This window comes from Bos indicus, chromosome 5 (assembly GCF_029378745.1).
Source record: "Bos indicus isolate NIAB-ARS_2022 breed Sahiwal x Tharparkar chromosome 5, NIAB-ARS_B.indTharparkar_mat_pri_1.0, whole genome shotgun sequence".
Classification (NCBI taxonomy): Eukaryota; Metazoa; Chordata; class Mammalia; order Artiodactyla; family Bovidae; genus Bos; species Bos indicus.
This window is the reverse complement of record NC_091764.1, coordinates 101461797-101578600: the sequence shown is the minus strand read 5'-3', so window position 1 is coordinate 101578600 and position 116804 is coordinate 101461797. Positions and strand designations below refer to the sequence as shown.

Below are 116804 nucleotides of genomic sequence, written 5' to 3'. Positions count from 1 at the left end.
AATTAACAAATTCAAAATCCAAATGATTCTTCTATCCCATTTTCCTGAGCTGTCAAAACTAAAAGTCATTCCTTTAATTGTAATTAAAGGCAGTCAATTCCAGCTGAGCCTTCTCTTCCTTTCCTCTCTTACAAGATCCAGAATTAAAATCGTATTTTTCTCTCCTCTTTGAAACATTGATTCATTCGCCCACACACAGATAATTTGGCATCAGATGTTTCTTACTTTGTGTTACAGGTTTTGTTACATTTCTTTCTTCAATCCTTTTTGACTTTTTTTATGTATATGAAATTTGAGGATCAGGGGTAGAGAGGTCAAAGTACTAAAAGTGAGAAAGTTAGGGAAGGCTTAGAATCTCTTCTTCTAGAAATTGAGAGAAGTAAAAAGGTCAAGAAATTATTTGACCTATACAAGATATTTGCTGCAGCACTATATATAGCTGTAGGGAATTAGCTAAACATCTATAATAAGGCAACTGTTAAATACCTTATGGTACTGCTATATTATAGAATGCTGCTGCTGCTGCTGCTGCTGCTGCTAAGTCGCTTCAGTTGTGTCCGACTCTGTGCGACCCCATAGATGGCAGCCCACCGGGCTCCCCCGTCCCTGGGATTCTCCAGGCAAGAACACTGGAGTGGGTTGCCATTTCCTTCTCCAATGCATGAAAGTGAAAAGTGAAAGGGAAGTAGCTCAGTCATGTCTGACTCTTAGCAACCCCATGAACTGCAGCCTACCAGGCTCCTCTGTCCATGGGATTTTCCAGGCAAGAGTACTGGAGTAGGGTGCCATTGCCTTCTCCGTAATAGAATACTACTTAGCTTTTAAATGAGTAAATATATTTCACTCTGGAATGTAGAATTAGTGAGTAATTGTTTTAATTCTTATGACTTTACCATTTAGCTATTTTGCAATAGTCATGTTATTATTTTAAAGAACTAATTTTTTTCATACATCTAAATATTTTCCAGTGAGAATATCATGTTAAAAAACAGTTTGTATAATATGATTATGTAGGTGATTTTTGTAATATATATGTATTGATATCTGTATGTATATATTTGTGTATGTACACATACACACACACATAGATGGATATACACCAAAAATGTAAGCTTAAAGATTATTATAATTTCTCATTTTCACTATATCTATAATTACTATTTGTATGGTTTTTGCTTATGTGTTTTGTTTTGTTTTGTTTTGTTTGATTAAAAAAGAACCTGAAAAGCTAGTTTTGTTTTGTTTTTCCCCTGAGACAGGAAGAAGCACTTGAATTCATTCTCCATTTACTTTCTATTAAGGAAGGTGATATGGAACAGAATCAAAATGTAAAGGATCCACCCTTCTCAATAATAGAATCTAGTATCTAATTATTCATGTGTGCTATTCTACCTTGAGCAAAATGCTTCTAATATTGGTGACCAATATACCACAATACATATTTTGGAAGCATTTATGAAACACTTGCGTGTTACATGAAACATGGTAAAGTAGATAGAATTCATGTATTCAAATCCCAGCTTTGACACTCAATAACAGAACTTAAGTCATTTAACTGCTCTGGTAGTCAGTTTTCCTCATCAGTAAAATGGGGATAATAATATCACCTACTTCATAGCGCTGGGGAGGGACTGTGGTTCCACGCACAGAATGCACTTAGATACATGCATGGAGGAAGAGGAACCTAGAAGTTGGAAGAGTCTTAAAAGACATAGCAACCAAATGCAATGTATACAGATCAAGAGACACGACACACCTGTCAAATACAATATATGGACATTTCAGGGGATCCTGATTTGAACAGAGGAACTGGGAAAGACACCAATTTCTCAATCAAAATTTCAATCCTGACTTTGATGATATAAAAGAATTATTGCTATATTTTAGATATGTTAAAGAATTATGCTATTATTTTTTAAAGATCTTTATCTTTTTAAGATTCATACTAAAGAATTTAGTCATGGAATGCCTGAAATTTGCTTCAAAATAATCAAGTGATAAAGGAAAGAGGTATAGATAATAAGAAACTAGCCAAATGTTGCTTATGACAACATGGGCTTTTTTTCAAGCCTCTGTTTTTAATACTATTCTACTTCTGCATGTGTTTGAAATTTTACAAGATAGTTTTTTAATACTGTTTAAAAAGCTATCGAACGACTGTCAATATTTGCGTGTACTTAGTATTAGTAGCTCAGTCGTGTCCAACTCTTTGCGACCCCATGGACTGCAGCCCGCCAGGCTCCTCTGTCAATGGGATTCTTCGGGCAAGAACACTAGAGTAGGTTGCCATGACCTCCTCCAGGGGATCTTCCCAACCCAGGCCTCCCGCATTGCAGGGGGATTCTTTTACCGACTGAGCCACTAGGGAAGCCCTTGTAAATATTTACTGTATGCTTTATATTTGTAATGTTATCTGATGTTTGTTTACACCTTTCAGATCACAATGTGTTTTTATTTACACGAAGTATTTTAGTACTCACACTGAACGTATATGGTAGCTATTATTATTCCCATTTTACAAATGATAAAACTGAATTAGAGGCAAGACTGGCAGGAGGCCCAATATACCACCTCCGCTCTTCCAGTTTCCAGAGGACCCTCCGTAAGAGTAGTAGGCGGTAACCCACAGCCACTAAGCAACCGGCTCTTGCTTCCTTTAGGGACTACCGTCAGATCTAGTGGGGAGACAAAAAGCAAACACACAAATGATTCACTTAGAAATATTTATCAGACAAAATTGGAGCCCACATTTGCACATCTACCCGCTACTTTAAAAGGAACTCTCAGGGAGAAAAGAATAGAACACAGAAGATGAGATTACTCGTAAAAGTTCTCTCCATGGTTTGGTTTTCTTTTACGTAACTTTATTGTTGTAAGTTTAATTCGTTTGTATTCTCTACCTAACCTATTTATTCTTTCTGAAAATAAAATCAGGCGTAAGGTGAGGGGACCAGAGATGAGAAACTGCATGGGAAGCGAAGTTGGGAGGCAGGAGAACGTCACATCCCAGTCGCTTGGAGGCCCAGGCACCTCACAGCTCGGCGCCACCTTAAGAAGCGTTAGCATCTCCGCCGGCCCTGCTGGCCTTCGGCTCCTCCCACTCCCGTGTCAGCTCCGACCCGGGAACGTGGGGTTGGGAGGAGAGACGCACTGAATGGAAAGATTGGCGCGGGAGTCTGCGGGGTCTCTCCTTCCCCCTGCTCTGCGGCGCGGGGAGGAGCAAGGACAGCTCGGCCCTTTGGGGTTTGGTCCTTTTCCTGAAGACTCGGGATGGGAACGTGTTCTACTGAGATGGGGGCTGGGGGGAGATATATGGGGTGGGAGGCTCATCTTGGGGTGCGGCTGAGGGGGGACAGAACTGGGGCGTCTGAGACATACAGTAGGCAAAATTGGCCGCAAATTCTAAGTTTAAGAGGTCCGTACGCGTCTCCGTCAAACCATTTCCAAAAGTGGGGGCAAGTTTTCCATTCTCCGCCCAATTCCCCGTCTTCATTTTAATTGATTGGGTTTAAGGTAGGCCGGGCCCAAGGTTGCTTGCTGGTTGGCTGCACAAGTAATCTATCAGGATGACGCAGGCGCGGGGCGGCTGTTTAGGAAGGAAGTGGTTTATTTTGGTACCTCCCATCCCAACTACTGATTGGTTGAGATTCGTAGTGATGTAAAACAAGGCGTAAGAATGTCCACTAAAGGGAAAGGCCAATTGGCCACTCTCTGAGGGACGCTGTCTAGGCTGGGACTGGGAAGAGTTAGACTGAGTCGGCTGTTGTGGTGAAGGACCAAATGGATTGAAACCCGGAAATGAGTTTAGTAGGGAGCTGAAGGGAAAGGGACATCTGCGAAACCTTCCTTGCCCTCAAACAAGGTCATTTCCTGCGTGGGATCGATAGTTTCCTGTTTACTCAGCGAAGTCAGCGGGTACCGTGGTTTTCTGGAATACACGTAATAGTTAAATTCGTATGAGCCTCTGGTCCCAGACTTCCCATTTACTTGTATTACCCAAAAGGATGAATGAGACGGAGGAAAGGAAAAACGTGGAGTTTAACCATGCCTTTAGGGAAGGATGGGGAAACCGAGGTTCTTGTACAGAAAGCTAAGGACTGACTGGATGACAGGATCCAAGCAGGTGGGTTCCTAAAGAAACCATTCACAAAATAATTGGAGAGGCTGGGTGGAGGTGAAGGAAACTATAAAAGTTTGTATGAAGGAAGGACATTGATCAAATTACAGAAACCTACTTGGATCAGTACAGTCGCTCAGTTATGTCCGACTCGTTGCGTCCCCATGGACTACAGCACGCCAGGCTTTCCTGGCTATCACCAACCCCCGGAGCCTGCTCAAACTCCCATCCATCGAGTTGGTGATGCCACCCAACCATCTCATCCTCTGTCCCCTTCTAGGATATGGAATGTATTTTATGCATCGTTGCATATCCGGTGCCTAGCAGTATCTCATACACAGCAGGTTGTGAACCCAAAGAAAATAAGACGTTTAAAAAGTATGTGGCACACATTCTAAATATTGCAGACATTGAAATATGTTTTTAAAGGTATCTATGCCAATCAGTCCAGAATATTCATTGCAAGGACTAATGCTGAAGCTGAAACTCCAATACATTGACCACCTGATGAGAAGAACTGACTCATTGAAAAAGACCCTAATTCTGGGAAAGATTGAAGGCAGGAGGAGAAGGGAATGACAGAGGATGAGATGGTTGGATGGCATCACAGACTCGATGAACATGAGTTTGAGCAAGCTCTGGGAATTGGTGATGGACAGGGAAGCCTAGTGTGGTGCAGTCCATGGGATTGCAAAGAATCAAACACAACTGAGTGACTGAACTGAAGTGACGGCAGTTTTATGATCCTGGAAAAATGTTTCACGTTTACCACCTGGATTGTTCCAGCCATAAATTGAAAGATAAGTCTGCTCCCTGAATCTACCTGGGAGAAGCTACCTACCTGTGAAAAGCTACCAGTGAAAATGCTGCCATTTTCTCCTTAACACCCTGAGGCATTTAAAATTTGGAAGCAGATTTCCCCTTAAGGTAACTTCTTAAAAATATTGAAAAGATAGATGGCATTAGTGAAAAGATATCTCTACATCCAGTGAATGAAAAATAAGGTGTTTAACCTACAATCAGCAATTCCAGGGTAGGAAGAACTATTTGAATTGAGAGATGTCATCTATACTGTAAATTATGCAATTCCTTTGCTTCCCAGCATTAATAGACCTTTTTTATTTTTTTCCCTAGTCCAGACTTTTTCTTAGAGCTAAATTTCAGCAATGCTTTAACATTGTCTAAATATTGTGCTTTGGAAATTGAGGGACCAGTGTGAGGACTTCCATTAGTATTATAACTATCCCCACTGCAGAGCCTGCAAGGGCTCTGGGTCAAGATTCAGTAACAGGTATGTTCTGTTTGTCCAAGGCGATCCCATCTTTTTATGATTGTCCAGGATATCCTAGGCCAGATAGTTTACAAGGGAGTCTATCATATTGGCCTTTCAGTATCACTATGGCCATAGTTTAAAGATAGGAGAAGGAACAAGAGGCAGCTGTATTTGCAATAATAAGAGTACCATGGGAAAACTATAGGCTATTCACAAATCTGGCATAATAAGGTATTGTTATGTGTTGCTTATAGCAAAGTGGCAGTAGGGGTGGGACAAGGGAGGAAGGAGATTTTAAAAATTTTTTGGAGAATTGTTTGTCTAAGCTTTCTGGGCACAGAGATTGCGCACGTGGGAGAACCGTTGGCACAGTGGTTGCAGAGGCAGTCCTGGCTGCATGAGAGGACGATGAGGAGGGGTGAGCATCAGCATGGCAGAAGAGGACACGCTGGTGTCAGTGGATTAGGAAACACTGGGGAAGGCGCAAGGAGTGTTCTTCTGCAAATATACTCAGGCAGAGGGTAAAAAGCTGGGATTGAGAGGCCAGGTCCAGAACACTGACCAAGGCAGAGGGCGAGGGCGATTGAAAGGTCCCATCCCCAAAGTGCGTCGTTTGCAAGAATGGCTTGAGACAAGAGGAAATCCCAAAACAAACGTTCACCAACAGAGCAAACTTCTACAGTGAGAAAGTCATCTCAAAGTTGGATTACTCAGATTCCCAACTTGTAATATAATGGCCAGAATTTAAATTTTCCAAGATAAACTCAGTGGTTTTGTTTTTTATTGTTAACAGAGATGGAAGTACTCTATGTTCAATATTAGAATTTATCAGTAAGTTACTTTAGTATCAGATATTTGATTATGACTGTATATTATAGGTATGATGGAATGATTACACTGTAAACAATTCTAATCAATGAAAACACATTACAACTTTCAAAAAAAAGAATTGTGTTTATGAGAGAAAAGCATTTTTTCCTAAAAATGTTAAAAGAATATGGAAACATATAATATTAGTTTTAGGTTAATAATTCATACATGTAGAGTACTGTCACTTTCCTGACGATGATGATGCCCAATGAGTCAAACTAGAAATTGTGTCTCAGGGGACCTAGAATCCAAGGAATAAACTGCTATTGTTCCTCATCACAGACCCAAACCCTCCAGTGGGTAAAGATAAGCCACTGGCATCTTGATTAGTGAGAACCTGAGACACGGAGTCAGATAGCCTCTCGGGTATCAGGGAAAACCTCAACCTCCAGGAGACTAGCTGCTCCCACCTCCCACCCACCTTGTGAAATATTGTGATAATGAGTTACTTTCTTTTTTTTTAATTAATTAATTTATTTATGTTTGACTGTGCTGGCTCTTCATTTTTACCAGAGCTTTTCTCAAGTTGCAGTGAGCAGGGTCTACTCTCTAATTGTGGTGTGGAGGCTTCTCGTTTTGATGGCTTCTTTTGTTTCCAAGCCTGGGCTCTAGGACACTTGGACTTCAGTAGTTGCAACACGTGGGCTCAGTCGTTGGGGCACACCGGCTTAGTTGCTCCTCCACATGTGAGGTCTTCCTGACTCAGGGACTGAACCCATGTCTCCTGCATTGGCAGGTGATTCTTTACCACAGAGCCACCAGGGAAGCCCATCATGGGTTTCTTTTTATCTGGAGGCTCAAGAAACAGCTCCAGGGCCTCAAAAGACCAAGGATGAAGACACCAGGTTATACTGCATTTGGTATTATAGAAAGAAGAGGGAAAGGGAAGGCAGAGGATGAGGAGCGGCAAGTAGGGGAAGTATAGAAGAAACAGTGGACTTACTGCTCAGTCAGGTATTGTATATGTCAGGGTTATTTGCAGTAAACAGAAACCACTTTTATTTTAAACAGAAAATACCTTAATACAGGGACATGCATGCTTACAAAATCGTTTGAAGAACTGAAGGAGCAGAGTCTCTGCTGTTTCCCAGAAATGGCTCCTAGAATGGGATTAGTAAACACACTCACGGGAGGGGAGCTTCAGAAAGCTGAGCAATCAGGCTTCCTGAGTGGCTCAGTGGTAAAGAATCTGCCTGCCAATGCAGGAGACATGGGTTCAATCCCTGATCCAGGAGGATCCTGCATGCCCCAGCGCAACTAAGCCTGTGGACCACAACTACTGAGGCTGTACTCTAGAACCTGGGAGCTGCAACTACTGAGCCCACCTGCAGCAATTACTGAAGCCCACTCACTCTGGAGCCCGTGCTTGACAACAAGAGAAGCCGCAACTAGGGAGTAGCCCCCGCTCACTGCAACTAGAGAAAAGCCTATGCAGCAGCAAAGACCCAGCACAGCCTTTTTAAAAAAAAAAAATAAGAAAGGTGAGGAATCACAACTTATTGCTGGGACTTTCCTGGTGGTCCGGTGGCTAAGACTCTGCACTCATTTCAGGGGGCCCAGGTCCAACCCCTGGTCAGAAAACTAGATCCCACATGCCACATCAAAGACCTAGCACAGGCAAATAACTAAATGAAAGTGAAAGTGTTAGTCACTCAGTCCTGTCTGACTCTTTGTATAAATAAATATTTTTAAAAAACAAAGCTTTATTGCTGAAACTGTTGAATTCAAGAACACAGTGCTCTGGCTGTGATCCAGAGGGCAATGTTGCTAACACTGCCTCAAAGCCTTCAGTGGCCAAGAGCTAGTGCTTGGATGCGGAACACTGCTGCCAAAAGCCCAGCACCTCACAATCATGCTGGCCAGCAGCAAGCGCCAAAGCAGCCAGGAGGTGGCTCCTACCTCACTTCTACTTTTCAAGTCTCTTGGGTTTGCAGACTACAGATAGATCATAATTTAGAAACAGAATCCTAGTGGCAAAAAAATCTGTGATGTATAGTTGTGGGTTTTCTAGCCTCTGCAGTACAGGAAGGTGTATGAAAAGGAGACAGAATATGGGTCAGTCATATCCATCACAAATGTATATGTATCTACATGTAAAATCTGAGCCAGAAGAAGCATGAGAATGAAGCAGAAGTTTAAGATTTTTTCATTTTACAAACCAATAAGGGGATGCAGAGGACTTTTGTTGCAGAAAGACATTACCAACTGCGATCTACTATGACCATCATTTCATAAGAGAAGTAATACTTTTTTACACCAAAAAAGTGGGAAGGTTACATTCGCAGAATTTAAGAACTGGATAAACTTAACTTCAAGAAAAACAGTAGGTTGTCTTTCTCAGTGAACACCTTGTCCGGGTGTGGCAGTCTATGAAAGCACTGAAGTAGTGTAAGGTTGGGCTTATAAGATGGCTCAGTGGTAAAGAATCTGCCTGCTAATGCAGGTGACACAGACTGCATCTATGAAATGAAAAGACACTTGGTCCTTGGAAGAAAAGCTATGACAGACCTAGATATTGACAGGCAGAGACATCACTTTGCCAACAAGGGTCCATCTAGTCAAAGCTATGGTTTTTTCCAGTAGTCATGTATGGATGTGAGAGATGGACTATAAAGAAGACTGAGCACTGAAGAACTGATGCTTTTGAACTGTGGTGCTGGAGAAGACTAAAGAGTCCCTTGGACAGCAAGGAGATCAAACTAGTCAATCCTAAAAACTCAACCCTGAATATTCACTGGAAGAATTGATACTGAAGCTGAAGCTCCAATACTTGGGCCAGCTGATGGAAAGAGCCGATTCATTGGAAAAGACCCTGATGCTGGGAAAGACTGAAGACAAGCGGAGAAGCGGGCAACAGAGGATGAGACAGTTGGATGGTATCACTGACTCAATGGACATGAGTTTGAGCAAACTCTGGAAGATAGTGAAGGACAGGGAAGACTGCTCTGCTACGGTTCATGGAGTCACAGAGTCAGACACAATTTAGTGACTACACAGCAACAGGTGTAAAATCACTGCCCCTTGCCAGGAAAAAAAAACAAAGCCTCTTCTTACCTAGTCCTGCTTAAGACATGCTGAATGAACCTTACTGCTGGGCCTTCATTTCTTGCTAACTAAAATTAATATTATATATAAATACTAACATTTAAGAAAGGAGGGGAAAGAAAGGTATGGAAGAAACAGTTTCTAAAAAGAACATATACAGTAGCACCTCTTATTGGCAGTTTCACTTGCTGAGATTTCACTTACCCATGGTCAATCACTCCCTGAAAATATATTAAATGGAAAATTCCAGAAGTAATCAGTCCACAAGTTTTAAATTGCACACCATTCTAAGTAACATCATGAAATCTCAAGCCATCCCACCCGGACAGAAAACATCCCATTGTTCAGTGTATATATGAATCCATGCTGAATTCTCTGCCCACCCATTAGTCTCTTAGCAGCTGCTGTTTTTTCAGCTATATTGTCACAGTAGTTGGAGAAGGCCCTGGCACCCCAGTCCAGTACTCTTGCCTGGAAACTCCCATGGACAGAGGAGCCTGGTGGGCTAGAGTCCATGGGGTCGCTAGGAGTCGGACACGACTGAGCGACTTCACTTTCACTTTTCACTTTCATGCTTTGGAGAAGGAAATGGCAACCTACTCCAGTGTTCTTGCCTGGAGAATCCCAGGGACAGCGGAGCCTAGTGGGCTGCCATCTATGGGGTTGAATAGAGTCGGACACGACTGAAGTAACTTAGCAGCAGCAGTAGCAGTCACAGTAGTACATTCACATAACTTTTATTATGGTATATTGTCACAACTGTTCTATTTTATTAATAGTTACTATTGTTAATTTCTTACTGTGTCTAATTTATCATAGGTGTATATGTATCATATGTAATTTATATGTAATTACATATATGTATCATATGTGTAATTTATAAATTAAATTGTATCATAGGTGTATATTTATGTATAGGAAATATAGGGTTCGGTACAATCTGTGGTTTCAGGAATCCACTGAGGGTCTTGGAAAGTATCCCCTATGAATAAGAGGGAACTGCTGTAATAAGAAAATGCCAATTTAAAAATAAGATATATTAGATTCAGTTCAGTTCAGTTCAATCGCTCAGTTGTGTCTGACTCTTTGTGACCCCATTAATCGCAGCACACCAGGCCCCCCTGTCCATCACAAACTCCCAGAGTTCACTGAGACTCACGTCCATCGAGTCAGTGATGCCAGCCAGCCATCTCATCCTCTGTCGTCCCCTTCTCCTCCTGCCCCCAATCCCTCCCAGCATCAGAGTCTTTTCCAATGAGTCAACTCTTCCCATGAGGTGGCCAAAGTACTGGAGTTTCAGCTTTAGCATCATTCCTTCCAAAGAAATCCCAGGGCTGATCTCCTTTAGGATGGACTGGTTGGATCTCCTTGCAGTCCAAGGGACTCTCAAGAGTCTTCTCCAACACCACAGTTCAAAAGCATCAATTCTTCGGCGCTCAGTCTTCTTCACAGTCCAACTCTCACATCCATACATGACCACTGGAAAAACCATAGCCTTGACTAGATGAACCTCTGTTGGCAAAATAATGTCTCTGCTTTTTAATATGCTATCTAGGTTGGTCATAACTTTCCTTCCAAGGAGTAAGCGTCTTTTAATCTCATGGCTGCAGTCACGATCTACAGTGATTTTGGAGCCCAAAAAAATAAAGTCTGACACAGTTTCCACTCTTTCCCCATCTATTTCCCAAGAAGTGATGGGACCAGATGCCATGATCTTCGTTTTCTGAATGTTGAGTTTTAAGCCAACTTTTTCACTCTCTTTCACTTTTATCAAGAGGCTTTTTAGTTCTTCTTTACTTTCTGCCATAAAGGTGATGTCATCTGCATATCTGAAATTATTGATATTTCTCCCGGCAATCTTGATTCCAGCTTGTGCTTCTTCCAGCCCAGCGTTTCTCATGATGTACTCTGCATATAAGTTAGATAAGCAGGGTGACAATATACAGCCTTGACGTACTCCTTTTCCTATTTGGAACCAGTCTGTTGTTCCATGTCCAGTTCTAACTGTTGCTTCCTGACCTGCATACAGATTTCTCAAGAGGCAGGTCAGGTGGTCTGGAATTCCCATCTCTTTCAGAATTTTCCACAGTTTATTGTGATCCACACAGTCAAAGGGTTTGGCATAGTCAGTAAAGCAGAAATAGATGTTTTTCTGGAACTCTCTTGCTTTTTCCACGATCCAGAGGATGTTGGCAATTTCGTCTCAGTGAAGCTCTTAGTTCCCTTAATGGTTCTGAAGGTGTATTATTTCACTTTTTATCTGGACTCCTAATAAACTTCTACCTGAACTTCAACTTGTAGACTCTATAACTGGTCCCATTCAGCAATTCAGATTTAATAAGGAAAAACAGATTTTTTCATGTCACTCTGTTTGAAAACGTTCTGTGGATACCAATTATCAGTAAGCTATAATACATGCTATTCAGCTTGACTTTCAAGATTGTCTTCAACCTGATCCTAACCCATATTGCCCACAATTTCTGCCCCCAAAATGACTAGCATCACCTAAAGTAGGTGCCTTTACTTACGTTACCATTTTCCCTCATTTCAACAGATATCCATTGAGCTTATTAATTATCTCCTATGTGCTAGACTTTGTGTTAGAAACATTGACAAATTCAACAATGAAACAGGCTCAGCCCCTGCTAGAATGACCACCCATCCAGGTTGCCCAAGACAGTCTTGGGTTTAGTGCTAAAAGCCCCCTGTCCTGAAAAACCCCTGAGTCCTAGGAAAGCTGAGACAGTTGATCATGCTGGTCCCTATCTACAGGAAATTATGAGGTCCTTCAGATCCTTTCTGGGGCTTCCTAGATGGCTCAGTGGTAAAGAATCTGCCTGCAGTGCAGGAGGTGCAAGAGACACAAGTTCGATCCCTGCCTGGGTCAGAAATATCCCCTGGAGAAGGAAATGGCAACACATTCCAGTATTCTTGTCTGGTAAATCCCATGGACCGAGGAGCCTGGCCATGGGGTTGCAAAGTGCTGCACAACTGAGCACACACGAAGATCCCTTCTAACTTAGAAACTGAGTAGATGCACATTCCTTTTTTTTCCATTTATTTTTTAAAGTTTATTTTCAATTGGAGGATAACTCCTTTACAATACTGTACTGGTTTCTGCCACACAACAACGTGAATCAGTTGTAAGTATGCATATATCCCCTTCCTCTTGAACCTCACCCCCACACCCCACACCATCCTAACCCTCTAGGATATCACAGAGCACCAGTTGCGCTACCTGTGTTATACTTCCCATTCAGTTCAGTTCAGTCGCTTAGTCGTGTCTGACTCTGCGACACTATGCACTGTAGCACGCCAGGCTTCCCAGCCCATCACAAACTCCTGGAGCTTGCTCAAACTCATGTCCTTCAAGTCAGTGATGCCATCCAACCATCTCATCCTCTGTCATTCCCTTCTCCTCTGGCCTTCAATCTTTCCCAGCATCAGGGTCTTTTCAAATGAGTCAGCTCTTCCCACCAGGTGGCCAAAGTATTGAAGCTTCAGCATTAGTTCTTCCAATGAATATTCAGGACTGATTTCCTTTAAAATTGACTGCTTTGATTTCCTTGCAGTCCAAGGGACTCTCAAAAGTCTTCTCCAACACCACAGTTCAAAAGCATCAATTCTTCGGTGCTCAGCTTTCTTTATGGTCCAACTTTCACATCCATACATGACTACTGGAAAAACCGTAGCTTTCACTAGACGGACCTTTGTTGGCAAAGTAATGTCTCTGCTTTTTAATATGCTGTCTAGGTCGGTCATAGCTTTTCTTCCAAGGAGCAAGCATCTTTTAATTTCATGGCTGCAGTCACCATCTGCAGTGATTTTGGAGCCCAAGAAAATAAAGTCTGTCACTGTTTCCATTGTTTCCCATCTATTTGCCATAAAGTGATGGGACCAGATACCGTGATCTTAGTTTTTTGAATGTTGAGCTTTAAGCCAACTTTTTCACTCTCCTCTTTAACTTTCATCAAGAGGCTCTTTAGTTCCTTTTTGCTTTCTGCCATAAGAGTGGTGTCATCTGCATATCTGAGGTTATTGATATTTCCTCCCAGCAATCTTGATTCCAGCTTGTGCTTCATCCAATCCAGTATTTTGCATGATGTACTCTGTATATAAGTTAAATAAGCAGGGTGACAATATACAACCTTGACATATTCCTTTCCCAGTTTGGAACCAGTCCATTGTCCCATGTCAGGTTCTAACTGTTGCTTCTTGACCTGCACACAGACTTCTCAGAAGACAGGAATGATGCTCCGGTATCCCCATCTCTTTAAGAATTTTCCACACTTTGTTGTGATCCACACAGTCAAAGTCTTTGGCATAGTCAATAAAGCAAAAGTAGATGTATTTCTGGAACTCTCTTGTTTTTTTGATGATCCAACGGATGTTGGCAATTTGATCTCTGGTTCCTCTGCCTTTTCTAAACCCAGCTTGAACATCTGGAAGTTCACGGTGCACATACTGTTGAAGCCTGGCTTGGAGAATTTTGAGCATTACTTTGCTAGCATGTGAGATGACTGCAATTGTGTGGTAGTCTCAACATTCTTTGGCATTGCCTTTCTTTGGGATTGGAATGAAAACTGACCGTTTCCAGTCCTGTGGTCACTGCTGAGTTTTCCAAATTTTCTGGCATATTGAGTGCAGCACTTTCACAGCATCATCTTTCAGGATTTGAAATAGCTCAACTGGAATTCCATCACCTCCACTAGTTTTGTTCATAGTGATGCTTCCTAAGGCCCACTTGACTTCACATTCCAGGATGTCTGGCTCTAGGTGAGTGATCACACCATCGTGGTTATCCGGGTCATTAAGATCTTTTTTGTGTAATTCTTCTGTTATTCTTGCCACCTCTTCTTAACACCTTCTGCTTCTGTTAGGTCCATACCATTTCTGTCCTTTATTGTGTCCATCTTTGCATGAAATAATCCCTTGTTATAATTAATTTTCTTGAAGAGATCTCTAGTCTTTCCCATTCTTTGTTTTCCTCTATTTCTGTGCATTGGTCACTGAGGAAGGCTTTCTTATCTCTCCTTGCTATTCTTTGGAACTCTACATCAGATGGGTGTAGCTTTCCTTTTCTCCTTTGCCTTTAGCTTCTGTCTTTTCTCAGCTATTTGTAAGGCCTCCTCAGACAATCATTTTGCCTTTTTGCATTTCTTTTTCTTAGGAATGGTCTTGATCACTGCCTTCTGTACAATGTCACTAACATTTATCCATGGTTCTTCAGGCACTCCATCTATCACATCTAATCCCTTGAATTTATTTGTCACATCCACTGTATAATCGTAAGGGATTTGATTTAGGTCATACCTGAATGGTCTAGTGGTTTTCCCTACTTTCTTCAATTTAAGTCTGAATTTGGCAATAAGGAGTTCATGATCTGAGCCACAGTCAGCTCCCAGTCTTGTTTTTGCGGACTGTATAGAGCGTCTCCATCTTTGGCTGCAAAGAATATAATCTGATTTCGGTATTGACCATCTGGTGATGTCCATGTGTAGAGTTGTCTCTTGTGTTGTTGGAAGAAAGTGTTTACTATGACCAGTGCGTTCTCTTGGTAAAACTCTGTTAGCCTTTTCCATGCTTCATTTTGTACTCCAAGGCCAAACTTGCCTGTTACTCTAGGTATCACTTGACTTCCTACTTTTGCATTCCAGTCCCCTGTGAATAAGAAGGACTTTTTTTTTTTTTTTATGTTCCAGACGGTCTTGTAGGTCTTCATAGAACCATTCAACTTCTGTTTCTTTGGCATTAGTGGTTGGGGCATAGACTCGGATTACTGTGATATTGAATGGTTTGCCTTGGAAACGAACAGAGATCATTCTGTCATTTTTTATATTGCACCTAAGGACTGCATTTCGGACTCTTATTTTGACTACGAGGGCTACTCCAGTTCTTCTAAGGGATTCTTGCCCACAGTAGTAGATATAATGATGATGTGAATTAAATTCACCCATTCTGGTCCATTTTAATTCACTGATTCCTAAAATGTTGGTGTTCAGTCTTGCCATCTCCTGTTGAGCACTTCCAATTTACGGAGATTCATGGACCTAACATACCAGGTTCCTATGCAATATTGCTCTTTACAGCATTGGACTTACTTCCATCACCAGTCACATCCACAACTGGATGTTGTGCTTTGGCTCCATCTCTTTATTCTTTCTGAAATTATTTCTCCAGTCTTCTCCAGTAGCATATTGGGCACCTACCAACCCAGGGAGTTCATCTTTCGGTGTCATATCTTTTTGCCTTTTCATACTGTTCATGGGGTTCTCAAGGCAAGAATACTGAAGTGGTTTGCCATTCCCTTCTCCAGTGGACCATGTCTGTCATAGCTTTTCTTCCAATACTTCCCATTAGCTATCTCTATTACATATGATAATGTATTTCAATGCTACTCTCTCAATTTGTCCCTCCCTTTCCTTCCCCTACTGTGTCCAAAGTCTGTTCTCTGTCTGCATTTCTATTCCTGCCCTGCAAATAGGTTCTTGGATGCATATTCTCTCCCCAAACTTTCTTCCAAGGTAATTATTTGGGACTTCCCTAACCGTATAATGTCAAAGACTGCTCCCAAGCAATGACGTTTTATTTGTACTACCTCGTAGACTGAACTCCTGGGAGCCAGAGATATCTTTCCAGGACTCGACAGTCCTCCTAGTGCCGTGTGCAATAAGGCAATAGTGACAGTAAAAATAAAATGAAGGTAGGTTGAATTGAGTAGAAGAGAACTTGGACAAATAATAGTTCAGACTTTTTTGTTTCTTAATTGAAAAAAATTTTAAAGTGAGACACATATGGAAAAATGCTCAGTTGGATATTTGTTTCTACAAAGCTAATGGCACCCAGACAAAATCACTGGAGACATCCCAGAAGTCCTGGTGTCCCTTCCTAGTTACAGCCTCTCAAAGTATAACCACATATTTAAGTCTATGACACCATAGATTAGTTTTGCCTGTTTTTGAAGCTTTATATAAATGGAATTATTCAACATGTCCTCTTTTGGACCTGGTTTCTGTGGTGCCCTGTACCAAGGTGACAGGTATAAAGCCTTGTACCAAGGCCACAGATGTGGAGCCCAGTACCAAGGTCTTCTCTGGAACAGAGTGTGTCCCGCAGCAACCGTTGCCATGAGCCCCCCATCTAAACCAGCCTGCTCCCTGACCCCATGTTAGGTAAAAATACTCACCCTATAGCACCCGAACCAGTCACCCAATGCCACTCTTCCAGCAGGAATTTTCTTTTTGAAGCTATAAAAATTGCCTACTAGCCCACAGAAAGCTTCAGCTCTCACTTGAGCTGGCCCACTGTTCTAACAGCATCTCCTGTTCTAATAAACTCTATTCTCCTCTCATACCGCCTCATGGCTGGAAATTGTTTTCAAGCCCACGCATGGAGCATGACAGTTTTCCTTCACTCAACTTTGTGAGGTCCATCCATATACTGTAGTACATTCACTCTCATTTCTGCATAATATTCCATTGTGTTAATATACCACAATGTCATTATCCACTCTCCTGTTACAGGACCCCTGGATTATTTCCAGTCTGGCATTGTCACAAATACTGCTGAGATTAATATTCTAATACCTATTTTTTGATGAATATGTGTATGCATTTCTGTTGAGTATATATCTAGGGATAGAATCATGGGTCATAAGGTAGGCATGTGTTCTTTTTTTCTATGTTTGGCTGTGCTGAGTCTTTGTTGGTACAGCGAGGGCCTTCTCTAGATTTGGCTCACCGGCCGAGATGCTCCGAGGAGTGCAGGATCTTTCCAGACCAGGAATGAAATCTGTGTCTCCTGCATTGCAAGGTGGATTCCCAGGGAAGCCCATGTTTTCTATGTCTGTGAGTCTATTTCTGTTTCATAAATGTTTACTTCTATCATTGTTTTCCCTAGATTCCACATATAAATGATATTGTATCTTTCTGGGTCTGATTTACTTCACTTAATATGATAATCCCCAGGTGTATCCATGTTGCTGCAATGACTTTAATTCATTGTTTTTTTTACAGCTGAGTAATATTCCACTATGGGTTTCCCTGTGGCTCAGTGGTAAAGAACCCCTTTGCCAATGCAGGAGATGCAGGTTCGATCCCTGGGTCAGGAAGATCCCCTGGAAAAGGAGATGGCAACTCACTCCAGTATTCTTGCCTGAGAAATCCCATGGACAGAAGAGCCTGGAGAGCTATAGTCCATGAGGTCAAAGAAGAGTCAGGCACAACTTAGCCCAACCATCATCGCCAACACCAACACCACCTCTCTCTCCTTTTCCTCCTCCTTCATTTAACCATCCTGGTGTGTGTGCAGTGGAATTTCCTGTGGTTTTAATAAATTGAAGGTCCCCGATGACCAATTCACTTGCACACTTTTCACGAGTTTATTGCTCACTGGGAATATTCCCTTTTGAGAAATGTGGTGTAGACCTTTTAAAAAACTTGTGTCACTATTGACTCAACCCTTGCTCAAGGCCATGCTGTTAGGAGTTTCCAAACAATTCCAAATTGGGTAGGCGGGAGAAGGAAAAACAATCTCTCCACTGGGGCAGCATGCACGAGGCAATGGAGGATGACCTTTATTATTCCTAATCCCAAATTTTAAAGAGTCCATTCCGGGAGGCGGAGAGAAAGACAGCTGGGGGCTCTTCATCAGAAAAGAGCTACCGGTCCGAAAGAACTATTAGAAATTGCCCTCGATCTTCCCAGCCCATCTCTGGCCCTTCCCGCAGTTAACTGGGGACACCACCTCCCGGGCGCAGAGGCGTTGTGGGGGAAAACGTATCTCTTAAAACAGAAATGGTAGCATTCTCTTAACGGCGGCGCTGAGGATGGTGGGGCCCAGCGCCGTTTCCCCGTAAAGGCTTCCCTGCGCTCTCGGCGAAGACGCCAGGGGCGCCGGGTGGGAGCCGGGTGGGCGGCGGCGGCCCAGCGAGTCAGTTTGGCTTGAAGGTGAGGTCAGGCTGGTGCCGCGGTTGAGGGAACCCGCGAGCGCTACCCCTGCCCACGCCGCGGGTGGGTGCCTGCGTCTCGCTGACAAACGAGTCCCGTTTTCCTCCCGCATCAACGGATCGTTCAGAACAGAATCCTGGACATCTCGTGGCGGCGCGGGGCTCCTAACGGCTGCGCAGCCAGGCGGACGGAAGCGCGGTGGCGGCATCGCTGTCACCCCCGGGCGCCGCGGCCTGGGACCCGCGGAGCGGTGTGGCTGGGCCCGGAGATGGGCGGTTGAGCGGCGCCTCTGGGCCCAACCGCAGCTGCCCGGTCCGCGCGGTGGCAGCGCTGCGCTGTCCTAGTGGCGGACAGGCGAGAGGACTAGCCTCCGAGCTGGGCTCCGGTGAAGGTGGGTTCAGTTCAGTTCAGTCGCTCAGTCGTGTCCGACTCTTTGCGACCCCATGAATCGCAGCACGCCAGGCCTCCCTGTCCATCACCAACTCCCGGAGTTTACCCAAACTCATGTCCATCGAGTCGGTGATGCCATCCAGCCATCTCATCCTCTGTCGTCCCCTTCTCCTCCTGCCCCCAATCCCTCCCAGCATCAGGGTCTTTTCCAATGAGTCAACTCTTCGCATGAGGTGGCCAAAATATTGGAGTTTCAGCTTCAGCATCAGTCCTTCCAATGAACACCCAGGACTGATCTCCTTTAGGATGGACTAGTTGGATCTCCTTGCAGTCCAAGGGACTCTCAAGAGTCTTCTCCAACACTACAGTTCAAAAGCATCAATTCTTCGGCTCTCAGCTTTCTTCACAGTCCAACTCTCATATCCATATTTGACCACTGGAAAAACCATAGCCTTGACTAGATGGACCTTTGTTGGCAAAGTAACGTCTCTGCTTTTTAATATGCTATCTAGGTTGGTCATAACTTTCCTTCCAAGGAGTAAGTGTCCTTTAATTTCATGGCTGCAATCACCATCTGCGGTTATTTGAGAGCCCAAAACAGGTGGGTGGGGACTCGCAATTGGGCGGTACTAAGCGAGAAGGGGTCCTGGGGCTCTGGAGAACCGAGCAAGTAGCCTGAGCGTACTAGAGAGAATACTGATTCTTTCTTTCCTGAGCGCCTCCCCTAACCCCAATCCTGCTCCAAGTGCTGGAGACCCCGCGTGAACGAGGTGGGCAATGGCCCTGCCCTCCTGGAGCTTATATTCTAGGGAAGGGATAGACAAGAAAATGCGTGGATGTGTAATAAAATACCAGACAGTGATAAATCTCAGGAAGAAAACAGTAAGAAATGAGAAAGGGGACGAAGTGGGTCTGAGGAACTGTCTTTTGACCAGACACCTGAAGAAAGTGATAGAGTCATAGGAAAAAGCCATCCAGGCGAAGGGAACTGTGCTGACCTTGAAAGATAGCTACCAGGAGTTTAAGTGCCTTGCAAATGATAACTTTGTCGGTTTTTGCAAGATGAAAATTGGAAGTTCCTTAGGAAATTATGGTTCACTTATTCAGTGCAAGTACAAAGAAAAAGTATGTTTATTTGAGTTTGAAGTGTTGTAGAGGTTTTGTGTGTGTGTTTTCCCCCAAATGAGGATGATCTGGAAGAGGAGAACTAGCAGAGGAAGAGAGAGATTGGGAGGTGGGGAGGAAGGCAGCAGAGAGAAGGGAAAAGGAAAGTGTAATAAGGAAGCTGTGGCACAGTCAAAGGAATGGCCTGTCCTTTGTCCCCTTCCTCCTAACAAACTCAGGAAACAGTGCTAGTGCTTCACCATACATCCAGCTGAGCCCCAGAACTATGCCCTCAAGTCAGGAGCGCTGGTGGAGGAGGACACAGACTTGATAACTGGTTAAGGCGAATCCTGATTTCTGACTGCACTGAAGCTCACTGAGGCAGTGTAGGCTCAGGTGAGGCTTTGAAGAGGTGGCTTATTCAAAATGTTTTATAATCTTATATGGCAGCATACGCCACATTAAATCACAGAATTTTATAACAGCGAATTCCCTTCATCCCTTCTCTTTTCGCTGATGGCGAGACTGTGCTAGTTGGTGCCAGAGCCATGACTCAAAATACAGAGGTCCCATTTTCACCATCTTCAGCTCTTTCCCCCTTCTCTCCCTTTACTTGATAAAGTTTTTCCCACTGGCTACTAAACAAGTGGAAACAGCTTTGTGGAGGACCCCAGAATTGAGTTAATCTAAGACATTAGAATTATATGAGGTCTTAGCTTCTTCCACAAGTATTTTTTATTGGTGTGCCAGTGGGTTGGGGAGCTAAGTTACAGCCTCACCCTTAAGGAGCTTAAGTAGATAAAGCGAATAAATAACTCACCAATTACAATTTACAGGAAGCAGTACCTTGAAGAAGAATTGGAGGGCGAGTCAGTTCTTAGTATAACAGAGAGATGGAGAGCAGCAAACAGGATGTGAGTATTAAGAATTTATGTCAGATTAGTATCAGCTTGTTTTGTCATGAATATGTTAATAATCTGAGTACCTATCATCTCCTTAAATGTTTGTTGTCTTATTAATGTGGACTCACGTAAGTGGTGATGGGAGAGACTACTGGAGCCAATAGACTTGGTACCTTCCCATATTCTTTTTATTCACAATTAGTATCTGCATGATAAACTATCCATGTTCAGCACTGTAATTGCAAACAGGCCTCAGTAAAATTCTACACAACTGGATGAGAGGGAATTTCATTGAAAATTGCCATGACTTTTGAGGGGTGAAGAATCATATACCATGAGCAGATAGACAGAAGACTTCTTACAGAGCAGACTCTAGAGTGTAACTGAGTCATATTACTTACAAAGCCTTGTGATGAAGATTCACAAAAAGACAGTAAAGAATTTATGACTCTTTGGACTGGGATGGGGGCAGGGTAGGCCTTATCTGGTAGCTAAACTATGACCTATTGCCTAAAGTCAAGGGTTGACCCCTTGTGATTATCTAGAAAGGTTTTAAAAAGCTTTGCTCTCACGGAATTTACTGGGATCTTGAATGGCAGTCTTCTCAGACCAGATTCTTTTCCAGTCTTTTTAATGGCCAGACCAAGGAAAGCAGAGCTGGGGGGAAAGAACAGGAGGAGTAATTGCTCTTCCTTAGCACATTTTCAAAAAAAAAAAAAAGTGCATCTTTTGGAAAATCTAAAAACTCAACACATTTTTAAGGATGGTACGTTTACATGATAGTCATTAAGGCTATTTTGGAAAGACTGGTCGGAAACACTGTGAGAACGAGGTGTGAGACAGAAAGCAAAGAGCCATTCTTTCTTAAAAATGTGTTCATTCCTCTGCCAATGGTGAGCAAAGCCCCTGTGCCTTCTGCCCACCCCAGCTCCCCACTAAGCCCCACTGCTGCATGTGTATTTAATCTAATAATTAGATATGACTATTTAAGATTGGGAGCTACTGTTTTTGCCATTTCAAAACTCAAGAGTAGTTTATCTCTGTTATTTGTGGGCTTCCTAATTATGCCAACCTTACCATTATTAAGATATATCATTGTTGTGGTTATTTTATTTAAAAAGAAGTACATGCTTGTGAAACATCTCAAATAATAGAGAAATTAAAGGACAAAGCCCCCTGTATTTTAGTGGGAATTAATGGTAAAGGCAAAGGTTTAAGATGGTTGTTGCTGTTGTTACTGGCATTAAAAACAGTGATTTGATGTCAGCTCCACCCCAACAGCAACAACAACAACAACAACAACAAAAGTAACTGTAGTTTTGACAAGGCCATTTTGACATAGCCAGATGCAAATAGCTATGAAAGTTGGTCCCATTTCATACTTATTAGCCAGACACTGTAATTTACTCTTTGGATGACATCAATCTTTGCTGACAATTAAATTAATACTATAGTCTAAGCACTTATCAAAGAATCTCGCTGCAAAGGGAAAAGCTCAGTTTTTCCGCATACCAAGCAATGTTCTGTGGCTGCAACTGGATGTCCTACAGTGTAACTCAATTCTGACACTGTCCTCCCTGCTCCCCTGTATGCATACACATACACACACACACATACTTCAGATGCTAGTTGCAAGATTACCTGTGCTTCTGACCAACCAGCTGTAGATTGGGAGGGCTTCCTTGGGTTCAATTAATTTGCTGAAATGGATCACAGAACTCAAAGAAACACTTATGTTTACCAGTTGATTAAATGAGATAAAGGACACGGATGAACAGCCAGAGAAAGAAATATATGGGGCAAGTTCTAGCAGTCGCAAGCGTAGGCACTTTCGTCCCCAGGAAGTTGAGGTGTGTCTCCCTCCCCTTGTATGTGTTTACCAACCTGAAAGCTCTCTAAAGCCCCTACCACTGGGGTTTTATGGAGGCTTCCCCACACAGGCACCGTCAATCAGTAACTCCTGTTTCTAGCCCCTCTCCCCTCTCTGGAGGATGAGGGGTGAACTGATAATCCCAAGCTTCTAATCAGGGTTTGGTCTTGCTGGGGACTGGCCCTATCCAGGGGCCCACCCTGAGCCACTTCACTAGAACAAAAGATGCTCCTAGTGCTCTTGTCACTGAGGAATTTACAAGGCTTTTAGGAGCCTGGGACCTGGTCAAAGACAATGATTAAACAGATGTTCCCAGTGTTCTTATCGCTTAGGAAATTACAAAGATTTTAGAAGTTCTGTGCCAGGAACCAAGGACAGAGACCAATATTCATATTCTGTTATCTCACATTGGCATATAGAAGATGTTAAGTACTTGAGAATTTATTATTATTTACATGCATTGATTTGTGAGGCAGATGTTACTCTGAAAACCAGGTTTAAGATCGTGAGATAAATTTTTCAGGTCACACAACTTAGCTTCACTAAGAGAGTGTCCTGTGACCAATATCTTTACATGAAAACTCTCTTTCTTCTGTTCTACATTATTCCGCTATAGACAGATCTACATTATTCCCCTGTAAACAGGTCTCCATGGGGATTCTCTGGGCAAGAATACTGGAATGAGTTGCCATACCCTCCTCCAGGGGATCTTCCCAACCCAGGGATCGAACCCAGGTCTCCTGCATTGCAGGCAGATTCTTTACCATCTGAGCCACCAGGAAAGCTATAGACAGATCAAGAGATTCAGAATTCAAGAGCCAAAAAGAGAAATCAAGTATAGAGTGAAAAAGGTAACTTTGTGTTAGGAAGATCCCCTGGAGAAAGGATGAGGTACCCACTCCAGTATTCTTGGGCTTCCCTGGTGGCTCCGACTGTAAAGGATCCACCTGCAATGTGGGAAACCTGGGTTTGATCCCTGGGTTGGGAAGATCCCCTGGAGAAGGGAACGGCTACCCACTCCAGTATTCTTGCCTGGAGAACTCCACGGACAGAGGAGCCTGCAGGCTACAGTCCATGAAGTTGCAAAGAGTCGGACACGACTGAGGACTTTCACTTCACTTCGAATTATCATCCACTCGTTGAATTTCAGTTCAGGCTCAAAAGGAGATCAGGAAGGAGTACAGGGTTAAAAAACAAATGTAAAGACTTATGTAGTGCTTCAGTTCCATATTATCAGGGAAAGCTATGGAGGCAGAAGGACACATGGACATGATTATACAGTTCACAAGGGGAATAAGACCTATTGTTCTTTTAAGTATCGTTCCTCTAACAAAATAGTAATAGAGCAAAAAGTAGAATTATTTTTCCTGGAGAGATGTAATTTCCACATTGTTCTCTGTGACTCATTTGTTTATTTAAATCTTTAAGTGATATTATATGACAGGCACTATTGGAGCCTGAGACTGCCCCTCATGGATCTTATTCTTGTGCAGGAAGTGATAAATCCTATGAAGAAAAAGTAAGGGAGTAGATGGTGGAAATCGGTGAAAGACCACTAATGGGTATGGAGTTTCTTTATGGGGGTGATGAAAGTATTCCACAATTAATTGTGGTGGTGGTTGCAAACCCTGTGAATATGCTAGAAACCACTAAATTATATGCTTTAAATAGTGAATTGCATAGTATGTGAGTTATATCTCAATAAAGCTGTTATTTAAAAAAAAAAAAACCCCAACAGTTAAAAAAAAGGTCAAAAGACATGCAGCAGATGTTTCAGTGAAGAAGACATACAAATGATGAGTAAGCACGTGGAAAAGATACTCAGCAGCATTAGCTAGGGCAGTGCAAATTAAAACCACGGTAAGAAATAACCACATGCCTTTCAGGATGACTAAAGTGAAAAATAATAACAGCATTTTCTGGTGCACATGCAGAAAAGCTGGCTCCTTCACACATTACTGGTGAAAGCGTAAAAGGGTGCAATGACTCTGGTATGGAATATGACAGTTTCTTCTGAAACTTAACGTGCTCTTAGCATATCAATTGCTCTCTTGGGCACTTATCCCAAAGAAATAAAAACATAATCATAAAAATCCTGTACTTGAGGGTTTACAGCAGCTTTATCTGTCATAGCCAAAAACTAGAAACAACCTGATTGTCCTTTAACAGATGAATGATTAAGCAATAAGCTATAGTACATTCATATCATGTAATACTACTCAGCAATAAAAAGGAACAAACTAGTGATATATATAGCAACTTGGATGGATCCCAGGGAATTATGCCAAGTGAAAAGAAGCAACCTCAAAATGTTATATGTTATATGATCTTGTTATGATCTTAATGTCTGTGTTCCCTCAAAATTTATATGCTGAGGACTTCCCTGGTATGGTGGATGAGAATCCATCTGCCAGTGCAAGGGGCATGGGTTTGATCCCTGGTCCAAAAAGATGTGTTCCTTCATATGTGGAGGAAGAACTAAAGCCCGTGTGCCACAGCTACTAGAGCCTGCACACCCTCGAGCCTATGCTCTGCAACAAGAGATGCCACCATTTTGAGAAGCCCTCACACCACAAATAGAGAGTAGCCCCCACTAGTGAAACAATGAAGACCCATCACAGCCATCAGTCAGTCAATAAACGGGCTTCCCTGGTGGCTCAGCGGTGCAGATCCACCTGCCAGTGCAGGAGATGCCAGTTCGATCCCTGGATCAGAAAGATCCCCTGAAGAGGAAATGGCAGCCCACTCCAGTATTTCTGCCTGGGAAATCCCATGGACAGAGGAGCCTGGCGGGCTACAGTCCATGGGGTTGAAAAGAGTCGGACGTGACTTTGTGCCTAAACACAGACACACACACAAATAAATCAATAAAAATTATTTTTAAAAAATATCATAGATTAAAAGAAGTCAGAGAACTAGCTCAGTCTCCCTCTGTTTTGAAAGGACATGGTGAGAAGATGCCTGTCTAGAAACTAGGAAAAGGACTGTAACTAGAACCAACGATACTAGTACCCAGAGCCTGGACTTCCAGCCTTTGGAACTGTAGGCAATAAATGATTGTTGTTTAAGTCACACCATCTATACTACTCTGTTATGGCAACCCAAGCTAAAAGAGGTCCCATTTACATTTTTAAATTACAAAATTATAGAGATGGAGGACAGATTAATGTTTGCCACTGATTGGGATTGTAGAAGAGATACTGGCTATAAAAAGAAGCAAAATATCCACTTCCTCCTCGCCTTCTCCTTCTTCAGGGGTATCCTTCTTATAGAACTATTTTGTATCTTGACTGCGATGGTGGTCATAACAATTTACACAAGTGATAAAGTGACATAAAACTAAACACACACACACATACATGAGCGTATGTAAAACTGGTAAAATCTGAATAAAGTGAGTAGATTTATCAGTTCCCTGGCTGTGATATTGTGAGTATGATGCAAGATGTTGCTGTGAAAGGGAAACTGGGTAAGGAGCATATGGGGTTTCCGTGTTATTTCTTATAACTACATGGGGATCTACAATTATCTGAAAAGCTTAAGGAAACGAAACTAACAACAACAAAAATGGGGTAGGCAGCATCTGGCCTGCTGCCTTCAAAGAACAGCGGGCCGGAGGGTGATGTATCAGAGAGAAGAGGGGCAGGAAGTGAGGTTAGGGAGGCAGCTCTCACCTTTTTTTCTAAATCTGATGAAACACCGCTGAAGGGTTTTGACCAGGGAGAAATAAGAGCAGGCTTATGTTAGCCCTCCATGTGGAAACACCCAAGTCTGCAGCCTAAAGACCAGGTCCCAAATTGGAGACTGAGATTTGATGTAAATGCTATTTAAAGCCATGGCCCTGGAGGAGAAAACCCAAGGAGTGAGAGTGTGTAGGAAAGAGTTTTAAGGAGTCAACCTTGGGAACATTCCAGTATTTAGAAATACTGAGAAAAGGCAGTAAGATAAATGAGAAACCAGAACAGATTGGTGTATGAAAAGCCAAGGGAAGAAACTTATTCCAAGAAGAACAGAGTGATAATTTTTTTTTTTTTTTTAAAGGACCTCTGGTGTTCTAGTGGTTAAGACTCCACTTTCCAATGCAAGGCACAAGGGTTCAATCCCTGGTTGGGACACTAAGGTTCCACATGCCTCAGGATGCAGTCAAAATTTTTTTTAAAAGAGAGTGATGAGTGTTGTCATGTTTTTGAGCGGTCAAGTCAGGATAGAGAATTAAGCCTTGGATTTGATAAGACAGAGTTTGCTGATGACCTTGACAGGAGTAGTTCAAACAGCAGGAGGGACAAAAACATGGCGAATGGGCTTCCCTGGTGACTCAGATGGTAAAGAATCTGCCTGCAATGCAGGAAACCTGGGTGGGGAAGATCCCCTGTAGGAGGGCATGGCAATCCTCTCCAGTATTCTTGCCTGGAGAATCCCATGGACAGAGGAATTGGTGGGCTGCAGTCTATGGAGTCGCAAAGAGTTGGACACAGCTAAGCAACTAACACTTTGACTTCACTCACATAATAGTATTTTAAAAGTCATCACTAACATAATATTACATAAAAGTCACTTTTAATAGAAAATGGTTTAAGGAATCGGTGGAATTTACTTTAAAGGGAGCACAGATGCAGGGCGCTTGTCTTGAGAAGGAACTTAAGGTCCAGAAAATAATTATTTCTTTCACTACTATGAAGGAATGTATGATAAGAATTTTATATGGTCAATTTATATTGAGAATTAACCAGCTGGAGTCGGGTTCAGATGATCCTAATTTTGTTAGCACCCTCCAAAGCATCACAGTCAAGAGCCAGTTGGACTTCTCTCCATCACACCTGATGACAAAGTTGACCAGGGCCCTGACATGCCTGTTTGATCTGGTGCTTGTTGGCCTTGACCCTTACAGTGAACACAAGTATATGGTTGTCTTCTGTCTTCTTCATGGCTCACCCAGGTCAGCAGGCCTTGATGGTGGCACAGTGGTCAAGCTCGCTCGTCCTGGGAGTGCTCTTCCAGGGGTGTTGGGCTGCCTTCAGAGGCAGATGTAGATGTCTTCAGCACCACTTCCTTCACTTTCAGCACCATCTTTATGAAAAAGGCAAGAATCTTTAAAATGGACACCCTGATACCCACCCTGCTTGAGAAATAGAATCTTGTATGTATTGTGATAGCCTGCCAACTTCTCACCTTCTCAGAAGCATCTACTTTTCTGAAGTCTGTCTATCTAAAGGAGAGTGTTGTTAAGGGATATGATGGTATTGATCTAGTAGAAAGGGAAATGTGAAGATATAAGGGAAATGTGTTTAAGACGAAATTCTTGAGTAAGGTGAGAGGAAAAGGAGTCCAGTTCTGTGGTGGAGGGACCAGCCTTAGCAGATGGGTTGTTGTTGTCCAGTCGCTCAGTCGTGTCCTACTCTGTGCGACTCCACAGACTGTAGCCCACCAGGCTCCTCTGACCATGGGATTCTCCAGGCAAGAATACTGGAGTGGGTTACCATTTCCTTCTCCAGGGCATCTTCTTGACCCGGGGAGCAGGAAACAGTTCATCCATTTTAACAAGAAGCAAGCTGAGAGTGTGGATACTGATTCAGTAGATTTGATAGTGAAGTAGAATGGTGAGAAATTTCTTTCGTTTTTCAAAGAAATAAGAAATGAGATTATCAACTCAGTGTGAAAAAGGACAAAGACATCTTGGAAATTTGAGGTGAGAGGAAAAGGTGTGAAATTGTTTTCTTAGACAATAGGGAGTGAATGATTTGGGAAAATAAAGCTTTGCAGAGCAGTTTGAGAGCTCACTTGAGATTATCATCTAATTCAATGTGATACCAGTTAGCATGGTTGCAGGTTTTTCTCCAGTTATATTTATTTAGCTAGTGAATGCAAGCAAGCAGAGTAACTAGAGTTGGATTTAACCAAGGGTTGAGGTTTTACCCAGAAACAGGAAGGAGAGAAGTGTTAAGGAGTTCCAAGTTTTTGCAAAGGAGTGCTTATAGTGATGAATCTAACCATTTAAGTTGGGGGATATGGAAAGTAAAAATAGAAGGGTGATGAAGTGAAAATTAATAGAGTTAATAACTTAGAGATCCTGCTCCTATTAGGAAATGGTTAAAGGAGAATTCCCTGACTATCTAGTGGTTAAAACTGCCTTTCAATGCAGGGGGTGCGGGTTTGATCGGGGAGCTAATGAGATCCCACATGCCTCATGGCCAAAAAATGAGAACATAAACAACAGAAGCACTATCAATTTCAATAAAGACTTTAAAAATGGTCCACATTAAAAAGAAAAAAATTGTTGGAGAGGCCGTGATCAGTGTGAGATGTAAGAAACAGAGGTTTTGGAAGAAAAGCATTTATTATGAATGACTCAGGCTAGGGTGTCACCATGAAAATGAGTGCGAGGTGGACTGGAAAATAGGATGATTGGAAATGAGCGGATAAGGAACTGAGGCCAATACAGGGCTGAATTGTTTCCAAGGATGACGAAGCCACTAGGAATGATGACAGCAGGAGTTGTGTAACCAGGAGAATGAGTCAGGTTTTCAGATTTCCAGGGAATGAAGGGAAGTGGCCCAGGGGATCAGCAGACTGCAATATCCTGATGGCACGTACTTCAGAGGCCCTGAGTCTTTGAGGGACTAGAGGAGGAGAAAGAGTTGGGATTAGGCAGTGTGGCTCTCCAGGCCTTACAGTGAAACAGCTGAACCCACTCTGAGACTTGTAGAGGAGTGGGGTCCTCTTCCTTGGAAGATCAGAAAAAAGAAATCATGGCGTTTACGCTGGACTTTGAAAGATGAAATAAATTTTGAGAGAAATAGACTTGGAAAGATGTTTCCAGAGATAAGGCCATGACCCTAGCGGAGGGAGCTAACCCTGGCGGTTCCCCGCTGGTGCCCCTGCCAAACGCCCCTGCTGGCCTGTCCCGGCGTCGCCCCAGTCGCCTGGTAAACCGTCGGCCGCTAGGCGGCAGTGTGTGCCTTTGGGGCACCCTCCCTGCTCTTGTGGATTTACAGGAGTTGGAAATGAGAATCCAGCCGAGATGAGCTAATGATGGGTTGGTGTATTTAGTTAGGCTCGAGTGTGTGGTCCTAGAAGTGAATTGGCAGCGCCCGCAAAAGAAAAGAATAAACTTGAGAACGCTTAGGTGAAAGATCAGGCAGAAGGTTAAAGGAAAGGATGGGCTTTGATGTGGCATAACAACCAGAGAAAGGAAGAGACTTGGGCAGGGGTGTGTGTGCCTGAGCAACATGGAAGGAGAGACAGATACAGTGATCTCCCTTTTGGCTTGTTTACTCAGAAAATAATTTTGAAAAACTATGCAACCTGCCCCCGCCGCCCCCACCTTCCCCCCCCCCACCCCCAACACATACACACACACACACACACACACATTTTTAAGTTGATATCTAAAATGCTTTAATTACTTTCCGGGATTAGTTTCTGCTGTCTTGATGGGTTTCAGGGTTATTGTTAGCCTTTCTGGTACCTTTGTGCAGATTAGGAAAAGGTGCCTCGGGGGAAAAGCGGAATGGACAGTTTTCTAGGGACCCTCCCTCTGTGCAGAGAAAACGTGCCCCTCCCTCTGGTTGAGGAGCAGAGCTAGCCTGTAATTGCGGCTGCATTTCAGGTTCCACTTGCCCCTAAACTACAACCGTACATGGGACTTCCCTGGTGGTCCAGTGGTTAAGACTTCACCTTCCAATGTAGGGGCTGTGGGTTTGATCCCTGGTTAGGGAACGAAGATCCACATGCCTTGTGGTCAAAAAACCAAAACATAAAATAGAAGCAATATTGTAACACATTCAGTAACGATTTTAAAAATGGTCCACATCCAAGAGGAAAAAAAAAACAAAAAAACACCACCTTTAAGAGCTTCCCTGGTGGCTCAGTGGTAAAGAATCAGCCTGCCAATGCTGAAGTTCCCGATGTGCCACAACTACTACGCTTGTGCTCTAGAGCCAGAAAACTGCAACCGCTGAAGCCGACAAACCATAGAGCTTGTGCACCAACTAGAGAGTGGCCTCCACTCGCTGCAACTAGAGAAAAGCCCGCACAGCAATGAAGACCCGGCAGAGACAAAATTAGATAAAAAATAATCCTTTAAAAATAAAGATTTTAAAAATAAGAAATTACAACCATATACGTGGGTTCCTGTAGAGTTTTGTTTGTTTTTAAAAAACCTTTGATTACAAACATAACTCATTGCATATGTAGAATTATCAACTGCATGACAAAGCCATTGTCCATGGGCAAGCCAGTAAGCCAAATCATACTTGGTTTGTGTCAGAAAAATTCTGACTTTCTTATTTCAAATGAAAATGTTAACTTCTGTCCCTGTACCAACCGTCTTACTTCTCAACTCAGACAGATGTTCCGGAACTTTGCTGAGGGTTTTTTTTTTTTTTTTTACCAGTTGATGCTTCTAAAACTTTGGCATGTTTAGGAGTCACTTGGAAGGCTTGGTGTTGTTACTACGAGTTTTTTGGTCCCTACCTTTCAGAGAGTCTGACCCAGCAAGTCTGGAGTGGAACTGTCAGTTTTCACATCTAACAAGCCCCCAGGAGATGCTAATGTCACCCTTCCATGGATGGTCACCCTCTGACTATCACTGGGAAGACTCTTCCCCCTTTAATTATTCCCATCAATACCATATTGACTGTCAGATCTCTATCTCTCAGTAACTATGCACTCTTAAATTGTGCCTGTTGCACCGTAGTAAAAACTTAAGATGGGTTAGAGATATCCTATTTTTTTTTACAAAGTAGGAGAAAGCAGTGGAAAGGAAGATGAGAAAGAAAAAAGGGTCAACCAGGCATATTCTTAAGAAAAACAATTTTAGAAAACTCATGAAAGCTGAAGTCTTGGAAAATTATTTTTATCAAAAATGGGTGGAGAAGACAGGGAGCGATGACTAGGTGGAGCATAGAGGATTTTTGAGGCAGTGAAAGTACACTGTGTGACACCAGCATGCTAGATCTGAGTCGTTCCACGTTTGTCCCAGCACATAGACTGTACACCACCAAGAGTAAACGCTAATGGAAACTATGCAGGCTTATCCACTGTAGCAGTGTACCATTCTGGTGGGGGTGTTGATAATGTATTTTTTAAAAAGCCCAGTTTGAAGCCTACTGTAGTAAAATTGTGTGTGAAATACGACAAATTAATTACAACTTTTTTAAAAGTCTGTGTATTTCATGTTATTAGGCTGATGTCTTAACAAAGAGCATTTACGGACTAGAAGGAACAGTGGTAAATGTTTAAGGTAAAAAGGCCTCACAGCCAGATCAAGAATATGAAGCTGTGGGTATATCCCGTGACCTATTTAGATTTCTTCTTATGGTCCCAGCATTGCCGATCAACCATCTGGGGAACAAGGGTGGGTGGGTAGTCATCAGAAAACAAGCAGGAACTGGAGTTGACACAACTGTCTTCACAGGATGTAAAGATAGGTTGCCTAATGTAAAGAGTGGTAGTTAAGAGGTTATTCTGGGAAGTGATAGAGTGATGAAGTCATGCTACTTACTGGGCAAATGACGCTGACTGACTTCCCAAGCTACATATAGAGAAAAGTGCCTTTGAGGAAAGTCTGCCTGTGGGATCAGTCGTTGCATGACCTCTGGTTCAAGGGATCCTGACTTCCTGTACTGTGTGGGATTCAGCACGGTGACAACTTACTGCTTTACAGTTTTCAAAGAACTTGAATCTATATTATTTAATCTTCCCAATAACTCCATGCCTGTCACCATTCTACTGATCAGCCAAGGTCATGCAGTTGGGAATGGGCCTTTTGCTTTACACCATAAATGTTTTTAACATCTGAAACTGCCCCCATATAAAGCCAGTTCTTTGTGCTTTGTGAAATACTTTGTGGAAGTATTGCATGCATATGTGCTCAGTCGCTTCAGTTGTGTCCTACTCTTTGCGACCCTATGGACTGTAGCCCTCCAGGCTCCTCTGTCCATGGGATCCTCCAGGCAAGAATACTGGAGTGGATTGCCATGTCCTCCTCTAGGGGATCTTCCCCACCCAGGAATTGAACCCAGGTCTCCTGCGTCTTCTGCATTGCAGGCAGATTCTTTACTGCTGAACCACAGGGAAGCCCCATTGCGTGACTAAACTATAATAATTTATGACTTTTTAATATCCACTAGCAGATTTCCCTTTCTAAATATGTTTCATCCAATGCTTAGTATTTTTTTTTTTTTTTTCCATTTCTGTAGCTGAGACAGATGAACAGCAGGGGAAAATGAAGCAGATGTATGCAGGGTGACTGGTGTTTGACTTTTTTAACAGCGAGTCTATACATGGACAATTGAAAATGACCAATATATTCCTCAGCTTAAGGAGAAAGCAAAAAGAACTTTTAATTATTGATATGGTGCTAAGCACTTCTTCCACTTGATCCGATTTAATCCTTCTAACAACCTGTGAGATGGAACAGAACTTTAGCTACTTTTTTAGAGTTGTGACATAAAATACTTCTCCAAGTTCTGTGCATAGATATGTTCCAAACATTTCATGGGACATATTGGAAAAAGAAGTTTCAGTCTACTCCAGTATTCTTGTTTTGCCTGGAGAATCCCATGGACAGAAGAGCCTTGGTGGGTTTCGGTCCATAGCATCGCAAAGAGTCGGACACAACTAAAGTGACTTAATATAAATGCACATTTATACTAAAAGAAGTATTCGTTGTTTATCTGAAATCCAAATTTAATAGCATTTATTTTTTTTGCTAGATCTGACAGCTCTGCCAGTTTCTTTTATCCTACATATTAAAAATAATTTACTTTCTTCAAAACACATTGCACAACTTCAGTTCCCTTCCCTCATACTCTTTTGTCCTACTGGTGTTTGGTTTAGTAAGAGAGGCCAAAATTTAGAAGCAAAATGTTGTTGATGTTTGGGGTAACTTTTATAAAAATCGACTGAAGGGACTGTAGGAGATCCCAGAGATTTAACTTCTATTTCCAGGTTTATCTATGAGTCTCAGGTCCTCAGGCCTAATTTTAATGAAGAATCATTTAGCTTTCTTTACAAGTCATCCCTGTAAAAATGTATGTTGCTGAAATCTTCCAACGAGAGTTGTAAAATTTTTAAACTGGGAAGGACCTTAGAGATCATCTAATTCTTAAAGTTTCCAGACCTTTAAGCAAGAACCAGTGTCTCCCGGCAAGGAGAAGGAGGACTTTGTAGATAGGGATTCCTGCACCTACGGCCAGGAGATGTCAGCCTACCTCACCTTTCCCTTTTTCTTGCCTACTATCCATCCCAGACATCTCTCCTTGTCTCAGTACCTAACATTCCAAATATCTTTTGCTCTTCTTTTTTTGTTGTTGTTCTTAAATTATAAAGTGTTATCTATGGCTCCACTGGGTCGGTGATAAGCAGGAAAGAGAAAGTGACATGGAACAATTCAAGATGAAAATAAACCTGCCCCAGACAAGTCCCCTTGGTGAAAACTGTGGCAAGTTGGAGGAGGAATAGCTCTTTCCAACACAGGAGAAAGAGAAGGGAAGGTCAACTCACTCAGGCTTCTTGCAGTGAATAAACATAAGGTTATCCTTCCAAATCCAGTTCGAGATCCAGAATGTTAAAGAGGAGCTCCCAATCTCTCATGAGTATGTAAGCTTGCCTCTGTTCTGGTGAAGCAAACTGAGAAATAGCTGAAATATTTTCTAAAAGATTTTATCCTATAAGAAGGGCCCCCAGCGCTCAGAAATGCCCTTTTCCATCAGATAGCACATATCCTGAAGCTTAGCAAAGAATTTAAGCCTTTCTGTAACTTTCTAGGGTATACAGAGAATTGTTCCAAGGAGCAGTATGTATCAATGGTGGTTGATCAGTAGATGTTTATTGAATGATTTCCCCAAGGTCGGGTTCTGTATTTTTTCCTGCTTTGTTACAACTATTTCTTTGTTGTATTTTCCCATCTGTAGTTTTGGAAAAGCAAAATCAAATAGAAAGATATAAAGATCTGCCTCTTAAAGAAATTTCCTCGAAAACAAAGGTTTGCATTCAGTGTACTTTTTCTGTCTTTCTGATGCCTAATATTCTGAGTCTCCTACCAGTACCTCGGTTCAAGCCATTGTCATCTATTATAGAAGGCTCCTAATTAGTTTTAGTACAGTCAGGCAATCATCTTTCTAAAATTTTTGTTCACGTTCTTACCGTATTTAACCTACTGCCTCTCTGTGATCCTCAGAATAAAGTTCATAGTCCAGACACCTTCACCTGGCATCAGGACATTTGTAATACAATCCCTGCTCACTTCCACTTTATTCTCTGCCCTTGGCCCACTGCACCTCAGCCATGTGGACATTTTTGCAAGACCACAAACACACCATAGTCTAACTCTCCAGCCCTTTCTCACTCTGTACCCTCATTCTCTTATCTCCCTCCCTCCTACTTTGCAGGGGAACTGCCACGGAGTCTTCAGGTCTTTCTCAACCTACCTTCTCAAAGGGGAAGCCTTCCGGACACCACCACACCCCTTCCTCCAGCCTGACTTTTGTATTTCTCCCCCAGGTCCTCCACCCAAGACCAGAAGTCAGGCACTACCGGGTTGGGGGAGGGGAGGCAACGATAGCATGAACTGTGATATGAGTGGTCATCTGGGTCTACAGACACCATGAGCACAGTCTTCTGTAGTGTCACCGTGGGAGTATATGTGACCATTATATCTACTACTGTGGGCAAGAATCCCTTAGAAGAAATGGAGTAGCCATCACAGTCAACAAAAGAGTCTGAAATGCAGTACTTGGATGCAATCTCAAAAACAACAAAATGATCTCTGTTTGTTTCCAAGCCAACCATTCAATATTACAGTAATTCAAGTCTATGCCCCAACCCGTAATGCTGAAGAAGCTGAAGTTGAATGGTGCTATGAAGACCTTCAAGACCTTCTAGAACTAACACCCCAAAAAGATGTCCTTTTCATTATAAGGGACTGGAATGCAAAAGTAGGAAGTCAAGAAATACCTGGAGTAACAGGCAAATTTGGCTTTGGAGTACAGAATGAAGCAGGGCAAAGGCTAACAGAGTTTTGCCAAGAGAACGGATTGGTCATAGCAAACACCTGCTTCCAACAACACAAGAGACACCTCTCCACTTGGACATCACCAGATGGTCAATACTGAAATCAGACTGATTATATTCTTTACAGCCTAAGATGGAGAAGCTCTATAGAGTCAACAAAAACAAGACTGGGAGCTGACTGTGACTCAGATCATGAACTCCTTATTACCAAATTCAGACTTAAATTGAAGAAAGTAGGGAAAACCACTAGACCATTCAGGTATGACCTAAATCAAATCCCTTACAATTATACAGTGGAAATGAGAAATAGATACAAGGGATTAGATCTGATAGACAGAATGCCTGAAGAACTATGGACCGAGGTTCATGACACTGTACAGGAGGCAAGGGTCAACACCATCCCCAAGCAAAAGAAACGCAAAAAAGCAAAATGGCTGTCTGAGAAGGCCTTATAAATAGCTGTGAAAATAAGAGAAGCCAAAAGCAAAGGAGAAAAGGAAAGATATATCCATCTGAATGCAGAGTTCCAAAGAATAGCAAGGAGAGATAAAGTCTTCCTCAATGATCAGTGCAAAGAAACAGAGGAAAACAGTAGAATGGGAAAGACTAGAGTTCTCTTCAAGAAAATTAGAGATACCAAGGGAATATTTCATGCAAAGATAGGCTCAATAAAGGACAGAAATGGTAGGGATCTAACAGAAGCAGAAGATATTAAGAAGAGGTGGCAAGAATACACAGAAAAACTGTACAAAAAAGATCTTCACGACCCAGATAATCATGATGGTGTGATCACTCACCTAGAGCCAGACATCCTGGAATGTGAAGTCAAGTGAGCCTTAGAAAGCATCACTACAAACAAAGCTAGTGGAGGTGATGGAATTCCAGTTGAGCTAGTTCAAATCCTGAAAGATGATGCTGTGAAAGTGCTGCACTCAATATGCAAGCAAATTTGGAAAATTCAGCAGTAGCCACAGGACTGGAAAAGGTCAGTTTTCATCCCAATCCCAAAGAAAGGCAATGCCAAAGAATGCTCAAATTACCACACAATTGCACTCATCTCACACTCTAGTAAAGTAATGCTCAAAATTCTCCAAGCCAGGCTTCAACAGTACATGAATCGTGAACTTCCAGATGTTCAAGCTGGATTTAGAAAAGGCAGAGGAACCAGAGATCAAATTGCCAACATCCGCTGGATCATGGAAAAAGCAAGAGAGTTCTAGAAAAACGTCTATTTTTGTTTTATTGACTATGCCAAACCTTTTGACTGTGTGAATCATCACAAACTGTGGAAAATTCTGAAAGAGATGGGAATACCAGACCACTGACCCACCTCTTGAGAAATCTGAATGCAGGTAGGAAGCAACAGTTAGAACTGGACATGGAACAACAGACTGGTTCTAAATGGGAAAAGGAGTACGTCAAGGCTGTATATTGTCACCCTGCTTATTTAACTTCTATGCAGAGTACATCATGAGAAACACTGGGCTGGATGAAGCACAAGCTGGAATCAAGATTGCCGGGAGAAATATCAATAACCTCAGATATGTGAATGAAACCACCCTTATGACAGAAAGTGAAGAAAAACTAAAGAGCCTCCGGATGAAAGTGAAAGAGGAGAGTGGAAAAGCTGGCTTAAAACTCAACATTCAGAAAACTAAGATCATGGAATCTGGTCCCATCACTTTATGGCAAATAGATGGGAAACAATGGAAACAGTGACAGACTTTTTTTGGGCTCCAGAATCACTGCAGATGGTGATTGCAGCTATGAAATTAAAACATGCTTGCTCCTTGGAAGAAAAGCTATGACCAACCTAGACAGCATATTAAAAAGCTGAGACATTACTTGGCCAACAAAGTCCATCTAGTCAAAGCTATGGTTTTTCCAGTAGTCATGTATGGATGTGAGAGTTGGACTATAAAGAAAGCTGAGTGCTGAAGAAGTGATACTTTCGAACTGTGGAACTGGAGAAGACTCTTGAGAGTCCCTTGGACTGCAAGGAGATCCAACCAGTCCATCCTAAAGGAAATCAGTCCTGAGTATTCATTGGAAGAACTGATGCTGAAGCTGAAACTCCAATACTTCGGCCACCTGATGCGAAGAACTGACTCATATGAAAAGACCCTGATGCTGGGAAAGATTGAAGGCGGGAGGAGAAGGAGACGACAAAGGATGAGATGGTTGGATGGTGTCACCGACTCAATGGACATGAGTTTGAGTAAACTCTGGGAGTTGGGTGATAGACAGGGAGGCCTGGTGTGCTGCAGTCCATGGGGTTGCAAAGAGTCGGATATAACTTAGCAACTGAACTGAACTGAAGGTGAAAAGATCTTGGTGTTTCCTGCAGAATTGAAAAAACATCAGTGTGTGGACTTCCCTGATGGTGCAGTGGATGGGAATCCATGTGCCAATTCAGGGGACACAGGTTCAATCCCAGGTCCAGGAAGATTCCACACGCCCAGGGGCAACTAAGCCGGAGTGCCACAACTTCTGAGCCCCTGCTGCAACTACTGAAGCCTATGTACCTGTGTGTTCCACAAGAGAAGCCACTGCAGTGAGGAGTCCATGCACCACAACGAAGAGTAGCCCCCGCTCGCCACAACTATAGAGAGCCTGCAAGCAGCAATGATGTCCCAGTGCAGCAAAAAACAAAAAATTAATCTAAAAGTATATATCAGTGTGGTTGTAACTGGTAAATAAAAAGAGTGTAATAGTGCAAGTGAGATTGCACATAAATTTTTTAAAACAAACTCTCTTAGACATTTATGTTGTTTTCCAAATTTTTCCTATGACATAATGCCACAATGATCATGGTTATACTTTTATCCATATAAGCTGTGGCAGTATTTTGTAGAACCCCTCCAGAATAGAAATTATGGACTGCAAACTGTGGAAGAGTTAAATTTCAATCAGATCAGATCAGATCAGTCGCTCAGTGGTGTCTCTTTGCGCCCCATGAATCGCAGCACGCCAGGCCTCCCTGTCCATCACCAACTCCCGGAGTTCACTCAGACTCACGTCCATCGAGTCAGTGATGCTATCCAGCCATCTCATCCTCTGTTGTCCCCTTCTCCTCTTGCCCCCAATCCCTCCCAGCATCAGAGTCTTTTCCAATGAGTCAACTCTTCACATGAGGTGGCCAAAGTACTGGAGTTTCAGCTTTAGCATCATTCCTTCCAAAGAAATCCCGGGGCTGATCTCCTTCAGAATGGCCTGGTTGGATCTCCTTCTAGTCCAGGGGACTCTCAAGAGTCTTCTCCAACACCACAGTTCAAAAGCATCAATTCTTCGGCGCTCAGCCTTCTTCACAGTCCAACTCTCACATCCATACATGACCACAGGAAAAACCATAGCCTTGACTAGACGGACCTTTGTTGGCAAAGTAATGTCTCTGCTTTTGAATATGCTATCTAGGTTGGTCATAAATTTCCTTCCAAGGAGTCAGCGTCTTTTAATTTCATGGCTGCAATCACCATCTGCAGTGATTTTGGAGCCCAGAAAAATAAAGTCTGACACTGTTTCCACTGTTTCCCCATCTATTTCCCATGAAGTGGTGGGACCAGATGCCATGATCTTCATTTTCTGAATGTTGAGCTTTAAGCCAACTTTTTCACTCTCCACTTTCACTTTCATCAAGAGGCTTTTTAGTTCCTCTTCACTTTCTGCCATAATGTTGGTGTCATCTGCATATCTGAGGTTATTGATATTTCTCCCGGCAATCTTGATTCCAGCTTGTGTTTCTTCCAGTCCAGCATTTCTCATGATGTACTCTGCATATAAGTTAAATAAACAGGGTGAAAATATACAGCCTAGGCATACTCCTTTTCCTATTTGGAACCAGTTTGTTGTTCCATGACCAGTTCTAACTGTTGCTTCCTGACCTATATACAAATTTCTATTAAGAAGAGATGGCAAGAATACACAGAAGAACTGTACAAAAAAGAGCTTCATGACCCAGATAATCATGATGGTGTGATCACTGACCTAGAGCCAGACATTCTGGAATGTGAAGTCAAGTGGGCCTTAGAAAGCATCACTACGAACAAAGCTAGTGGAGGTGGTGGAATTCCAGTTGAGCTATTCCAAATCCTGAAAGATGATGCTGTGAAAGCACTGCACTCAATATGCCAGCAAATTTGGAAAACTCAGCAGTAGCCACAGGACTGGAAAAGGTCAGTTTTCATTCCAATCCCAAAGAAAGGCAATGCCAAAGAATGCTCAAATTACCACACAATTGCACTCATCTCACACTCTAGTAAAGTAATGCTCAAAATTCTCCAAACCAGGCTTCAGCAATATGTGAACTGTGAACTTCCAGATGTTCAAGCTGGTTTTAGAAAAGGCAGAGGAACCAGAGATCAAATTGCCAACATCCGCTGGATCATGGAAAAAGCAAGAGAGTTCCAGAAAAACATCTGTTTCTGCTTTATTGACTATTTCAAAGCCTTTGACTGTGTGGATCACAATAAACTGTGGAAAATTCTACAAGAGATGGGAATACCAGACCACCTGATCTGCCTCTTGATAAATTTCAATAGATATTGTCAAGCTGCCTCCTTAAAAAGTTAACAATGTTACATTCACTTTGTCTGTTTTCTAAAACTTTAGCCAGGCATAAGTATTTTCAGTCTTCATAATTTTTACCCATCTCTGTAGGAAGAAATTATGAAGTAGGAAGAAAAAATAATTTTTTAGTAAGTTTGGATATTTTTTCATTTTGACAGTTACTGATTCTTTCCTTATGAATGCTTGTTCCATGCTTAGCCTATTTTTGTCCATTGTTGTTCAATTTTCTTATTATATAGTTCTTATTTTATTGTTCCTTTCTCTTTGTGTATTATGTAAATGAAGCCTTAGTCATATGATTTGGACACATATTTGCCAGTTTTTCTTTAAAAATTTTTTGATAACATTTTATCACGATAGGAAGTTTTAATTTTACGTAGTTATAACTTTTGTCTTTTATAATTCACATATTACATATTTTGCTTAAAAAAGATCTGTATTTAAAAAAGCAAATATAGTTATGTGGTATTTGATGGGTAAGGGGGTATGTTGGGGAAATTTAAGAAAATGAAATCAGTTAGTTATTCACTGTAAATTGAGGCTGTGGCTATGAGCATGGGAAATAGAAGATAAATTTAGGGACTTTAAAAAAAAGTATAACACCTTTACTGAGATATAGTTTACTTACCTTACAATACACCTATTTAAAGTGTTGTAGTTCTTGGGGTTTTTAAGGATATTCACAGAGATTTGCAACCATTAATCAATTTTGGAACATTCTATCACCCCCCACAAGAAGCCCCATAACCATTATCAATCATTCTGCATTCCTCCATAATTGCCTCCAGCCTCTGGCAACCACTAAACTACTTATATCTATAGATTTCTCTGTTGTGGACATTTCATGGATGGAATCATAAAGTACGTAATCTAGTGTGACTGGCCTGTTTGTCACTTAGCATGATGTTCCAAAGTTCATCCATGTTGTAGCAGGTATTACTACTTCATTTCTATGAATAAATAATATTTCATTGCATGATGGTTATTACTGCATTTGTTTATCCATTGACCAGTCAATGGACATTTGGGTTTTTTCCATTTTTGGCTATTGTGAATAATGCTATTATCAACATTCTTGTTCAAGTTTTTTATGCAGACACAGGTTTACAGTTCCCTTGAGTATATGTATTGGTGTGAAATTGCTGGGACATATGGTAATTCTGTTTAACTTTATAAAGAACTACCGAACAACTACCAAACTATTTTCCAAAGCACTGTACCATGGGACATACCCAAAGTGATGTATGAGGGTTCTAATTGCTTCATAGCCTCACTAACAATTGTTATTATGTATCTTTGTTAAAAAGTTACAGCCACTTTAGTGGATGTAAAGTGCTTTCTCATTATGAGTTTGATTTTCATTTCCTCAGTGGCTAAAGATCTTGAGCATGTTCTTTGTTTGTTGGTCATTTGTATACCTTCTTTGAAGACATGTCTTTATCCATTTTTTAACTGGATTGTCTTTTTGTTGAGTTGTAAAGTCTTACATATTCTGGTTGTGCTCTTTATCAGGTCTATGAGTTATATTTTCTCATGTTGTATGGATTGTCTTCTCACTTTTTTGGTGATATTCTTTGAAGCACAAAAAATTTTATGTTGATGAAATCCAATTAATTTAATTTTTCTTTTGTTACTTGCACTCTTGATGTCATATCACAAAGGCTTTGTCTAACTCAGGTCAGAAAGTTTTACATTTAGATCTATTGTCCATTTTGAGTTAGTTTTTATTTATGGTGTGAGGAAGGGATCCAACTTCATTCTTATGCTTATGGATAGTCAATTGTTACAGCATCATTTCAACACAAGATTTGATTTTGTCAATAACTAGTCAGGTATTGAGGTACATTTTTTGAAAGCAGACTTGAAAGGACTTGACAACTAGAAGGTTAAGGAGATAGAAGAATGAAAATTTTTTTTGTTTAGAAACTAGATAACTAGTAATACCATTAACCAATATGGGCAAATCAAGTAGAGGAGGAGGAGCAGGAGCAGCTTTGGGAGATGGACAACTCTTGAGAGTCCCTTGGACTGCAAGGAGATCCAACCAGTCCATCCTAAAGGAAATCGTTCCTGAGTATTCATTGGAAAGACTGATGAAGCTGAAACTCCAATACTTTGGCCACCTGATGCGAAGAACTGACTCATTGGAAAAGTCCCTGATCCTGGGAAAGACTGAAGGTGGGAGGAGAAGGGGACGACAGAGGAAGAGATGGTTGGATGGTATGACCGAATCAATGGACATGAGTTTGTGTAAACCCTGGGAGTTGGTAATGGACAGGGAAGCCTGGCGTGCTGCTGTCCATGGGGTCACAAAGAGCTAGATACAACTGAGTGACTGAACTGAACTTTGGGCATGTTTAATTTGAGATATTTACAGGATAGTCATGTGGCAGTTCATAACAGGCAATTATAAATTTGGTCTGGAATTCAAAAGAATATTTGGAGTGAAAACCACAGATTTGAAATCCCCTTCCTCTGTAGGGGGAGAAGGCAATGGCAACCCACTCCAGTACTCTTGCCTGGCAAATCCCATGGATGGAGGAGCCTGGTAGGCTGCAGTCCATGGGGTCGCTAGGAGTCGGACACTACTGAGCGACTTCACTTTCACTTTTCACTTTCATGCATTGGAGAAGGAAATGGCAACCCACTCCAGTTTTCTTGCCTGGAGAATCCCAGGGATGCGGGAGCCTGGTGAGCTGCCGTCTATGGGGTCGCACAGAGTTGGACTCTACTGAAGTGACTTAGCAGTAGCAGTAGTTCCTCTGTGGGAAAGGTTGAGATGATGGAGAATCCGGACAGAGATAAACCTGACATTTAAGTGTCATTGACGGGGAAGAGTCAATGGAAAAGAATTAAGAATGAGAGAAGCTGAGAAGGCTCCTTGAAGAATGGTGGCGATGCTAAGAGAGATTAGGGGAGTTCATTAGCAATTTAAATGATGAAGAGAGTTTGATTAGGATCATAGCCAAGGAGGTTATAGCCAAGGAGGTTCTACAGTTAGTTCATTTGTGTTTGTTTTTTTGCAGCTAAAGCTTCAATAGAGAGGTTGCAATGGAATATGAGGAAGAGTGTTTGAACCTTTAAGCAAAAAAAAAGAACATGTTTTCCTTGGAAATTATTTCTAAAGACTATAACTACCATCTTAGTGGCCTAAGGGCAGGAGCACAAAAAATGCCAAATGCTTCTCTTTTCCTTGGATTGTGACTTCATGGTCCAATACTTAACAAAACTGAGATAAACCTGGAATGTTGCAGCAAAACTTTCTAAAGACCAGGAGGAGATTAAAGAAGAAAAAAAAGAGTATGAGAGTTATAGACAATAGATGTTTCTCTTCTAGTGAGGTGGTTCATTACAGAGCTATCTTCCTGAGAAGCTTCCAGCCTAGTTCCATTTATCAGAGACCACTGTTACCTAGTACCCCTTGGGAGGGTCCTTAAACACATCTAAACTTAAAGTCTAAGGGAGCAAGGTCAAGTTTCTTTATACATATGTGTGAGAGTTCTGGTTTTCTTTCTGTGGACCCACCTCTTTTCTGTAGATATGGGAATGTCCACTTAATTCAGGGAGAAATTGTACCAGGATGTGGCCAAAGGAAGATAGTCATTATTTCAGTGAAATAAATAATTCCCATTGTGCCCAAGATATTGTTAGTAGCAGATCCGTAATTTCACATAGAGGGCTGAATTTCTGTGCATCCACAAGACATTCTGAAATATGCTGATGCTGAATGGGAGGGAAATAAATAGAAACAGAGTGGAAGTGGTTCCTTGGGGGATTTTGATAGTGAAGGACCTTATGGGAAGCAGAGGAATGGCAGACTGAGAGAGCTTCAGGAAGGGGGTGCTTTAGAATCCCATTGGCAGCAGGGAGACAGAGCAGGAAGTGAGAAATTTAAGGCAGAAATGGGAATAATGGATAGAACAGAGTCCTGAGGTGTGGGTGAGGTAAGATACGGAGAGGAGGATGGAAATCTCTAAAATAAGCAGGATTCTAGAAGTAATGACTTAGAGGTGAGGTGCGCATAAGGAATGAAAATTAGCAAAATCTGTTTGCTGAAAAAAAACAGGGAGTCTGGTCATCTGGGTAAATGGAGAAAACAGAGTTGAGAGTAAAATCTGAAGAGGCTGGGAAAACATTTGTTTTTCTGAATGCAGTGTTTTCCCCACACCCTAACACCTTAAGTAGTGCTTCTGTAGAGAGATGTCTTTTCCTGCAGTAAAACCTGCAAAGATAACTGCTTGGTTGAATGAGTCCCTTGGCCAACAGTCCTTGTGTTTTACCCACCTGAAAAATCCGCAGAATTGGTTTAACTTTCTTTGATACTACCCCCAGGATGCTGAAAGAAATAAACTTAGAAGATCATGGAACCGTTATAAATTCATAGTCACCCATTTCACTAAGAAATTAATAATGCTCAGAAATCTGTAATCATCTAATCCAATTTTTACCAAATTAAGGAACAATTATCCAGTTTATCTATATTATTATTAATAAATCTATATTATTACTCATTTATCCAACAAATACTAATTGAGCATCTAGTCTGTACAGGCTCCTTCTATATGTTAAGTATATGGAACAAATAAGGTTGATGGACAAGATCCTTGTTGTAATGGGGTCAGATAATAACCAAAGGAATAATTCCAGATAGTGATAAGACCTATGAAAAAAATTAAAACAGAAAAATGTGATAAATCATGAGTGGGCAGAAGGATAACACAGACAGCCCAAGAAAGGAGGCCTCTTTAAGAAACAGGCCTGGGCTAAGACCTAAATGACAAGAAGGACTCAAACATTTGAAAATCTTGTGAAGACATCTCCAGGCAGGTCTTGTCCCAGAAATGAACTTGATATAATAGATGGACAGGGGGGAAAAAAAGCCACCAAACCTAATGTGGCTAGCACTTAATGAATCAGGGGAATAGTGATAAATAATAAGGCAGTATAAAGGGGAAGAGGCCAGGTATGGTTTTGAGTCCTCTGTAAAGAATGAGTAATAGAAGAATAGGAATCAAATCGGTAAGAGTGATTAAGAGACAATTGTGGTAGATCAAATGGCAGATTTTGATGGTTTTGACAAGGTTGCTGTGGTGGACATAGAGAGGAAGGAATCTGGGTAGATTCTGGAGGTAAAGCTTGCTGTTGGATGAGATGTGGGAGGTGGGAGAGAAATCCCGTAGAGCTTCTAGCATTTGGGCTTTAGCAAAAGGGTGAATAGTGATAATGTTTTCTAGATGGAGAAGGCTAAGAAAGGAAAAGATTTGGGGAACTGGAAGAGCAACCAGTTCTTCTATTCTGGCTATGCTTAGTTTGAGATGCCTGATGGCCACTCAAAAAGAGATATCAAACAGGCTATAGGTCTATGACTCCAGAAATCAGGAGGTGAGTCAGCAGTGAGAAATTTACTACTTATGTTTTAGGAAACATAGCAAATATTTTAAGAAAATTATCGTGTTCTCCCCTAATGTCTTCTATTCTCTAAATAACCCTAGTTCCCCAGCTGCTCTGCATGACCTTGTTTCCAGATTCTTCAACATCCTGGTCATATCTTTAAAGTGGGATGCCAAGGACTAAAATGACCTGAATAACATGGCCCAAAATTTCCCTCTAATTTGTTGTTCTTTCAGAAATATGTTCACTTTTAATAACTTGTCTGTGTTCTGTCTTGTCATTAGTATGTTAGGGTCCTTGCCTGAGGCATACACGTTTCTTCTAATTTTCTTCTAATCTGCTGTTGGTTTGAAACTCAAATAACCAACTTATGCTCTGTATCAGACATTAACATTTTGCTTTGTATGCTTGGAATATTTTCTAGTAATTTAAAAGGGAGAGAATGTGCTTTCTATGAGGGGCCACCTGAGCCTTTCTATGAGTAAAATTTTGAACTCTAGTGAGAAAAAAATTTTCCCTTACTTTGCCTTTCTAATCTATATTCAAAATAAGTGAGTTTTCCAAATAGTTGATTTCAAGATGGGTAAGGTATTTCAGTCCTTTACAAAAGGATCTGGTTAGAGATTTTCTCAGTCTAGGGCACTGGTTCTCAACCAGCAGTGATTTTGCTCTCCAGGAACATTTGGCAATTTCTGCAGACTTGTTTGGTGGCTGTGGCTTGTAGCAAAGAGAACACGACCTGCATCTAGTTGGGGAGGGCCCAGGGGTGTGTGAAACATCCCACAGTGCACAGGGCAAGCCCCAGTAACAGTTACCTGGCCCCTAACGTCAATAGTTCCTCTATTTAGAAAGGACTCTGGTCAGGTATTCCCCCAATCTTGTTTACTAACCTCATTGAAATAAGGTTAGTAAAACCTGTGTGAAAAAATCAACACAATTTAAGCTCAATGAATTAATTCTGCTTCCAACTAATTACTGCTCTTTCCCTTTATCATGTGCCAACCATCTGTTGATAATCTTTCTATAATTTAATAGGACAATATTGAAGCACTTTTTGTCATCCAAGAAGATGTTTTCATAGTCCCAATTTTCCGTCACCCTTCCCAATCTCATCCTTTTAGAAATGTTAACAATGTTCAGTGATCACATTAGGACTTTTTCTTTTAATTAAAAAAAAATTTTGACTGTGCTGGGTCTTCAATATGGCTCATGGGCTTCTCTTGTCTCCAAGCACAGGCTCTGAAGGGTAAATGCTCCATAGTTGCATCTCAAGGGCTTAGTTGCCCAGGGACTTGTGTGATCTTAGTTCCCCAACCACAGATCTAACCTGCATCCCCTGCATTGGAAGGCGGATTCTCAACCACTGGACCACCAGGACCCTGGACTTTATTTTCATATGCTCTTATTCAAAGCAAAAGCAGGGAGTTCCTTGGTGGTCAAGTGATTAGGATTAAGAGCTTTCACTGCTGTGGACCAGGTTCAATCCCTGGTGGGGGAACTGAGATCCCGATAGCCTTGAGATACAGCCCCCCCAAAAAAATTAATAAATAAAGCAAAATCATGTTTTCATTGCCCTTTCTGAACTTTTACTTTCTCTTCCCCATATTTTGTTCATGCTTTCCAGCAGAAAGGTCATGTTTCTTGAGAAGAGGAATAATCCTGCTTTTCTTTTTCATATCTCAATACTCGATAAATACAACACAACTGAAACCCGTTCACCTTATCGCTCTCTTCACCTTATCGCTCAGGTGCCCCAGTGAAGCATGCAGCTATTCTGGGACGAGGCAGTGCTGACAGGTTCACTAGTTGGCCAGTAGTGAGAGAGCTGAAAGCAGAGCCGCTGTCCTGTCACTGGCTGTACTTTGAGGCAGGGGTGTGGGAACGAAGAAGAATGCTCCTTACTGCATGTGCACCATGGTGGGAACAGGTCCAGTTTTTCCCTGGGGTTGTTTGATTTCTTGATATTGATGGCAGCTGTCAAGATCAAAGAAGAACTAGGGAGATAGTGGTAAATAGCTTCATTCTCAGGGTACCTGAAGGGAACAAAAGTTGGTGGAAAATTTGAAATGCAAGGAGAAAAATAAATTCTTTCTTTAGCCAGACCCAGAAACAGCAACTAGGTAGCTCCTTTCAGGTGCTTCTGATATTTCAAATTACAACTGTGATATCATTCAGAATCTAGTGACTTCCCCAGTACCTTTATGTTTTAGAGCTGGAGAGTCATTCATTCATTCAGATATTTGCTGAATGTGTCTATATGTACCAGGCACAAAAATGAACCAGGGAAACTTCGAAAGATTTGGGAATTTCGAGTGCGTATTTGAAAGAGGTATGATAAGTGCATACTTAATTAGTAGTCAAAATATTTACATAATTTATCCCCTGTCTCCCATGGGGAGATTGCTCTACATGCATGAATCCCCAGGTATTTGTGTAGGTGATGTGTTGGAGGTGGCAGAGAATAAATCAGTTGGAGTCCTTCCCCTTCAGCCCTAAGATCACCTTTTTTTTTTTTTGGCCATACCTCTCAGTATATGGGATCTTAGTTCCCCCATCATGGATCAAACGGAGTCTTAACCACTGGACCTGCAGGGAAGTCCAAGACCACTTTTTAGAATTAGAGAACTGAGACAGAGGTTTAACAACATAAACGTTAGCACAGTCCATAGCACAGCAAGATAGTGCCATAGTCTGAGCTGCTACCTGGGTCTTCTAACTCTCAGCCTTGTCTTTGTTCTAAAAATAGACATGAGAGAAGATTGTTTGCAGGAAACCCTTTCCACTACTGTACCAAGTTGGTTTCTATCCAGAAAGCCGTCTGGCTGACACAATAGATAGGATAATGAAATGAAGCAGCAGAGTTTGGGGTTCATAGTTGGGAGGGAGGGAAGCAATGGAGAAAAGAGATTAGAAAAAGCACAGAGCAAGGAGACCGTATTTTAGTTGTTGTGAAGCATGTAAGATAAAGTGACATATTTGGTGTCTCTGGAGTGCAAGCGGTATGTTGATATTGTAAAAAAGAAAAATATGCAGTAAGATTTTGCGTCACCTAAGGGCTTACGCCAAAGTAGCATGTCTGGTATTTAAAGACTGCCATAGCAGAGCCTGAGCTTGGTTTTAGAAAAACATAATCTGCTATTGGATTCCTATAAGGGCTCTACTCTTGAGCAAGATCCAAAAAAGCAGTCTTCTCCGAACTTCTGCACAAACCTCCTAGCACAATTACTTCGCCCAGGCTGTTCCATCTTCCTGACATGCCCTTCTCTAATCTCTCTCTCTTTCTTTTTTTAAAGATTTTTTTTTAATGTGTGGACCATTTTAAAAGTCTTTATTGAATTTGTTACAATATTCCTTACGTATGATGTTTTGGTTATTGGTCTCAGGGCAAGTTTTCTCATTTGAAAAGACCCTGATGCTGGGAAAGATTGAGGGCAGGAGGAAAAGGGGACAACAGACGATGAGATGGTTGGATGGCATCACTGACTCAATGGACATGAGTTTGGGTAGGCTCCGGGAGTTGGTTGGACAGGGAGGCCTGGCGTGCTGCAGCTCAGGGGGTCGCAGAGTCGAACACTACTGAGTGACTGAACTGAACTGAGCTAACTGAGCTGAACTCAGCGCATGTGGGATCTTAGCTTCCCAACCAGGGATCAAACCTGCAAACCCTGCACTGGAAAGTGAAGTCTTAACCACTGGACCACCAGGAAAGTCCCTCTGCCTATCTCTTTTCTTACCCATCTTTTAAGAACTAGTTCAGATTCTGACTTCTGGAAGATTATAATTTCAGACGCCTTTCTGGATTGTTCCCACATGAATAAAATCTCTGGATTCTTTGACTTTCTTTTCTGGTTCCTTCCATGAACCAGACTGATCAACCCGAGGGCAGGAACTTGGGGGCCTTTGCATTGTTCAGCAAAGTGCTGCACAATTTTATAGGCTCTCTCAGTATCTATGTTACGTATATATTTTAATTTTTCTAAAAATTGCCTTAAAAAAAGTAAATTTTAGCTTTAAGGGAACTTCCCTGGTGGCTCATTGGTTAAGAATCTGCCTAGCAATGCAAAGGACACTGGTTCCCTCCCTGATCTGGGAAGATTCCACCTGGTATGGAGCAGCTAAACCTGTGTGTCACAGCTACTGAGCCTGTGCTCTAGAGCCCAGGAGCCGTAACTACTGAAGTCCAAGTGCCTGGAGCCTGTGCTCTGCAACAAGAGAAGCCCCTACTCGCCACAACTAGAGAAAGCCTGCACCCGGCAGTGAAGACCCAGCACAGCCAAAAATAAATAAATGAAAGGATCCGCCTTCCAATGCAGGGGCCATGGGCTCAATCCCTAGTTGGGAAACTAAGATTCACATGCCAAGGGGCAACTAAGCCCAGGAGCTGTAAGTAGAGAGCCTGGGCGCCACAACTAGAGAAACCCGCATGCCACAAGGAAGACTCAGCACAGCCAAAAAAAAAAAAATCCTAGCTTTAGAAAACTGCTGTTTCTTATTGTTTTTATCAGATGTTGTCTTGTCCAAAGATCAAGAGGTCCAAGAATGCAGCTTAGAGGCAAGAATAGAGAATGGATTTGGAAGAAGCGAAGTTTCTGGCTAAGATGTGAGGACAAGTTTGACTATAGATGCAGGGAATATTGGAAAAGAGAATAGGAGAGACTGAAGGAGGCTGAAGATAGTGGCTTATATCTGGAGAAATGGAAAGAAAAGAAATAGAAGGAATTGTTGAAATTTTGAGATACAAATATTGAGACAGACAAAGAACAGTCAAGAGACTGAAAGGGTTACATCTAAGGGAAAGATCTTAGCTTTTGCTTGTCTTTGGGAGGTTCCTTTTTACACATTAGAAAAGGACATGGAAAACAATACAGAAGTAAGAGTACCCTCTTTATAACCTCCTGCTGGTCCCTTCCGTGGAAATCGAAATGACTCAGAGAGGCATATGAGAATAAATAAATACTTCCTTGGGACTGTCTCTGTTCTTAGCAAGGTTCCGTCAGCAGCTGCAACTGTTTTCTCCAGAATCCTACATGACCTACTTCAAGACCTGACTATGTCTTTCCCCTCCTTCGACTCCCTGGGTTTCAACTGCCTGGGTTTGCTGACGCCCACTGCCTTGGTGCCTCTGCTCTGTTCCTCGAACTGTGGGCAAGATGTCTCTGCTCATTTCTGCAAGTTGTTCATGGTATCTTATCACTTGTGCAGTTCCTCTTTGACTGCCTCAGGTCTCCTCTATGTGCCTTTTCCTTTTGCCTTAGTCTTTTATTTTTCTCTCTGCATTCTCCCATTCTACTTCTGTCACTGCTTTCTTTATCAGTTGGCTTACTGTGATTCCATCCCCATAGCATCCCCACTCTGGGGGAAAATGAGGGGAACAGGAAGGAAGAGAGAGCCTAGAATTAGAGGGACAGTGAGAAGCTGGATTGGAATTACAGGGTGACCTTTTGACTGAGTCCTGAAACAGAGTACAGACAAACTATGTAGATAGATGCCAGCCAAATTACACAAAATCATAAGGGAACACACACTAGCAGCCCAGATACAGCTCCTGCTAGGGAAACTCATTAAGTGAATCACCTACTCTTCTTACTTCACAAAAAGGTATTGAAGATCACTTGAAACAATGTATATAAAATATTTATATTACAATATTGTACACATATTAAGACAGAGAAGTAGCTCACTTGTTTGTATTTAAAATGTATTATTTATTGCCAAAAAAATAGCAACACAGCAATGCAATTCCTAAATATATACCCAAGAGAAAAGAATTCATAAGTGTGGCAAATGACAGGGATGTTTTATAATAGCTAAAAACTAAAAACAGTAATGGAGGAGCGTGAATGTATACATCCACAGGAGACTGGCTACATAAATTCTGACATATCCATAAATGGTTAGTATTTGGCAGTAACAAGGAATGAACTGCTGATTCATACCATGCAACACTCACAGACACTATGCTGAGTGAAAAAAAAAAATCCTGGCACAAAAGAAAGCATACTATATGATTCCATTTTTTTAGAGATCAAGAACAATAAAATTAATTGATGATGACAGAAGTCAGTATAGTGGGTACCTCTGGGGAGGGAGGCTGTAGACTGGAACACGCCCAAGGAAACCTTTTGGGGAGAAGTATTCTAGAATCTAGATCTTAATCTGGGTAGTAAATATTCACCCAGCTGTACACTAAACATTAATGCAAGTTTTACCTGCTTTACTGTATGCATATTTGTACTTCAGTAAACAGAGAGCAAGACATAAAAGGAAGAAAGAACTCACCCTCACTTCTAACACCACTAGAAGACAAATTCTTTATGTTGAAACGTTTCAACTCTAAGCAGCTCAGCACGGTTTTGTAATTAGAACACGTACTGTGTGGGTCTAGAGGTTATCCCCTTGGTAGGAGTTAGTGTTCAGATCTCTCAGTTTCTAGACTTGAGCAACATGTGACAGTAAAGGGAAGTGGAAACCCTGTGTCACTGGCTCAGGAAGAGGGCTAGGTTAACAACAATATCGCAACAAATCTTTGTTATCATTTTTCCTTCCTTCTTATTTTTCATTTTGTGTCCTTATACCTACTTTCTTTCTATATCTTTCTTTCTCTGCCTCTGTCTCTTGCTTTCATTTCTTTTCTTGACTGTGCAGCTTATATCTTAGTTCCCTGACCAGGGATTGAACCCCGGCTCTCTACAGTGAGACTGCTGCGTCCTAACCACTGGGCCACTAGGGAATTCCCATGCTTACTTTTCTTAGATTGATTTTTCGCCCTTCCCACCAAACAGCATACTCTTTGTGAGAGCTGGTGGGGTGAAGGGGTGCAGTCTTCAAACCTTCTTCATCTCTGGTCAGTAGACTACCTCCCCATCTTTTCTAAGTGTGTCTCATTAAACTCAAAGGCATATGCTGCAACTTCTTTTATGTGTCTGTTCCAGGCACTCACATCCTGCCCCCTGCCCAGAAGACTTTACAGCTGCATTCTCAGACTTCATTGGTTTGGGAACAGTGCCTGTGACAGTTCCCACTCTCTCAGTAGGACTCCCGCCCGCCCTTCAGGGAATTCCACACATTTTAGTGCTATCCCCTCAGCAGCTATTCTGCGTTTAGTGTGTTTCGTTCACCTTCAGCCTTCCTGAGGAAAAAAGAAAACAGGAAAAAAGTCAATTTATTTCTCAGGAAGGGTTGGTCAGCTGACCAAGTTGTCTAAGGGTCTGAAAGGGGATAGGGGGGTGGATGGGGGAGTGGGGGTGGTGGATAGTATTATCAGAAATAAGTAGGTGGAAGGACAGCAGTCCCACTCGGTCTTTTCTTTTAAAACCGACTAGTTCTAGTTTTTAATTTCTGTAACATCAATGCTTGTTTCATAGAAGGTACTTAATAAATATTTGCCAATATATGAAAAAGGTGAATGAAAGCCTAAGACTAAAACTATATAGTATGACTGAAAAATGACAGAAGAACTGTAGCAGGAATCAGGGCGCTGAGGGAACTTCCTAAGATGCAAATCTGTGGGGCGGTGGGTGCATGGGTGCGTTTATTTGTCAGAAGTCATTGACCTGAACACCCAGTTTGTAAACAAAATTAACTTAAAAAAAAAAAAAAAAAAAAAACAGACTAGGATACTGCAGGTTCTTAAAGAAGGGGACGATTTTGTAAAGATCCGAGGCCGTGTGGAAATGTGAAATATAGAGAGAAGAGAAAAGAGGGGAGAAGGGAGGGAGAAGGGCAGAGAAAAGAACAGAAAATAAGACCAGACCAGGCAGACCCCTGGCTAAACAGTCAGGGTGAGAGCGGCAGAAAGGGCGGTTTGGGATTAGTTGCCTGGAACAAAAACCTGCCCTAGAGGCAGAACCCTTGTGCGACCTTTTGCATCTCCCTAGAGATGCTTCAGATTCCAGGAAATTAGAGCTCTCCCCGCCGACCCGGGCGGCGCCCAGCCGGGCCCCCTCAGCATCTGGCCGGAGGCGGGGCGCGGGCGCGGGCGCGGACGTGCGGGGAGACACGGCGCCCCCGGCGCAGCATCCTGTCCCGCCCCCGGCCCGGCGCCCCCGCCCAGACGGTCCCTGCGCACGTTTTTCCCGTGCGCGTCGGCTCTCAGTCTTGTGTCGTGCCAATTTTGGCCATTGCGGGAGAGATGCCAGTGGGAGGGGGCCGAGGGTGGGGTGGGTAGAAGAAGAGTAGAGCGCAAGGGAGCGGGGAGGGGGCTTGGAAACCGCGTGGAGAGACGTGGGTGGAGGAGAGGGAGGGAGCGCTCAGGGGAAGGGAAACAGAGCTGGTACCCAGAGAAAAGGTGATTTAGAACGAATCGGGACACTGAGAAAGATGTGTCGAGATCGGCAGAGCAAGAGCCGTTAAGAATTAACGGCGGCATCAAAGACGAGCGTAAATACGTGTAGGGAAATGGATAAACAGGTTGCAGGCCATGGCCGAAGAGGGGCCTGAGAGGAACCTGTGGAATCTGAGGAAGGGGGAAAAAATATCTCTAAATCAAGGACTCTTCTTTACCTCCCTCACTTTCCCTTCAGGTGAGATGTAAATAAATTCCTCTGTTGGTGTTTCCCTGGAGAAAAGCAAGCAGCGCCACGTGTTTTTAAAATGAGGCGATTTATGCAAGTGAGAATCAGGCCATTGTTTTTGTGCCTTATAGTTTAGTTACGGACTTGGTGGTGCCCTTTCACAACACGTCATGTAAACTTTTTAGAACTTCTGGTAAACATAATCAGCATGTAATGCATACATCTTCAAAACAGCATCTGACATACTGTGGAAAGTTAATCATTAGAAAATCCAAGCATGTTCTACACTAAACCCACCTATTGTGCCACATTAAAATCTGCATTTTTGAAAAAGTTAATTAGAACAATCATTTATATTATAGAATTATACAGGATTTTTAAAAATTATACAGAGGTTGACTTTTTTTGTTGGACTTTTTTTTTGGAGATTGGCTTTATTTTTAAAAACAGGTGCCCATGGTGTGCTTTTTAAAATAGGACTCAGCAGCAAGGAGTGATAGAAATCAGTAAGTGTTAGAATAAGCAGATCAGTGATCTAGGTTTAATAATATATTCTGTATATAATTATTTATTGAGGAACCTGATTTCACTAATGTCCTTGCTCCTCTGCTAGTCTCCACATCCTATTTCCTCACCCTTGATTTCATTAGGTAATTGGGTGCAGATGGTAACATTTTGGCTCCAGTTACCAGCCCCAACTTTTGTGACTTCTACTTTCCAGCTAGAAAAAGAAATACTAGAAGACACAGAAATTCCTGGCAACAGTCTAACAGTGCATCACTGTACACTCCAGCCATCCCTACACTCACTTGCCTGCACCATCTTTGACACTGATATAAAATGCCGAACAACTGCTACCTTTTGGGGGGAGTCACAGAAAATGACCATGTAGTTAAGGAAGCTAGGGAGACTGAACTTGAAGATTAGACATGAGCCCACTAAGTTAGCCACTAGATTAGCCATTTCTCTAAACCAGTTCTGAGTTTTCCTCTCCTTAGTAACTGGAAGGCAGTTGTAAGTCAATTATACTTCAAAAAAACAAGCAAATTCTTAAAAAAAAAAAAAAAAGAGAGCGAGATCAGAGTTGTGATTACCAGAGGGAAGGGGTGACAGGAGGAGGAACAGGATGAAGATGTTCAAAGGAAACAAACTCCCAGTCACAAGATAAGTAAGTAAATATAATTAACACTGCTGCATGTTGGAAAAAGACCCTGATGCTGGGAAAGATTGAAGGCAAGAGGAGAAGGGGGCGACAGAGGATGAGATAGTTGGATGGTTTCTTTGACTCAGTGGACGTGAGTTTGAGCAAACGCCAGGAGATAGTGAAGCACAGGCAAGCCTAGCAGGCTGCAGTTCATGGGGTTGCAGAGTTGGACACAACTTAGCGACTGAACAAGAAAATGTTTTAAATGAAAGTTGTTGAGAGTAAATCTTAAGGGTTCTCATCACTAAAGTTTTTTTCAATTTTTAAAAATTTTAGGTCTATATGAGGTGATCAATGTTCACAAAGCTTACTGTGATAATCATTTCATCATGTACGTGTAAGTTACATCATTATGCTGTACACCTTAAACTCATGCAGTGCTGTATGTCAGTTATATCTCAGTCAAATGGCAAAAAAATGTTTCGAAGGTAGCACTATGTTCAGAGTAACCGCTTAGGGACTTAGGTGTGTGACAATATCTGTACTGTGTGTCTGAAAGTGAAAGTTGCTCAGTCTTGTCTGACTCTTTGCGACCCTATGGACTATACAATCCATGGAATTCTCCAGGCCAGAATACTGGAGTGGGTAGCCTAACCCTTCTCCAGGGGATTGTCCCGGTCCAGGAATTGAACCAGGGTCTTCTGCATTGCAGGTGGATTCTTTACCAACTGAGTTACCAGGGAAGCTGGCACTGTATGTCTAGATAAATGAAAAGAACAGGTGGAAGTGTGAGCTGGGAGTGAACCTAGGGAACAGGTTTGGGAGGTCATGCTCAACCTTGGGAAGTGTCTTTCCCAGTCCCTATTATGTAGTATGCGAGAAATTTGGAGAATAATTTCCTCTTGCCTGGTCTCCAGCCTTTGGCATCTCCATCTTGGGGGGCCCACTTTGCTGCATTCTCTTCTCAGAGGATTTTTACTCCCTTGAGATGTCTGTGTCCCTTTCAGATGCATTCCCTCTCTCTTCACTGTCTTCTGCTGCACTGCCCCATCTGTTCTTTCCCCTGACTTGGGTGCATGCGAAGTTGCTTTAGCCGTGTCTGTGTCTGATTCTTTGCAACCCCAAGGACTGTAGCCCTCCAGGCTCCTCTGTCCATGGGATTCTCCAGGCAAGAATACTGGAATGGGTTGTCATGCCCTCCTCAAGAGGATCTTCCCAACCCAGAGATGGAACCGGTGTCTCCTAAGTTGCCCTGCCTTGGCAGGTGGGTTCTGTACCACTAGCGCCACCTGGGAAGCCCCCCTCTGACTTGGGCCTAGTATATACCTATCTGTGGGTTTTCACAACTTTATTGCTCTATTCCATGTTATTCATCAGCTAGCTGTGTAACTTGGAAGCTGGCAAACTTTACTTAGAGGATCAGATACTAAATATCTTAGACTTTGTGGGCCACAGAGTCTTTGTCATAACTACTCAGCTCTACTCTTGTAGAATAAAAGCAGCCATTGACAGTACATAAATGAATGAGTGTGGCTGGGTACCAGTAAAACCTTACCTATGGGCATTGAAATTTGGATTTTATACAGTCTGTACAAGCCATGAAAGTTTTTTTTTTTTTTCCCCAGCCACTTAAAAATGTAAATATGATTCTTAGTTTGTGAGTGGTACAAAAACAGGCATTGGATGTCCAAATCCATCATTCCCGAAGAATACTCCTCTTTTTTCTCCTTCTGGTGTTTCTTGTTGACAGAGACAACCCTGATAGGTAGCAGGAGCTTTTCTACCCTCAGGTGGGCTCCACCTAGGAGGAAGTCTGCCTAAGCCACTTATCCTCAGCCCTAGACTTACTACACCAGCTGGGCGTCCTGTTTATGATCAGCTGTTTTAAGAAGAGAGGAAGAATAGGCCCCGTTTCCTAAGAGGAAAGGGGTAGGGGGTAAAAATAAGGAAACACTAGCTATATCCTACATACTTTTCTCTGAACCTATATTGGCCGTACCTTTCTCTTAATCTACAGGAATATGCTGTAGTCAGACAGTTCTTCCCCAACCCTGGGTCCTTGAGCAAATTATTTATAGATTTCTCATGGCAAATCAGGATGATCAAGGGACTTTCCTGGTGGTCCAGTGGCTAAGACTCCACACTTCCAGTGCAGGGGGCCTGGGTTCAATCTCTGATCAGGGAACTAGACTCCACATGTTGCAACTAAAGATCCTGCAGGCCACAACTAAGACCCAGAGCAGCCAAATAAATAATTTTTTTAAATGATAATATGAAATTTAAACTAGTGTGAATGATGTCACATGATAAGAACCAGGCACTTAGTAATGGACTGTAGCTCACCAGGCTCCTTTGTCCAAGGAGATTCTCCAGGCAAGAATACCGGATCCATTCCCTCCTCCAGGGGATCTTCCTGACCCAGGGATTGAACCCAGGTTTCCTGCATTGCAGACAGATTCTTTACCATCTGAGCCACCAGGGAAGCCCTCAGTTTATCAAGAACCACTAACTATTACTATAGAATAGTTCTGAGATTATTTGTTTGAGCTTTTATCCCGTGTAATTGGAAAATGTGTGGAAAGTCTTTAGGTTCTTTTAAAAAATGGGGTTTTAGACTTTAATCCATGACCTGCATGGATTCTTTAATTCATGACCTGCATGAGCTTCTTTATCTCTGAGCATGTTACTCCACTATGAAATTAAATAGATATATGTGTTTCTTTTTTTTTTAATTTTACACTTACATGACACTTAACATACTAATGGCACTGTTCTGAGTACTTTATTCATATTAAATGATTTAATTTAATCCTCATAACAAATCTTATGAAGTAGACTCTATTATTGCCTTCATTTTGCAGGTGAGGAAACAGAAGCACAGTGAGGCCAAATGATCGTCCCCAAATCACAATAATGCAAGAGCTAGGATTCAAACCCAGGATGCCTGGCTCCAGGCTTCATGTTCTTGGCTATACTTGCTTGAAAATAATTTTGTCGTTGTTGTTTTTGGCTGTGCTGCGCAGCTTGTGGGATTTTGGTTTTCTGACCAAGGACTGAATCCAGGTCATAGTGGTAAAATTGCCGAATCCTAACCACTAGACTGCCAGGGAATTCTCTAAAATAATAATAAAATAGAAATAGGGAACTTTCCTAGAGATCCAGTGGTTAGGACTTTGCCTTCCAGTGCAGGGGGTACGGGTTCAATCCCTCCTTGGGGAGCTGTCTCCCCTTTTTTGGCCACATGTCTCTTGGCCAAAAAACAAAAACATAAACCAGAAACAATATTGTAACAAACTTAATAAAGACTTTAAAAAACAAGAAATAAAAGGTAAAAACATGTGCATAACCCCAATCCACTTGAATTTAAGCTCCATGAAAGCAGGAAATGAGTTCTCTTACCACCACAATATCCCCAGTATCTAAAATTGGGCCTGGCAACATAGTAGATCCAAATGAAGACATAGATGAATTAACCCAGATCTATATCCCATTGTGGGGTTTTAAGGCTATTTGTGTGTCTTCTTCACTCTTGCTCTCAGTACCTTGATCTTTTTGTGCTAATAGTATGGAGAAGGAGCTGGCCAGAGAGTATGAAGCTAAGGCTCAAAGCTCCTAAAAGTCCACTTGTCTGAGTATGAGATTTAAGGGATTATCTTGTTCCTCTTAATTTTATAAAAACATGTATAAACTTGTTTATTTCCCAGTAGCTTAAAACAACCATTTACATGTAATTGGAATTAAGTTGGATTAAAAAGTCCACCTGGAACTTAATATTGAAAGAATTTAGACTGTGATTATAATCAAAGTAACTCCTTCCCCTCCCCCCATTTGAACACTTAAACAGTTATAGGATTATAGCATCAGGCCATCAGAGTTTTTGAAATAAGTACATTTTCATTCAACAAATTGGCATCCCACCATGCAAGAAGGACTCAGGGTTTTACACCATGGGATTGTGCAGATTCATGTCCAAGGGAGAAGAACCAAAGAGGATGAGGGAAACAGGACAATAAGGAAGATAAAATACTGCCTGCATCCCTGGGTAGCATTAGCACAACATAAATGCCGTTGGAGGAGGGGAGAAACTGAAGAATAAAGGGTCATGAGACTTGAGTGATGGAAGTGGTCGCCACGGAGATGGGGCTGACGGTGTACGGTCTACAAAGCACGTCTACACTCTCTGACGTAGCAGCCACCTAAAGAAAAAAAACAGAAAAAACGCGGGCAGGCGGGGCTCCCCTATGGGGTGGGCACAGACCAGAAGAGATTCTTGGGTTTCTGAGCCCGCCTCATCCAAATATTTCTGTGACTGCCTGACTCAGTTTGTGGCTGAAAACAAGAAGTCAGAATGGCCTCAGTTATCATAAGAAAGTTGTGTAAATTAGGGAAGCTGGTTTTTCACAGCACAGGAAGATCACACATGGTGCTGGTAAAGCAAGCATATGTGGGGGACATAGAACAACAGTGGCTGGAACCCTGTCGCACCTGCTCCGCCCTGGACAAAATCTGTTGACTGCATGAAGTGTGAACAGTTTTGATGAGGCAAACTCACAGTTCTCAGTTTAGCTCAAAAGAGCTCTGCCTTTATTGTTTCAGAGCTCCTAAAGGCAGAGGAAGAACTGCCTGTTAAAGGCAATGCTAAAATATTACAGCAAGCACTTGGATGAGCAAAGGCGAAGATTTTTTGTCCAGCTACTCCCTGTTCTGAGGATTGATTTTGCTCCTTGCTAAAGTACACTGGAAGTAAGGAGCACTATTCCCTGCACTCGTGGGGCACTTCAGACTCTTACCCTCCCCCACTCCTGGGAGGGGGATTAGAGCCCAGACCTTCCTAAGAGTGGGCGGTGAAGCCCTGTGAAAACAGACAATGCCTGAGGCCTTTACTCTGTAGATGGTCAGGGAGGTCAGAATTCTCCTCCCTCTTCTTCCACACCCAGGGTTTGGCAGCCCTTTTTGGCTGTTTTTCAGTTTTGCACTTTTTTTGAGACTGTGATAAGAGCTGGTGGACCCCTTCCCCTCAGAAAACTGTACCGAAATACAATATTTTTATTCACTTTTAGGGGGCTTATGTATCTGCCTGGTCTGCCTTAGAACTCCCTGTGAATAAACACCACCCAAGAGCTTCAATCCTGTTCATAGAATTCTCAAGGCAAGAATGCTGAAGTGGTTTGCCATTTCAACATTCTTGAAAGGCAGTGGATGGCATCATGGACTCCATGCACATTGAGTTTGAGCAAACTCTGGGAGATGGTGAAGGATAGGGAAACCTGGCGTGCTGCAGCCCATGGGGTCATAAAGAGTTGAACACAACTGAACTACTGAAAAACAACATCAAAGAGCTTCAATAGCCTTTTTCTTCATCTGGAACTTAATGGAATTTATTTGAGAAATTAGGCTTACCAGAGTTAGGGAAGAGTTCTGCTCAAAGAACACAGACCTTTAATTATGAAATATTGTACTGAAAGTGACTTCACTTCCGCCCTCATCAGTAGGTTGCCACTTGTGTATGGTTCTTTGAAAGGGTGGATGTGAGTCAGCGCGAACACTTTGGTTATCTGTTTAGTGGCTGCCTTCCTGTAAGTGAGCCTGGCAGGAGTATCCTGATGATATAGTGTCAGACTAATAGTCATACAGAAAAGGAAGGATGTTTATAGTTTTAGAGCATTGCTAGAATAACTTAAGGAACTCAAAAAAAGCTCTTTGCTTCCTACAAGCGATAGTCTGGGTTCCCTATTGGCACGTGTATAGAAATTGACATTTAAAGTACTTGTTTATAATCCAGCAATCACATTCCTTGGTATTTATCGATGAGTTGAAAAGCTGCATCTATACAAAAACTTGCACACGAGTATTTATAACAGCTTTGTTCTTAACTGCCAAAACTTGGAAGCCACCAAGATGTCCTTCAGTGTTCAGTTCAGTTGAGTCTCTCAGTCATACCCAACTCTTTGCGATCCCATGGACTGCAGCATGCCAGGCTTTCCTGTCCATTACCAATTTCCAGAGCTTGCTCAAACTCATGTCCTTCAAGTCGGTGATGCCATTCAACTATCTCATTCTCTGTCATCCCCTTCTCCTGCCTTCAGTCTTTCCCAGCATCAGGGTCTTTTCCAATGAATCAGTTCTTCGCATCAGGTGGCCAAAGTATTGGAGTTCCAGCTTCAGCATCAGTCCTTCCAATGAATATTCAAGACTGATTTCCTTTAGGATTGACTTGTGTAATCTCCTTGCAGTCCAACGGACTCTCAAGAGTCTTCTCCAACACCACAGTTCAAAAGCATCAATTCTTCGGTGCTCAGCTTTCCTTATGGTCCAATTCTCACATCTGTACATGACTACTGGAAAAATCATAGCTTTGACTAGATGGACCTTTGTCGGCAAAGTAATGTCTCAGCTTTTTAATATGCTGTCTAGGTTGCTCAAAGCTTTCCTTCCAAGGAGCAAGTGTCTTAATTTCATGGCTGCAATCACCATCTGCAGTGATTTTGGAGCCCCAAAAAATAAAGTCACTGTTTCCATTGTTTCCCCATCTATTTGCCATAAAGTGATGGGACTAGATGCCATGATCTTAGTTTTTTGAATGTTGAGTGTTAAGCCAGCTTTTTCACTCTCCTCTTTCACCCTCATCAAGAGGCACTTTTCAGTTCAGTTCAGTCGCTCAGTCGTGTCCAATTCTTTGTGACCCCATGAATCGCATCATACCAGGCCTCCCTGTCCATCACCAACTCCCGGAGTTTACCCAAACTCATGTCCATCGAGTCAGTGATGCCATCCAGCCATCTCATCCTCTGTCATCCCCTTCTCCTCCTGTCCCCAATCCCTCCCAGCATCAGGGTCTTTTCCAATGAGTCAACTCTTCACATGAGGTGGCCAAAGTACTGGAGTTTCAACTTTAGCATCAGTCCTTCCAATGAACACCCAGGACTGATCTCCTTTAGGATGGACTGGTTGGATCTCCTTGCAGTCCAAGGGACTCTCAAGAGTCTTCTCCAACACCACAGTTCAAAAGCATCAGTTCTTCAGCGCTCAGCTTTCTTCACAGTCCAACTCTCACATCTATATATGACCACTGGAAAAACCATAGCCTTGACTAGACGGACCTTTGTTGGCAAAGTAACGTCTCTGCTTTTTAATAGGCTATCTAGGTTCGTCATAACTTTCCTTCCAAGGAGTAAGCGTCTTTTAATTTCATGGCTGCACTCACCATCTGCAGTGATTTTGGAGCCCCCAAAAATAAAGTCTAACACTGTTTCCACTGTTTCCCCATCTATTTGCCATGAAGTGATAGGACCAGATGCCATGATCTTCGTTTTCTGAATGTTGAGTTTTAAGCCAACTTTTTCACTCTCTTTCACTTTTATCAAGAGGCTTTTTAGTTTCTCTTCACTTTCTGCCATAAGGGTGGTGTCATCTGCATATCTGAGGTTATTGATATTTCTCCCAGCAATCTTGATTCCAGCTTGTGCTTCTTCCAGCCCAGCGTTTCTCATGATGTACTCTGCATATAAGTTAAATAAGCAGGATGACAATATACAGCCCTGACGTACTCCTTTTCCTATTTGGAACCAGTCTGTTGTTCCATGTCCAGTTCTAACTGTTGCTTCCTGACCTGCATATAGGTTTCTCAAGAGGCAGGTCAGGTGGTCTGGTATTCCCATCTCTTGAAGCATTTTCCACAGTTTATTGTAATCCACACAGTCAAAGGCTTTGGCATAGTCAATAAAGCAGAAATAGATGTTTTTCTGGAACTCTCTTGCTTTTTCCATGATCCAGCAGATGTTGGCAATTTGATCTCTGGTTCCTCTCTGCCTTTTCTGAAACCAGCTTGAACATCTGGAAGTTCACGGTTCACGTATTGCTGAAGCCTGGCTTGGAGAATTTTGAGCATTACTTTACTAGTGTGTGAGATGAGTGCAATTGTGCGGTAGTTTGAGCATTCTTTGGCATTGCCTTTCTTTGGGATTGGAATGAAAACTGACCTTTTCCAGTCCTGTGGCCACTGCTGAGTTTTCCAAATTTGCTGGCATATTGAGGGCAGCACTTTCACAGCATCATCTTTCAGGATTTGAACTAGCTCAACTGGAATTCCATCACCTCCGCTAGCTTTGTTCCTGGTGATGCTTTCTAAGGTTCACTTGACTTCACATTCCAGGATGTCTGGCTCTAGGTGAGTGATCACACCATTGTGATTATCTGGGTCGTGAAGATCTTTTTTGTACAGTTCTGTGTATTCGTGCCACCTCTTCTTAATATCTTCTGCTTCTGTTAGGTCCATACCATTTCTGTCCTTTATTGAGCCCATCTTTGCATCAAATGTTCCCTTGGTATCTCTAATTTTCTTGAAGAGATCTCTAGTCTTTCCCATTCTGTTGTTTTCCTCTATTTCTTTGCATTGATCATTGAGGAAGCTTTTCTTATCTCTCCTTGCTATTCTTTGGAACTCTGCATTCAGATACTTATATCTTTTTCTCCTTTGCTTTTCACTTCTCCTCTTTTCCCAGCTATCTTTAAGGCCTCCTCAGACAGCCATTTTGCTTTTTCAGGAGCTATGGCAACACCAGCGCTAGATGCTTGAGGAGAAAGACTTGAAGAGAAAGACTTAATGAGGTGTAGTTTTTCTTACAGAAGAATATCCAGTTATTTCATGCTGGCATTTGCACCTCAAAAAAACACAGATGGTCCCAAAATGCAGACAAAGATGAGTACCTGGACACCCCTAAACCATCAGCTTTGAATGACCGGGTATTTGAAGAAAGAAGAGCTCTGCTTGGAAAACGGGTAACTATTTAAAGTATGTTACTGCTGCTACTGCTAAGTCGCTTCAGTCGTGTCCGACTCTGTGCGACCCCATAGACGGCAGCCCACCAGGCTCCCCCGTCCCTGGGATTCTCCAGACAAGAACACTGGAGTGGGTTGCTATTTCTTTCTCCAATGCATGAAAGTGAAAAGTGAAAGGGAAGTCGCTCAGTCTGGATTCTAAGTCAGAAAGAGAAAGACAAACACCATATGAATATCACTTATATGTGGAATCTAAACTGTGGCACCAATGAACCTACCCTCAACACAGAAACAGACTCACAGACGTAGACATCAGACTTGTGGTTGCCAAGCGGGAGGACAGGAGGGAGCAGGACGGACCGGCTGCGACGGACTGCGTAGAAGCGTGGTCGAGAGAAGCTACCCCCCCACCCCCACCCCCGCCCAAGGTCAGGGGCGGCGACCGAGAGCGTCAGGCTGCAAAGTGCAGGAGCAGCCGAGAGGAGCTACCCCACGCCAGAGGTCAGGGGCCGCGGCCAAGAGGAGCAACCCCGCGTCCAAGAGGCACTTTAGTTCTGCCATACAGGTGGTGTGATCTGCATATCTCGGGTTATTGATATTTCTCCTGGTAGTGTTGATTCAAGCGTGTGCTTCATTCAGCCTGACATTTCACATGATGTACGTTGCACATAAGTTAAATAAGGGTGACAATATACAGGCTTGATGTACTCCTCTCCCAGTTTGGAACCAGTCTGTTGTTCCGTGTCCAATTAGAACTGTTGCTTCTTGACCTGCATATAGATTTCTCAGGAAATTATGGGTACATTTGTCCACATTTGTAAAATGTACAAAAGCCAGAGTGAACCCTGATGTAAACTATGGACTTAGGGTGACTAAGCTGTGTCAGTGTGTGTTTATCTGTTGTAACAAATGTACCCACTAACACAAGAGGCGAATAATAGGAAGTTGAGAAAGTATATGGATCCTTTCTAACCAATTTTTCTATAAACATAACTCTGCTCCCCCCAAATAAAGCCTATTAAGTTAAAAATTTGTTTTTTATGTGTCTTCAGTCAGCACCCCCACTCCCCTGCCCATGAGACCATAAAGGCAGGAAGTGTATCTTTTAATTTTTATGTTGCCCAAATCTGGGAAAGGCAAAGAGAGTGTTTTATTGTTACAGCACTGCTGTTAATGCCATATCTCAGACGTCACATGTTTAAAACAAAGCTTTTAAATTGACCTCTGCTCTCCCTGTTTCCCTGACTGAATGAAATGGCAACTCCAGTTCTCCAGTAATCCTGGCCAAAACCCATTCTTGACTCTTTTTCTTCTTTTTTCCTCATGCCAAGCATCTAGGCTGTTAGTTAATCCTGCTGGTCGTACCTTGAAAATACATTTCAAATCCAGTGACTCACTGCCTCCACTGCGACCGCCGTTGTCCAAACCCTCATCATTTCTCACCTGGACCAGTACCTCTAGTTGGTCTTTGTTTCCATGTTTGCACACCTCTCTCATCTTCTCCATTCCATAGCAAATACATTTTTAAACTACACGAATCAACCTTTGTTATGGCTTCACCCAGAAACCTAAAATGGCTTTGTAGATTCCTGGCTCTTGTCACATTTGTAATACAATCCAGGATCCTCGCCATCGCTCACAACACCCTTTGTCTTCAGACCCCTGCTTATCTCTCCAGCAGCTGTCCGCCCTGGCCCTGGTTCACACCACTCACTGCTACAGGTCTGCGTTTAGCACCATGCCAAGCAAACATTCTTCACTTGGTATCTCTGTATTTGAAATTCCTTCCTTTTGGAACGCTGTTCTCACAAATGCTCCCAAGGATGAATCCCTCTTGTCATACAGGTTTCCGTTCAAATGTCATCTCTACTAACATCTTCCCTCCCCATCCTGTCTTTAATAACCCTCCTGTTCATTACCTCACCTTGACTATGTATTCTTCTAAGGGCTCCCTCAGAATGACCTGACATTATGTGTTGCTTTGTTGTAGTAGTCTGCTAGGGCCACCTAACAAAATACCATAGTCTACATCAGCAGCATGCGTGAGGGGTCTTGATTCCCCACTTCAAGATCGAACCTCTGCCCCGCCCCCCACTTTGGGAGCATGGAGTCTTAATCACTGGACCACCAGGGAAGTCCCTGGCTGGCTTAAATAACAGAAATCTCTTATCTCACAGTTCTGGAACCTGCAATTCCAAGATTAGGACTGGCTTCTCCTGAGACCTCTGTCCCCACAGGTGGCTGCCTCCTTGCTGTGTCCTCACAAGGCCTGTGCTCTGTATCACATCCCTGGTGTCTCTTTCTCTTCTTATAAGGAGATTGGTCACATTGGATTACATCACTTTTTATTTATTTATTTATTTTTTTTAATTCTTGCGGCCACCGGGCCCAGCAGAGCAGGTTCCGCCGGGCCGAGGAGAAGCAGCAGCGCTTGCACTTCCGGTTCACTCCCTACATCACTTTTTAAATTAATGTTTATTTATTTGGTTGCACTGGGTCTTAACTGAAGAATGAGGGATCTGTAGTTGTGGCTTGCAGGATGTATTTCCCTGACCAGGAATCTAACCCAGGCCCCTCGCTTTGAGAGTGCCAAGTCTCATCCACTGGACCAGCAGGGAAGTCCCTACGTCCCTTCTTACGACTTCACTTAAATAACCTCAGTAAAGCTGTATCTCCAAAGACAGACACGTTCTAAGGTCCTGGAGGTTAGGGGTTCAACATATGAATTTTAGGAGGACACAGTTCAGTCTGTACGATGCTACCCTGTGGCCCACCAAAATTCATGTCCTTCTCATATGTAAAATACAGGTACCTCCAACCCAAGGTACCTGTACCCAGTAGCCCCCCTCCCCAAAAGTCTTAACCCATTCCAGCATCAATTTCAAGTATTGGGTTGGCCAAAAAGTTCATACGGCTTTTTCAAATTTGTGAGTAAACCGGCACAAACTTTTTGGCCAACCCAATCCAAAGTCTCATCTGAAATCATCTAAATCAGGTGTGAGTGAGACTCGAGGTGTGATTCAACCTGAAGTGGATTCCTCTCCAGCTGTGAACCTATGAAACCAGACACGGTATGTGCTTCCAAAATACACCACAAGATAGACGTGAGATAGTCCCATTCTAAAATGGGAGAAATCAGGAAGAAAGAGGAGGTGAAGAGTCCCAGACAAGTACAAAACTTGGCGAGGTAAATTCCATTAGATTTTTTTTTCTTTGTTTCTTACTGTAGTAACAAACACCTAATGTAAAAATCACCATCCCACCCACTTTTAGGTGTACATTTGAGTAGTGTGAAGTGTATTCATGTTGTTGGGAAAGAGGTCTCCAAATGTTTTCACCTTGCAAAACTGAAACGCTACACCTAAAACTAACACAACATTGTCAATTAAAAATTGAAAGTGAAAGTTGCTCAGCTGTGTCCTACTCTTTCCAAACCCATGAACTATACAGTCCATGGAATTCTCCAGGCCAGAATACTAGAGTGGGTAGCCTTTTCCTTCTCCAGGGGTTCTTCCCAACCCAGGGATCAAACCCAAGTTACCCACACTGCAGGTGGATTCTTTACCAGTTGAACCACCAGGGAAGCCCAAGAATACTAGAGTGGGTAGCCTATCCCTTCTCCAGTGGATCTTCCCGACTAGGGAATCAAACCAGGGTCTCCTGCATTGCTGGTGGATTCTTTACCAGCTGATCTACCGAGGATAGATAAATTTAAATTTATCCAATAAATTTTAAAACAAAATTTAATAAAATTTAAAAATAAAATTTTAAATCCAATAAAATTTAAAAACAAAACCCTGAAACTCTGTACCCATTAAACCACAGGTCCCCTTTCTTCCCCCTCACCAACTATAGGTAACCACCATGCAACTTTATGTTTCTGTGAGTTTGAAACACTTTAGATAATTCATTAAAGTACAATCATAGAGTACTCATCTTTTTTAACTGATCTATTTCACTTAGCATAGTGTACTCAAGGTTCATCCTTGTTTAGGATGTGCCAGCATTTCCTTCTTTTTTAAGACTGTGTACTATTCCATTGTGGGCTTCCCTGGTAGCTCAAACAGTAAAGAATTCACCTGCAATGTGGGAGATCTGGGTTCAATCCCTGCGTTGGGAAGATCCCCTGAAGGAGGACATGGCAACCTACTCCAGTATTCTTGCCTAAGGAATCGCCATGGACAGAGGAGCCTGGCAGGCTATAGTCCATGGGGTCTCAAAGAGTCGGACACGACTGAACAACTAAGCACAGCACAGCACTAATCCACTGTATGCATACACCACAGTTCATTTATCCTCGCATCCATTGATGGACACTTGGGTTGTCTCACCTTTGGCTCCTGTGAATAATACTGTTGTGAACATGGGTATGAATATACTTCTTGGAACTTTTGGTTTCAGTACTTTCAGTACCTAGAAGTGAGATTACTATATCATATGGTAGTTCTGTTTTTAATTTTTTGAGGAATTACCATACTGTTTTCCATAGCGGTTGCAGTGTTTCTTAATTCCCACCAACAGTGCACAGCAGTTCCACATCCTCACCAACACTTGTTATTTATTTATTTATTTTTAGTGTAGCCATCTTAGTGAGTGTGAAGAGATACCTCATTATGTTTTCAATTTGCATTTCTCTGATAATTTATAGTGTTTAGCATCTTTTCATACATTTGTTGGCCATTTTTTATATCATCTTTGAAGATATGTCTGTTCATGTCCTTTGCTCATATTCTATTTTAGTATTTTGATATTAATGTATTCTGGATATTAATCCCTTATCAGATACATGATTTGCAAATATTTCCTCCCATTCCAGAGGTTGCCTTTTCACTCGGTTACTGTGTCCTTTGATGAGCAAGAATTTTTAAGTTTGATGTGGTCCCATTTGTTTATTTTTGGTTTTGTTGTCTGTACCTCTGGTATCATAGCCACGAAATCAATACTCCAGTCAATTTTAAGTCTCAGGAATAAATAATTCTCACTGGCTCAGTGCTCTGACCTCCAGGCCCACCGAGGTGGCCCTGTTGCCCCCTTGGTCCCAGACACAGGCCTGACGCACTGACACTGAAGAGGAGTTAGTTAGCCTTGCCCTGACAGCACATGTGCTCTGAGTCTGTGGGGGCAGCGGCAGTTCTCTGGTGTCTTTCCCGCAGTATCATCACGCATCAGGGTCATTCTTCCCTGGAAGGATAACACGTGTTGATAGATCTACTGCCTTATCTGGTAGAATCTTGGAAGTCTCATACCCTTCCTTCAATTTGTCTTAATCTCTTTACCTTTTAGTCTCATCTGGCAGTGTTTCTGCTGGCTGTCTCTCTGTAATACCATCTCTCTTGCTAGGTTCTGCCGAGATGGATGATGAAACCCAGGAATTTCAGCCCTAGTCTCTTTATCAAATGATGTTCCAGCCATCCCCTTGGTATCCCCTCCAGAGCAAGTTGGGGGATGGTGTGGGGGGGAGGGCAGGGGTTGTTTGTTTTTTGCAATATGGATAGGCTAAGAATTTTACAAATCTTCAATTTCTGGTTCCCTTTTGCCTAACAATTCCTCCTTCAATGTATCTACCTCCTCTCACATTACTATAAGCAACAAGGGAAAATCATATCTTTAACAGTTTGCTTAGAAATCCCCTCAGCGGGACTTCCTTGGTGATCTAGTGGTTAAGACTCCCCCTTCCAATGCAGGGGATGGGGGTTCAATCCCTGGTCTGGTGCTAAGATCCCCCCAAACCCAAAACATAACACAGAAACAATATTGTAACAAATTCAATACAGACTTTAAAAACAAAAGAACAAGCAAAATCTCCTCAGCTAAATAACTTATTTTGTCACAAATTCTACTTTCCACAAAACAGTAAAACACAATCACACCAAGTTCCTTGATACTTTGTAACAAGGACCAGCTTTCCTCCAATTTCCAATAGCATGTTCCTCATTTCTGAGACTTCATCAGAATCCCCTTTACCATTCATATTCCTGCCAACAGTTTCTTTCAGGTGATCTAGGCTTTCTCTCGTGTGTATCTCAAAACTCCTCCAGCCTCTACCTGCATTTTTAGGTATTTGTTATAGCAGCACCCCACCTCTTGGTACCAAAATGTGTATTCGTCAGGGTTCTGCAAAGAAACAGAATGAATAAAATGTGTAAATACAGGTTTTTCCCAGTCATCCAGGACTAGAGCCTTCCTATGAAACCTTTCATAAGCAGAAATGGCTCAAAACAAAGAGATAATTACCTTAGGATGCATCTTGCTAACAGGCGCACAGAATAAATCAGATAAAGTAAAGTGGAGATGCTCAGAGACATAGTTCAAAGCTGTGGCAGCTTGATGCTGAAATACTAAGTGTAGGTCCTGGGGAACTGGCTTGGCTGTGGCGCTGTCAAAGCTGGGGCTGTGTGCTGTCTCTTTAACGACTGGTTGCGAAACAAATGCTTGCTTAACACCACTTTCACTTTTCACCTTTTCCCCTAAAAGTGAAAAGCCTCTTCTGACTTCTGTTGGTTAGTGAAAACAGGTACTAATGTAGATCTTTCATGCAAGTGAAGTAGCGTAAAGCAGACTTTTGAAAAGCAGGGGATAGTTGTATATACAAAAAAGTTACTTTTGAGAGATTTATTCATGTGATTATAGAAGCTGCAAAGTCCAGAATCTATAGGGTGGGCTGGCAGGCTGGAGACTGAGGAGAAGCCAGTGCTGCGGTTGAAGTACAAAGACCACCAAGCTGAAACCCCAAGAAAGCTGGTGCTGCAGTTGAAGTCAGAGGCTGTCTGCTGGTAGACTCCTCCTCGCTGGGGGCAGGGTTGAGATGGGGAGAAAGGGGTCAGTTTTTGGTTCTTTTTTTAAGTCTTCAACTGATTAGACAAGACCCACCCATTATGGAGGACAAGTTTTACTCAAAATCTGTCACTTAAATGTAAACCTCATCCAAAAACGCCCTCACTGAAACATCCATAATGGTTGACCAGATATCTTGGTATAGTTGGCCAAGCTAGGCCAACACATAAAATTAACCTTTCATATACCTTCTATATTATGTTTTAAGCTCTATGAGGACAGGGACTTTGTCTTAGCGACATTTGTACTGCTTGTGCCTGGAACTGCAGCTAGCATACAGTAGGTATTCAATGTACAGTTGATGAAAGCTGCATAAATGACTGACGAGATGAATATCTGCTAGGGCTTTAGAGTTTATCAGGGTTTTTTTTTTTTTTTTTTCACTTGCATTGCATTATCTGATTTAACTGTCCCAACAGTTCTTTGATCTGGGTCTCATGGCCTCCAGTTATATACTGAAACTGGGAAATAGAGAAAGTTTAAATGACCAGTTGAGATGTCTAACCTCTAGCTCATGTTCCAGACCTGGACTCAGATTTCACTCTTTTGACTTCTAATCCTCTACTTAATCAGCTACATACCACTGTAATTATTCTCTCGCCTTACCTATTCGTCCACTTATTATTAGGTAACAAGAGGAAATTGGTAACTTAATAGTGCCAAGTCTCCGCTGGCTGTTAAAAGGGCACACGGTGGGTGAGAGGATATTTGCATTCCTGCTCAAGGCCACACAGTACAGGAAGGTGTCAGAGAAGGACCTTCTGCTTCAGTGATGAGTGGTCATTTCAGGGGAGAGCTGAGAAGCTCAGCCAGGAGAGAGAGCCTCTTTTGTCTCTAATCCTGGAAGAAGACCAGCTATGAAAACACTGGAGAGGGTCTCTGTAGATATAACACAAACCCGGAGGCTTTTCTCTGTGCTGCTTCTCTTGCAGAATTAATCTGGCATGTCACTCCCCGGCTGGGATGGAGTGGCTTGACATGAGATTCCATCCTGCTACTCAGAACTGCATGCAGTTTTAAGTTTATGAATGGTTTATTTCTGGAATTTTCCATTTAATATCTTTGGTGGGATGCTGGTGGCATTGGGGAGAGTTTGGGGCTGAATTATGTGCAGCTGTTGTATAAAGTAGTGTGGTTTGTTTGTTTTGTTTTTGGTTTGAATTGTGACATAGACACTCACTTTGCCCTCTTAGTGACCTGGTTTTCCTTTTTCTTTAGCTCTGCCTTTGTCAACCATAAGGATGTTTTAACTTCCTAGCTATTGTTTAGAACATATTCTGACATATCATTATTGATTATTAGCAATAAGTATAATAAACATGACACTATGCTATGGTAGAGCCAATTTAATTTCTGCCACTTATCAAAAAGTACTTGATCCACAGAGTTCCTTGGTAGTTCAGTGGTTAGGACTCATGCTCTCACGGCAGAGGGCGTAAATTCAATCCTTCATGGGGGAACTAGAATTCTGTAAGCCTTGTGGTGCAGCCACAAAAGGGGGAAAAATATACTTGATACAAAATAAAAATGACTTGACATTGGCAACAGACTTAAAAACATGAAGTTTCTGAAAAGATAGTACTAAATAAGGGCAATTTGTTCAAAGAAATTTGGGGTATGGTATTAAACAGAAAAGTTAATTTTCTCTTCATAAGACATTCTTGCAAATTAATTATTCAATATATATTAATAATTGGATTTCATTTAAAAATTGACAAGGAGCAAGCCTTGCTGAATGATTAGGTAAGACTTAAAAGATGAGCTGTGTTGGTAAAGTTGACAGGAGACAAATTAAAAATTTTTAGTTGGCATGGTGGTTTACCAGTAAGAATAAAGAGTACATTTGCTTTCATATAGAACTTTCTGCCTCTAAAATGAAATTCTTTAATTCCTCCAAAAAACTCTAAGTACTGAACTGTGCCAAGTACTGAGAGGGTGATGGAAATGGTATTGGAGAAAGAGATGCAGAAATGAAATGAACACAGTTTCTGCTTTCAAGATTGGGGAAAATTGCTTGTATAAAGAATTGGTTAAAAAATATTAAGATTTATTCTTTTAGAGCAGTTTTAGGTTTAAAGCAAAATTAAAAGAAAGGCACAGAGATTGTTTTCCATACACTCTCTTCCTCCACAAATGCATAACCTCTCCCACTATAAGCATCTCCCACCAGAACTTGTTACAATTGGTGAGAGTACATCACAGTCACCCAAGGTCCAGACTTTACATTAGGGTTCATTCTTGGTCTTGTATGGACTTGGACATGCTAAGGACTTGGGCTTCTATGGACATCATCATTGCAGTATCATATAGAATATTTTCCCTGCACTTACAAACCTCTGTGCTCCAACTACTCATCTCCCTTCTCATCATCCACCCGCAGCCACTGACAACCAGTGATCTTTTCACTGTTTCCATCATTTTGCCCTTTGTCGAATGTCATGGAGCTGGAATTACACATTATGTAGCCTTTTCAGATTGGTTTCCTTATTTTACTGTCATGCATTTAATAATTCTGTCTTTTCCTGGTTTGATAGCTCATCTCTTTTCAGTGCTGAATAACATTCCATTGTCTGGATATACCACCGTTTGTTTATACCTTCACTTATTGAAGGATATCTTGGTTGCTTCTGAGTTTTGGCAGTTATGAGTAAAGCTACTCTAAACATCTGTGTGCAGGTTTTTGTGTGGACATAATTTTCAACTTCTTTGGGCAAACACCAAGGAGTGAGATTGCTAGATTATATCATAAGAGTATGTTTAATTTTGTAAAAAACTACCAAACTGTCTTCCAAAGTGGCTGTACCATTTTACATTCTTGTCAGCAGTGAATGAATGTTCCTGTTGCACCACATCCTTGCCAGCAATTCATCTTGTCAGTGTTTCAGATTTTGACCATTCTAATGGGTGTGTCGGAGAAGGCAATGGCACCCCACTCCTGGGAAAATCCCATTTACCTGGGAAATCCCATGGACCGAGGAGCCTGGTAGGCTACAGTCCATGGGGTAGCGAAGAGTCGGACACGACTGAGCAACTTCACTTTTCACTTTAATGCATTGGAGAAGGAAATGGCAACCCACTCCAGTGTTCTTGCCTGGAGAATCCCAGGGACGGGGGAGCCTGGTGGGCTGCCGTCTATGGGGTCACACAGAGTCGGACAAAACTGACGGACTTAGCAGCAGCAGCAGCAGCAATGGGTGTGTTGTGGTATCTCATTGTTGTTTTAATTTGCATTTCCCTTATGACATAAATTGGAGCATCTTTTCAAATGCTTATTTGCCATCAATACATCTTCTTTGCTGGGGTGTCTGTTCAGGTCTTTGGCCTATTTTTAATCAGATTGTTTGTTTTATTATTGTTGAGGACTTTTTATGATTAAAAAACATTTATTATGTCTTATTGTTGAGCTTTAAGAGTTCTTTGTATATTTTGGGCAATGGTCCTTTATCAGATGTGCCTTTGAAAATACTTTCTCTCAATCTGTGACTTATATACTCCTTCTCTTGACAGTGTTTTTACAGTCAGAAATTTTTAATTTAATAAAGCAGAAATTTTTAATTTAATAAAGCCAAACTTATCAGTTACCACATTCATGGATTATGCCTTTGGTTTTGTATCTAAAAAGTCATAGAGATAACCAGGGTCATCTGGGTTTTCTCCTCCGTTATCTTCTAACAGTTTTATAGTTTTGCGTTTTATATTTAGACCTATGATCCGTTTTGAGTTAATTTTTGTGAAAGGTGTAAGGTCTGGGTCTGCATTAATGTGTGTGTGTGTGTCCTGCTGTTCTAGCACCATTTGTTGAGGAGGCTGTCTCTGCTGCATTTGTTGCCTTTGTTTCTTTGTCAAAAATCACTTGACTGTATATATTTATCTGGGTCTCTTTCTGGGCTCTCTATTCCACTCCACTGATCTGTTTGTCTCTTCTTTTATCAGTACCACAATGCCTTGATTTTTGAGACTTTACAGTAAGTTTTTTTTTCCTTTAAAATTTTATTTATCTATGTTTTGACTGGGGTGGGTCTTCCTTGTCTTGCACAGGCTTTCTCTAGCTGCAGTGAGTGGAGGCTACTCTTCTTTCCGATGCTTGGCCTTCTCATTGCTGTGGTTTCTCTTGCTGTGAAGCACAGGCTCTGTGGCACTTGGGCTTCAGTAGTTGTGGCACCTGGGCTTAGTTGCTCTGTGGCATGCAGAACCTTCCCAGACCAGGGACTGGGCCCATGTGCGCTACATTAATAAGTGAATTCTTAACCACTGGACCACCAGGGAAGTCCCATAGGTATTTTTAAGATATTAGATTGGTGCAAAAGTAATTGCTGTTTTGCATTATTGAACTTGCTGTTTGATATTGGAATACATTCTTAAATAAATGTGGTAATGTTATAAGCAGAAAGGCAATGGCACCCCACTCCAGTACTCTTGCCTGGGAAATCCCATGGACAGAGGAGCCTGAAAGGCTGCAGTCCACGGGGTCGCTGAGGGTCGGATACGACTGAGCGACTTCACTTTCACTTTTCACTTTCATGCATTGGAGAAGGAAATGGCAACCCACTCCAGTGTTCTTGCCTGGAGAATCCCAGGGACGGGGGAGCCTGGTGGGCTGCCATCTATGGGGTTGCACAGAGTTGGACACGACTAAAGCAACTTAGCAGCAGCAATGTTATAAGAGTTGACTCATTGGAAAAGACCCTGATGCTGGGAGGGATTGGGGGCAGGAGGAGAAGGGGACGACAGAGGATGAGATGGCTGGATGGCATCATCGACTTGATGGACATGAGTTTGGGTAAACTCCGGGAGTTGGTGATGGACAGGGCAGCCTCGCGTGCTGTGATTCATGGGGTTGCAAAGAGTCAGACACGACTGAGCGACTGAACTGAACTGAAGTTATAATACATCATTTTAATGCACATTATGTTTTTTGCTAATGACTTACTACTTGCTGTTTATATTTATTTTAGACTATAGAAATGATCTTAAACAAAAAGCAAATTCAAGTAATTTTTTTATTTGAATGCAAAATGGGTTGTAAGTAGGAGGGACAATTCACAACATCAACAACACATTTGGACCAGGAACTGCTAATGAATGTCAGTGCAGCAGTGGTTCCAAAAGTTTTGAAAGGGAGATGAGAGCATTGAAGATGAGGAATGCAGTGGCTGGCCACCAGAAGTTGACAACGACCAATTCAGAGCAATCTCAAAGCTGATCCTCTTAAACTACATGAGAAGTTGTTGAAGAACTCAACGTCGACCATTCTACAGTCATCAACATTTGAAGCAAACTGGAAAGGTGAAAAACCTTGATAAGGGAGTGCCTCACGTCATGAGCAGACCGCACCAAAAAAAAAAAATTGTCATTTTGAAGTGTTGTCTTCTTTTAGTCTACATAGCAACAATAAGCCATTTCTCGAGTGGATTGTGACATGGAACGAAAAGTGGATTGTATACAATAACCAGCAATGACCAGCTCAGTGGTTGGACTGAGAAAAGGCTCCAAAACCAACTTGCACCAAAAAAAAGGTCATGGTCACTGTTTGGTGATCTGCTGCTGGTCTGATCCACTATAGCTTTGGTGAAACCATTACATCTGAGAAGTATGCTCAGCAAATTGATGAGCTGCACCAAAAATTGCAACACCTGCAGCCAGCATTGGCCAACAAAACGGTCCCATTCTCCTCCATGACAACTCCCGACTGCATGTCACACAACCAATGCTTCAAAAGTTGAGCAAATTGGGCTACGAAGTTTTGCCTCATCTGCCATATTAAACTGACCTCTTGAGAACCGACTACACTTCCTCAAGCATCTTGACAACTTTCTGCAGAGAAAACACTTCCACAGTCAGCAGGAGACAGAAAATGCTTTCCAAGAGTTTGTCAAGCATGGATTTTATACTACAGGATGAAACCAACTTATTTCTCATTGGCAAAAATGTGTTGATTGAAATGGTTCCTATTTTGAATTAATAAATGTTTTTGTTCTTAGGTTTTGTTGGGTTTTTTTTTGGGGGGGGGAGGCAATAACCATGCCTTGGATAAACCTCACTGAATACGATACTGCCACTGTGCAAAGCTTGAGCCTAGTTATAATGATTTAAAATTCACGGTCCAAAACCACAATTACTTTTTCATCAACTAATAAATTATGTCAGCAAATTTGGAAAACTCAGCAATGGCCACAGGATTGTAAAAGGTCAGTTTTCATTCCAATCCCAAAGAAGGACAGTGCCAAAGAATATTCAGACTACCAGACAATTTTGCTCATTTTCACACGGGAGCAAATTAATGCTCAAAATCCTTCAAGCTAGGCTTTAACAGTACATGAACCGAGAACTTCAGATGTTCAAGCTGGACTTAGGAAAGGCACAAGAACCAGAGATCAAATTGCCAACATTTTGGATCATAGAAAAAGCTACAGAATTCCAGAAAAACATCTTCTCCATCATTGACTACTCTAAAACCTTTGACTGTGTAGATCATAACAAACTGGAAAATTCTTAAAGAGATGAGAATGCCAGACCACCTTAACTGCCTCCTGTGAAACCCGTAGGCAAGTCAAGAAGCAGCAGTTAGATCCGGACAGGAAGCAATGAACTGGTTCCAAATTGGGAAAGGAGTATGCTGTATATTGTCACCCTGCTCATTTAACCTATATACAGAGTACACCATGAGAAATACAGGGCTATATGAATCACAAGCTGAAATCAGATTGCCAGGAAAAATATCAACAACCTCACATATGCAGATGATACCACTCTAATGGCAGAAAGTGAAGAGGAGCTAAAGAGCCTCTTGATGACCGTGAAAGAGGAGAGTGAAAAAGCTGGCTTAAAACTCAACATTCAAAAAGACAATGATAATTGCATCTGGTCCCATCACTTCATGGAAAATAAATGGGAAAAAAATGGAAACAGTGGCAGATTTTTATTTTCTTGGCCTCCAAAATCACTACATATGGTGACTGCAGACATGAAATTAAAAGGCGCTTGCTCCTTGAAAGAAAAGCTATGAGAAACCCAGACAGTGTATTAAAAAGCAGAGACATCACTTTGCTGAAAAAGGTCTGTATAGTCAAAGCTGTGGTTTTTTCAGTAGTCATGTATGGATGTGAGAGTTGGACCATAAAGAAGGCTGAGTGAGTAAAAGTCACTCAATCGTGTCCAACTCTTTGTGACCCCATGGACTGTAGCCAGCCAGGCTCCTCTGTCCATGGAATTCTCCAAGCAAGAATACTGGAGTGGGTTGCCACTCCCTTCTCCGGGGGATCTTCCCAACCCAGGGATCGAACCCAGGTCTCCCACATTGCAGGCAGATTCTTTACCATCTGAGCTACCAGGGAAGCCCAAAGAAGGCTGAGTGCCAAACAATTGGTTTCAAATTGTGGTGCTGGAGAAGACTCTTGAGAGTCCCTTGGACAGCAAGGAGATCAAACCAGTCAAGCCTAAAGGAAATCAACCCTAAATATTCATTGGAAGGACTGATGCTGAAGCTGAAACTCCAGTACTTTGGCCACCTGGTGCAAAGGGCTGACTCATTGGGAAAGACCCCAATGCTGGAAAAGGTTGACAGCAGGAGGAGAAGGGGATGCCAGAGGATGAGGTTGACACGACAGACAGACAGGGATGACAGAGGTTGAATGGCATCACCGACTCAATGGATATGAATCTGAGCAAATTCCGGGAGCTAGTGAAGGACAGGGACACCTGGCATAATGTAGTCCATGGGGTCACAAAGAGTCAGACACGACTTAGTGACTGAACAACAACAATAGATTATGGCACAAGGAAGCTTATATCTACTTCAATTTTTTCTGGAAATGTTTTCAAAGAAGAGACACTAGTTATTTTAGCATGACCAAGAGTTAGCCAGTTGGAAATGATATTCAAGATGGAAGAGTACAAAAGAATGAGCCTCCAATAGAAACATGATGTAATGAACTTAATTGTATCTCTCCAAAATTCATGTTGGCGTCTTAATTTCCAGTACCTCAGTTATGAATGTGTTAGGAGAGACAGCCTTTAAAGAGGTGATTGCGTTAAAATGAGGTCCTCAGGATGGGCCCCAATCCAGTTGTGTTATGGAGTTGAAGCTCAGTCTTCTCTCTTCATGACAAGCCAATTAACCTGAAAGACAAGGAATATAACTTTATTCAGAGATCCAACTAAGAGGATGGTTTTCTGTTTTATTCATGCCAAAGCCTTTGACTATCTGAATCACAATAAACTGTGAAAAATCCTGAAAGAAATGGGAATTCCAGACCACTTGACCTGCCTCTTGAGAAATCTGTGTGCAGGTCAGGAAGCAACAGTTAGAACTGGACATGGAACAACAGACTGGTTCTAAAGAGGAAAAGGAGTATGTCAAGGCTGTATATTGTCACCCTGCTTATTTAACTTATTTGCAGAGTACATCATGAGAAACACTGGGCTGGAGGAAGCACAAGCTGGAATCAAGATTGCCAGGAGAAATATCAATCACCTCAGATATGCAGATGACACCACCCTTATGGCAGAAAGTGAAGAAGAACTAGAGCCTCCTGATGAAAGTGAAAGAGGAGAGTGAAAAAGTTGGCTTAAAATTCAGCATTCAGAAAACTAAGATCATGGCATCTGGTCCCATCACTTCATGGCAAATAGACGGGAAAACAGTGGAAACAGTGACTGTTAATTTTGGGGGGCTCCAAAATCACTGCAGATGGTGACTGCAGCCATGAAGTTAAAAGACACTTACTCCTTGGAAGAAAAACTGTGACCAACCTAAACAGCATACTAAAAAGCAGAAACATTTCTTAGCCAACAAATGTCTAGTCAAGGCTATGGTTTTTCCAGTAATCATGTATGGATGTGAGAGTTGGACTGTAAAGAAAGCTGAGCACAGAAGAATTGATGCTTTTGAACTGTGGTGTTAGAGAAGACTCTTGAGAGTCCCTTGGACTCTCAAAACTAAGATCATGGCAACCGTTCCCATCACTTCATGGCAAATAGATGGGGAAACAGTGGAAACAATGACCGACTTTATTTTTCTGGGCTCCAAGATCACTACAGATGGTGACTGCAGCCATGAAATTAAAAGACGCTTACTCCTTGGAAGGGAAGCTATGACCAACCTAGACAGCATATTAAAAAGCTGAGACATTACTTTGCCAACAAAAGTCCGTTGTCTAGTCAAGGCTATGATTTTTCCAGTAGTCATGTATGGATGTGAGAGTTGGACTGTGAAGAAGGCTAAGGGCCAAAGAATTGATGCTTTTGAACTGTGGTGTTGGAGAAGACTTTTGAGAGCCTTTCGACTACAAGGAAATCCAATCAGTCCATCCTAAAGGAGATCAGTCCTGAGTGTTCATTGGAAGGACTGATGTTGAAGCTGAAACTCCAATACCTTGGTCACCTGATGGGAAGAACTGACTCATTTGAAAAGACCCCGATGCTGGGAAAGATTGAGGGCAGGAGGAGAAGGGGATGACAGAGGATGAGATGGTTAGATGGCATCACTGACTCAATGAACATGAGTTTGAGTAGACTCTGGGAGTTGGTGATGGATAGGGAGGCCTGGTGTGCTGCAGCCCACGGGTTCACAAGGAGTCAGACACAACTGCGACTGAACTGAACCATCTTGTTGAATATACAGAAAAGTAGAATATAATAGACTGTAAAGCACTATGAACCAATTCAACATAATTAAGTGAAAGTTGCTTCAGTCATGTCTGACTCTTTGTGACCCTGTGGTCTGTAGTCTGCCAAGCCCCTCTGTCCATGGGATTTCCCAGGCAAGAATATTGGAATGGGTTGCCATGCCCTCCTCCAGGGGATCTTCCTGACCCAGGGATCCAACCGATGTCTCTTATGTCTCCTGAATTGACAGGCAGTTTCTTTATGACTAGCACCACGTGGGAAGCCCCAGGGTTCCCTGAGGCAGGAATTTATGTATGACTATAATTTGACGGCCTCTAAACCCTTCAGTTCATACGGTAAAGCGTCTGCCTGCAATAAGGGAGACCTGGGTCCGATCCCTGAGTCGGGAAGATCCCCTGGAGAAGGAAATAGCAATCCACTCCAGTATTCTTTTATTATTATTATTATTTTTCCACTCCAGTATTCTTGCCTGGAGAATCCCATGGACGGAGGAGCCTGGGGGGTCGCAAAGAGTCGGACACAACCGAGCGACTTCATTCACTCATAATAACAAAAGTAATAAAAACAAAGAGTAAAGTCAAAGAAAAAGATCCACCATGGAGTTAGAATTGGCTCTTCCCTGCAACAGTTTCACTGATGTTCTTTTTTAAAAATTATATATTTATTTTTGGCTGTGCTAGGTCTTCATTGCTGCTAGTGGGCTTCCTCTAGTTGTGGAAAGTGGGGGTTACTCTCTAACCTCTGTGAGATGCGCGGGTTTGTCATTGTGGTGGCTTCTCTTGTTGCAGAGCACAGGCTCTCGGTGTGTGGGCTTCAGTAGTTGCAACTTGAGGGCTCTAGGGTTCGTGGGTTTCTAAATTTCGACACATGGGCTCACTAGTTGTGGCTCACGGGCCCTAGAGCATGCAGGCTTCAGTAGTTTTGGCACATGGGCTTAACTGTCATATGTGAAATCTTCCTGGACCAGGGATAGAACCCATGTCCCCTGCATTGGGACATGGATTCCTATCCACTGCAATACCAGGGAAGTCCTGACTGATGGTCTTATAAGAAGAAATTTAGGCCCCAAAATAGTTAGCAATAACACACGCATGCAGGGAGAAGGCTGTATGAGGACACGGCTAGAAGTTGGCATCTCAGGAGAAGCCTCAAGAGAAACCAGAACTGTCAACACCCTGATCTTGAACTTCCAGCCTTCAGAACTGCAAGAAAATAAATTTCTGTTGTTTGAGCCACCCATTCTGTGGTGTAACATTATAGCAGCCTGATGTGTGTTTTTCCACACCACCAGGAAATTCTCTAGTTCTCATCTGACAGTAACTGGGTACTCTATCAATTTAACTGAATTCTGACGCTGTCTACTTGATCATAACATCAGACCCTGATGCCAAAAGTTTGGCCTCTGTGTACCACTGCCTAGTTGAATCTCGGAAACAGAGTTTTGGGTGAAGTAGAAAAGAGTAAAAATAAATAAATAAAATTTTTATTTTTATTTTATTTTATTTTATTTTTTGGGCTGTGCTGTGTAGCATGTGGGGTCTTAGTTCCCTGATCAGGATTGAACCCAAGCCCCCTGCATTGGAAGGTTGGGATCTTAACCATTGGACCACCGGGAGGTCCCAAATAAAAATTTTAAAAAAGTAGTAGCTTTACTGCTTTGCCAGGCAAAGGGAGGGACACAATAGGCTCATGCCTCAAAAATGTGTGTCTCAACCTAGGGAGATCTGGTGAGGAGTTTTTAGCAATGGTTCAAGGATGGAGTTGCTGAGAAGGATCAGGGTGTGCACAGGGCTGTGTCCCTTTATTCATTTACTTTCAATTTTTTTAAATTTTTGGCTGTGCTGAATCCTTGTTGCTGTGAGTAGACTTTCTCTAGTGGCAATGTGGGGGCTCCTCTTCATTGCAGCGCTCAGGTTTCTCATTGCAATGGCTTCTCTTGTTACAGAGCACAGGTTCTAGCCATGCAGGCTTCAATAGTTGCAGCTTATCAGCCCTAGAGCACACAGGCTTGTGGCATATGGGCTTTGTTGCCCTAAGGCATGTGGGAATCTTCCTGGACTAGGGATCGAACCCATGTCCCCTGCATTAGCAAGCAGATTCTTATCCACTGTACCACCAGGGAAGTCCCCTGCATTTCTTTGTGTGGCCTCAGATGGTCTCCTGATGATCAGTAGTTCTTGAGGTTATTAAACACTGCACTTCTCTCTGGAATAAAGAATGTCTCAAGTAGTTAACATTTTCTGTTTGTTGTAATTTTCAGAAGAACTCAGAGATACTGTTTTGTGTATCTCTTGAGAGAGCCAGGATCCTATCTCAAGGCTGCACTGTTGTTGCTTGATTGCTCCTCCCTTGTCTCTTCATCTCTTCTCTTCCATGTTTGAACCTGCCCTTTGGAACTCAGGGAAGGTCTGGAAATGGGGGACACAGAAAGACTTTTCATGGCCAAGAGCCCCACAGGGTCCTACTTGGTTTCAGTCCCACAGATTCAAGTCTCAGTCTCACAAGACTGCCCCCACTTCAGCTCCAGTTGAAAGTCTGAGTTATCACTTGTGCTTCTGATGGACTGGCTATACATCAGAGGTTCCTGTGAACCCCTCCTTGGGTTCAATCAATGTGCCAGAGCAGCTCACAGAACTCAGAGAACATTTACTTACATTTACCAGTGTATTACAAAGGATAAGAAGTACGTAATGAAGAGTGTCACCTACAAATTGGCACTTGACATCTATCTCTACAAGGATCAAATTATAAGTGGTGTGGGTGCTGACCTTTAACACCCCCTGAAAGGAGTTCAGAGTGGAAATCAGGAATGAGGCACTCTGTGCTCTGGGAGAAACTGGCAGAACAAGTCTTCAGATAGAAAGATATTTTCAGGAGACTTTATGAGCCCAGTTTTTTCATCTCCTCAGATCTAGAAAAGCACTAAAGTCCTTCACGGTGATGTCTGCTTATTGCGGCTAGCAAAAAAAAAAAAAAGAATATGTGCTTAATTGCATGTACTCCCCCTTCACCAAAATCACATTTATAATGACCTTCTCCCCTACTTCTCTGGAGCAGCTTCTCAGAGCTATTTGAAATGCTGTCTCCCGGGCTAAAGTCCTCATTTTGCCCCAAATAAAACTTAACTTACAAACTCTCTTGCTGTGAGGGTTTTTTTGGGTTTGTTTTTTTTTTCAGTTGAAAAAAGGTACATAGGTAGGCCAAGGTCTAGAAAGATGTCTCCATGGAACTGGGTTGCACCACCTTCTCCAAATATGGATAGGCTCACCAACCTGGAAACTCATCAAATCCCTTGTTCCAGATTTTTTATAGAGTTTAATCTGTAGCTCCTCCTTTCCCCTTCCTAGAGGTCAGTGCTGTTATTATTCAGTCACTAAGTCATTTCTGATTCTTTGATGACTCCATGGACTGCAGCTCCAGTCTCCTCTGTCCTCCAGTATCTCCTGGAGTTTGCTCAAATTCATGTTCATTGAGTCGGTAATTGCTTTCAAACCATCTCATCCTCTGCCATCCCCTGCTCCTTTTCCCTTCAGTCTGTCCCAGCATCAGAGTCTTTTCCAGTGAGTCAGCTCTTCTCATCAGGTGGCCAAAGTATTGGAGCTTCAGCTTCAGCAACATTCCCTCTAATGTATATTTAGGGTTGATTTCTTTTAGAATTGACTGGTTTAATCTCCTTGCAGCCCAAGAGGTCAGTGGCTAGTGCTAAAAGTGTTAGTCCCTAACCATTTGGTCTCTCTGGTGACCAGCTCCATCCTTAGGCTATCTGAGGGCCACGCATTTGAATCACTTCATGTGCATAAATTTAGATGTGGCCCAAAGGATTCCTTATGAATAACAGACATTCCTACCACTCGGGAAATTCCAAGGGTTTTAGGAAATTTTTATGCCAGACATGGAGACAAAGACCACAAATATTTCTCATTAAATCACCCAGCCCTAGCAAACAAACACAGATGGTTTATTTACATACTTGTTAGGTATAGTTGAAACATAAAGGTATATGTAGAAGAATAGTAGAAATAAGACTGAGTGACTGTAAGGAGAGGGAATATATGTGATTTTGAAAAGCGAAGATTTTGGAGCCTGACTGTCTAGGTTCAAATCTGGTCTATAACATGTGCCAACTATGTATGTCAGCCTAGGCAAGTTATTTTCTCATTTAACAAAATGAATTATTTGTGTCCCATCAGAGTCTTTTTCCAAAAGAGTCCTAAATGCAGTACTTGGGTGCAATCTCAAAAGCAATGGAATGATCTCTGTTAGTTTCCAAGGCAAACCATTCAATATCACAGTAATCCAAGTCTATGCCCCAACCAGTAATGCTAAAGAAGCTGAAGTTGAACGGTTCTATGAAGACCTACAAGACCTTCTAGGACTAACACCCAAAAAAGATGTCCTTTTCATCATAGGGGACTTGAATGCAAAAGTAGGAAGTCAAGACATACCTGGAATAATAGGCAAGTTTGGTCTTGGAGTACAGAAAGAAGCAGGGCAAAGGCTAACAGTTTTTCCAAGAGAACGCACTGGTCATAGTAAACACCCTCTTCCAACAACACAGGAGATGACTCTACACATGGACATCACCAAATGGTCAATACTGAAATCAGATCGATTATATTCTTTGCAGCCAAAGATGGAGAAGCTCTATACAGTTAGCAAAAACAAGACCAGGAGCTGACTGCGGCTCAGATCATGAACTCCTTATTGCCAAATTCAGACTTAAATTGAAGAAAGTAGGGAAAACCACTAGACCATTCAGGTATGACCTAAATCAAATCCCTTACGATTATACAGTGGAAGTGAGGAATAGATTCAAGGGATTAGATCTGATAGAGTGCCTGAAGAACTATGGACAGAGGTTCATGACATTGTACAGAAGCAGTGATCAAGACCATCCCCAAGAAAAAGAAATGCAAAAAGGCAAAATAGTTGTCTGAGGAGGCCTTAAAATAGCTGAGAAAAGAAGAGAAGCTGAGAAAAGAAAAGAAGGTAAAGGAGAAAAGGGAAGATATACCCATCTGAATGCAGAGTTCCAAATAGCAAGGAGAGACAAGAAAGCTTTCCTCAGTGATCAGAGCAAAGAAATAGAGGAAAACACTAGAATGGGAAAGACTAGAGATGTCTTCAAGAAAATTAGAGATACCAAGGGAACATTTCATGCAAAGATGGGCTCGATAAAGGACAGAAATGGTATGGACCTAACAGAAGCAGAAGATATTAAGAAGAAGTGGCAAGAATACACAGAAGAACTATTAAAAAAGATCATAACCCAGAGAAACGATGGTGTGATCACTCACCTAGAGCCAGACATCCTGGAATGAGAAGTCAAGTGGGCCTTAGGAAGCATCACTACGAACAAAGCTAGGGGAGGTGATGGAATTCCAGTTGAGCTCTTTCAAATCCTAAAAGATGATGTTGTGAAAGTGCGGCACTCAATATGCCAGCAAATTTGGAAAATTCAGCAGTAGCCATAGGACTGGAAAAGGTCAGTTTTCATTCCAATCCCTAAGAAAGGCAATGCCAAAGAATACTCAAACTACTGCACAATTGCACTCATTTCACAAGCTAGTAATACTCAAAATTCTCCAAGCCAGGCTTCAACAGCATGAATCGTGAACTTCCAGATGATCAAGCTGGATTTAGAAAAGGCAGAGAAACCAGAGATCAAATTACCAACATCCACTGGATCATGGAAAAAGCAAGAGAGTTCCAGAAAAACATCTATTTCTGCTTTACTGACTATGCCAAACCCTTTGACTGTGTGAATCACCGCAAACTGTGGAAAATTCTGCAAGACATGGGAATACCAGACGACCTGACCTGTCTCTTGAGAAATCTGAATGCGGGTCAGGAAGCAACAGTTAGAACTGGACATGGAACAACAGACTGGTTCTAAATGGGAAAAGGAGTACGTCAAGGCTGTACATTGACGTACAGCCTGCTTTTTAAACTTGTATGCAGAGTACATCATGAGAAACACTGGGCTGGAGGAAGCACAAGCTGGAATCAAGATTGCCAGGAGAAATATCAATAACCTCAGATATGTGAATTAAACCACCCTTATGGCAGAAAGTGGAGAAAAACTAAAGAGCCTCTTAATGAAAGTGAAAGAGGAGAGTGAAAAAGTTGGCTTAAAACTCAACATTCAGAAAACTAAGATCATGGCACCTGGTCCCATCACTTTATAGCAAATAGATGGGGAAACAGTGGAAACAGTGACTGTTAATTTTGGGGGGCTCCAAAATACTGCAGAATGTGACTGCAGCCATGAAATTAAAAGACGCTTACTCCTTGGAAGAAAAACTGTGACGAACCTAGACAGCATATTAAAAAGCAGAGATATTTCTTAGCCAACAAATGTCTAGTCAAGGTTATCATTTTTCCAGTAATCATGTATGGATGTGAGAGTTGGACTATAAAGAAAGCTGAGCACAGAAGAATTGATGCTTTTGAACTGTGGTGTTAGAGAAGACTCTTGAGAGTCCCTTGGACTGCAAGGAGATCCAACCAGCCCATCCTAAAGGAAATGAGTCCTGAATGTTCATTGGAAGGACTGATGTTGAAGCTGAAACTCCAATACTTTGGCCACCTGATGCAAAGAGCTAACTCATTTGAAAAGACCCTGATGCTGGGAAAGGTTGATGAAGGCAGGAGGAGAAGGGAACAACAGAGGATGAGATGGTTGGATGGCATCACTGACTCAGTGAGCATGAGTTTGAGTAAACTCTGAGAATTGGTAACGGATAGGGAGGCCTGTCGTGCAGGAGTCCATGGGGTCACAAAGAGCCAGACACAACTGAGCGACTGAACTGAACTGAACTGAGGGCATATTAAGTTAAAGTATAATACTAAAAATGGCCACTAATTTTTTTCATTTTTTTATTTGTGGCTACTGCAAAATTTTTAATTTCATATGTAACTCACATTATATTCCTAATAGTCAGCACTGATCTAGACTTTATTCAATAACTTGTTGAGTGACTTGATTAGGAGATGATGTGATTATATTTTGATTTGTGTGCATGCTAGTCTCTTTGTGTGAAGCTAAGTCACTTCAGCCGTGTCGGATATTTTTGATTTAAGGTAATTCATATAGCACTGGCGTGTGATAAACTTTTGAAGATATTGGAGGAGCAGAAGAAAATCATAAGGATCTGGGAGATGGGATTAGGTCCTTCAGGATCAATTGGAATGATGAATGATTGAAACCCTGTTTAGACAGGAAAATCAACATTTCTCAAATTTTTTCTTTCTTCACCCTGAGAGTTTTATTTTCTACTCTGAAAATAAGTAGTGTTTTCAGATTCAAAATCAACTCCATCTACACCTAGCCTGATAAAAGGAGATTAATAAATAACATCCAGTGCAAAAGTTGTTCTTTAGGAGGAATATTACAAATACTAGCGAAGAGTAGAATTAACTTAGGATATCTTCAAAGCAGTCACTAGCTTTTTTTGTTGGGCCTTGAAATACCATTTACATTGTTCTCTTGAAGAGGTAGTTTTCCCTGTCTTTATCTTGACAAGGTAAACGTGTTTACAGCCCTTTGTTTCCAGGCTTTAGGATTTGAGATCTATTTGTTTTCCTGCTTGGTTATCACATTTCCAAACATCTTCCCACAAAGGAACCCGAAACTGGGGTTGAGATTCTCGGTGGCAAATACCTGCATCTGGATCTAAGAGATTTCAGGTCATGATCCCCATTCTTCAGGGATTTCACGCCAATTCCTCCCCAACAGATTCCATTTTGAAATTTATCCAACCCATTGCCTCCTCCTGTTTTCAGTAAAGATGGAAGAACACCACACAGGAATTAAATGACACAGGAGACCCGCTGTAGGACAGTTTGCCGGCCTCCGTGGCTTACTTCCTGGAGGCTGGTTGCCTGAGCTGTGGCTCCTGACTACATGGAGCTTGGAAGCTAGTGCTGCCTGCTTCCAAAGTGCCCCCAAGACCCCAGTCCCCTCAACCAATCCCCCCAAAACATCAGCAAACAGTCGTCTTGAGCAACTGTTATCTGTGGCCCAGGATGAGGATTGCTTAACTGAGAGGTCCCTGTCACCTTGGGGACAAGTCAGGTTCCTTATCAGGTTTCTGAGAAACCCACTTGCTCAAAGAGCATTGTCTCAATATGCTCAGCCTACTCTTAAATTCTTGAGATCCTGTTGAATTTCAGTTTTTACCGTTTAAAAATACCATTTAAAAAAAAAAAAGAGTTTTTTCTGTCCCTCTCAGCCACTGAGCCACTTTCTTAAAGGCAGTTTGAGTTTAGCCACGGCAAACAGGTTTCAGATCTCCCTCCCTTTCACCGTCCCTCCTCTTCTAGCAAGAAGGAAAAACCTAAAGGTTTCAGACATCTAAAACTTGACCCTGGGAATTGTTTGACTACCCTGATTTTACACAAATCATTTGAGACAGATATAATTCTAGCCCTTTACAATGATTTCATCTGTCCTTTCAATAAATACGGGGAAAAATAATTTTTCTGGAATCACATTGGAGCCTGCTCTGAGTGGATGAAGGGGTCCGAAAGACCTACGTTTTCCTTTCACTGGTGCCATTTGCTCTTGCAAAACAGTAAAGAAAAAATCATTCTAAAGCAAAGGAAAAGAAGAAATAAAGTGATTTACAGCCAAGAATGACATGGTGAGGGAATTCCCTGGTGGTGCAGTGGTTAGGACTCTGCGCTTTCACTGATGAAGGTAGGGGTTCAATTGCTGGTCAAGGAACTAGGATCCCACAAGCTGTGCGGCCAAAAAAAAAGAATGATATTCTGACACAAATAATAAATAAAAATCAAAGATTAAAAAAGAATGAAGAAAAAGACACGTGTCTCTGTGTGAACCTTCAGGGTCCAGCCTCCAGCCTCCTGGTGCCGCTGGGCACGTACAAGGCTGGCAGACTGAGGAGGGACCGAGCATCCGAACTGCTCATTTTAGTACATTTAAAATTGAAGCAGTTGAAAATATTTTCCCATCAAACACAGCTTTGTTGTTTTGATTAGAACAACTTATTACTGTAGCTGTAGAAAACAGAGTCTACGATGGAGATGTGTCGTAAACGAAACATATACACTGGATTTCAAAGACTTACTAGGGAAAAAAAAGTAAACTATCTTAACATATATTAATATATATACATACATTATTTGTTCAAATATTATTTTGGCTATCAGGTCAAATAAAATAATTATGAAAATCAATTCTTCTTTCTAATGTTTTCCTTTTAAAAATTTTAATGTGGTCATTTAGAAAACTTATATAAATGGCTTAGATTGAATTTCTGCTGGCAGCGCTGCCATACAGGATATTCTTTGTCCTTAGACTGCTAAACTCAGTTGCTGTGGTAACTAAAGGGGCCTCCTGGCTCAGGGTTTCCTGGAATACAGGGGGGTGACGCGGGGGAGGGGAGGCAGGACTCATGGGAAGGTTTTTTTGGAAGTCACGTTTCACTCATCGCCAGTTTTCTCCGCTAACAGCCAGACTGAATAATACCTTCATTTAGTGGTGATAATTTTGTAACGTATATAAATATCAAATCAGGTGTGACTGAGTTCCCTTCTCTGTCCACCTGAAACTATCACAGCATTGTTAATCGCCGATACTCCAATATAGAAGAAAAAGTTAAAAAAAATAAAAACAAAAAACTTCCCCCCCACAATAATAAAAAATACCGAATCAGTATGTTGTACACCTAAAACTAATATAAAAATGTCAGTCAATTATACTTCAGTTGCTGTTTTGGTTTTTTGAATCCTCATTTAAGGACAGACCACATGAGGTGGTTTGTTTCAGGCCCAGTAGTACCAGTTTGGATTCCAGGCACCCAACCAAAACCCCAAAGGAAGATGCACTATCAGCAGTGACTCCTCCAGCCAAATTCTACCTCTTAACCTGCTTCTGCCACCCCACCCCCTCCTCCCCTGCTGGAGTTGCTAGGCTACAGATCAATAGGCAATGGGAACTTGACTATTGATAACTTCCCACCATTAAAGGCCTGATATAATTGCTCACCCAACTCACCCAACTAAATTGTCCCCCTTCCTTTACTCTCACATGGGAGCCACTTCTCCGGCCTTTTATTTTCCTTCATCTTCCTCTGCTCTCATTTTCCTTCTATCTTTTTCCTCCTCCTCTTGCTCACTTCTCTTGTATGGCTTGGAAATCAGATGTGTATCTCACACTTTTCTCTCACAGCCCAGAAGGAATAGGATGTTGGCAGTTCTTTCCAGTTGTGTAAGAAGCAGTTGCCCCCGTCCCTCTTGAATGTTTTAAGTGGAAGAAGGGGCGCACCATTGATTCCTGAGGGCCTGGACTTTTTGACCCTCTCTACTGATGAATCCCCAACTTCTTTCTGATACACAGTTTTTCCTTTGCAAATAAAATACCTGTATAATGGAACCTTACAACTGTTCTCTCTCTAGATGCTGTCAACATGAGACTAGGGGCAAAACACTGCAGAGTGGGTGGGATTCAGCTGGGTGGGAAGCTGGTGAACGACATTTTCAGGAGTTTGGATTGTGTCCCAGGCCAGCTGATTCTCTGCTTCCTGGAACCCAGGAAGAGTTGGTTTGGCTCCTGGATATTCAGGTTTTCTCCCAGGAGAGACTATGCTAAGTCAGAGGACAAGTGGAGCCGAGAGCTCTTCCAGTTCTTCCTTCTTTGGCTTTCCTTCTCTCAGACTGTCCTTCCCTCCCCTCCAAGATTGTAGACACAGCCTGCAATCAAAGAGCAGCTGATAAAGTCATAGGATTATGAATGTTTTCTGTTTACATCCAGCGACTTTTGCCGAATATGGATAGCCTTTATTCTCATCTTTTTACGGACTGATTTAATTCTGAGCACTTGCGAGAGCAAAAAATAAAGTGTATCTGCCCTCCCTCCAGGCTTTTTCTGGTAGCATTTTGTCTGTGAAACGTGCTCTTAAAACGGGGAAGGAGAAGAAGCTTAAAAAAAAAAAAAAAAAAATTGAGTAGGGTGGGGGCAGGATGTGGTTTTCAAAAGCTGGCCTTGGGGGTGGGTTGGGGGGTGTTGCCTAGGGAGGGGGCAGTGTTTGAGGTCTACGCGTCTAAGGAGCTCCAGAGATTGGAGGCGGGTAGGGTGGGGCTGGGGGCTTGTCTCTCGGGCTCCGCCCTCCCCGAAGCTTATATAGACGCGTGAGATATAGGCTCGCTACTGAGGACCTGGAGGAAAACTTGCCGCCGATAGAGGACATTTTGGAGGTTTTGCTGCCTGGAAGAGGGGTCTCTGGAGCCCCACTCCTAGATCTTTATCGAAGATTTGAAAAGAATTAAATTAGGGCCATGGGGACCACGAAGGTAAGAGCGATACGGTTACCGGTTATTTTTGCCGGCTTGGGATGCACTCGGAAAGGCAAGCTGTACCGGCGTTGGCTGAGCTCTGTTACGCGGAGTCACCTAGCAATCTGGAAGCCTTTCCCATTGCTCCCCCAGCCTGCAGTGCCGCACTTACACAGTTCTTTTCGGATGTCATGTCCTATAAAGAATTCATCCCAGTTCCATTCACCTTCTTGGGGTGGGAAAAGTCACCTGGAGAAGTTGTGTTTGTATTACACACATGGGTGTGTGTGTGTTTTCTTTAATACAATTACATGCTTTTGAGGATGTGAAGTTGAGTGTTCAGGGGATCAGGGGCGGTATGGTGGCGTTGATGCTTTAGACCTTGAAAAGACCTGAGGTTTGTTTTGGGGGTGCCGGGTCGGTGTCCAGCCATCATCTGTTCCATGACTTATGGGATTCCCTGAATTACCTAAGGAGAGAGAATTCCATGATTGTGAGCGCACAGTATATTAATATATTATTGTGTGTTGTGGATGCGGTATTTGTAGGGAGAAAGGCATTTTCACCAAGGTAATTTAATTTATCTGAAAATAAAAGATGAGAGAAGGGATGAAAAAGTGGGAAGGCCCTCAAGGATTTAAATGATGAGAGAAAATAAGAGGTTTCTACTAAAAGGAGTGGATGAAGCAGAAAGCGCTGCCCCCACGGGCCCCGGGAGTACTTAGATGCCAGTGGAGGCAAGGTCAATTTGGGAAACTGTTAACTCCAGGCCTGCCACTGCCTGACTTGATAGAGAAGGGGTTTAAGATGAGAAAGGGTTGGCGGAGGCGGGGAGCTCTCAGGCATAAAAATTGAGCTCTCTTGGGGTGGAAATTAAGATCACACCTACTAGAATTATCCCCGACAAGGTGAGTGATGACTGGGTTGATTTCAGCACAGCCCCCTCACAAAATGTCTGCATTTTGAATTGGGAGTCAGCTTGTTCTCGCCCCCTGGTGGGTGGGTGGGGGATAGCAGTACCTCTTTAAGTGAACGGGCAGAATTTGAGATGGGACCAAGGGTACGGTGGTACGGCGGGCGGATCGTGCAGATTCTGTGACCCAGAGTTGCGAGCATCCTGGTGATGACGACACGTCACCAGCACTCGTGCTTTTGTGGAATTTGGGGTACGGGGGAGCCTACACTGGCTCTAGCTGGTCGCAGAGTAATCTGTTCTCAACAATCCTAGGGTTTTGCGGTCTGCCCTCACAGTTTTTTCTATCCCTGAGCACAATTCTGTGCTTGCCTGGGGATATACCTGGGGCTGCTGTTTGAATAGTTACAAACGGAGTAACCCAGTTCTCCTAACTTGTCCCTTCCCAAGTTTTCTTTCCAGAATTTCCCCAGGTTTACTCTTCATGCTCATCTGTATCACCAGAGAAGCTCTTCAGTTCTTTTGTGTTCCTTATTCACTACCTAAATGGTTAGGTTGTTGTTTTCATACCACCAACCAGCTGAGTTCTAGTATATAAATCTCTCTTTTTTTAAATTTTCTTTTGTTTTTAAAATTTTATCTTCATGGTATTTTTCTCTTTTAAATTATGAAAGTATAATAACACGTTTACGGGAGACTTGGAAAATACAGAACAAAGTTACATATAGTTCCACTATATATTACAATTTTTTTAAGTAGATATATCAAGATTTTTAGTTGGAATTTTCAATATCAAACTCAAAAATTAATAGAATGAATATACAGAAAAGTAGAAGACTGTGGTAGACCTGAAAAGCACTATGAACCAGTTCAACCTAATTAAGATTTATACAATTTTCAGATAACAGCAGAATACAAATTCAAGTTCCCAGAGACTATAAACTGGGAGGCACTGGAACGTATCCAGGGGCATAAAACAAGGTGCAAAAATTTCATGGTGCGTTCTCCTTAATAAGAGCCAGTCATGGATCAAGAATTTTAAGGAATGTTCTTCTCTACCTTCCCCCCAGGTCACCGCACCTCTGATCTTCGCCATCTCGGTTGCTACCATAGGCTCTTTCCAGTTTGGCTACAACACTGGAGTCATCAATGCTCCTGAGGCGGTGAGTGCCAGGCAACAAGAGTTTGAGTTTGGAATGGGGAAAGTATTCCTTTAGGTAGGGTTTCCAGAATTATCATGCTTAGACAGACTTGGTAGCTCACTTGGCTAAGACTGAGATGGGGCATGATATTGGTGGGGATCTAATTGAATCCTTGATCAAAGCAAGAGGCTCAGGACAGGGGCCCCCTGCACCCTGGACTGGGCCCGTTCATCCTCTCACCCTCTGGTGACACATTTCCCTTATTGTCCCCTAGAGGTTAGTTACAAAGTCGGGGTGCAGGGGTGCAGTGTGAGGTTTCAGGACAACTAAGTTATTCAGATCTGGTAACATGAACTCCAATGTTACCTGTCTCTTACATTGCCATCTATTTATTCCCTCGACTCTCTACCTACAAAGTAACTGGAACACTGTTCTCTTAGGGAGGGGAAGATCCTGAGTGTTTTGTCTCTTTTCTCATCCAACTGTAATGGTCTTTTCTCCCACCACCCATTTTAATTGGCAGATCATAAAAGACTTTCTCAATTACACTTTGGAAGAGCGGTCAGAACCGCCCCCGTCCAGCGTGCTCCTCACATCCCTGTGGTCCTTGTCTGTGGCCATCTTCTCCGTGGGTGGTATGATTGGCTCCTTCTCCGTCGGACTCTTTGTCAACCGATTTGGCAGGTATTGACCAGAAACTGTGCAAGGAAGGGGGCTGTACTGGTTGCATTGAAGACAAGCATTGAGGCTTAGAGCAGGGAGGTGATGGTGCATTTGAATAAAAAGCATGTGACATTCCCATCAAGGGAAAACCAATCCCACAGACCAGTCTCCATCCCCCTCCCCCGCCCCCCAGCCACATTCAGACATAATGATGAGTCGGGTGGAGTGGGACAATTTTAATTTCTAGTAAATTTCTAGCTGATGGATGCTGTTAGTTTGTGGACAACTTTGAGAACAAATGGCCTTGAAGTGCTTCCTAAAATCCTACCCTATAGCTAGGATGTAGAGGGGAAAATCTGCAACAAGTTCTCTAGGTGAGTCTCATGTAGGCCGAGGTGTAGGAACCATTAGTCCTGATTATCCCGATCAGATATGTTCTGATACTAGAAAGTGGAAAAGTTAGACCAAAAGATGTATGAGCCTGGAGAATGGTAGAGTGACTAGGAAAGAAGGGGAGAGGTGGACTCTGTTTTGCAAATTTTCCTTATCTTTGTTTAATCTTCCAGGCGCAATTCAATGCTTATTGTCAACCTGTTGGCCATAGCTGGCGGCTGCCTTATGGGATTCTGCAAAATAGCAGAGTCAGTTGAAATGCTGATCTTGGGCCGACTGATTATCGGCCTCTTCTGCGGACTCTGCACAGGATTCGTGCCCATGTACATTGGAGAGATCTCCCCTACTGCCCTGCGGGGCGCCTTTGGCACTCTCAACCAGCTGGGCATCGTTATCGGAATTCTGGTGGCCCAGGTACTCTAGAACTTATTGAGTGTTCATTCATGGCTCGTTAAGTGAATTGACAGATAAAGTCACCAAAAATAATGTGTGGCACAGGGAACTATATTTAATATTCTATGATAAACACAATGGAAAAGAATATTTAAAAAAGGTTCTGTAAATATATATAACTGAATTACTTTGCTGTACATTGGTACTTAAATCAACCATGCTTCAGTTTTTACAAACAAAAAATGTCTGGCACTTACTCAACTACATGTTTCAGATATTAATTAATATTACTAGCGCTCATAGATGGCTAAGGAAACAGGTAGGGTAGAAAAAGAAAAAGCTGTCTTTGCCTGTGATAGAAGGCCAGATGATTTTCTGAACATTTTTTTTTTTTTAATCAATTTGTGGCTTCCCCAGTGGCTCAGTGGATAAAGAATCTACCTGCAGTGCAGGAGACACAGGAGACTCCGGTTTGATCCTTGGATTGGGAAGTTCCCCTGGAGGAGGAAATGACAACCCACTCCAGTATTCTTGCCTGGGGAATCCCATGGATAGAGGAGCCTGGGGGGCTACAGTCCAAAGGGTCGCAACGAGTCAGACATGACTGAGCAACTAAGCATGTGGCCTATAAAGTATGGAATTTATAGTATTGTCTTTGTTTTCTAGATCTTTGGTCTAAAAGTCATCTTGGGGACTGAAGATCTCTGGCCTCTGCTCCTGGGCTTCACCATCTTACCAGCCATCATCCAGTGCGCTGCCCTTCCATTTTGCCCTGAAAGTCCTAGATTCTTGCTCATTAACAGAAAGGAGGAGGAGAAGGCAAAGGAGAGTGAGTATCCTTCATGCTTTCACTGTAGGAACCTCAGGACTGGTTTGTTTTTAAGATGAGGGTTTTGGATCTGGTTCTTGTCATCTCCTTTCCCTGCCCTCCAGAACCTGAGCGGAGAATTGTCTGATTACTCTGAAGTCACATGGGGCGAGGGGTGAGAAGGCAAGTTCAGGCCAGACACAGGGCTCCTCAGAGTGGCGTTTTTCCCAGCTATCTCATGGGGGCAAGGCATTAGCCAGTACCTTATCTGTGACCTCTCCTCTTCCGCAGTCCTCCAGAGACTCTGGGGCACCGAGGACGTGGCTCAGGATATCCAGGAGATGAAGGATGAGAGTATGCGGATGTCGCAGGAGAAGCAAGTCACAGTGCTAGAGCTCTTCCGCGCCCCCAACTACCGGCAACCCATCATTATCTCTATCATGCTCCAGCTCTCCCAGCAGCTCTCTGGGATCAATGCAGTGAGTATCCATTCGGGGCAGATGTGTCTGACCCATTTCACTGGAATCACCTGACCATCTTCCCTGGTGACTCAGTGGTAAAGAATCACCTGCCAATTCAGGAAAATGAGGGTTCGATCCCTGGGTCAGGAAGATCCCCTGGAGGAGGAAGTGGCAACCCACTCCAGTATTCTTGCCTGGAAAATCCCATGGACAGAGGAGCCTGGTGGGCTACAGTCCATGGCGTCACAAAGATTCGGACGTGACTTAGTGACTAAACAACAACACACCTGACCAGAGGTGAATCACACTGGCCACTGCTCACCTTCTGATATACCCAGGGTCTCTCACAATGTTTGCCTGGTAGTGGTTTCTCAGAAAACGCACATTATCCAGGTTTAGACTTGTCTTTGTATTTATCTTCTAAAGCTATATCTATAATACACGTTTGTGTGGCAAGATGAGAGAATGAAAAATTTCTCACCCTTAGTCTTAGAACTTGTCGTGAACATTTGTCCTCTTCCAGATTTTTTTAACATTATGGAGTATCATAATTTATCTAATTTTTATTCATCCTCTGTTTTGGACGGCTTTTTTTCTTTTTTGATTGTGCCTCTCAGCTTGCAGGATCTTACTTCTCCAACCAGGGATCAAGCCCGTGCCCCCTGCATTGGAAGTGAGGAGTTACCAGGCCACCAGAGCGAAACTGCTAAGTCCTAGTCACTGGACCACCAGGGAGTTCCCAACCACTCATTTTTAAAATATCCAGTTCTCTTTAACTCTCATCTGTCTTGGATGATGTCATCAATGATAACGTAGGCCATGTAATCCAGGCAGATCTGAGAACGGGCACACCTTGGGGTTTTTTCCCAGGACTTTACAACCTGAAATCAGTGTAAACCCCTAGGGAGCAATTAGGAGGTGTGAGGGTACCCAGACAGAGCTGGCCTTACCATTGTGTATATTTTTTACAACTTAGAATAGTAACTGTGATTGTTTAAAGTGTGGGGCCAAATGGAAGGTAGCATCGGGCAGGTAGCCATGATATTCTGTGCAAAAGTCTGCTTCCTTCTTTTGAGTCCTGGGTGTTAGCAGAGAAGGTATTCCTACACCTCTGTCCTTTTGCAGATAAAATATTTGATATATTTGGATATGGAGAACACTCCAGACCTCTCTCTAAGTACCAATTCATGAGCTGAGGATTTGCCATCATAATATGATCAGTGTGATCAAACCATTTTATGACAAAGCAGTTTTGCAAAAAACACATGATAACTTAAAATAGTAAGTTGGTCTTTAGCCTCTCTCCCTAACGCACCACAAGGAAACTTGTGTTTGTGCTTCCCGTGAGGGATTAGAGGCTATTATATTAGAACCTCAGAGGGAAGATGGTCTGAAAAGTCCTCTCGGATGGTTCCGATGGATCTCAGTCTCAAATTTCCTCATTTGAAAAACCACTGTAATAAAATATACACTCAGGACTGTCTGGAACAGTGAAACTGGGACTAGAGGGAGGTGTCCAAGTATAAAACGGGTCCTGAGAAGGCCACATTCTTCAGTTCTACAACCCAGGCACCTGCTTGCCTCCCCCAAGTCTGATCCCTGCAGAACAGGATCAGAAAAAGCCTACCCTGGGAAAGTTAAACAAATGGTGGATGAGTGCTCTGCAGGCAGGCCCCTTCCCCCTTCCCTCCTCCACTTCAGTAAATGATGGGTGAAAGTCAGTTTTCCAACCTACCTTTGAACAAACTATATTTTCTAATCTCCCTTAAAGGCAGAAGGGTAAGAGGCTGGACAGTGTTTACCCAGCAAAGTAAAACTGGCTTTCAGTAAGATAACATAGGGGTGAGCTTAACCTGGCCCCAAGGTTCCAGGCAGCATGACTTTATTATAAGTTTGCTTGATGTGTGTATGTCTGAGTTAGGTTTTTGATCTGTGTGCTTTTATATAAGAAGGAGAATTGGCATGATTATTCATCTCTAGTTTTAACTGTTCAAATGTCTTTCCTTACAAGCTTTATGTTATTAAATATTCTTGGAATTTTTTTAAAAAACAAATTTTAATTAGCTCACCCTTGCTTCTCTCCCAGAGCAGCAGTTTTTAATGAGGATGATACTATTTATCTCAATTTCCAAGAGCACAGCCTGAATCTTATTTTGGAAAATATACATGGTTTCTATCTTAGGCTGTAGGGCTTTGAAGACTTGTTTCTGCAGACAGTCACTCTCAGTGTAGGAGTGTATGTTGATCAAAAACTCTGATGAAGAACTTTTCCCTGACAGTCCAGTGGTTAAGACTCAGCACTTCCTGTGCAGGGGGCACAAGTTCAATCCCTGGTTAGGAACTAAGATCTCACATGCTGCATGGTGCAGCCAAAAACTAAAAATAAATAACAATAAGAACAAAAGAAAAAAACAGAATGTACCACACCAATTTTTTTTTTTAAGTCTGCTGAATAGGGGCTGCCGTGGAGGCAGATATTCTGGGTGAAATCATAAACTCCCAAACCAAGCCTAAGAGCCTGAGCAACCTAGATCCTGTTGCCTTGTTATCTTCAGGTCTGAGTCCAATGTTTCCACATCTCTTAAGTTATGGTAGTTGTGGCAGCCCTGCGTATTAGCACATTGTTGACTGAATAATAAGGATAGTATAAATTGTAGCTTATTTAATAGTGTGCATTCAATTAAAATAATCACTGGTGTTATTTACTAAAACACTTGTAAAGATCCAGTGCCTGGAATTCCAGCCCACGTTCTAAAAACAAGCAGGCTGAGGTTACCCTTCTGTTTCTTCCCTATCAAGTTGATCCATCAATGCCTGTCATTATTGGTGGGGGTGGGAGTTGGGGTAAGAGTCTATCGGTAAAGCAGAATTGAAAAACTTAACAGGACTTAAGCCATTCTATCTAAATTACTAAAAGCAGACTTCAGGAAGAGACTAAATGGAGCAGTAAGAATGAGCATAGTTTGGAGGGAAAAAATGGAGCTAAGTAGCTAGAGTTGAAGACAACTAACAAGAAAATAAGTTACAAAAGATCATTTGTTTGCAGAAAAGATACTGTGATTGAACAACAACAACAAAAAATTGCTGGAAGGTACTCCTGAACTTCTGGGACTTCTGAGTTGATTTTTTGAGGGTTCAGTGCAACTGCTACACACAACTGTATTTCACAGTCGCACCTTTTGTTCCCTATTAGGTGTTCTACTACTCGACAGGAATCTTCAAAGATGCGGGTGTCCAGGAGCCGGTCTATGCCACTATCGGCGCAGGTGTGGTCAACACCATCTTCACCGTGGTGTCTGTAAGTCAGATGTTTTGATCATTTTCAAGCAGGGTGGAGAATTCTTGGTACACATATTCAAGTATAGGTGGCATGTCCTTCCATCTCCCTGCTGCCTTTTAGTTAAACCTTTTTTGTTCTAATTCCCTGTTGGGGAAAAGAGCTATTGAATGATGAGTAAATGAAGATAGATGTGCAAAGGGAAGCACAGAGGGGACCGTGGAGGATGCTCTTAACTCAGAGCTAGAGGAGAGGCAGTGTGACTATCGCAGGTACCCTGCTGCTGGTCAGGCAGCTTCCAGTAGCTCATACAGTGTCTTCTGAAAAGGAAAGTGACATTGTTTCACGGGTACTTTTTCTAAATCATTTTTTTAGGTGTTCTTGGTGGAAAGGGCTGGGAGGAGGACTCTTCACCTGATTGGCCTTGGAGGGATGGCTTTTTGTTCCATCCTCATGACGATTTCTTTGTTACTGAAGGTGAGTACTCTTTGTAAAGGAAAGGGAGGAGTGGAGAAAGGTGAGGGGGTGGGTTGTCGAGGTTTGGTGATTACACAAGTGAACTTTGAGAGAAGCAATACGTGCAGAGGTTTAAGAAAAGTGGATTTTCAGAGATAGATAATTAAATTGCTGTCATCCCTATAGCTATATGACATAAAGCTTGTAAAATATATGGTCTCATTTCATTCTTAAAGAGATGTTAAGGTCATTAATCTGGTTTTACAGCTGATGAAATGGTCTCAGAATGTGCAGAATAACACGTGTGATCATACTGCTAAGATTCCAAGACCCAAGGCTGCTAGGACTTCCTTGACAGTCCAGTGGTTAAGAATCTGCCTTCAGGGAGTGAGGGTTCAATCCCTGGTCAGGAAACTAAGATCCCACATTCTGCATGGTGCAGCCAAAACAAAAACAAGAACAACAACAAAGCCCAAGGTTTCTAGGTCCAGTAACTCCTTTACATCATGGGATAGAAGGAACTTTTCATTATTCCATCAGTCCTCATCTGTGGGAAGCTGGCACCTACCTGGGCATGCTGTCTTTAATACTAACTTTCCTCTGTTCCTTTCTCGTAGGATAATCATAGCTGGATGAGCTTTATCTGTATTGGGGCCATCCTGGTCTTCGTGGCCTTCTTTGAAATTGGCCCAGGCCCTATTCCCTGGTTTATTGTGGCTGAACTCTTTGGTCAGGGACCCCGTCCAGCTGCCATGGCAGTGGCTGGTTGTTCCAACTGGACCTCCAACTTTTTGGTTGGACTCCTCTTCCCCTCGGCCGCGGTAAGTAACTTAAAACTCATGCAACCCACGTTGAAACCAACTAATACATAGTTCTTCTTAGGAACAGAATAGCAATGATAGGCCTTAGGATTCCAAATCAATATTTAAAATCCATCATTTGGTGTAGCATTAACAGCCTGATCCAAAAGGCTCACTGAGGATAGGATGTTAATGATGAGGTAGCTCCTACTGTAAAATGGCCTAGAGTTGATTTGTTAAATAAAGGAACTAGCAGTGGACATCTAGGATGCATTTCCAATTTCTGTGAGTCTTTTAGAAACCCAGATTTTTAAAAATAATCAAAAGGACTTTTCTGCTGGTCCTTTGGTTATGAATTCGCCTGCCAAAGCAGAAGACAGGGGTTCGATCCCTGGTTTGGGAAGACTTCACCTGCCACATGCTTCGCAATAAGAGAAGCCCACACACTGAAACTAAAGAGTAGCCCTCACTCACGGCAACTAGAGAAAGCCCAACCACAGCAGCGAAGACCTGGTACAGCCAAAAATAAATTAAAAAATAATGATATTAATCAAAAGTCCTAAAAACTCAATAGGTATTTGGAAATGGCTAACTTTAATGACTAGGAAAAGGAATGACACAAAATTGCAGAGAAATCTAGGAAGTTACCAATGAAATCATGAGCAAGTCACTGAAGAGACTGCACTGTTTTGATGAAGTCTAGGGGGGGTTATGCCTTCAAGGCTATTAGAAATATGATTGTGAGGGAACTGACTGACTCTTCTGTTCTGTATCTCTTCACCAGTTCTACTTAGGCGCCTATGTTTTCATCGTCTTCACTGTCTTCCTCGTTATCTTCTGGGTCTTCACCTTCTTCAAAGTTCCTGAGACCCGTGGCAGGACTTTTGAGGAAATTACACGAGCCTTTGAAGGGCAGACGCAGACAGGAACCCGCGGTGAGAAAGGCCCCATCATGGAGATGAACAGCATCCAGCCCACGAAGGACACCAATGCCTAAGAAGTGCCTCTTACCCACCTCCCTCCCGTCACGTAAAGCAACCTCCCCCTGAGCAAGCGGGGAGACCTCATCAGGTTGTAACCCAGGACTGTTTCTGAATGCTGCTACTCCATTCCTTTCTCATCCACATACTCGATGGGCGCTCAGAGTATCCCAAGGCTGGGGTTAGTCGTTGTGTTCAATGGCTTTTAAAAATTTCATTTCTTGGACATTCTCTTCAGCTCAGGAGAGACCAAGTAAACCTACCTTCATTTCAGGAGGGATTGGCCGCTTGGTATGTGACAACTTGGCCAGCTCCTGCTCCCTTAGGTTCTAAAATTGCCTCAAGGCATTTTGGGGAGTGGGCTAGAAGGTGCCATTCCTCCAACCTCCAACTCACCAGGAAGCAGGTACACTTAAGAGTGGAGGCCAGAGAGGGATTCCATAAGAGCTCCTCCTTCACTTCCGTACAGCTCTGCTGAGCAAATTAACTTGAGTTTTATTTATTTTATCTTCTGGTTTTATTGCATAAATATTTATTTTTTTAAATATAAAGTAATTTTACCAAATAATGAAAACATAAGGAAATTGAGGTTAGAGGGAGGTGCTTCAAGAGAGGTTATAGGGTGGAAGATTTGATACCGAAGAGGTTAAGGTGCAATAAGAAGGGAAGGATTTAGGGAGAAAGGTCATGCATGATTGGAGGATGCATGATGTGGTGTATGAGGTTTGCACGTTGCCTCTTAACAATTTCTATCCTTAAGATAAAAACTCTCAACTTTCTCAGAAAAGTCATGTGCCTGTATAAAGAAGCTATTGGTTTCCTTTGGAACTTTTTTCTTCATTTAAGATTATATGTAGTATTACTTGAAATGTAGCATTATTGCTAAGGTGGGCATTTTAGTTAATAGGGGTCTATGGGTTCTAATTTTGGATGGAGTCCAGAGAAGGGACGGTTATTTCTACAAATCCTCTCTCCCCTCACTGGACCAAGCAGCTTCTTTCTCTGTAGTAAACTCACTTTTAAAAATATTCCTATCACCCATCTGGTGGGAGAGCCTCCCAAGTGAGCAACCAAAAATCTTGGTTCTTGGTAGAGGTTCATTATTTCTTCAGTTTGTTGTTTAGAGGATTTTAGATGTTGATTTTTATTTTGCTTTAAGCCATAGCTTTAAAAGAACTTAGAGATGTTTATAGCTAACTTGGAATTTATAACCTCAGTGCTGGAAAACGATTTTCTTCCTGAACGATTATTATCCAGTTGACGTGTGTTATTACATGAGGGTCATCTCATGCTTGTTTATGTCTGTTTACCATGTCAAGTTACCCTTGTTACCACGTTACCATAGTGTTACGTCAGGTGCCCCCTGAGGGACTTGAACTTTCCTGTAGACCACACGTGACGTGTGCGTGAACGTGTGTGCACCGTCATGAAGCAGTTGCTGGTTATCTTGTTGGGTTCCTAAGGCCCCTGTTGGGTATAATGTGTTCAGACTTGTGTATATGTAAACAACACTGCCTCTGCTGGGTGGAATCTGCATCAATGGTTTTCTTTGAAACTTTAGAGTTCCATCTCATCAGGCTGCCTTTCCTTGTTGGAGAAGACAGAGAGAACTCCCTAAATGTTGAGACTGAGAGTGGAGGACTCACTCTCCACTCAGACAGCAGGGAAAGACAGGAAAGAGTGTGAGACCAGGACATGATGCCTCGTGGGTGCGCTGGAAGGGCGTCATGGGGGAGAGGGAGGCATTCTTAAGGGGACAATAAGCTTCTAGATCTGGGGTGGCGAGAGAGTTTGCTGAGATGGAGGGATTGCATTTGCCACAGCCCATGGCCACCTCCAGGATCATCCAGTATTTTTAGAAGTGGAGACTGGGCTCTTCATCCCTCCTTCATATGTTACTTGATCTCCCTTCCCCTCTTTGGTGCTTACATATTTCAAGCCCTTCAGTCAAACCCTTGCCTATGACAGTATTTTGGTTCTAATTTCTCACCATTCATTCCCTCTGGTTGCTGAGGCTTTGGGTACAAAACTCGCAGAGCCTTGGGACAGGGCTTTGCCGTGACGGGGGACTGTCCTCCAACTGCACCTCTGCTCCGACTCAGACCAGTGGGTTGGCAGTGGTGCAGCATGGAATTTTTTCCAGTTCTCAGTGACCAGGTTGTGAATAATTTCCAAATGGATTTTTTCTATTATTGTTACTACGGTTCTTTGTTTTGAAATAAAATTCTGAATGTACATATATAACATCACAGGCTTGGTTTTTTGTGTGTGTGGGGGCGGGGGGGACCTTCCTCTGTAACAAGTCAGCTTTAAATACCTTGTGGCTGCTCAGTACTTGTTGTAACCTAAATAAGTTTCTTATATGAGAGTTTTGTACAAATGAAAATAGCCATACTCATTTATTATGCGCAGATGAAATGGAAAAGCCTTAGTGCATTGCCTTGCATACTTAATAAATTATGTTGCTTGCGTTCACCAGTGAGAATTCTTCTGATTTTTCTCTTTTCTATTTCCTTTCTCCTCCAATCTTTGATCTCTGAAATTTATCCTACATTAATGTCAGGGTATTCATATATATACATATGTAATGTATGTGTATTATATGTTTTCCCAATGGCTCAGCAGTAAAGAACCTGTAGTACAGGAAATGTGAGAGATGCAGTTTCAGTTCCTGGGAGGGGAAGATATTCCCTGGAATAGGAAACAGCAACCTACTCAAGTATTTGCCTGGAGAATCCCATGGACAGAGGATCCTGGTAGGCTACAGTCCATGGAATTGCAGAGTTGGACACAATTGAGCAAGCACATTGTATATATATATCACATACATACATTTATATCACATCTATATGTATACACATGGAACACATCCACGTTTATATCCCTGTACTGCTGAAAAATTCAATAACTTCCAATCAATTTCTACCCTGGCTTAACACAACCCCCCCAGGGGCAGGGTCCCTGCTACCTCTCCGTCTGATTCACTGTTGTTGTTTTTTTAATTTTTATTTTACATTCAGCTACAGCTGATTTTGTGAAGATAAGTGAAGGACAAGAAAGCATGGCATGCTGCAGTCCAGGGAGTCACAAAGAGTTGGACGTGACTTAGGGACTAAACAAAAATAGCTAATTTACATGTTAGTTTCGAGTGTGAAAGTGAAAGAAAGTGAAAGTGAAGTCGCTCAGTCGTGTTCGACTCTTTGCAACCCCATGGACTAGCCTATCAGGCTCCTCCGTCCATGGGATTTTCCAGGCAAGAGTGCTGGAGTGGATTGCCATTTTATTCTCCAGGGGATCTTCCCAACCCAGGAATCAAACCCAGGTCTCCCGCATTGCAGGCAGACGCTTTACCATCTGAGCCACCAGGGAAGCAAAGTGATTCAGTTACACATATATCCATTCTTTTTTTCAGATTCTTTTCCCATATAGGTTACTACTGAATATTGAGTAGAGTTCCATGTGTTATACAGTAGATCCTTATTATTTTATATATGGTAGTGTGTGTGTGTTAACCCCAAACTCCTAATTTATCCCTCCCTCCCCATGTTGTTTACCCTTTGGTTAACCATAGATTTGTTTTTGAAGTCTGTGAATCTGTTTGTTTTGTAAATAAGCTCATTTGTATCTTTTTTTTTTTTTTTTTGAGGTCACATATATAAGTGACATTTGTCTTCCTCTGTCTGATTTCACTTAGTATAATCATCTCTAGGTTCATCCTAATTCAATACTTCTTAATTTACGTAAGGAAACACCTCATACCCACGATGGGCGCTCAACATTTTGATGCTTTTCCTTCATGTAGTTATGAAACTCCCTTGCCCAGTTTCCATTCATTTACTACAGGTAATCTCAAAGGCTACTCTCTTATTTCTACGAGGCCCAAGTAGGAGCGCCATAAAGCCTTCCTTGCTCCCAACATAACCTTACACTGTGGTTCTTTGTGTGTTAGGGGTGGAATGAAAGGATGGAATACCTGGCTGTCAGCAAGTGCATCATATTCTCCAAAACTGGTTGCTTTAGCTCCTTTTTTCCACCTTTGCTTCCTTATAATTCATTCTCCACATGACTAGAGTGTTCTTTTAAAATCAGATCATGTTGGGACTTCACTGGTGGTCCAGCGGTTAGGCATTCACACTTCCACTGGAGGTGTGGGCACGGGTTTGATCCCAGCTTGGGGAACGAAGATTCCATATGCTGCGTGGTGTGGCCAAAAGATAATTAAAAAAAAATCAGAACATGTCAGTTCCTTCTTCAAAACCTTCCAATTCCATTTAAAGCAGTCACGCTTAAAATAGTATTCAGGTTCTTCAGGAGACGGTATCTAGAGGATTTCAGAATGGCCCAGGGTTCGACCTACATAGTTGGCTGTCCTACAACACAACCTCCAACAAAATTAGGCTGTCTGGGACTCCTGGTGATAGAATTACAAAAAGGTTAGGGAAGCATCAAAGCCTACAGATGGTAGGGGGCTCATGCTGTGAGATCTGAAGATCTAATATGGTGGTCTGAAATGAAAAATCATGTCAACAGGACCTATGGTGGGTCCATGGGAGCCAAATGTGTCCTCGACAGGATCAAGCAGGATTTCCTTCTTGAGCAGAAAATCATGAAAGTGTTGAAGGCAAAAGCAAAAGCACAACACTTAAGAGTCAGAAAGCTAAATTTAAAAAGATTTCTAGGGACTTTCCTGGTTGTCCGGTGGTTGACTTGGAGCTTTCAATGTTCTTGGATTCAATCCCTGGTTGAGGAACTAAGATCCCCACATACCATACACCCAAAAAATAAAAACGGAGGTTTTTGGGGTTTTTTTTGTGGTGATGGCGATGTGGAATTCCCTGGTGTCTAGTGGTTAAGATTCCTTTGGTGCTTTCACTGCAGAGGCTTGGGTTAGATCCCTGGTTGGGGAACAGATCCCACAAGCCAAGGGGTGCAGCCAAAATAAATAAATGAAATGGAAACGTTTGAGCAGTAAAAAAAAAAAAAAAGAAAAAAAATAGTATCCAGACTCCTTTGCTATGGCCTGTAAACTGGGTGACCATACATCCCAGTTTATTCCTATTACCCTGGTGCAACTTTTCTGCTTTCATTCATTCTTATAACTGTCCTGACACTAAGTTCTGCTTCCCTTACCTAAAACTTTGCTTCTTCAGCTTCATTTCTTGTACTCTCTTTGGTCACTGAATTCTAGCCCCACTGGTTTTCTAGCTCTCCTATACATCAAGTTCATGATTACTTAGGTTCTTGTCACTTCTCTTGTGCTTGAAATATCCTGCCTCAGAATTTTGCAATGCTGAGTCTATTTGTGCATGAGGATTTAATGATGCTCTGCAGAGAATAAGCTCCAAAAAAGCAAGTACCTTGTCTTGTTAGGCCTAGCACACTGCCTGACATAGAATTTTTATTAAGTGTATCAATCTGACTTCTATCAAGATCAAAACTTTTACAACTAAAAACATAAAGAAGGGCTTCCTGGCAGCTCAGTGGTAAAGAATCCAATTGCCAGTACAGAGATGTGGGTTCGATCCCTGATCCGGGAAGATCCCACATGCCTTGGAGCAACATGCGCCATGCGCCCATGCGCCACAACTACTGAGCCTGTGTTCTAGAGCCCGTGCTCTGCAACAAGAGAAGCCACCTCAGTGGGGAGCCTGTGCACTGCAACTAGAGAATAGCCCCCACTCGCTGCATCTAGACAAAAGCCTGTGCAGCAATGAAGACCCAACACAGCCATAAATAAATTGGTTAATTAAAAAAAAAAACACACAAAGAAGACTGAAACCACCCATTGACCTAAACAGGGAAAGTTGAATTAAAAAAAAGTTATGATAACAAATGAAAAAAGGATGTAAGAGAACTCAGTATGGTATCCCAGGGCTGAAGGAGTGTATCCAAGGAAGTTCAAATTTGGGAGGCCACCTCCCCAAAGCTGAGGTTCAGAGCTCACTGGAAAAGGCGCAGTCACAATCCACCTGCTAGCAGAGGATTGCGCAGGCCAGCACTGGTGTGCGTTCCCCAGGCAAGTAGGAGACAAACTCTCCACAGCTGGTGGCCAGATACCTGAGTGTTTAGAGGACCTGAGGCCAACAACAGGTGAGAGGACTGGGGCCTGGTGAAGACTGATTGCTTAGGGCCGGGGGTGGGGGTTGCTGTAAGATGGCTGAGGGAGCTTGCATCCTGCCAGCATGGCTGGGACTGGGACACCATCAGATGTTCTCTCATCTACCCTCTTGATCTGTGGTGGTTCAGCGGGTAAAGAACCTGCCTGCCCCCTGCAGGAGATGCAGGAGACCTGGGTTCAATCACTGGGTCAGGAAGATCCCCTGGAGGAGGATATGACAACCCACTCTAGTATTCTTGCGTGGGAAATTCCATAGACAGAGAAGCCTGGCGGGCTACAGTCCATAGGGTCGCAAAAAATCAGACACGACTCAAGTGACAGCATAGCAGAAGCCCTCTTCCCTATATAGTATCCGCCTAGCACCATCTTCTGAAAGAACTTCATTGGCTCAACACGCCAATGAGACGGTTTATAGAGAATTCCGAGCATCCATCACAAGACAGGTCCTGAAGGATGAATTTGGAGCTGAGGCAGTAGATTGGTAACTGGCAGGATTCATGTTAGATGGCGGGCTGAAGCGGTACCTTGATGGACAGAATCGCCTCCTTCCACAGCTCCCAAAGCCACCAGATTCCAGATGCAATTCAGGTTGAAACGTGCCTTTGTGGGGGACTCGGGAGTAGGGGTGGGGGACCCAAATGTGTTTACTGCAGAAGTTTGGCCAAGGTTCAACTGGGTGGTCCCAGCTGAGGCTGGGCTATAAGGGTCTTCCCCAGAGCCAGGCAAACGAGACAGAGATACCGAGGAAGCCGCCCTGAGCCTCAGGGCCTCTGAGCCGCCGGATAACGTTAGGGGCGGGGCTGCAGGTGAGGCCTCAGCCCACTCGCTCTGGCTCTACGCTCTGGGTCTTTACCGCGCCGTCCTTTTGGATACCGATTCCCAAAGAGCGGCACCAACGACACTAGTAGCATCAGTGTCCGTGATCCCGGGCCACGGTGGCGGCGGCACCGCTGAAACTGCGGGTCCCGCCCTGGGTTCCTCTTCCTCCGGCAGTGGCCGCCCTGCTCCCTCAGCTCCCTCTGCTCCAGCCCAAGGAGCTGCCCGGCGCCCGCGTCCGTCGCCTACCCAGCTCTGCAGTCACCAGAGGCCGCGCTGTGCTGGACCAAATCGCCGAGCCTGCAGGAGGCGGGGCTTTTAGCCGAGCGGGGTGGGGGTGGGGGCCCTCCCGCAGCCTTCACTGCGCAGGCGCAGGTGGCCTCGGAAACCTGTTGGATTCCGGTCGCTTCAGTTCCAGCCTTTTCTGGCTAAAATCCTGGCCTTGCTTGGAAATTAACAGACCTTCAAATGCCCGTACTTCCCGCCCTTCTTATCCTGAAGAGAATTTAGCTACCTTTTCTTAATAGTTCAGGGTTTTGTGATTTGATTGATAGACTGAGTCACCAAAATTGAATCAGTTTCAGAGATTAAATTCAGATCTCACCTTAAAAAAATTGAATGAATCGTTAAAAGGAACTGCACCCTGTCGGTTAAGTGCTTAAGAACTGGACTAAAGTTAAATACCCAACAAGGTGTAAAGGTGCCAGTTTTGGTTTTGTTTTGTTTTTTAAAGCACCAAAATGTTTTATTGTGAAAAGTTTAATCTTTATCAACCTGAAGTGAGAAAGGGCTCCTATATTTTAAATCTTCATTTTTATTATGAGATTGAGCCAAGAAGTGGAAGCGACACAAATGTCCAGCAGTGAGTGAATGGATAAACACAATGTAGAGTATGCACCCCAGGGAATATTATACAGGCTGGAAAAGGACAGAAATCCTGCATATCCTTAGGCATGGACGAACCTCGAGGCCACGATATTAGGTGAAATAAGCCAGTCACAGAGAGACAAGTACTGTGTAAGTCTACTTGTATGAAGTATCTGCTGCTGCTGCTAAGTCGCTTCAGTCGTGTCCGACTCTATGTGACCCCATAGACGGCAGCCCACCAGACTCCCCTGTCCCTGGGATTCTCCAGGCAAGAACACTGGAGTGGGTTGCCATTTCCTTCTCCAATGCATGAAAGTGAAAAGTGAAGTCGCTCAGTCGTGTCCGACTCTTAGCGACCCCATGGACTGCAGCCCACCAGGCTCCTCCGTCCATGGGATTTTCCAGGCAAGAGTACTGGAGTGGGGTGCCATTGCCTTCTCCATGAAGTATCTAAAGCAGTCAAATTCACAGAAACAAAGTAGAGTGTTGGTTACCAGGAACTGGGGAAGGGGAGATTAGAGTTGTCTGATGGGTATACAGCTTCACATTGAAAATGAAAGTCGCTGAGTCAGGTCCGACTCTTTGCGACCCCATGGACTGTCCATGGAATTCTCCAGGCCAGAATACTGGAGTGGGTAACGTAGCCCTTCGCCAGGGGATCTTCCCCGCCCCGGAATCTAACGGGAGTTTGTTTGGTTCGGTGAAGGTGAGGGCCATCTTGCAGACTTCTTTTTTGGGTAGGGGTGGGGCTTGGGGGTTGCAAACTTTTTGTATTCTTTCATGGCAGAAAGGGCAAGAGAGCTTTCTTGCGGGTTTGGGTTTTTTTTAATGTGGTAGTAATTCTTCTATGTCTTACTTTTACTCATTTCCCAATGTGCCTTGGACATTACCCCACATTAGTAACTAAAGAAGAGTCTTCCTTCTTTTTAGGTTCTCCATCATAGTGTGGATACCACAATGGATCCAACCATCCCCCTCATGGATTGGCATTTAAATGTTTCTCATTTTTTGCCATTTCAACAAAAAGTACAGCAGTAAAGAACTCTGTAAGGGTATCATGTCACACACATGCCAGTCAGATGAGATCAGATCAGATCAGTCGCTCAGTCGTGTCTGACTCTTTGTGACCCCATGAATCGCAGCACGCCAGGCCTCCCAGTCCATCACCAACTCCCGGAGTTCACCCAGACTCACGTCCATCGAGTCAGTGATGCCATCCAGCCATCTCATCCTCTGTCGTCCCCTTCTCCTCCTGCCCCCAATCCCTCCCATCATCAGGGTCTTTTCCAATGAATCAACTCTTCGCATGAGGTGGCCAAAGTACTGGAGTTTCAGCTTTAGCATCATTCCTTCCAAAGAAATCCCAGGGCTGATCTCCTTCAGAATGGACTGGTTGGATCTCCTTGCAGTCCAAGGGACTCTCAAGAGTCTTCAACACCACAGCTCAAAAGCATCAATTCTTCGGCACTCAGCCTTCTTCACAGTCCAACTCTCACATCCATACATGACCACAGGAAAAACCATAGCCTTGACTAGACGAATCTTTGTTGGCAAAGTAATGTCTCTGCTTTTGAATATGCTATCTAGGTTGGTCATAACTTTCCTTCCAAGGAGTAAGTGTCTTTTAATTTCATGGCTGCAATCACCATCTGCAGTGATTTTGGAGCCCAGAAAAATAAAGTCTGACACTGTTCCACTGTTTCCCCATCTATTTCCCATGAAGTGATGGGACCGGATGCCATGATCTTCGTTTTCTGAATGTTGAGCTTTAAGCCAACTTTTTCACTCTCCACTTTCACTTTCATCAAGAGGCTTTTGAGTTCTTCTTCACTTTCTGCCATAAGGGTGGTGTCATCTGCATATCTGAGGTTATTGATATTTCTCCCAGCAATCTTGATTCCAACTTGTGTTTCTTCCAGTCCAGCATTTCTCATGATGTACTCTGCATGTAAGTTAAATAAACAGGGTGACAATATACAGCCTTGACGAACTCCTTTTCCTATTTGGAACCAGCCTGTTGTTCCATATCCAGTTCTAACTGTTGCTTCCTGACCTGCATACAAATTTCTCAAGGGGCAGATCAGGTGGTCTGGTATTTCCATCTCTTCCAGAATTTTCCACAGTTTATTGTGATCCACACAGTCAAAGGCTTTGGCATAGTCAATAAAGCAGAAATAGATGTTTTTCTGGAACTCTCTTGCTTTTTCCATGATCCAGCGGATGTTGGCAACTTGATCTCTGGTTCCTCTGCCTTTTCTAAAACCAGCTTGAACATCAGGAAGTTCATGGTTCACATATTGCTGAAGCCTGGCTTGGAGAATTTTGAGCATTACTTTACTAGCATGTGAGATGAGTGCAATTGTGTGGTAGTTTGAGCATTCTTTGGCATTGCCTTTCTTTGGGATTGGAATGAAAACTGACCCTTTCCAGTCCTGTGGCCACTGCTGAGTTTTCCAAATTTGCTGGCATATTGAGGGCAGCACTTTCACAGCATCATCTTTCAGGATTTGGAATAGCTCAACTGGAATTCCATCACCTCCACTAGCTTTGTTCATAGTGATGCTGTCTAAGGCTCACTTGACTTCACATTCCAGGATGTCTGGCTCTAGGCCAATGATCACACCATCGTGATTATCTGGGTCGTGAAGATCTTTTTTGTACAGTTCTTCTGTGTTTTCTTGCCATCTCTTCTTAATATCTTCTGCTTCTGCTAGGTCCATACCATTTTTGTCCTTTATCGAGCTCATCTTTGCATGAAATGTTCCTTTGGTATCTCTGATTTTCTTGAAGAGATCCCTAGTCTTTCCCATTCTGTTGTTTTCCTCTATTTCTTTGCATTGATTGCTGAAGAAGGCTTTCTTATCTCTTCTTGCTATTCTTTGGAACTCTGCATTCAGATGTTTATATCTTTCCTTTTCTCCTCTTCTTTTCACAGCTATTTGTAAGGCCTCCCCAGACAGCCATTTTGCTTTTTTGCATTTCTTTTCTATGAGGATGGTCTTGATCCCTGTCTCCTGTAGAATGTCATGAACCTCATTCCATAGTTCATCAGGCACTCTGTCTATCAGATCTAGGCCCTTAAATCTATTTCTCACTTCCATTGTATAATCATAAGGGATTTGATTTAGGTCATACCTGAATGGTCTAGTGGTTTTCCCTACTTTCTTCAATTTAAGTCTGAATTTGGCAATCAGGAGTTCATGGTCTGAGCCACAATCAGCTCCTGGTCTTGTTTTTGCTGGCTGTAGAGAGCTTCTCCATCTTTGGCTGCAAAGAATATAATCAATCTGATTTCGGTGTTGACCATCTGGTGATGTCCGTGTATAGAGTCTTCTCTTGTGTTGTTGGAAGAATGCATCAATTTTCTTCGGACAAAAGTCACAGAAACTAAGTATAAATAAAACACTGTCACCAATGAGAACTGTAAAGAATCCGCCTGCAGTGCGGGAGACCTGGGTTTGATCCCTGGGTTGGGACAACCCCCTGGAGAAGGGAACGGCTACCCACTCCAGTATTCTGGCCTGGAGAATCCCATGGATGGAGGAGACTGGTGGGATTGAAAAGAGTTGGACAAGACTGAGTGACTAAGCACAGCACAGTATAGGATGTAAATTAACTGCTTATCAGAAATGACCTAGGTACTAGCACTCGAAATTTTTAAATTAAAATTATAGGATTTCCCTGGTGGTCTAGTGGTTGAGAATCCACCTGACAATGCATAAGACACAGGTTTGACCTCCATTTCAGGAAGATTCCACATGCCACGGGGTACATAAGTTTATCTGCTGCAACTACTGAAGCCCGAGTGCCCTAGAACCCCTGCTCCGCTACAAGAGAAACCACGGCAGTGAGAAGCCCATTCACCACAACCAGAGAGCAACCCCCACTCACTGCAACTAGAAAAAACCTGTGCAGCAACAACGGAGAAGGCAATGGCACCCCACTCCAGTACTTTTGCCTAGAAAATCCCATGGACAGAGGAGCCTGGTAGGCTGCAGTCCATGGGGTCGCTAGAGTCGGACACTGCTGAGCAACTTCACTTTCACTTTTCACTTTCATGCATTGGAGAAGAAAATGGCAACCCACTCCAGTGTTCTTGCCTGGAGAATCCCAGGGACGGGGAAGCCTGGTGGGCTGCCGTCTATGGGATCGCACAGAGTCGGACACGACTGAAGCGACTTAGTAGTAGTAGTGCAGCAACAAAGACCCAGTGCAGCCATAAATAAAAAAAAGAAGCAGTTTTAAAAAATAATAAATAAAATTATAGGTACACCTTTATATACATAAATACACTGAAGACATACTCCAAGGTTTGCTTAATGGCAGATAGAAAAAGAGGGGCTTCATGACATGAGTGTGGAACATTAGACATTTAGGGACTTCCCTGGAGGTCCAGTGGTTAAGACTCCACGCTCCCAATGTGGGGTGTACAGGTTCAAACCCTGATTTGGGAACTAAGATCCCATATACCTCACGGTTTGGTAAAAAAAATGTCAAGTTTAACTATCATGTCTCAGTAACAGATTGACCAGCTATTCAAAAAATCCACCAAGTATATAGTCAATTTGAATAATATCACCAGCCACTTTCACTCAGGCTGCATTTATACCTTGTTATACCCAATGACTGAAGAATTAAATTATTTTCTAATGCACATGGAGTAGCCAACAAGATAAAGAATATACTGGGCTGTAAAACAGGTCTTGAGAAATTTCAAAACACAGCTCTTACAGAATATATTCTCTGAGCACAATAGAATTGAATTAGAAATCAATAATGACATTATGACTGGAAAAGCACAAAATGCTTAGAACAGACTTGTAGGTAAGTAATCTATTGGTCAAAAAATAAGTCACAGGACTTCCCTGGTGGTCTGTTGGCTAGTACTTCGCCTTCCAATGCAAGGGGTGTAGGTTCGATCCCCGGTGAAGGAGCTAAGATTCCACATGCCTTGCGGTCAAAAAACCAAAATATAAAACAGAAACAATATTTTAACAAATTCAATAAACACTTTAAATAATGGTTCACATCAAATAAAGGAAAAATCACGAAGAAAAATGATAAGTATTTCCAAATGGGTGATTAAAGAATGCAATATATAAAAAATTGTTAAATGCAGCTAAATCAGTGCTTTGAGAAAAATTTATAGCTCTAAATAATATTTAAATAGAAATTTTTTTTTTTAAGACTTAAATCAATTATAGTTTTTTCTCCTCTTTTGTTGTTGAGTTGCTAAGTCATGTCCGACTCTTTGTGACCCCATGGACTGCAACATGCCAGGCTCCTCTGTCCTCTGTTATCTCTGGGAATTTGCTCAAATTCATGTCCATTGAGTCAGTGATGCTATCTAGCCATCTCATCCTCTGTCACCCCCTTATCCTTTTGCCTTCAATCTTTCCCAGCGTTAGGATCTTTTCCAATGTGTCAGGTCTTCACACCAGGTGTCCAGTTGGAGCTTCAGCTTCTTCCAATGAAAATTCAGGGTTGATTTCCTTTAGGATTGACTGGTTTGATCACCTTGCAGTGCAAAGGACTCTCAAGAGTCTTCTCCAGTAACACAATTCAAAAGCATCAATTCTTTGATGCTCTGCCCTCTTTATGGTCCAACTCTCACATCCATACACGACCACTGGAAAAACCACAGCTTTGACTACATGGACGTTGGTCGGCAAAGTGATGTCTCTGCTTTTAATACACTGTCTAGGCTTGTCATAGCTTTTCTTCCAAGGAGCAAGCGTCTTTTAATTTCATGGCTGCAGTGATTTTGGAGCCCAAGACGATAAAATCTGTCACTGCTTCCACTTTTCCCCCTTCTCTTTGCCTTGAAGTGATGGGACCAGATGCCAGAATATTAATTTTTTGAATGTCTGAGTTTCAAGCCAGCTTTTTCACTCTCCTGTTTCACCCTCATCAAGAGGCTCTTTAGTTCCTCTTCCCTTTCTTCCATTAGAATGGTATCATCTGCATATCTGAGGTTGTTGATACTTCTACTGGGCCACCTGGGAAGCCCTGCTTTTTCCTTACAAAACTCAAAGAGACAAACAAACCCAAAGTTAGTAGAAGTAAGAGAATAACAGAAATCATTGAAATAGGAAACAGGCTAGAGAAACAAATTCAGTCAAAATTAGTTCTTTGAAGAGTAATAAACTTGATAAATCAATAAGAAGACCGAACAGAAACAAAAAGAGGAAACAGAATTTACCAATATTGGAAAATTTTAAATGGGATATCTTACTGACATCAGAAGGGAAATACAGAGTTAGTATGAATACCTTTATACCAAAACTCAATAATTTGATGAAATGGAAAAAAAATTATTGAAAGGCACAAATCACCAAAACAGATGTGAGGTGACAGAAACTCTGATTAACCTTTCATATGTCAAATAAATTAGTTAGCAAAAATTAGTCCACAAAAATCTCCAGGTCCAGAAGATTCCCATGATGAATTCTGTCAGATATTTAAGGAAGACATAATACTAATCTCACACAAACTCTTTCAGAAAGTAGAAGAAGGGCCACCCAAGGCATACGGTTCATGGTGGAGAGTTCTGACAAAATGCAGTCCACTGGAGAAGGGAATGGCAAACTACTTCAGTATTCTTGCCTCCAGAACCCTATGAACCCTATGGGAAGGGGGAAAAAAAAAAAAAAAAAGCCTGGTCTTACCTAATACTAATTGTGTCTTCCAAGACCCTGTTTCCAAAAAAGATTCTAAACAAAGGTTCTCAGTGAATGTGCACTTTGGAGGAGAGAATATTCAACCTTGTGCAGAGGGAAGGCATAACTCCCCACTCCTTAAGTGAGACTGTGAAAGAGGAAACAGACAGAAGAGGCTCCATCTTGAAAACAGGACTCCATCTTGGGCCAGACTCTGGACTTTGAGCTATATGCCCAGTATCTATGGAAAGGACATACCAACTGGAAAACCAGACCCCCAGATGGAAGAGCCCCAGGGCTCGTACCTAGACTCTCTGTCGCCTAAAAGAATACCCTAATTGACTGTGTAACCCAATAGAACCATAAATTCTATT

General features: G+C 42.5%; 1 protein-coding gene, 1 long non-coding RNA gene and 1 pseudogene across 4 annotated transcripts; 2 read left to right on the top strand and 1 right to left on the bottom strand.

Annotated features, from left to right (window-relative positions):
* The first annotated feature begins 3430 nt into the window (after window positions 1-3430).
* On the top strand, window positions 3431-16219 carry LOC139183210 (acylphosphatase-1 pseudogene; annotated as a pseudogene).
* Window positions 16220-18252: 2033 nt separating this feature from the next.
* Window positions 18253-104445, top strand: SLC2A3 (solute carrier family 2 member 3). 3 transcript variants are annotated; one of them, XM_070790189.1, is made up of 11 exons: window positions 18253-18644; window positions 20584-20661; window positions 93668-93760; window positions 94263-94423; window positions 94969-95209; window positions 95855-96017; window positions 96288-96475; window positions 99651-99755; window positions 100110-100211; window positions 100808-101011; window positions 101775-104445. In XM_070790189.1, exons 2-11 carry the CDS (start codon window positions 20641-20643, stop codon window positions 101985-101987), a joined length of 1491 nt encoding a protein of 496 aa, XP_070646290.1. In that variant the 5' UTR covers window positions 18253-18644; window positions 20584-20640; the 3' UTR covers window positions 101988-104445. The 3 variants fall into 3 exon arrangements, with proteins under 3 accessions (XP_070646290.1, XP_070646291.1, XP_019817177.1); XM_070790190.1 differs by lacking the exon at window positions 18253-18644 and adding an exon at window positions 20125-20143; XM_019961618.2 differs by lacking the exons at window positions 18253-18644; window positions 20584-20661 and adding an exon at window positions 91542-91702.
* LOC139183211 (uncharacterized) lies at window positions 29794-52025 on the bottom strand. The gene is made up of 3 exons (XR_011566761.1): window positions 51770-52025; window positions 48015-48076; window positions 29794-47523 (listed from the first exon to the last, which is right to left on the bottom strand). It is a non-coding gene; the product is annotated as an uncharacterized lncRNA (long non-coding RNA).
* Window positions 104446-116804: the final 12359 nt, after the last annotated feature.

Bases quoted from the DNA above. Each gene is read 5' to 3' on its own strand.
- SLC2A3 (XM_070790189.1), top strand. From the start codon at position 20,641: ATGGAGAGCAGCAAACAGGAT. The intron at 20,662-93,667 runs GTGAGTATTAAG...CCTTCCCCCCAG, and splicing joins TGGAGAGCAGCAAACAGGAT to GTCACCGCACCTCTGATCTT. The intron at 96,018-96,287 runs GTGAGTATCCTT...CCTCTTCCGCAG, and splicing joins GGAGGAGAAGGCAAAGGAGA to TCCTCCAGAGACTCTGGGGC.